The sequence below is a fragment of the Pogonomyrmex barbatus genome, unplaced genomic scaffold, assembly GCF_055798465.1.
Source record: "Pogonomyrmex barbatus isolate J1 unplaced genomic scaffold, ASM5579846v1 scaffold23, whole genome shotgun sequence".
Lineage (NCBI taxonomy): Eukaryota > Metazoa > Arthropoda > Insecta > Hymenoptera > Formicidae > Pogonomyrmex > Pogonomyrmex barbatus.
Genome location: NW_028297120.1, coordinates 2,699,928 through 2,844,106, shown reverse-complemented (window position 1 = coordinate 2,844,106; position 144,179 = coordinate 2,699,928). Strand labels below are relative to the sequence as shown.

Sequence of the window (144,179 nt, the reverse complement as noted above, 5' to 3'; positions counted from 1 at the left end):
AGGAGGGGAAGTCAGGAACGGCAGTCCTTTAAAATGAGTCGCGGGGAGAGAGGGGGAATAGTATAATCCGGTAGTTATAAAAACAAATAAATAAACAAATAGATAAACAAGTAGATAAACAAATTTAATATAAACAAATAGATAGAAAATTGTGACTCGAAGGACATGATGTCATGGGGGGGGGGAGGGATAGATAAGATAGTAGCTACAAAGGTGATATAAACAAACAGATAAACAAATAGATAAACAAAGATGATGTAAATGAGTAGATAAAGAAATTGTGGATAGGGCGCGTGAACATGATATCAGAAAAAGCCTGCGCCCGCCGCCGCCGCGCCATCATGTTCTCATATCATCTTCTCTTTTCGTTGCGCTCTCTCTATTGTATGTCTACTATCTCTCTCTCTCTTGCAACTCTCTCTTATTACGAATCTTATGATTATTTTTTTTCAGATAATTATTTTTATGGTGGGAGAAAAGAAATAAAAGACATATTGTGTATATTATACATGTTTATTTTTAAACAAATTCAACACATTTTGATTTAAATATCATTTTTTAATTTACATTTTTTAGAAGGATATTGTATATATATATATATATATATATATATATATATAATGCTTTATAGAATATTTAATTATAAAATTGTTTAATCTAAACTATATCACACCTACACATTTCTACAAATATCTCCTAATTATTTTATAGTTCAATACGTCAATTTCATCCAACCAATAAAATGCTTTTTCGTTATTTATGAATTTCTCTTCTATCATACATTGTTCCACTGGTCTTAGTATTAGTAAACATTTATGGCACTCAAAACAGTGTTGTTTTAGTTCCCTATTGTCTTCGGTAACTTTACATGTGTGCCACTTTCTCATTTCGTGAAAAATCCGATGAATTCCAATGTTTTCTAGGTGTCGTTCCAATGAACAATTTTCACAGAGACGTCGATAAGATTGTTCTTTTTCTCGATAAATCACTTCTTAATGAATTAGTCTTATGCATATTGATTCTTGCACCTCTTTTGGTTCTGGGTGTTCTTCTAAAATAACTCTATCCAGTTGAGATTGTTTTTCCACCGGAAGTTTCATTCTTAGAAAAATAATTTTTAATTTTTTTAACTTAATATTCCATTTCTATTTATTATTCTATTTTCACATTAAAATTTTGAAATTTACTTGATTATTTGTTCTTGAAAATTTATAATTTCATTATATTATTCTGATATAACTCCGAGTCTTTTTTGCGATCTTTTCTCTGAGTCTTCACCCTTGCAAGACTGAATGTCTACAAATGTGTTCAATCTACTGATCGCACAATTCTTGGATAAACAAAAGCAGTGATTCAATTCATTTTTTTTATTTTTACAATATATTAAAAATAAATATATAATGTATAAATGTATACAATCTTATTATTCTTTTCCTTCAATTACATTGTAACGCGGTCACCTCGCTCGACGTTCGGATCGGCTCGTCGGTGTCCGGGTTCGAGAGGAGGGGAAACTCAAGCTTACGAGAACACAGATTGCAGCGAAAAGATAGTTTATTTAGAGAAAGAAAGATACAGAGTGCAGGGCCGGGGGAGATCGCAGTGGTGTCGCTGGTAGCAGGATGCGAGACGCAAAGCGGAGACGCAAAGCGGAGACGCAAAGCGGAGAGAAGCGCAAGACAGGTGTGGCGTGCAGTCGTCAACGGTTTTATTTACACGTGGCTACAACTAGAGAACTTAGAACTATGAGCTTATGACTAGCGGGCTTAATACTACAGTGCGGTTATAACTAGCAGACTTAATATTAACGGGCCTTGTTCGTAGCAGACTTAGTACTACGGCGCGGTTATAGCTAGTGGATTTATTTCTATCACGCGGTATTTACATGCACTTACGAGCTAATGTTGTCAGGATAGCTAGGTATTGCGGACAGGGCCGAGTGTCATGTTGAGCCCTGTCTTAGCAACGAAAACCGGCGAAACCTGGTGGAGCTGAGCGAAACCTCAGCCCGCGGAGTAGTGATAAGAGTCAGCGAAACCCGACAGGGCTAAGCGAAACCTTAGCCTGAGGAGTGGTGACATGAATCAGCGAAACCCGACAGGGCTAAGCGAAACTTCAGCTCGAAGATAGAGAAAGCCGGCGAAACTCGGCAGAGCCAAGCGAAACCTTGGCCCCGAGAGGTAGTAGGTACTGATCAGGTCAGTGTCAGGAGTCGGATCGCAAGATGGGATCTGGTCCCGATGTCTCGACCGGCTTATATACCTGGTCGGTGTTCCCCACTGTGCGCCGTCGATTCGGCAGTGGGGAGTCAGTATCGCGTAGAGGCATCATGAAAGAGATAGCGTGAGCGAGACAACGTGTGCGATGTACATGCAAGCGGGATAAATAGCGCAGGATAAACAAGTGAGCCAGGTATATATCTACATATATATATATATATATATATATATATATATATATATACACTGGTAGTAACGTTATAACATTTTCGTAAAGTGTAAAAAAAACTACACGTGTAAATATAAAAAATTATTAAACACATAAAAATGTACAATACGGGTACGATTCGTATACAAAAATATATATAAAAAATATATAAAAGTACAAGAAATACGTACATACATACATACGTACATGTGTACATACATATGTACATACATACATACATACATACATACATACATACATACATACATACATACATACATACATACATACATATGTACATACGTATATATAAACTATATATAAAAAATATAAAAATATATGTACATTATATATACATGTATATTACGGAATCCGCCAATGTCCCCATGGTAACGTTTCCATCGAATCTAGTACGATGTATCGTTTGTCATCGTATGGATTCAGAGCAATTTTCGACTTGGTGTAACTTGGATCTTATACATGACTGGCGACGAGTCACTTCGATTTCTTCATTCAAGCCGCGTGTACTTGTCGTTATTATTCGCGCTACGATGTTACTCTTTACACCTTTTGTTTTTTTGGTGTCCTTTTTACCGTCAATCTTCACCGCGTACATCTTCGCTCTGAGTCCGACGAATTTCGTCATTATCGCACCGTTATTTTCGTCCTTCATTAGTCCAGATATTTTTTTATTCATGAGAGGCATCCCGTACGCGTTATCCGGCGGATAATCACTCGTATCGAATTTAGCGATATCGCGTTTCATCGTCTCGTAAATATCATCGCATTCAATGTGATATATGAGACTGTGTGTCGATGTACATGATCTTACGTTTGTCGCGATACAGCGGTGACATGTACTCGTGGTGAAATTCGTACAAACAGATTTTCAATATATCGAGTATACACATACCACATAAATCGGCTTGTTGAATTTCACCTCGAGTTTACGCAGTTTGACGGCGATTAAGTTTTCCGCAAAGACGCTGCAGCTGTGGAAATTTGGTTTCGCGATCATTGCCTCCGCGCCATACCGTCCATTCCATTTTGTTATCAGGAGACACGGTAGTGTCTCGGGTGTCAAGTCAAAATCAACCGAGAACACTGCCGTGTGACTTTACGCGAGTCGTCGAGGTTCAAGCATCTGAAATTATCGAATCTCAATAACGGCTAAACCGATCAAGTTCTAAGTAGGCTTGATCGATAGCTTGAGTCCGACTTACATAATAAAAGTATTTTTATTTTTCTGCTACGTGCCCTACAAGCAGAGATATTGCTATGCAAAGTCCGATTTGGAAATTTTTACTTTAAGAAACGTCATCATCGTCGCCTTTGTTATCACGAGATGTCACTATTAATCTTCTTATCGACCCAGCGGAAGAGAATTGGGATATGTGTATCTCGATATCTTCGAAAATCGTAAAAGTTATTAGGATAACATAATAAGATAGGAGATATAAGAAAAAAAAATCGAAAAAAAATTGCTATCTATTTTATCGATTGCCGCCGGTAATATAATAATATTTTATTATCTGCATGGCGCCAAATTTAAGTTGTACCACTTCTTGTAACCTCCTACCTCATCATGTTATCCTTACGTGTCTCTCGATACCTTCGAAAATCGTAAAAGTTATTAGGATAACATAGGAGATTATAAGAAAAAAAATAAATAAATAATTGAATAAAAAAATTGCTATCTATTTTATCGTAATATAATATAATAAATGTCTTCAAAATGTCTGATATCATTATAAAATTACCTTTTTTTTAAAAAAAAATAAAAAAAGGGTATCAAATATAGTGGATATTGCCAACTCAAATGATTGTGTAAAATTTATATTAAAGATTTGATATCAATAATTGGCGCCAAGTTATAGTCCTACAAACATGGAGCTACAAGTCCATTTTAGTCAAATTATATATTTCAATCGTATAAAAGATTTGATAAACCATTGTTTTAAAAAAATAAAACTCAAGTAATAGTTTCTTTAATTTAAAAATAATAAAAATCAAATTATATGTATATCTTTCTATCCATTAAAAACTTCTTTTTCTAACCCAAGTGATAGTAATTATTTAGCTTTAAAATATTTTTATATCACAAAATTGCTTTACTCAATTTACGTTTTTATCACAAAGAATTATAAAATAACAGTATAAAATAAATGATAAAATTTTATTCAAATAAAAAAAATTTTTATGTAAAAACACGGCGCTGCTCATACCTCTAAAAAGAATATGAATAAGATGTGTGTGTGTGTGTGTGTGTGTGTGTGTGTGTGTGTGTGTGTGTGTAATTATAATTTAATTATATTAAATAATAAATTTTGCCTTTATTTGTAACATTCAAATAATCTCATTATTAGTTTTGCATTTTCGTTTGATCTAAGCAGCGCCAAGTATTTTACATAAAAAATTTTTTTTATTTAAATAAAATTTCATCATTTATTTTATACTGTTACTTTATAATTCTTTGTGATAAAAACGTAAATTGAGTAAAATTTGAGTACAATTTTGTGATATAAATATTTTAAAGCTAAATAATTACTACCACTTGGGTTAGAAAAAGAAGTTTTTAATGGAAAGATATACATATAATTTAGTTTTTATTATTTTTAAATTAAAGAAACTACTACTTGAGTTTTATTTTTTTAAAACAGTGGTTTATCAAATCTTTTATACGATTGAAATATATAATTTGACTAAAATGGACTTGCAGCTCCATATTTGTAAGACTATAACTTGGCGCCAATTATTGATATCAAATCATTTATATAAATTTCACACAATCATTTGAGTTGGCAATATTCACTATATTGACATCCTTTTTTTACTTTTTTTAAAAAAAAGGTAATTTTACAGTGTCAATTTTACATCTATGTGATTTCGAACATTTTCCATTGTTTTACCGAATACCGCGTTGTTCATCAATTTGTACAAATTTTTCTCGAAATCGTTTTTCGCATACGTTCTAAAGTGTGTAATTGAGTTCAATGTAATCGCGGAGCCAGGCGGAGCAAATTGTAGTGTATCTTTGTGATATGAAAACCGTGGCGCGTACATTGCTGCGGGTTGCGAGAAGTGGATGACGTACCGCTTCTTATCATATAACGTTGCGAGAAGTTTAGTCCTGCCGCGTACCGAGTGGTTTATCGCGTAGAAGGTTTATTGGACAGAAAAATTGATCAGTGTGTCAATCGTGCAGACGATATGGATGCTCGAGATCGACTCGAGAATATAACCCATAGGCGAATCCGAAACGATGGCGTTCGCATCAAAGTTTGATGTCTTCAACTCATCGAAATTCGGCATAGGGCAACGGTTGACACATCACCCAACCGTACAGATTGTTCACGTCGTAGTACATCAAGTACGACGGGGGGGTTTCGATAGGTTGTACGAACGCATGTACTTGTTATTGACGTGCGCATATCTGCCGGAACATTGACTGAGGCCACCGCGCATACTGCGCTCGATAAACATATCAATGTCGGTGAGCTCAAATGTTACACGCGTATATTTTAGCATGGCGTCCCATGTGAAACCTGGCAATGTGTAGTAATGAGCGGGATTGAGACTATAACTTTCAATACAACTTTCGCGGAAATTTTCAAAAACATCGACCAATAACAAGACATCTGTTTTTAAATATAGATCGCTATATTTATCTAGGGTTTCAATAGAGAATCGTCGCTGCCAGACGTTCGCGACGTGCGTGTAATCGTTCTCCGACCGTGTCACCGATCAACGAGCTATAGATTCGCGCGATAGTAGGCGCGTGTCCTGCAACTTGTCCGCGATCCATCTATTCGTAGGGGAAGACACCTTTACGCGTTAACAAGTCAAAATCCTCGTTTGATAACATGGAAAATTTGGAACGTAAAATTTTTAATTTCTCGTTAGAAAAAATGTCAATTTATCGAGGCTATTTGTACAAATTTTTTAATACTAGTATTTTACTAGATTCGTACAAATTTTTAAATACTAGTTTCTTTATACTAATATTTAAAAATTTGTACGAATCGATAAACCGTAATTGTACGCAATTTCGTGAATCTGATTTCTCGGCAGTATCTTTAACGTGTTTTGTAAACGAAATGTATTTTTCTGACACAGACTTTCATCTGTTCGCAGTCTATTGTATGCAATTTTTCAGATGAATTGAAGTAATGTAGACATCTGCAAAAAAAGAAAACATGATTTTTTAGTATTTAATAAATAATTTATAAGAAAAATAATAATTTGTTAAAAATATGTATACGTACTGGTCGCAAAAGTATTTCTTGTATCCGCATTTATTCAGTTGCGAGCTCACAAGGAACAGGTTTTTGATGTATGCGAAGCGCCCCGCATTGTCATCGCGCGGATCCTGCACATACAATAGATTTGTGTGTTTCTCCATTTTCTTATTTCAGCCGTCGGGAGAATCGGGAGAATCTCCTTTTCCTTGATACTCTAGACATTGATGGAGATATCATTGAAATGTTCGAACTTTTTAATTTGATTCAACGTCATCGGAAACGTAATGTCTTGAAGATTCAATATAATGCGTATAATATATAATTTCGTATAATGCGTATAATACGACGATTCCCGATCTTTATTTCTTTCGGCCGGATGCAAAATCGCAACCACCGACCATGCGAAACACGCATTGTCCTTGGATCGTACGTTGATCACCGCTCTCTTCAATATAATTTCCCGCGGTAACTCAATATAACATCCCGCGTGCATGGATTATATTTGTTCATGTTTATCGTGAGATTGAAAATTCGCAACAGCATCTATCCATTGTCGCATCTTGGAACTCTTCGAGTGACGTCGACGTGGATTCGATAATGTGTTGCTCGCATTCATCCAAATTTAATACTTGAAAGAGTTCATAGTTTTTTGTGTTTATACTTTTATTGGCGCGTTTATCACCCGTTACACATTCACCGTTGAATGCGGTGTTCACTTTCACACTATCGTCTTTGTACAATGTCTCGCACTCGCTTAAGCACTATACCACTAGCATCTTCCAAAAATCGTCGCGACTCGATATAGTCCACGTTAATCACCGCATCAGTCAATATAAGGCTTTCAAACTCGCGCCAAATGAGAGATCCATTGTCTCTACTGGTGCTTCGTCACCAAAGTGCACAAAACGTCTTTCTAATTGTATCTTTGCATCTGCGATCTTCGCTACAGATTGTTTATTTCTAATGATGAGTCGAGGACACTTAACATGGCTAAGTTCTTCGAGCTGTTCGATGCACTTGTCGCATCGTTGCAGTCACGCAAAACACTCCACCAAAGTAGCGACTTGGTGCGCTGCACTACTCCAGCAGTGCTCGCGATCCACTGGCTCGAGGTTTTTTTCTCTCACATTTGATTGATTCATTAGGTTTCCAAGGCACCTACTGTGATCCCGCGTGCTCAATGAACTATATGCCATCTGCAAATTCTATGTCCCCTTGTCTAAACCGGAGTGTCGTCATGCGTTTGCAACCGAGTTGCAATTTGTTTATTTATTTGTTTATAGCAGCTAGATATATCGGCGCTTCTCTTAACACGTACGTCGATTTTCAAGAAAAGCCATCTTATCGCGGTTTTTGTCCTGGAAAAAAATTTAAATACGTCATCGCGATCTTTTGCGAACATGTCACTACATGTTTGATCACAACAATAAATTCCTAGAAAGAAGGGAAAAGAGAGGAGAAAAGAGGGGGATTAACGGTTTGTCATGTCAAAATTTACGCGGATGCGATCAGTCCTCCATCGAACGATCTGCACGAAAAGCTCCTCTGAGATCTGCTACTCTGCTCCTCTATCATTCGTTTGTACGAACGATCAACACGCAATGTATTTCGCCAGCGCACCGTACAATGACGAAACAAAGAAGAAACGTAACGCGTAAGTTTCAACTGCATTTTATTTTTTTCTGTTTTTTTTTTCAATATTGTGCAATGTTATATATTTAATTTTCACAGCATTTCGGTGAAACGTCGCGCGGTGCACCTACCGAGCAGACGTTATACTCTGACGGCTATGGGTTACAAATTTTTGGAAATTGGAATCAACGTTGGTCCAAGCTAGGTGGAGATTGCTTTGGGAGATTATCGGGGACAGGAATTGATACTGTCTCTCGAAACATGGAAGGAACTCTACGAGCAGCGATGGAATGTCTATGAATTGCTGCGAAACGGTTACAAAAACAATTTTATAAGCATTGGATCGTTAACTGTCAGAGTTTGCCTGATGAACGACGTTACTCTCATATGTCTTGAATCTTTGAACGTACGCATAACGATGATCGAATCGACGTTACGTTGAATGTTTGATCTGGACGAATGTATCATTCGATCGACTCGTCAGATTCGTCAATACGATTGATGTCAAATATACGCGATTTTCCACCATCGCGTCTGTTGTAACAGATCCCAAAGAAGTACCAAACGCGATACGCGATTGCGAGCTGTTAGCTTTAGTTTTTAGTGTGTAAAAAAAATGTGAATAAAAAAGTTTGACACTTAAATGAAAATGTGTTCAATTTGTTTAAAAATAAATATATTACATATACGTGTATAATATATACAATATGTCTTTTATTCCTTTTCTCCCATCATAAAAATAATTATCTGAAAAAAAATAATCATAAGATTCGTAATAAGAGAGAGTTGCAAGAAAGAGAGAGAGATAGTAAACATACAATAGAGAGAGCGCAACGAAAAGAGAATGATATGAGAACATGGTGGCGCGGCGACGGCGGGCGCGGCAGCGGCGGGCGCGGCGACGGCGGCGGGAACGGCGACGGCGGCGGGCCCGGGCCTCTTCTGACATCATGTTCACGCGCCCTATCCACAATTTCTTTATCTACTCATTTATATCATCTTTGTTTATATTTGTTTATATTTGTTTGTTATTGTTGTTATTGTTTGTTATTGTTGTTTGTTGTCTATTTGTTTATATCACCTTCGCCTTTGTAGCTACTATCTTATCTACACCTCCTCCGTGTCCTTCGAGCCACAATTTTCTATCTATTTGTTTATATAAAATTTATTTATCTTTTATTTATCTATTTATTTATCTGTTTGTTTTTATAACCGAATCATACTATTCTCCCCCGTTCCCACGGCTTATTTCAATAGACTTCCGCCCCTGACTTTCCCCTCCTTTCTACCCCCCACGCCCACCGTCCCCCCGCACCCCCCTCGGAGCTCCTGAGTTAAAATCGATATATTATTCCTACTAATAATATTGTTTATTCAGTAATTTAACCTTAAAATGTAATCCCACTCTCAGATGTTAATAAAACCAATCATTTCTCTACTTTGTTTAATTAGTAATTGTTTAAACAAATTCTAAACAAATTAAAACAGATATATTTTCCATGAATTATCTTTTTATTATTTATCTTTTAATGCCATAACCTCTTTTGCAAAAAAATCAGTTTTGTGGTCAGTTTTTGTATGTGGATCAGTTTTTGTATGGTCATAAACGTTTCGCATTTACTTTCTACAACGAGGTTTTTATCGTTTATAAGTTAGTGGAGCTTAAAAATATAAATATTAGAAGAAAAACAAAATAAAATCAGAATATTATTCTTTCAATATTTTTTTCTATAAAATTCATTCCTTCCATCAGTCGTTAATGGAATTAGATATTTAAAATTATTTAAATATAAAATAATTTTATAAAATAATTTTTATACATGAATTACCATCTTGTGATGCCATATTTGCTTTTGCAACGTTTAAAAAAGATCAGTCTAATGGTTTTTGCATGGACATTAATGGATTCATGTGATATCTTATCATAAGGTGGATAGTGTATAATAGCAACTTTGTTTGAGGTTTCATATCTCAGGAATTAAAAATATGCTCAACTCGACTTTTAGTGGATTTAATGTCTTATCATGAACTAGCGTAAGACCGAATTCAACTCCACTTTCGAGAGTGACCAAACAGGCGATTCTTACAGTCACTCTTTTCATCATTCAGTGTTGTTAAACTAAAAAACATAAATATAAGGATATAAATGCAAGAATATATACACAATACATTACTATTACTTCTTACTTCTTACTTCTTATTTTTTTAAATTTATTTCTTAAACTGTCCGTGCTGCTTTTACTTCTATATTATACTTTTCCTTATTTACTTATTTTCATTAGCGTTTTAACATACGTGCGCGTATGCGCACGAAATATCAATCTGATTACCCACGACATATATCAAAAGATGGTTCGCACTTTTCTATATCTGTATTATTTATTTATCGAAAAAGCACAAAATCAACTGAAAGTTTTACAAGCAAGTTTTACAAGTAAAGTTTAGCAACACTGAATGATGAAAAGAGTGACCGCAAGAATCACCTGTTTGGTTACTCTCAAAAATGGATTTGAATTTACTTTTCTCTTGAATCTTTAGACAAAAGGAGGGATGCTTCCGTGGACCCTTTCGTCCTTGTGGACATCTCAAGTCCCCGCCTCAGCATTCGCCCTAAGTCTCTCGAAAAAATCACGGTTCAAAAAAATCGAAGGCGAGGCAGTCTTCTTAAAAAAAAAGGATTTCTTTAGCCGGATATCCGGGCAGTAAGCAGAAAATTTTCGTCTTAAAGCGGTGATTCCCAACAAACCTCAAATAAGAAACGTAAACATAAATAGTATCTACTTAAAGAACTCTTTCAACACTTTCTAATTAACTGTTTCCCAAAAAGTGGAATATTTTCATATCTCTTTTTTTACACATTTATAGGCTTAATTTCGGTTCTTTTCCCTACAAATTTCTCCTTTCCTCAAATGGAGCTAATCTATCTAAATGCACCACTTTATTCTTATGTATTTTTATTTTTGCAAATGCAATAAACTACGTCGTTCATTTTCCTTCCCAACTACTTTGCAACTTGGGAGCTCTACCTCGCATCCTTTGAGGATTGTAAAACCAAACCTTTTGGCCAAACACAAAATTCAGTCGCCTATCCTTTCGATCATAATTCATTTTTGTTCTTTGCGACTTCAAATTTATACGTTGATCCGCAACATTATGGATATGATTCATTTTCTCTCTCAATCTAAATAAATATCCTTCTTCCTGGAGAACATTACCAGTTTCAAGAGGACAACCACGAAAGTCTATAGGTAACCTTAATTCTCTTTCCAAATTTAACTCTGCAGGAGTAAAATCTGTGACCTCATGCTTGGAAGATCAATAAGACAACAATTCTAAAGAAACCCAACGATCCAAATTTCTCTGAAATAAATTTAGATAAATAATTTAACAAAGTCTGATGTTATCGTTCCACCTGATCGTTAGATTGTGGATGAAGAGAAGTAGTGCAAGTTTTCTTTATTTTTAAAATTTGACATAACTCTTGGAACATTCGCGATTCGAAATTCCTTCCCTGATCCGTGTGCAATTCAAACGTCACACCTAGAAACAATCTGATTAACAAAGACTTCCGCAATTGTATTAGCTTTGACATTTTTTAATGGAAAAGTCTTTATCTATTTAAAAAAACAATCAGTCAGTATGATCAGTAAATATTTATTTCCGAAAGAAGACATTGACAGTGGACCCAAAACATCTACTTGCACTCTTTCAAAGGGGACATCAACATTATAAATCTGATTGATAAATTTATAAATCTAAAGAGCAGACTCCCCTTTGCCAAAAAAATTTTTCTTTGCAATACAAACTTTACAAGTCCTAATCCAATGTTCTACATCCTGCTTACAGGTCGCCCAGAAGAAACGTTTCTGTATTTTCTCTAAAGTTTTATTTACTCCATAGTGTCCACTTGAAGGAGAATCATGAGCCTCCTTCAAAACTTGACGAACCATTTTTTGAGGAACAACTACTTAAATAATTGTTGTCTTCAAATTTGGAGATTCCCATTTTCTACAAAGAACTCCATCCTTCATAATTAAAGAATTCCATTGTGATCATTAAATTTTTAAAGAAAGATTTCCTGATAAAATTTCCTGCTGAAGAGGACGTCTATCTAATTCTTTTTCTCGAATAATGTCTATAATTGAAGAATCCTCTAATTGAGCTGCCCTCCAGTCTTTAAATTCTTTTTCCTCAAAAACGATCCTTCCTAAGTATCTTTCTTTAATTTCTTCTTCTTTATTTTCTATCTATCTTCTTGCAATAATTACAATCATTTCCTACACAAGGACGCCTAGAAAATCTATTAGCATTTCTATGCATTTTCCTTGCACGATGACAGATTTCAAAATTATATTGTTAAAGACGCTTCAACCAACGAGCCAACTGACCCTCTAATTCCCTGAAAGATATTAACTAAGAAACATGATCAGTTCTAATTAAGAATTCACGGCCATATAAATAATGATGAAAATTCTTTAACGAATTCACTATCGCAAATAACTCTCGACGAGTGACACAATAATTTCTTTCAGTTTTATTCAGAACTCTATTATAACAAAATATGCAATAATCATCTCCTTTCTATCTTATATCTGAGACAAAACAGCATCAATACCATGATTAGAGACATCAGTATTTAAAATAAACTTTCCCGTCTCAGTCGAAAAGGATAAAATAGGAAAAGAAATAAAAAAAAAATTTCAATGTCACAAATGCCTTTTAACATTAATTATCCTATTTAAATCTACACTGATTTTCTGTTAAAGAAATTTTTGCGATTTGAGAAAAACAAATTAACCCTTAACAAATTTTTTTGTAATAAAAACATCCTAAAAAGCTACGAACTTGTTTTTTATTCCATGGAACAAGCCAATCTCGAGTGGAAGCAATCTTTTCAGGATTCGTAAAGATCCCTTCTTCAAAAATTTCATGTCCCAGATATTTTACTTTTCTCCCAAATAAAGAACACTTCTTCGGATTATTCTTTAAATTTGCTGACCTGAGACAAAGAAAAACCTTCCGAAGATTAGCCAGCATTTCTTTAAAAGTTTTGCTGAAAATAACAACATCATCTAAGTAAACTAAACAAATTTTGTTCATTACTTGATGAAAAACCTTTTCCATCAACCGTTCAAAAGTCGCCGAAGCACTGCATAACTCAAATGGCAGTAAATTGCCATTTCCAATAGAAAATGCCGTTTTCTTCTTATCCTCAAGGCGGAATTTTACTTGTCAATATTCACTTTTTAAATCAAGAGTAGAAAACCAAAAATTCCCTTATAATAATCGATCAAGAAAATCATCTATTCTTGGTAGTGGGTAAGAATCCTTTTCAGTGCCAGTATTGAGTTTTCTGTAATCAACATAGAATCTCAATGTTCCGTCTTTCTTTTTCACAATTACCGCGGGTGAAACCCAAGAACTATGTGATTCCTCTATCACTCCCTGAATTTGCATTTCTTCAACAATTTTTTCTACTTCATCACGCATCTGTAAAGGAATTCGCCTCGGAACTTGCTTAATAGAACCTGATTGCCCTACAGAAATAGAGTGCTCAATAACCGAACAACTGTCCGCCACAATGTTTTCGGAAAACATGAAATTCTTGAAATTCAATAAATATAGAAAAACGCTCCTTCTACGAATTACTCAACTCTTCAGAATTTCTTGTGAAAAACTCTAACAAGAATTTTGGAACTTCCGAAACCTTTTTTTCGAAATCATTTATGCGCGAATAGAAAAAATCCTCTCTTCCGGAATCAATATTTACAAATATCAAATCACTCTATTTCGTCCGACTTTAATAGGGAAATCCGTTCCCAAAATGAATTCATCCTTTATATCTATTACAAACATAGAAAATTCTAAAGAAAATTTTCCTAATTCTACTTGTACTAAAATTTTAAAATCAATAGAAACCTTCTCACCAATAGGATATCTCAGTTTCCTACCCAAATTCGTTGCTTTACTCAATTTAACTAATTTCCAACTAAGAATCGAAATATCGGAGCTTGTGTCAATTTTAAAAACACATCCTTGCCCGTCTACATTTCCACGAAAACAAAAATTATTTGAATTCCCAGTTAAATTTTCAAAAGAAAAACTCCTCCCTTTTGAAGTCTCTTTCAATGCCGAACCCTGCAAATCCTTCATGCAGAACTCAGCTGGAGTTTTCCTGCTTTAAATTAGAAAGTGCAGGACATTCAGTCCGGAAGTATCTCTTGGCCCCGCATTGATAACATTCCCCTACATTAGGAGGAAATTTCCTCTTCTCTTTAAAATTTTCAGGTTTCGTATGACTTAAAACATCATCTTTTGATTTCCAAATGTTTTGTTCTGTTCATTCCCAAAATCAGTTCTCTCGTTATAATTAGAAAAATTATGATTCTCCAAAAAACTAAAATTATTTTTTTTTCTGAATTGTTATCTTTAATAACTTTTATCGCCATTGCCCTTTCAACGGCAACTTTTCTAACTGTAAAGTCTATTTTATGTTCCCATCTTTAAGCGCAACAAATTGCGAACACAATTTTATCCTGTAAACCGGGCGAACACTCCGGATAAGCAAGACAAGATAAACGTTCTAAATCCTCCCCGAAATTTTGTTTTTGATTTATAAACTACATATAATAAGTTTGTGCCGAAAATTTTTTTTCAAAACGCAATTCTAATCGCAAAACCAAATCATCAAATTGCGAATTTTCCAACTCCATATCTTCTTCTAAAACCGCACGCGCTTTCCCTTTAAGACACTAATACAACAACCTTTTTCGCATTCCCCCTATTATTCGCACGCGCGATTAAATTAAATTGCGTCAAAAATTCGCAACGGGACACTTCCGTCATAGGTATCAGGCTTTAATTTAAAACTAAGACTATTCACAAAAACAAAATTAGAATTGGGGATAGACTTGGTGTGTGGCGTTGCTCCGAACACTGTCCTGACTCTCTCTGTTAGGAAAGCAAACAAGTCTCCGATCTTTGATGCAACAACGTAGCGCTCTTCCCTCATAAGATGAAGCTTCTCCAAAGTCGGAGAATCGTCTTCACATCCATCATCTCGGTTGCTTCGTTCGCACACAAATTGTCCTTCTTGCCGAAGCCATCTGTCTTCCCGGATGTCTTTCTTGCCGAAGCCATCCCCCTTCCCGAAGCCATCTGAAAGTTACACTTTCGGAATTCACGGATTCCGCTCGCTGTTCCGTCGAACCTTCAATGCTCGCCAATGCCTGACGTTCTATCATATTAAACAACGATCTGTGCGATGGATTCTATGATCCCGGACGAGCAAAAATATCCCGGACCCTAAAAATGTCGTGCTCGCGGCGGGTTCGCATAACACTCCAGGGAAAGAGACATAATACGCCAGGGAAGGAAGAGACAGTTTATGAAACGAAGGAACACATATTTTATTATTCACAAAAGCATGGGAGCTATAACAAGAGCTTTTTACAATTAAATATAAATTCACCGCGATATGACTTAAACTCGCGCACGGCGCCGTCGACTCTCTCTGCACAACAACGCCTTCGCAATCGCTTGATAACCGCGGCAAGGAACGATCTTCAAATTAAAAATCGATACGAGAGTAGCGCCGAGCGGAACACCGCTCGGTCATAACAATATAGTTATTTTTTAAAAAAGGTATGTAATTACAAATTGCATAATTTTATTGAAAAGCGACTATACATTTTCTCAATACCATATTGATTTTGCTCCGTGTAAAAATATTAAGTTACAAAAGGAATAGTTTACGAAATATTCAAAATATGCCAAAATAAAATATAAAATAGTATAAACTATTGAGACTTTCTGATATGTATACGTATCTATATCTACTCCTTTCCGTTGCTGTTACTGTTTTTACTTTTTCATTACACTTCTGTTTTTTTATTTTCTTTCCTTTTAATTCTGTACTTCTTCGCAATATGTTATTAACCATCAATGTAATAATCAAAGTCTCTCCATCAAGCATCGATCAATCAACAGTGCTAAATTGAAGAATATATACGAGGGTAGTCTGAAAAGTTTTGAGTCTAACATAGAAACAAGTATTTTTTCGGTCAAATATAGTTTTATTTTTCAACATAATCTCCTTTTAAGTCGATACACTTTTCCCATCGATACTCTAACCTCTTTAACCCCTCCAAATAGTAGTTGGCGTCTTGCTCCGCAAAATAGGCGTTTACGTATGCGATGACCTCCTCGTTCGATGAAAATCTCTGTCCTCCAAGCAAAACTTTAAGCTTAGGAAACAGGAAAAAGTCGCTGAGGGCCAGATCTGATGAATACGGTGGGTGGTCAACCAATTCAAAGTGCAGTTCGTGACTTTTGGCCATGGCGACCGCCGAAGTGTGAGCAGGTGCGTTGTCTTGATGGAACACTTTCTTCTTCTTCAAATGCGGCCGTTTTTTTGCAATTTCTGCCTTCAGCTTATCAAGTAATGATGCGTAATACGTTCCCGTTATTGTTTTACCTTTTTCAAGATAGTCAATACACACAATTCCGTGACTATCCCAAAAAACAGTCGCCATTACCTTCCCAGCTGGTGGAACCGTTTTCACCTTTTTCGGAGGAGGTTCACTGTTCACCTTTGCAGTTCACTGTTTTGATTGTTCTTTTGTCTCTGGAGTGGTGGATCCAAGTTTCATCTACAGTTATGAATCGACGCAAAAAATCTAACTCGTTTCGTTTGAACCACTCCAACAGGGCCTTGGAAATGTTCATTCGAATTCGTTTTTGATCCAAAGTGAGCAATCGCGGCACCCAACGCGCGGATAGCTTGCGCATATCCAATTCTTCAGTCAATATATGACAAACGCGTTCTTTCGATAGCCTTTGCTATCTCTCTAACCTTCGACGGTCGTCCAGTACCATTTAGTGAACATTTTCGATGTTATCAGCGGTGGTCGCAGTTTTTGGCCGTCCCGAACACTCATCAGCTAAGCTGGTACGACCACGTTTAAATTCAGCTGCCCATTCTTTTACGGTGACAAATGATGGGGCAGAGTCCCCGTAAGCAGCGTCCAACTCGATTTTAATTTGCGCAGGTATATTGCCTTTCAAATGTAAGAATTTAATTACCGCACGATTCAATTTTTTCCATTTTTACAAAAACACTGACATCGACTGACACAAACGGCTGTCAAACAACAACTGAGCGTCCAAAATGGCTGAAATTTTCACAAAAGTCTTTCAAAGCATATACTATTGTAGTACTAGAATAGTTTTGACGAGTAACTAAGTCATCTTCATGTTAGGCTCAAAACTTTTCAGACTACCCTCGTACAACTGCTGCAAGTCGCCGATTACTCGCAGATAGGCGTCATTTCCTGCAAGATAGAAATCGATTGACAAATATTCCATTGTGGAATGCATTTACATATCTCCATGATGCGTGGAGGTCATAGAAAATGTCTACTAGAACTTGACCAATACAAATGCGCTCATTTACGTGACGGGTTCCATCATTCTGGGAAATTCCGTCTCTATCATTGGATTGCTCCTCAATGCTACCAACTATCGGATCGTCACTTTAACCGGTACTACCAACATGGATAGTTCCTAAAGAAAGCCATTTCTCGGATTTCCATACAGGATCTAGGACGATGTCATCGTCGAAGCCGCCATTATCGTTACACTGCGAGGTTACCTTGCGCCTGCAAGGACAAAGATGGATTATATTACACTTCGTTCAGGAATTCAATGCACGCTTTCAAGGAATGAATGTATTGATGAAGACGGAAGAAATGTATATTGGATTCCTTTACCCGTCGAGACTAACTTCCATGCTTATATTTGTATCAAAGTCAAGCTTATAAAATAGCTGATTCAAACACTCAATATCCTATTGTATACTCGTTAATAACAAAAGATCATTTTTGCCTTATTCAAAAAATCTGAATATAACATGTGCGGCTATACCTTGATACAAACTGAACATCCTAAATTGCTAATCGTAGAAACAAATAAAAATAAGCTCTTTGTTTACTATTTACTAGAATTTCTATCGATAATTTAGATATCTTCACTTATATTAACTCTAAATTCGTCTACGTCGAGAAACATTTAAAGACACAAATGCAAGACTTCTATTATAACATTCTTGAACAAAAGTGTAAATTAGAATAACAAGTTTTAAATATTGAAAAACGCTATATCGATAGCTCATACCCAACTTGATGTTTGTTTACAACTTAATGAAAGGCTCTATGATTACGATTTCGGGTAAAGTAGCTCATATTATTAAATGCATTCCAATCGAAGTTACACGTCGCACCACCGAAACCTGTTATTTAGAATTACCAGTATCTTTACAAAATAGATCTATGTATTTATCTCCTAAAACTCACATTTCAGTTAACAACAGCACGCCGATTGACTGCAATCCTCTCATATCTGTGATGTACCAGATAAAAGGAGGCTGGATAAGTCTTACTCCGAAACCTGCTGCGGTACTGTTGCCTCAGACTTTAGAATCAATGACTAAACCCGTCTGGAAATATGTTGAGCATCTTGCCGATAGTGGAATTTATTCCCAGGAAGCTCTCTCCAGATTACGTGACCACATCATGTTTCCTGTCGAGAGTACCGCTCTCCTCAATACCTTCGCACTGCAGCCAGACAACGCGTCCCTTTGGCATTTCCCTCTCAGGTTTTCTCGATGAGCAAACCCTTGATAAAATAGCTACTTTTACCGGTGAAAAATTGTGGGTTTCTGAAATTTGGGATTGCCAGTGCGGGATTTATTGGTATCTGGATGTTGATAAGGCTCATTAAACTGATTGCAGACACTGCGATACACGATTATGCACTGCATTCGGTGTATGGATGGAGTTTGCACCTACTAGGAATAATCTTCTCCTCTATTACCTTCTGCTGCACTTGGAGAAACGCAGCCATCCTGAGTTACCTCCTCGAGCAGTCGAAGAAGGAACTTCAAACGAAACTTATGCCCGCGTGGACAACCTCAATCTGCGGCACGTCCTTCCAAGAAACTCAGCCATTATATCCAACCAAGCAAACGAACGGAATATTCTAGGGGAATAAACCAGCGCGGAGCCATCTCCAGTAACATGGAAGACTCTGCCGAGCGCAACACATGCGCAACTTGCAAAGAAATTCATTAAAGTGAGCGCAGACAATCAAATAGACGCAAAAGTGTTACCTATAGTATGTGCAAAGTTTCTGCCAGAACAGCCAGTGGGAGTGACTTTATAAGAAAGAGTCTCAACGAACAATCAGTGTCCTTATAATCTTGCGTTCATAATTCCCATAGACTATTACTATAAGTGACCCAAATCTCACCCTGATCTCACCCTGCTCTCACCACTAAGCTCTCAGAAGTAACGTGTTATTTATTTATTTTTTTTATTTATTTATCCTCCCGTTATTTATTTTCTTAAGGAGAGAGGTGTAACGTGCGGAAAATTAAAAAACTTGCGGACGTTCATCCGAAATGCAGTCGAGCGGTACCTTAGGTTAATTCATGCGCGATTTTAAATATTAAGACATATAACTTTTATCATTTTACGTATTAAGACATATAACGTTTATCATTTTATATATATTAATATATATTTTTTTATAACTTTCATTATTAAGATAATTAAGTAAGATAATTAAAAGATAATTAATAATAAAACGAAACTCATTTTCTTTCGTCTTGTGATAAAAGATAATTTTATTTTATTACTATTATTATTGTTTTCTTTTGGGGAATATAATTTTATAACGTAATTTTTTTTTCTCGAATCGCCTCTTCGATATTGCAATTGTAGAAGAAACAAAGGAGTATTCGACGATCTTAGTTTATATTGTGGCGGTCACTTCCTCGCGAACGCACCATCGACACACCGTCGCGCGTAGTCTCGCGCAGCATGGTTCGCGCGCCCGCCACTAGATGGCGAATCGACAAACCACTTTCTCATGTCTGAAACGCTACAGCGGAGCTATAAGAGTGGCACTCGGCATCGCTCTTCGCCTCAGTCGCCTCGAACCAGTTACTGGTAAGAGCTGCAACGCTCTCTGAGCTCTGGAGGCCAGCCCTGGCCTCATTGTTCATCATACGGCAGTTTTTGGCCTGCTGGAAATCACTGACCAACCTTCGGTCGTACTCCCCGCGGCAGTTAACGCCGCGGATACTCTTCCGGCCTTACGTCTGACGGCCGTGAACGCCGCCAAACCGGCCCTACCTCTGACGGCCGTGAACGCCGCCATCCTCCCGGCCTTGCCTCTGACGGCCGTGAACGCTGCCATATCCATCTCGCCTCTCTCCTACGGACGTGTTCCTGTCGACCGTGAACGCCACAGCCACATCACGTCCAGGAAGGTCTCTCGCGGCCAGCGACGCCGCCCAATCCGCCCGTGTCCGGGCGACCTGCTCCAGGCCGCAGTCTCAGCACGCCGATCTCCATCAACTCGGGGAGCCGCTGCGCAACAGGCGGACTTCCGCCGGCGTACCTCATCTCCAGAGGCCGCCCACGACGACTCGTCATCTCCGGGACGATCGACGCTGCCCACCATCCAGAAGTCACCGGCACAATGCTCACCGCCGCCGACTGTGCGGCCATCCACGCCGCTACCTGGGCACACACCTCCCTCGCCGTGCACCGACGAAGAGGGACGAATCGCCGAACGACGAGCCAGGCGCCCAACCGGTCGCTGCAAGCAATGACTTCTGGACCTGTTCGGGTCGGCTTTCTCCTCCGAGGACAGCCTGCCCCGGCTACCGACTCCGCCTGCAGGAGACGCGTCAAGTCCCTCGACTTCCTCGAGCGCTACAGCACTCGAGCGATCACCGATTCCTGGCCACTCCTTGGAACTCGGCGCGCAACAGGATAGGCCGTGGCAACTCTATGCCACGTGCAGCATCGGCCGTGACACTCGCCGCTTCTACACCGAAGCCGCCACGCAGATCGCGGGACTGCCACCGGCCCAGGTCAAGCTTCCAAGGCTCACCCCTCGGCCGCGCCGAGGAGGAGCCGGGGCTCGTGAGAGGCGCGGCCGGGGGGTGAGCGTTGGAAGCGGCTACAGGAACTTGCGCGCCCACGCGCAGAGACAGACGCGACCGAATCGCCCACACGTTTCTCTCGCGGGACCCAAACCAAGTCCCGCCTGCCTTTGTAACATTTTTCTTTTACGTTTACAAGAATATAATGGCTTTTAATTAACTCAGCGTTCCTTGATTGTTAGCGTGCATGCAACCTTCACATATCCTTCAGCTTGCGCTCCTATTATTCAACGCATAGCGATATAGCTTGGCTGCTACCCTTCCGCATTGCTTGGTGCTGACACTCACACCGTTGGTCCGCCACACAGCTGGTCGAGGACAGATACTCCCTTCGGACCGAGAACCAGCTTTCACAGCCGATTGCGAGCGACGCAGTGCAACAGGCCACACTCACTCTCGAGATGCCCCCCCCCCACACACACACACATACATACACGCGCGCGCGCGCGCAATCGTCATCCACGCCACCAAGCACAACATCCAACTACACATCAACAGCCATACACGCTACCACAAATTGGCGACAATAAACTGGTGACCAACTCAGACGCCACCATAATACTAAAGGAGAGGCTTATCGCACTCAAAATATTCCTAATATAAATTTTCCAAGAGCTAGCTCGGAGAGTCTTGCGCAACGAAGATTTAACTGGCGAAAACGTTAAATGACTTCTCGTTTTGCAATAATAAAATTTATTATTAAGCATTAACGATATCTCCGAAAAATATGAGGTCTTAGCTTTATTTTTTTTCTTCTTTTCCATTTATCTTTTCCTATTTTCGTAAATAGTCGTAACACGAAATAAAATGCTCAGTCGAGGAGTGCTTTGTTTGCTCCTCCCCTTTGTCCCTAGCCTAGAGATACGGCTTGAAGACGCAGACGCGGCAGTCGTTACCAAATCGTCAGAGAGTACAATCACTGTCTCAAATCGCTATCTTATAATTATTTATACTTATATTAAAGGAAAAATAAAAAGAAAGGAAAAGGAAATTACTAGAATTCTAATACCTTTAATAACTTACTTCTAACAATTTAAGGTAATCATTGCTTTTAATATTATTTGGAATATTATTCGATTTGCTTATATTATTCTACTGATTTTCTTATATTATATTATTTGAACTGCTTATATTGTATTATTGATTTTCTTTTCGTTTTAATATCATTACATATATAAATTTCAGAGATAACTTTGAATTTAATTATTATATTTACATCGTATCTCATTATTATTAATATTTGATATTTTTATATTGAGTTGTATATCATTCATATTATTATCACATTTACGTCAATCTATGTTCAATGTCAATATCTCTGTTTACATATATATATATATATATATAAAATAGTCTTGAATCGTACATCTTTGAATTTACACATTATATCCTTGTCATTCCTATTATATTCCTATAATATTTTCTGATTTACATTTCCATTTCACATATAATTAAGTTTATACCACCCTCATCTTTTGCATCGATCAAATATTCGCATATATGTGAACCTGTATTTCAGATATTATGGCATTATTTTATTCATCATTATAATTCACGGTATAATTCTCATTAATACTTTCGTTATTATTATCATTTCCTTTATTATCATTATTTCAATGTAACTATTTATTCATGTTACATTTAATATTTTACCATAATCCAAGAAATCATTTCTTTTTATTTGTCATATTAAATAATTTTGAATCATAATTTCACAACCAATTACCAACAATCATAACTTTACAATATAATATCATATCTCGATTATTATATTAACAAAATATTATTTCCTCGTGATTTCCGCTCGGTCGCGGGTTCCAATCTGGAAATATAGTTTGTAATCGTATCCAGTATCGTCATTGAACATAAATACACTAGATATCTCTTTCCCAAATCCCATTTACCGTTCTACGCCATCTCGGAACAATATTATCAGCCGGCATTTCGTTCGCCATGTTTATTTACATTAATCCAGTGCGCAGAAGTCCGTTTCGTTTTTCTATGCGCAGGAAAAAAAGGAATAAACCAATGCGCTCATATAATGCGCTATCATCTTATGCAGTCCATGCGTGCAACGGAATGCACTCTAAGATCCCGTTTAAGACCAATATTATTTGGGCTTTAAGCGAGACTTAATACATAATATACGTGATATACATAATATACATATTACATATTATATATTAAATCTCACTTAAAATTCAAAATAACATTGGTGCAATCGAGCCTAAGACACTGGTCACAAAAAGACAACTTTTGATAGGTCCGCCTTCTTTTGGCTATTCCCACTTATTTTCAAATACATTAACTACATTAATCTTAAATTGTAATATTATAATTTAAAAACATAAGCGTTTTGAAAGTAATAAAATGTGTATATTTATAAAACTTTATTTTACATAATTATATTATCAATTTATCAATATTTACCATATTTATTAATACATTACTTTTAATATTAATGATTTTAAATTTATTACTATTTATTTATTTATCTTTTTTATTTATCTTTTTATTTATCTTTTTTTTCACTATTTATTTTTTTCAACACGAGCAAAAATTAATATAATACTATTATACTACAGTTACACTATAATATTTTTAACTTTTAGATACACAATTGCCAAAACGATTTTCTGTGAAATCAATACAATGACAGCTATTCACAATGTTAATGCAGCGACAGAATCCATCGCGGAAAAGTGTCAACAATAAAACTTCGAGAAAATTTCGAGAAATGCAAGCATCGATGTCATGCCTTTTTAAAGAAAGGATTATTATACATATTTATTATTATTATAAACAAACCTTATTATAAGTATATAAAATATAATTTATAATATAAAATATAATATAAAATAAAATTAATACAATAATATAATACAATACATAATAATATAATACAATATAAAATAAAATTTAAGTAAAAAAATGAACATCCACCCATTTTTTATATCAATTTATCACAATTAATTAATTTATGACTATATATACAATTTGAGTATCTTTATTATTTAATAATATATTATCACACCTTTTATACACATGCAATATACTTAAATCAATGCACATGCAAAATAAAAAATAATCGCTACCAAAACACGTTATTAGTTAGAGTGAGATGATGTATATATTGAAAGATATCTATTAGATTCGGAAAAAATTAACGGAGACCGACTGGATTTGAACTCGGGATCCCTCGTCTACCAATCCGACACTTAGTCTGCACGACCACGACGGCTCCTCTCTGTTAGTGTTTATATTCCGAATCTCTTTCATGACCGCTTACGGTCGTCTAATTCTTACATATGTATGGACTGGTAAAATACAGATATGATTATATCCGCGGGAAGTTGGAGAGAGGAACGTCTCTCTTTTTCTAAAAATATAGAAATACGTTTTACGTATGCTTGACATATACTATACATTAATGCATTCTTATTGGTGTATACTTATGCAAATTAAAGGAAAGTTTGAGGTTATTTGCGGAGTATCGATAAGAATATTGAGGAATATTGATACATTGTATTTCTAAAAAGAAATAATGTGTGTCGAAAGTGTGTTATTTGCAGAGTGAGTTATTCTACAGAAAATAATGTTTCTTTTCATTCGTAAGTAATAATGAAGTAGGACTTATTGTAAAGTAACATATATTAAGCATACTTTAATAATTGTAGATCCGACAAATGAAAAATATAAAAAAATTAAATTCTTGTAAACAATCACACAAGTAAAAAAACACAAAAATTTGTTCACGTCATTTTGAGACGTCTTCTTTTAATATGTGGGATAATAAAGCTAAAAGAACATTACAGAAAAATGCAATTCCGACATTATTTCTCGATAAAGAGAATAAATATTTAAAAAGGTAATGTACAAAATTGAATATATTGAATATAATGAATTTAATTTTATGTTAGATAGAAACTATATCATCTGAATATTATTCTTTGCTTTTCAATCTACAAAAGTATATTTATTGCTACTGATATATTTATTGCTATTTACATGATATTCTATTTGCTTAAATAAATAATTTTAGTTTCTTTTTTTATTTTAGAATACAAAAGCATTCTGTAGCTGCCTCTAATTGTGCCAAATATAAGTTCTCCATTAATTTCATATGTAGAAAATATAATGGAAATTGAAGGTGAAAATCAAGAACAAGTGGAAACTATTTTATCTAGGTACTACTCTTTGCTTTCTTTCACAAAGTATATTTGTTGTTACTAAATATTTACAAGATATTTTATTAACTTGATTAAATAATGTTAGTTTTCTTTTTTTATTTTAGAATACAAAAACATTTTGTATCTATCTTAATTGTGCCAAATCTAAGTTCTCCATTAACTTCACATGTAGAAAATACAATGGACGTTGAAGACGAAAATCAAGAACAAATGGAAACTATTTCATCTGGGTATTACTCTTTGCTTTCTAATTCATAAAATACATTAATTGTTACTAAATATTCACAAGATATTATATTTTATTAGCTTGAATAAATAATGTTAATTTCTTTTTTTATTTTAGAATACAAGTGCATTCTATTTGCCTCAATTGTGCCAAATCTAAGTTCTCTATTAACTTTACACTTAGATAATATAGAAATTCAAAACGACAATCAAGGATAAATAGGAACTAAATCATCTGGATATTATTCTTTATTTTTTAATAAAATAGAAAATTAATTTAAAATTAATTTTGAATATTGATATGTAAATATGTGCACTAAATATCTTATTTTTTTTAAAAATCGTCTCTTAAAACTAAAAAAATTTGGCATCCCGCAAGAATAGGAAACTGTAATCAAAAACATTTTGCCACTCCACGGCTTGCTAAATTATGCTTTGACTTGTGTGTATGAAGTTAGCGTCTCATTTCGTGGGAACTCACAAATTATTGAGAGTTCTGACTTCCTTTCGAATAGTTCTAGAGTGCCTGATAAATTAAACAAATAGTTCTGCTCATTAAAGCGAAAAAATCAGTTCGGACAAAGTGAGATGCCAGGTTCACGCCGCGTCTCACTTTGTCCTAAATAAGTTCCGATGTCCGCCGATCCAAGATTTTGAAAGATTTATAGTTCTACAAGAGTTCTATAAAGAGTTCTGTCAAATTAAAGCAAAAAAATTATTTAAACATAAATACAGAGTAATTATTAATGTAATAACAGATCGAGCTAAACTACAAACAAACAACTCGGAGTTCTGGCTTAAAAATTATACTTTTCGTATAGTTCTCAACATGAAGAAGCATTTTCTAAAGAGTTCCGGGCAATTATAATAACGTACGATTGTTAAATAAATAAATACCGTCCGAGCGTCACGTACTTAGACAGAAAGGTGTGAGACGCTGGCCGCTATTTCGGAGTTCTGGCTTAAAAATTATATTTTTTGTATAGTTCTCGACGTGAAGAAGCATTTTCTAAAGAGTTCCGGGCAATTATAATAATGTACGATTGTTAAATTGTAACGGAGCGCATCCCTCCGCTCCGTTCCTCCTCCGATTTTCCTCCGACCGACCATCCGTCGGGGACCGCCGAACAATGGGCGGAGTGCGGCAGTGGCCGCAAGAGGCATTTATGCCTCCTTTTTTAATTATTACAATACGGGAACTCCGAAGCGTCGGAGAATACCACGAAAATATGTCTGTTTTCGTGGTATTTCCTCGCACCGCACCACGCACCGTACCACCGAGCATAAATGCGCCGCACCGCGCCACAATCGCGTCTACAAAGGCGTGACCCAAGTTAAACCACCCCCGCACCGCGCCGTTACCTTCCCACCGAATTCGTTCCCTATTCTTAAACATCCCCCGCTCTTATTCCTTATAATCCCCAAAAAACCAATTATATCTGATCCTTTTTTTCCGCTCCTGAGGAGAGGGATGCTAACCCCGAGATCGACCAATCTGACCGATCCGACCGAAAATACCGAGGTCGATTTCGGATATAAAAAGGCATCGCTCTCCACAAATCACTCCTCGTTGACTCCTGTTCCTAGCTCGTTTTCCGAGAGCACGTCTCAAGGAAGCGAGCATCCGAAGCCGGTAGAAAGCCTGAGTTTTGTTGGGGCCCTCCCCAACCCGCCAAGTTCGCTTGGCCTGGCCGAAAGTCGTAGCTCCAAATCTCCCACGACAAGCCGAGAGCTGCTGGGATCTCTTCAGTACATCGAGTTCGCTCGATCCGACTCCGTCGTTCCCGAGATTTCTTCGTCGGGTATCGGGGTCTCCCCGATACCACCGTTCCTCTCCGAGCACCGGGGTACGCCCTGGTCGGCCGAGTACACTCGGCACCGACGCCTCTTTCTCCGCACACAGCTGGGGCCCTCCCCGGCTGGCTGAGTTCACTCGGCACTCACTAAGACAGATGAGGGGTACACCCCCCATCAGCCGAGCTCTCTCGGCAGGGAACGGGCCCACCTGTTCTCCGATCTAAACGATCCAACGACCTCGCGAATATCTTACTCTCGCGACAACGCGTGCACGTTTTAAATCACCGCTGATTTAAAGGCCTGCGACGAACACGTGCGACACCGCCGCCGCCGCGCGCGCCCCGCGCCGCCGAACTTCGCACAGCGACCAGTATCGCGCCGACCGCCAGAGCGATATCTCATTTGTATCAAAACAATATACGCGCGCCGATCGCCGTCTCGCCCGTTCATGGCCACGACCATTCGCGAAGATCGGTGCAATCCATCGCATCCCCACTGATATTCCTTTATTTGAATAAATTGTTATTTCTTATAATTATCGCCTAACAACTTCATAACCAAATTTCTGTCTCCAACGTCCTCGCTTCTCCCTCCTGGTAACCGACTGATCGCTCTCCGCGCGGGAAAGCGAGATCGTTTTAAAATAAATAAATACGTCCGAGCGTCACGTACTTAGACACATAGGTATGAGACGTTGACCACTATTTCGGAGTTCTGGCTTAAAAATTATACTTTTCGTATAGTTCTCAACATGCAGAAGCATTTTCTAAAGAGTTCCGGGCAATTGCGATAACGTACAATTGTTACATAAATAAATACCGTCCGAGCGTCACGTACTTAGACAGAAAGGTGTGAGACGCTGGCCGCTATTTCGGAGTTCTGGCTTAAAAATTATACTTTTTGTATAGTCCTCGACATGAAGAAGCATTTTCTAAAGAGTTCCGGGCAATTATAATAACGTACGATTGTTAAATAAATAAATACCGTCCGAGCGTCACGTACTTAGACACATAGGTATGAGACGCTGGCCGTTATTTCAGAGTTCTGGCTTAAAAATTATACTTTTCATATAGTTCATAAAGAAACATTTTCTAAAAAGTTTCGGGCAATTGTAATAACATACATTTTTTAAATAAATAAGTAACGGCCAGCGTCTCATACCTATGTGTCTAAGTACGTGATGCTCGGGTGATATTTATTTATTTAACAATTGTACGTTATCGCAATTGCCCGGAACTCTTTAGAAAATGCTTCTGCATGTTGAGAACTATACAAAAAATATAATTTTTAAGCCAGAACTCCGAAATAGCGGCCAGCGTCTCACACCTTTCTGTATATAAGTACGTGACGCTCGGACGGTATTTATTTATTTAACAATCGTACGTTATTATAATTGCCCGGAACTCTTTAGAAAATGCTTCTTCATGTCGAGGACTATACGAAAAGTATAATTTTTAAGCCAGAACTCCGAAATAGCGGCCAGCGTCTGACATCTTTCTGTCTAAGTACGTGACGCTCGGACGGTATTTATTTATTTAACAATCGTATGTTATTATAATTACCCGGAACTTTTTAGAAAATGCTTCTTCATGTTGAGAACTATACGAAAAGTATAATTTTTAAACCAGAACTCCAAGTTGTTTGTTTGTAGTTTAGCTCGATCTGTTACATTAATAATTACTCTGTATTTATGTTTAAATAATTTTTTTTTGCTTTAATTTGACAGAACTCTTTATAGAACTCTTGTAAAACTATAAATCTTTCAAAATCTTGCATCGGCGGACATCGGAACTTATTTAGGACAAAGTGAGACGCGGCGTGAACCTGGTCTCACTTTGTCCGAACCGATTTTTTTCGCTTTAATGACCAGAACTATTTGTTTAATTTATCAGGAACTCTAGAACTATTCTGTCAAAAAATGAATGTCCATTTAGCAGCACAAGTTCTAAGTGATAGCGTTAGCAAAGCATTAATATATTGTACAGAGGAACAGTTTGATGATTTTGAAGGAGCTTTAGCTACGGCAGAATTTTATTCATTAATAAATAAAGCATTTGACATATTAAATTGTCGAAGTAAATTTTCTAAAAAAAATTGTAATTTGTTATTTAATAATACTGTGCTATTAATAACACTACAATTGAAGAATATTCACAGGTTGTGTCAACATTTAAAACTTATATTTCTAATTTAAAAAATAGTACTGATAGCAAAATTATATACACTAAACACGAAATACTGGATTCATTAGAATAGTTACTTGTTTAGAAAATACACTTGAATTACTTAAAACTTTATATTCTAAAAATATATTCAATACTTACTCACATATAAATTATTACAAGACCATTTAGAATTTTTTAGTGCAATTCGAAGACGTGGAGGATTTAATAGTCCAACATGCATTCAATTCGAAAATGCTTATAAAAGATTATTGGTACATCAAGTATCAGAATCAGAATATGCTAATTGCACAATATTAGATCCTACGTCAATATTATCGATTTCGAAACATAAGAATATTATTAATATAACTCATTATAGTAAAAAAAGTGATCAAGTTCATCTTGATATAACTTTTTAGTCGACCATGATTATGTTTTTACCATTACTTCTTTAACTCTATTTGTCGAAGATATCACTGAATATATAGCTGGATTTGTAATTAAACAATTAAAAAAAAGATATCATTAATATGTATCATTAATGTATAATCTGCGAAAAACAATTGGAAGTAAATGAAGCATCTAACTTATTGTTACTTAAGAAAGATAGAGGTAAATTGATTAAACCATCAAGAGATGTTACTTATATTTGTACTTGGACAGAAAAAATTATTAGACAAAATCAAAATAATATTTTTAAACAAAATATAAAAACTGTAATTATTAACCAAATTATGCAACATATATTACAACATATATACCTTATGTATTTTTTTATATGGATCAGCATATTCTTTTTCAGGAACCATTTAATAATCATAAAAGATAATTAATTCTATGTATAATAGAACACTATATAAATATAAGATTTCATTATTTTGCAAAAACGTGTGATAAAGAAAAAAAAATCGACAAAAATTAACAAAATTAATTTTATTTCAACATAAATAAAAAAGCATGTTAAATATGAATTGCATTTTTTATTTCTTCTATTTTTCTTAAATCTTCTAATGTTATAGGTAAAAAATTAATTCTAAAAGAATGATCAAAACTATTAATTTTTATTATAAAATTCAAGAAAATAATTACTTAAAATTTAAATAATTTAATAATTGCAAGAAGTATTTGTGAAATTTTTTTATTTTACAAATAAATAAATAAATTTTATAAATTTTGAGAGCTTTAAATTATAAATTTAATTCAATTATCAAAGTTATTTAATTGTTTCATTTGAAATTAAAAAAAAATTTTTAATTTCTCTCACTTTATAAAATTTATTCTCACTTTTCTAACAGATTTTATTAAAACATTAGGTTCACGTTGCTTAGAATTTTCAATATTTAAAGCAGAATAAATATATTTGTAAGCAATGGAAAAAGAAAGAACAAGAAGCTTAGGTGCAATAAGTATAAACAACACTGCCTACTTATAGAAAACCATTTATTATTAGTCTCAAAACATTTATTGTTCAAAATAATTATAACTATTATATTTTTCTAAGAACTCGCATTTTTAAAAGGAAAATTATTCTTCTATAATTTCATTATTTAAAAAATGAGTATATTGTGTATCATGTATATAAAATAAAACAATATTAGAAATTATATATAAAACCAAAATTTAAGTATGCAACAAGTATGCATGATTCATTAAATATTATAATTTTTATTTTACTCTTTTTTTATTACAGACTTATCATAAAAAATAAAACTTCGATATAGAATTACATATCGTTTATTTTAAAACTCTTTCCACAGATTAATCTAAAAGTTTTATCTGATATATTTTTTCACTTTTCTTATATATATTTTTTTTTATTTTATTGCATTTTATATGTTAGTAGTTAGTAGTTAGTAGTTAGTAGTTCGACTATAAAATCTTTCACTCTTCATCAACATTTATTGTTTTCGATCATATTATTATATTAATCCGCCATATGCTTCAAACTCATGTGCAATATTTTCGGATATCTTAAGAGAAAGAAGTACCAAAAAATATGTTTCTCTGTCTAACCTCCCGCGGACACTGTTTCTTATGCAGAAACTATAACAATTGCCAATCCATATCTATAAGGTCTATGGTCTCTATCTAGTAGTAAAGACACTACAATAAGAGACTCTGATCCGTCAATCAGAGACTGGCCACAATTCTGATCCGTCAATCAGAGACTGACTATGACTCTGATCTGTCATATTTTGGCTAAATCTTACGAGAGAGAAAGAAATATACACCATCTCACTCTAACTAATAACGTGTTTTGGTAACGATATTTTTTACTTTGCATGTGCATTTATTTAAGTATATTGTGCATGTATATTAAACACGTGGAAAGTATGATAATATATTATTAAATAATAAAGATAAAATTGCAAAATGTAGTCATAATTAATTGTAATAAATTGATATAAAAAATGAGTGGATGTTCATTTTTTTACTTAAATTTTATTTTATATTGTAATAAAGTTTGTTTATAATAATAATAAATATGTATAATAATCCTTTCTTTAAAAAGGCATGATATCGATGCTTGCATTTTTCGAAATTTCCTCGAAGTTTATTGTTGACACTTTTCCGCGATAGGTTCTCTCGCTGCGCTTTGTGAATAGTGTCATTGTATTGATTTCACAGAGAACTGTTTTGGCAATTGTGTATCAAAAAGTTAAAAATATTATAGTATAACTGTAGTATAATAGTATTATATTAATTTTTGCTTATGTTGAAAAAGATAAATAACGAAAAAAAATAAATAAAAAAATAAATAAAAATGATAAATAAATAAATTGTAATAAATTTAAAATCATTAATATTAAAGGAAATATATTAATAAATACATTAGATAAATATATTAGTAAATTGATAATATAATTATGTAAAATAAAGTTTTATAAATATACACATTTTATTACCTTTAAAACGTTTATGTTTTTAAAGTATAATATTACAATTTAAGATTAATGTAATTAATGTATTTGAAAATAAATGAGAATAGCCAAAAGATGGCAGACCAATCAAAAGTTGCTTTTTTACAACCAGTCTCTTATTGGGTCCAGAAGCGCAACTGTACAGTGAGCGCTCAGCGCTGCTAACTACGCTCTCTAGATTTGTACACTGGATGCGAGCGCTCGCTAAGCTGCACAATGAACAGTCGCCATGTTTGAGAGCGTAATTTTATGTCGCTCACCATCGCTCACTATCAGCTTGGAATTCAAATTGTATTCATTCCCACGTAAGTTAACCTCACTAACGTAATATATGTTATTATTAAATATATGTTATTATTTCACGAAAAAAAATAAAGAAATAAAAATAAATAATAAATAATAATAACATAAATAAGCTTGTTCTTTAATTTTTATACAAATATCAAATAATGTGATATCCAGTATGTGAAAGATCACTTTTTGAGTGCTCACGAATAACCATTACCTAACCGCTCAATGAGCAGTTGCGCTTCTGGGGGTCAATTATGTAACTTTATGTGAAATTTTTCACTTTTCATTTTTCACTTTTTACTTTTCATTTTTCACATCTTGACATTTCACGTGAAACTTTTCACGTACAACGTTATGTATGTAACTTGGATGCGTGGAAAATGAAATCATGAAACATAGTTTCATAACTAATGAAAATTTTATTGGTACAGTATTATATACATCTTTTAATAACCAATTATATATGTATTACATACACTTAATTCTAACGGAGTCCTAATCTTCTCTAATTCCGAACATATTTATTAATTCCCTAGATTTCTGCCTTTCCGCCATCAAGATATATGGCAAAAAAATTAACGTGAAAAATTTCACATTTTCACGTTTGAGAGAGTTGATTCCGCAAAATCGTACATGATCGTAAGTTCACGTGAAACTTTACACTTTTCATGTTTCCGCCCTACGGAAAAGTTACATGATCGACTTGAATGCATCCATTATAGGAAGCTTTCCAGCAAGCGACACAGTTGACACAGTGTAACACAGTGTCGTTATATATGCTTTCCTGTTACGACACAACACATTTCGACACAACTACGAAGCAGAGTCGGACTGTGTTCTGCATCATGGCTATCAATTTTTATTTTTAAACTTTTATGTTCGTAACACTGAATAGTGAAAAAGAATTCCTTTTTCTGTTTTAAAATTAATTATTTATTTAAGGTTTGTTTAAGTGTCGGTCCACAATATTTTCGAGCATAACCTTTAAAATATTTGCAGTCACAGCAATAATCGAAGAAATAATCTTTTCTTCTTCTTTTTAGTCCAGCTAGTCTATTCTGTAATTCTTAAGTGTCGGTCCACAATAGGTGATTTAAACTTTAAGAAGTAAGAAATTGACCAATTATAATCGAATAAGAAAAGAATAATCGATTATGATTGGTCAATTTCTTAAAGACTTAAAGATTAAATACTTATTGTGGATCGACACTAAGAAAATTCGGTATCATATTGTCGTTGCGCAGATTTTTTATCATATAAAATATCTGCGCAACAACAGTCTAAATGTTGGTCCACAATAAATATTTAATATTTAAGTCGTAAGAAATTGACCAATCATAGTCAATTATTCTTTTCATATTCGATTATAATTGGTCAATTTCTTACTTCTTAAAGCTTAAATCACCTATTGTGGATCGACACTAAGGTATTCTGTAGACCTACTCTCTAACGACAATTCGGTGTCGTTAGACTGTTGTTGCGCAGATATTTTATATGATAAAAAATCTGCGCAACGACAATATGATACCGAATTATTCTTAAGAATTACAGAATAGACTAGCTGGACTAAGAAGAAGAAGAAAAGGTTATTTTTTCGATTATTGCTGTAACTGCAAATATTTTAAAGGTTATGCTCGAAAATGAAGCAATCAAAACCTTCAACAAATTTCAGCTAGTGTCAACTGGTGACTATATCTAGAACTAAAAAACATTCCATCAAGCATTTGTGTTTAATTGTGTGACACAGTGTTAACTATGCCTTCTTGCTGGAAAGCTCCCATAGTGTCTCTCCTAGAGTTTCCTTTATTCACTCCGAGTACTATCAGTACTACGAATAGCGTTCCGATATAGAGAGCAGTGCACTACGAAAGTATTGCCTTGAATTCTATGACGTCATTGATTTTGACGTATTTCCTGTTGCGGCTACTGCAACCAGCGAGGTAAGAGCCGGGGGGGGGGGGGGGCTTAATTAAACTTGCTTAAGCAACAAGAAAATCAACGTTGTGGATTTGTTATTGCTTATATTACTGCCTTACGTTCTCGATTGTGATTGGCTAATTCGCTTATTACTTAATTTTTACTGCTTAAGTTTTCTTGTGTGCCATGACCCTAAAGCAGTCAGAGCACAAAGATGGCTGCTTCACGGAGATTGAAATAATTTGATTGATGCTGAACAAAATAAAGTATATAATATGAAATAACATAATATAATGAAATTATTATGATATTATATAATTATGAAATTATTTATTATTAGTTTTTTTATTATTTATCATTTATTATTTATATTTTATTATTAATTATTTTATATATATATTATATATTATATATATATATATATATATATATTATATATACATATTTAATATGTACAATAAAATTATATTTTTTTTAATATTAGATATGTCAGCTATTATTTATTTGTTGGAGCTTCAGAAAAATTATTGCAACTGTGTTCCGCTTTATAATCTTGAAGTAGTTAAAAGCACGAAATTATGTAAAACGGAACGATAGCCGCAGTACACTTCCATTATGTCATAGCATGAGTACTCGGAGTGAATAAAGGAACGCACCCTTAGCTACACCGAAAAAGGACCTCATTTATGCTCCTCAATAACTTACTACGTTTACACGGCGATGTTAATCCGGTTTAGTAACAACTGTAGTTAGTGAAATTTCACGTTAGATTGATACATACTTTTAAATCTAAAATTGTGACCCAATTAAATACAAGAAATCACTAACTATAGTTGTTACTAACCGGTTTAACGTCACCGTGTAAACGCAGTATATGGTTGTTACTAAGCCGGAGTAACGCCGTGTAAACATAGTAAGTGGTTCCGATATTCACTGCCAGCATTGAAAATCTATACGTGACATGAACTATATATTTTCAGTACTGGCAGTGAATATTAGAAGCAACCAGTATTGCAATCCGTCTCTTGTTTGTCCTTGTTGACCTTGCGCGTAATCCGTAGTGATTCGTGATGATTCTTATTTGAACGTGAGCGTAGTGTTTGTTCAACGTATTGATACGCGAGAAATCATAAACGGTGATTGAAAAGATAGAAACTGTTTCAGCGATTGTTTAATTCAATTATCGTGATATCGGTAAAATAATATTTTAAGGCTATATTTGTCATTGACTTTCGATTATGATATTTAAGATCGTAATTCTGATTCGTATCACGTAATTCAGGAAATATAGACTTAAATAGAAATTAGAAATGCAAAAGAAAAATAATTAATTCTCTTCTTAAAGAAATATAGACATACATCAGTTCGATTCTGTGTAGAAGAAATTAGATACTAATTGAATTTTCATACAATTTTAATTAACATTTGAACGATCTGCGTTTTTAGAGTGCGCAGATTCATGGAAAAAAAATCGAATCTGATAACGTTATATGATAAAAAGTTATTGACTTGTAGGTTCAAAGATAAATACGTATATGATTCAAACTGTCTGATTTAATTATTCTAAAAATAAGACCAAAATCTCTCATTATTTTCTAATTTATAATTATTTCTATTTCTAATTTATAATATAACGTTTGAATTCATCCACTAATTTTCTGCTATACTTATTTCTGCTATACTTATTGTATTTTTTTATTTTGAAATAAATATATAAATTATATTCATTTTAGTAATAACTACAATATTTAACTTTAGTAGTAAACTTTAGTAGTAAACAACTTTTAGTAATAAACAACAATATTTCTTTGAATAAGATAATATTTAAACTTAGAAATAGTATGGATGAAAATAATTTTATTTCTAAATTTCTCAAAGTTTTTAATAAGTAATATATGTTATATATTAGCACACGTATTCTATATTTTATATATTAGACATGTTAAAATCTATCAAAAAGATTATGCAAGATATTGCAATTTTTATTGATAAAAAAGTTCACTACAATTAGCTACATAATATCATATATATAATTCTATTGGTAAAACAATAGTAAAATTTCATAATAAAATTTATTTTATACAATAATCAAACAGAGTTCAAAATTTTTGTTATACACTTTTTTATAGATTGAATAAAAAAAAAATAAGTTAATATTTTTAATTTTTACATGTGTTCTCAGTTTATATGGAAATACATAAACTTAATATAGATATCAGTTGATTTCAGTTTACAAATAATTTTTAATCAAATTATAAATTTGTTATCAATCTGTTAATAGATCAATCTGTTATCAATCTGTTAAATTAATTTACTGAGTTCACTTTATTTTATTTGCTGTTCAGTAAAAATATATAAATATTTATAAAATGTTAGCAAAAAATTTGATAAATATCAATTTTATTGAAACTGTTGAAATTAAATGAATATATAGATTGCAGGTTTATTTACAAAATGTCAAGAGAACGTGCTTCCAGAAGATTTTATCGTGTAGATAGCACTAATGATTTATTTGAATTTATGGATCGTGGATATTCAGCTCAACATGAAAATCGATGGAATTTTGAAGTTGCTTGGGAAGCTGCTAATAAAGGTGCAACATTGTATATATAATAATATTAAGATTTTGATATTAAACATAAATTGTTAAAAGAAAAAATCAATACGAGTGAACATAATAAACAATATTAAAACGACAATAAGTATATAACAAACTATATAGCATATAAAATAGCTATATAGCATATAGCATATAAAATATATTATATATCATATAAAATACATGAGTCTACAAATATTTCAATTTCAATATTTCAATTTCATTCCTCTTCAGTACGTCTAATTTTAAAACTATCCCATTCTATGATAGTAGTATTTCTGTCATTCCTTTGTTTACAGTCAAAATGCTATTAAAACATGATATTAAGGATCAAGATATTTAAAATAAAAATCATCAAGAGATTGTAAAAGGACTATAATTAAACTATAACTATAATTTTTTTGAAAATATTAATCAAGAGAGATGTGTGTGTGAAGTTAGCGTCTCATTTCGCTGAAACTCACAAATTATTGAGAGTTCTGACTTCCTTTCGAATAGTTCTAGAGTTCCTGATAAATTAAATAAATAGTTTGCTCATTAAAGCGAAAAAAATCGGTTCGGACAAAGTGAGACGCTAGGTTCATGCCGCGTCTCACTTTGTCCTAAATAAGTTCCGATGTCCGCCGATGCAAGATTTTGAAAGATTTATAGTTCTACAAGAGTTCTATAAAAAGTTCTGTCAAAGTTAAAGCAAAAAAAATTATTTAAACATAAATACAGGATAATTGTTAATGTAATAACAGATCAAGCTAAATACAAACAATTCAGAATTCTGACTTAAAAATTATACTTTTTGTATAATTCTCAACATGAAGAAGCATTTTCTAAAGAGTTCCGGGCAATTATAATAACGTACGATTGTTACATAAATAAATATCACCCGAGCGTCACGTACTTAGACACATAGGTATGAGACGCTGGCCGTTATTTATTTATTTAAAAAATGTATGTTATTACAATTACCCGGAACTTTTTAGAAAATGTTTCTTTATGAACTATATGAAAAGTATAATTTTTAAGTCAGAACTCCGAAATAACCAGCGTCTCATACCTATGTGTCTAAGTACGTGACACTCGGACGGTATTTATTTATTTAACAATCGTACGTTATTATAATTGCTCGGAACTCTTTAGAAAATGTTTCTTCATGTTGAGAACTATACGAAAAGTATAATTTTTAAGCCAGAACTCCGAAATAACGGCCAGCGTCTCATACCTATGTGTCTAAGTACGTGACGCTCGGGTGATATTTATTTATTTAACAATTGTACGTTATCGCAATTGCCCGGAACTCTTTAGAAAATGCTTCTGCATGTTGAGAACTATACGAAAAATATAATTTTTAAGTCAGAACTCCGAGTTGTTTGTTTATAGTTTAGCTCGATCTGTTATTACATTAATAATTACTCTGTATTTATGTTTAAATAATTTTTTTTGCTTTAACTTTGATAGAACTTTTTATAGAACTCTTGTAGAACTATAAATCTTTCAAAATCTTGCATCGGCGGACATCGGAACTTATTTAGGACAAAGTGAGACGCGGCGTGAACCTGACGTCTCACTTTGTCCGAACCGATTTTTTCGCTTTAATGAGCAGAACTATTTGTTTAATTTATCAGGAACTAGAACTATTCGAAAGGAAGTCAGAACTTTCAATAATTTGTGAGTTTCCGCGAAATGAGACGCCAACTCACACACAAGAGAGATGGATATCAAAAATGTAATGACAAGTTTAATATTAATAGTGTGGCATGTTCTAGCCACTTTTCTTCAGTAATCTTTCCAAAAAATTTTAATTATAGTTCCTTTATAATCTTTGATAATTTTTATTTTATTTTACATCATGCTTTACTCTTGATTATGAACATCTTGATTGTGACCAGAAGAATGATAGGAACATTATTGCTATACAGGATTCAGTTTTAAGATTAAACATATTAAAGCATCCAAATTTGGGATTGAAACGTTTATGGACTTACATATTCCATGTGATATAGTTCATTATATATTTATTATTATGACTGGCTTTTTTTTCGTTTATTAATGTATGTATATCTGCTGCGTGCACGCGAGCGTGCGTGCGTGCGTGCGCATGTATGTATGTATCTGTATGTGCGTACGTGCATGTGTACAATGCGGTGCAATGATTCGCGGGGTCATAGTAGCACGTAACATTACTGACATTGAATCGATAATCGTGTGTGTACGAATTTTATTAAAATATCAGCAATTATAAAAATAATAGATAATGTCTTTTTAGGATTCTATTTTTTTTCTTTTCAGTAAAATTTAAATATTTAAAATTTAAATATTTTTATTATTATTTATTTCTTGTATTGTACCTCTCGGAGCAACAAAGAAAAAATTTGGGATTCGGTCCGTCTGAAGGGTTGGAACCCACGAGGAGCGCTGGTAGGAGTACACGAAAAAGTGCAGTAACATTCACTATTCTTGTAAATGCCTTTATTTTCCTGTTATTGCAAATTATTTCTTATAATAATTATAACTTCCCGTAGATAATATATTGCGTTTCCGCACTCGCAATAAAGTATAATTTCAATCGAGACGATATGTCAGAAATTTAGAAATAAACTCCCGCGATCGGTGACTAGTCAGGAATTTTTATAATATCCGCGGTTTCGAATAACTTCGCGCTAAAGCCCTTCGGACCATATATGCAGGATAAAATGCAGCGAGCGACCTTCTTTCGCACGCTATTCAGGAATTCGCAAACTTGCATTTCCGGCATAGCGCGGACAAAGTTAAAAAATTATTCGACACGAAGACCCAGTCTGCCGATGGAAGCCTCTATTGTCTATTTGTTGAAACATATATCGGTTATAATTATCATTATTGTTATTCTTCACGCGGCACTTAAGCGTTCTTTAAAAATTATTTATCCGGTTATTGCAATAAATACCACGTGCCTTAGTGGTTGAATGGATAAGACACTCGCGCGAGCGATCCAGGTTTGATTTCTGGCTGGGGTAATATTTTTCCCAATAAAAATAATTTCCAATAATCAGGGATTAATCGATTTCAAATTGATTGTCGATTTAATAGGGAAGAGGTAAAATTTAGATTTAACTTTGAGTAGATTACGTTAAAAATTAGCGACACGTAGTTCGCGATAAGCATTGTCTTGAAATTTAGAAAAGTAAAAAATTGTTCGATACGAAAACCCAGTCTGTCAATGGAAGCCTCTATTATCTATTTGTTGAAAAATATTTAAATTTTACTAAAAAAAAAAAAAAAAAAAAAAAAAATAGAATTCTAAAAGAATAGAACTCTAAACTCTAAACTTTATCTATTATTTTTATAATTGTTGATATTCTAATAAAATTCGCGTGCACGTGATTATCGACTTAATATCGATGTTACGCGCTACTGTGACCCCGCGAATCATTGCACCGCATTATACATACCACATACATACACCACACAGACACATATACACACACCTGTGTCATGTAGTTTTGATAATTGTTTTTCTTACATAACTCTTTTTAATTGTTATATAAACATAATTTTTTTCAGTTGGTGGCATTTATACTGTAATAAGATCTAAAGCATATGTTTCAACTGAAGAAATGGGCGATCAATATTGTCTTATTGGTCCATATAAAGAACATTCAGCGCGTACTGAAGTTGAAGAAGCAGATTTTCCTCTTCATAATCCTTTGCATCAAGCAGTACAAGTTTTACGTAATCAAGGATATAAAGTAAATTTTATTTTAAATTGCAAACTTAAAATTTAAAATTGTTACTAATCCTAAATTAGTCATTAGAAACTAAATATTTTTTTGTTAATAATATATTCGGGATTGTTTTTATACTTTAAGAATAATAAGTTCATCACGAATATATGTAATCTATATGTGCGCGCTTTTTTTTTCTTTTTGACTTCTAGGTAGTATTACAATCTGACATTCAAGCATTCAGTAATAGATTGAAGGTATAAATTGACTTGCCCGCTGCGTGCCCAATGACATGTCCCTTGGTTATTGTCGTACTATGTTAATGCCCCTTTTGTTTATGCTACTACTCTATTTGGTAACAAGTCAGTAGGCACTTTAGTTTATAATGTTTCTCCTTTGCTACCATGAGATTTGAAACCAGATTATATCAGATACCAGATATTTGAATGGACATCAAGCCTGATCTTGTGGTTTTGTGCCATTTTGATTATTTTTTCTCTGACTGTAGCTATGCTTAAGTCATAATGTAACATTTCATTAGTGACATGGGACTCCATCATAATTCTTAGTATTTTGGATTGGAAATCTTTGGATCTCCATATTTGAATATTGGCTGTAATCCATAAGTCCAAACAAATTTTATAATACATTTAAGTATAATAAAATCTTACTTTTAATTGATAATTGTAATTTACGGCCAGTATTCAATACATTGTCCTCAGTTGCTGGCCTAATTGTTTACGCTTAGTGTGAATGTATTTTTCCATGTCAGTCTCTTGTCCAGGTGTATTTTCAGATATTTAGCTTCATTTGCGGGATTTCTCCATTAATATAGATGGGAGGACATGTTTTAAACTTGATGATAAATGTAACCTATATGGATTTTGCTTCACTTACCTTGATTCTCCATTTTTTTAACTATTTATCAATTGAATTTAAGCTATTCTGAAGCATTTTGGATGCTGTCACATGATCATGATGGATTGTAAGCACTGCAGTGTTATCAGCGAATGTATCCATTATTGAGCCAATTTGAGTTAGTAGATCAATTATGTATAGCAAATATAGTATTACTGTAAAATATAACTTCGGACAGAACGATTTTTTTTATTTTTCCTGCAATGTCTTCAATATTTCGCGTGCCGATCATGTGTTATGGATTAAGTTTTAAAGTTTGATTGTCTGATTTCAATTTTATACTTTTTTTAATCACTGACTATTAATCTCATTTATTATGTATTGAAAATATACGAGGTTCTTCAGTATTAGTTCGGAGCTTTTTGCACATTTTTGTATCACTTCCATTCAGTCGTGCAACTGTGCTATGGACAGCGATTCATATCTGGAATGTACAATGAGTTTCCAAAGGATTATAGCGTTAAAAATTCTTATTCAACCATACAACGGTATTATTCGAAGAGTTCGTACTGAAGATGGCTCAAATGTGAACTGAAACGTATATTTTGTAACTTTATACTAATAATTAAATCTCTCGTCACAAAACCTGCGTCTGACTCTCAATTTCCTAATTTGTCAATATTGTTATTTCCTAATTTGTAAATATAATATTGGATCAAGCACGCTTCCTTGTAGCACTTCTGCCTGGATTTTGGGTAGTTTTGTAGTGGCATTTTCATACTTAACTAGGAAGTGCCGATCACTTAGATAAGATTTGGGGAATACATAGTAGCTGTGGGGAAAGTTTAATTTTATTTTATGGAATAGCCATCATGCCAAACCTTATCGAAAGTCTGACATATCTAAAAAGATCGCCGAACAATATTTTCTTGTTTTGAACGAACTATGTATTTTTTTCTATTGTCCTATGTGCCTGATCAATTGTGCTATGTTTTCGTCTAAAACAAAATTGGTATTTCGGATTAATTGTCTCTCGTCTACCATTCGCATGAGTTACCGGAAACAGCCGCTCCAGGTCCTTGGACCGCAACCGGGAATAAGCTAATTGGTCTATATGATGTTACCTGCTCTGGACATTTGTCAGGTTTTGGTATCATTATCACCTGTGCTACTTTCCTGTGGCAGTATGTAGCTAATTTTTAATATATTATTATATAATCAAATTAGGTATTTAATACCTTCTTTCAGTAGTTTCCTTAGAAGATGACCCGTAATTAATTCATATCCAGGCGCTTTCTTCTAGTCAATTCTACGAATATCTCTCGGCACTTGTGCTGTGAATTTTTTTATAGAAAAATTAGACTGGTAAACGCTATCATAGGTACTGTTATTTACAATGTTTTCATTACTATTATCCAGTGTTTCTACAGGATTTGGTTTGAAGAAATTAGATAAATGTTTTGCGAAAGCTTCAGCCTTTTCCTTATCATTTTTGACTCAGCTGCCATCCATTTTACGTACGGGCAAAGATAACGTTTGAGATTGTCTTAGCTTTTTGGTCGCTTTCTAAAGTGAGTAATCAGTTGTTTTTGTCGCGTCAAGGCTCCTTAGATATGTTGGATATCTTTGTTTTTTTCGTCAGTCAGCATGCCTTTTTCTTTGGTAATATGATTTAGCTGTTTCTTCATCATTGGGCATCTTGTGCGTTGCTTTCTAATTTTCCCTTTTGCTTAACATTTATAGGATATTCGTAGATATTTTCATTTTCAGTGGAAGGTAGGCAAGAAGATAGGCAGGGGTGGTGCAACTCAGCAGACGTCCGACACGGGCAATTGCATGCATTCGCGCGTACGCGCGCGTGTGTGTGATAAGATGCGAGACATGTATGTGTTGCATGTATCAATACTAGCGTGTAGCTATCAGCTGATTGTATCAAGTGCCTTACGTAATCGTCCGCATCAAATAGTGAGTTGCACCGCTCCTATCTTCTGTATACGGTCCGTAATTCGCGAACTGTTTTCTCTTATAATTCAAAAACTAAGCTTTTGATAAAAATTTAGTAGAGAAAAAATCATCTTAGAATCGACTCAGGAATGTGACATTTTAAGAACAAACGATCATCCCGTATATGCAGTCTTTATAATTTGCTGGGTGGTTATCACATATACACTTGATCCACATGTCATCCGATCCTTGTACAGCTTGGAGTCAGGCACATTTGATACCTAGCCTTACGGTTGTAGAAATTCTTAGTGTGTTCATAGCGCTGACTGATTTTACTGTAGAATTTCACGGGGCTTTTTTAGGGGTTTCAAAATACACACAATAGTATAATAGTACATGCGTGACTTTATAAATTTCTTTGTTGTGAAGTTCTAACTTTAAATCTACAATAAATATAGGAAAGGGGAATTTAGTCACTCTCTGTTTAATGTTCTATATATTGACTATTGTGTGACCCATTGCTTCAATTCCAATCTTTATGTCTTCTATATTAGTTGAAGAGTGTATGTTCTTCAGACTTACTCTGTAGTTTGTTTTAGCTTACAAAGTGTGAAATTCTGTTCCTTTTAAAGCTCTTGAGAAGTCACCGCATATTAGAATCATGACGTCATAGGCGAGAAATGACACAATAAAGTTTATTGCGGTATTTTTGCAAATAAAGAGCTATTTGACTAAAATAACACCTAATATGACTTTAAGACACTTATGAAAATGGGCAGCTCCTATTCTTTCTCTTCCTGATAATCAATAAATAGCTGTAAAAGGCACGTGAATGAAGCCTATTCAGGCAGAAAACACACGATTTGATAGTTGTTGAAAGAAGTGGAAAAAATGTTTTTACAAGTAATGTCCGAAGATAATTTTAGCCGCTCATTTTAATCTGATAAGTATGAAACAAGTCACATCTGAACGATTAAGAACGTAATAACGAAAAAAGCCGCAGTAAAAAATTTTGTTTTCCGCACATCACTTATATGGATGAACAAGAACAAGGACAAGATGAACAAGAATGAATGAGCTTCTATTTTTCATTGCGACGGATGTTGCTACCGTCAACTCGGAGTATTCAAGAGCCTTAATCTTAATTCTTTGACTATTGTTGCGTACGCCTCTGTGTTTTTTGGGTCGTATCTTATCATGTTTCGCCCGCATAATTTTTATTTCGTAAGTGTTAACGCAATTGAAGTGATTCCATGAGGGGTTATATGTTGCACACTCTACTAATATTGGGAGAAGTTTGATTGGTTTAACTGAGTCTGCTGTCGCATTTTTGTTGTTATTTTCAAGGACTTTGTGCCTGTTCAATGTTAATACCAGTGCTCTCAGCCAGTATTCTTTAATTTTGATTTGTTTTAGTTATCTTATCGGTTTTCCAGAGCTATCCCTTGGTCTTTTTTTACCTTTTACAATTTTTCAAGAATGTTGCCCACTAATTGTACGTTGTTCAGCAACTGTTTGGCGTAGCTGGTTTCTTCGGATCTCACCGACCGAGTGGATTCGTTCTTTGCCTCCCGTTTCATACCTATTTAACAAAGATTGGCCTTTCCCAGCATTCTTAAGGCCTGCTTCTAAGGTGGATTGCCGGAGTTTGTACCCTGGGGTACCATCTGGGATACTTTCTTCCGTATATGTTTTACTCATTGTTCTTTGTGTTGCTAGTTTTGATTCCGGATATTTTATTTTTCTGGTACCCTATGGCAAGCTGTCGAGCGTTCTCCAATCCGCCATCTGGAGAGATGCCCGATAGGGGACTACCCCACATAGGGCGCACATATATAGGATTTGTTTTAATATTACCAAATGATTTTTTTTTGTGAGACATCCGAGAAACCTTTAACTGTCCACAAAGACATAAATATTATTTGACTAGAAATAACATGCAAGGTACGTATCCAGTGTTACCTTATTAAGAAGTTATATATGTAAATATAACACATAGTCTTTTGACAGTAATGAGTGTGACTAGTTTACTGCTAAGTCGCTAAGATTCGTTTTAGTCTTCACAGGCTAGTAGACTTATTCATTAGATTGGTCGCAAGAGTGTTAAGGTGTTAAGGTGTCAATCGATCTTGGCAATTGGTACTAATTAATAATAATAATTGGTAATTGGTGTTTCTGAATTTCTTCTTTGACACTTGGTACTTGTAACTCTTCATATAGTTTTCGTTCATCATGAATCATGGAGCGTTTATGATTAGGCATAACACTTTAGATAGAAATGCTGTATGAGTTCTATGTTGGATCTTGCTGCTGAACCCCATAGCTGTATTTCGTAAGTCCAGACTAGTTTTAAGATAGCCTTGTATAATAATAGTTTATTTTCAACAGAAAGTTTTGATCTATGTTCTATTAGCCAGTGCATTTTATAAAACTTAAGCCCGAGTTGTTTACACTTAGTGAAAATATACTTTTGCCAAATCAAACACCGATCAAAGTAAATGCCCAGATATTTAACTGAATCGGATTGTGATATCGTTTGGTCGTGGGCAAGTATCTTTTCGTGTCGTGAACGTGATATGCACGCATTTCGATTCGTTAATCTTGATTCGTCATTTTTTTAACCAGTCTTGTATTTCAATTAGATTCGCTTGTAATTACCATGAAGCAGCTGCGGGGTCATTATTAGAGGCCAATATGTGTCATCTGCAAACGTAGCATTATCGACTTGAGGCATTGTAGATTGTTAGATTAAATAGAGGATGGGGCCAAGTACACTGCCTTGAGGCATACCTGCTCTGATTTGATGCAGTTTCATTGTAACATCCTGATATTTAATCAGAAAATGCCTGTCTTCCAAGTAGGATTTGATGATTGTGTAAAAGTTTATGGGTAGATGACGCTTGATTTTATAAAGAAGATCGATGTGCCAGACTTTGTCGAATGCTTGCGTTATATCGAGAAATACGGCAGAGAATTTTTTTTTTCAAGACTATTGTTGATTTTATTGACTATCCTATGGACTTGCTCAATTGTAACATGTCGCTGCCGAAAACCAAATTGATGGGTTGGAATCAATCCCTCCCTTTCGATGATTGGTAATAATCTATTAGAAGCAATCTTTCAAAGATTTTGGATAATTGGTAATAAACTTTGATAATTGGTAATAAACTGATTGGACGATACGCCGTAACTTCCTCGGGATTCTTCTCGGGCTTGGAGATCATGATGATTTGAACCCCTTCCATTGGAGAAAGAAGAAGCTGATTCTCAAGATAGCATTATAAATTTGAGTCAAAAATTTGTATCCTATATTTGGCAGTTCTTTTAAAATTTTAGCTTATTAAGTCGTATATTATTAAGTCGTATCCAGGACTCTTTTTAGAATTTAGGTCTATTAGGATGGTCTTTTTGATTTCAGAAACACTAAATTTCTTGATAGGTGAGTCAAACTGGTAATCCATACTCAGAAGTTGATGAATCTTTTCTTCAGTAAGCGAAATTTCACTGCTGTTAGGAATAAATTTCAAGGTGAGAGGCAAAGAGCTCGGCCTTGTCTTGATTACTTTTAGCTCAATCGCCTATTGGAGATATAGGGACCTGAGGTTGTTTTAATTTTTTAGTTGCTCTCCAGAGCGAGCCTTCGGTAGCCTTAGTAGCGCTAAAATTTCTTAAATAATTCTCTATTGCTAATTCCTTTTCTTTGGTTAGTATAGCTTTTATTTCTTTGGTTACTTTAGCTTAGTTTTAAGTTCAGGAGTCCTATATTTTTGTCATTCTTCCTAAGTTTACGTTTGATTGCAATTTTGTCCTTCACTATCTGGGAACAAGAGCTCTCGTTATCATAACATACTTTTGTTAAAGTAAAACTCCAAGCTGCTTGTTGTATGCAATGGAAGTGTTTAACTGCTAGAGTAATGTCAGTTTCGGTTTTCAAAGATAGCTTTATGTTAATATTATTTTCGAAAAGAGATCTGAAACTTTCCCAGTCAGTGCTTTTATTTTATATCGTCGGAGAATTTTCTTTTTTGGAAATTTGAGTACTCAGTGATAATTACTGGAGAGTGATTAGATGACAATTCTAAACAAGACTCGGCATTCAAATATCTATTTGATATATTTTTGACAACGCATATATCGATAACATCCAGGATTTTCCTCCTGTCAGATGACCAATAAGTGGGTTCACCCGTAGAGAGACAACCTCTAAGTTCATGGATGTTGAAGTTTTGTATAGTTCGCGTCCTCTAGGTATTGTCAATCTAGATACCTTTTAAAAAAGATAAAAAATAATGCCAAGTTCACGCGTCCCTTTTCTTATTTATGTAAAAGAAAGAATTTTATACAAACATTTCTATCTACAAAAGTTTTTTTAATAATAAATTTCATGTTGGTACAAAAGATGTGATATGAAGAACTGGCGCCAACATTTAATTTAATAAAATAAAAAGAACTTTACATTGAAATACATTTTTTTTTGTAATTCATTTTTATTTGAAAAGTCGTTTCATTATTTCTATAAAAAACATAATATCAAAAATTGGCATAAACTTTTAATTATATAAAATAAAAAAGAAACTTTGCAAAAGTGAAAAAAGATGTTATCAATCCAAAATTAATATCAATTTGTAGTTGCCAAAAAAATTTTATTGAATTATTGTACTTGTGTTTATATAAAAATGCAATATAAAAGAAAATCTGATGTATAAGAAAAAAAAACGACGTACAAAAACTTGGCGCGCTCACTGGTCGCATTAAAATATGTACATACAAACTTATTGTATTATAAGCACTCTTACTGATATCTTTTTACATTAATAACGTATATATTACTTTTCAAATTATTTGTAAATAAATTTTTGTATATAATTTTTATTTATATATTTTTCTTTAACATTATATGTAAATATATAATATTAAAAAAAATTTATTAATAAATATTAAAACACGCATTTATCCTAGATAACATTCTAATAAAATAAATTCTTAAGTTTCTTGCATTATTTATGTAAAAAATGTTTCATTAATTAATAATTAATTATATATTTTACTAATTTTATTTAATTAATATTAAAAAAGAAATAAGTTTAAAAATAAAATATCTTAAAATATATTAAATTTTAACGCAAACTGTTTTCTATTTGTCTGCCACATAATTCAGTGTTATTATTAAAAGTAGTATTATTATTAGTATTGTTGACGTGTTATTCTTGTTGACGTGTTATTCTAAACACGTTATTTGCGATAAATATCATCACATGCCTCGGTAGTCGAAAGGATAAGATGCCTGCCCGGTAAACAGGAGATCCAGGTTCGATTCCTGGCTGAGGTGGTATTTTTTCGCAAAATAATTACGAGTTTTCACGACTGGTTCGTGGTCGGGCCCCGCCGTGACGCACACCCTCCCTTCTTATTCGGGGGCTCGAGCCATGCTTGATGCAATCTCTCCTGTCGTGCTCCAGGAGGATTATTTGTATATTTGCCAATGGCGTTGGAGGGTGTCGTCGCTGCAGTCCGACCTGCATCCATCGAGAGAATAGGACCATCATCTCTCTGGAGTACCGGTCGTGGGGATTCGAAAGAATACATGTATATATGTATATTGTAATATATATATATATATATATATATATATATATGTATCATTGTATTGTTGACGTGTTATTCTAAACATGTTATTTGCGATAAATATCATCACATGTCTCGGTAGTCGAAAGGATAAGATGCCTGCCCGGTAAGCAGGAGATCCAGGTTCGATTCCTGGCTGAGGTGGTATTTTTTCGCAAAATAATTACGAGTTTTCACGACTGGTTCGTGGTCGGGCCCCGCCGTGACGCACACCCTCCCTTCTTATTTGGGGCGCGCCAAGTTTTTGTACGTTTTTTTTTCTTACATAGATTTTTTTTTATATTGTATTTTATATAAATACAAGTATAATACAATAATTCAATAAAATTTTTTTGGCAACTACAAATTGACATTAATTTTGGATTGATAACATCTTTTTTCATCTTTGCAAAGTTTCTTTTTTATTTTATATAATTAAAAGTTTGTGCCAATTTTTGATATCATGTTTTTTATAGAAATAATGAAACGACTTTTCAAATAAAAATGAACTATAAAAAAAAATATATTTCAATGTAAAGTTCTTTTTATTTTATTAAATTAGAAGTTGACGCCAGTTCTTCATATCACATCTTTTGTACTACCAATATGAAATTTATTATTAAAAAGACTTTTATAAATGGAAATGTTTGTCGAAAATTCTTTCTTTTACATAAATAAGAAAATGGGCGCGTGAACTTGGCATTATTTTTTACCTTTTTTAAAAGGAATTTTATTAAGATATATCACTCATTTTTTTAGTAACATATAATAATATCTATTATTTAGCATATTTGAAACATTTTTATACTTTATATATACTAGAAAAAACAATCAGTCATTATTTTTTAATAATCTTTTGTAAAAAAAAATTTATATACATTTTTTGCTCCTCTAGGCTATTTTTTCTTGTTAATTTGCGCATCATCAATGTCTATCCATTCATTAGACATTTAATTAATGGTTCCTAAAGTGCAAATATATTTATCAATCTTTTCTTTCAATAAATTAACAGAAACAAAATCTTCGTGTACAGGAGGTAATTGAAAAAGATCTTCAAATAAAAGAATTTGTTTTTGACCAAACCAGCCATCATTGCATTCAGTAGTGTCATATATTTTGGATAATCGAAGATGTATGTATATACATTAAAATTTAATTAGATATCATTGATATTTCATCTATTATAAAAAGTATAACATTATTTAAATCTGCTCGTAGAACTTTCAATACATGATTAGATAATTGTTTATATTTAGGAGTATGAGGAATATAAGCATTCAACAGGTAATTGGAACAATCTGTGAATTGTCAAACCATCTATATTAAATGCTGCAATACCTATAAGTGCTACTACAGCAGTTTTTTTATTAAGATTTTGTTTTATCCAACATTTATTAGTAATTAGAAAACTTTTATTATCTTAATTAGAAAACTTTTATTATCTTAATTAGAAAACTTTTTCCAGTACTTTTTCCACCTTTATCGCTAACATATAATCCTAATACTGATTTATTTAATTTAATAGTGCTAATAACTCTATCAAATATTCTCTTTTGATCCGTGTTTAATTTTTGTATGTTTGTATGTTATGTTTATTGATGTATATGTTTATTCAGCTTCAAGACGTAATAAAAAAAAATAAAATTGATTCTAATTCTATTTCTATTTCTATTTCTATTATTCTATTTCTTCAATGTATTATATATTACAATATTACTTACTATTATATATGATACACGTTATATCTTCTTTTCTTTTTTTATTAATCAATACGTACACTTTCACATGAAGGACATCTGCAGCGCTCATTTTTTTTATTTGATATGTCTTTGACATATCAAATAAAAAAAATGAGCGCTGCAAGAGCTGTCATACAGAGATGTTCATTAGCGCCTCTTGCGACAGAAAAAGGAGAGTCACGGTCGATGACTAGGACGTTTCTTAAATTTTCCAATTTGAACTTGCGTCATGATTGCGTCACGATTGCGATATCTCAGTTTGTAGAACACGGAGAAAAAAAATCAAAACACTTTTCTTATATAACTTGATACTCAGCTATCGATTAAGCGTAGTTAAAACTTAATCGATGCAGTCATTGCTGAGATATGAAAATGTAGACCGAGTTCATCCTGGGGTCTTGCACAAATAGAGCCACGCGTCTCGCCGCCGTTCTACGCGAACTTCACTGCGCGTGAACTTGGCGTCGAAACACCACCTGTGTTTCTTGATCCTCTTTACGGGTGTTTAGCGTTAAAGTCTCCGCCCGCTATGAATCGATGTTCTAATGTCTAAAAGAATTGTGAAAACTGGTTTTCCTTTATGGTATCTTTCGGAGGACAATATAGCTAAGATTGTGATCGGATCGTCCCCGTTCTGTATTACCACGTTGGTGGCTTGGATATGATTATACTGAACTTTGTCTGTTTTATAGTATTTAATGTTATTCTTGATGATAACAATTATATGCTCCGTGAGCTGTACCATCAGGGTGCATAGTGTGATATATAAAGTAATTATATATCTTCAGAAAGTTTTTTCCAGTGAAATGGGTTTTTGAGATAAGCATGATATCTATGAGAGCGGTTTGAAAAATCCGCAAAGTCAGAAAGATAGCACCACTGATGTGCATCGAGGTTATTTTCAGTTAGTAGCATCTCTTGGAAGAACACACGTTTCAGCCAGATTGATCTATTTCTTTGTATTTGGCGTTTGTCTGAATCGAGAAAGTCGAGTGATTTCTGAAAAATGGATGAAAGAGAATTTCGTGTGTTGATCAAGCATTACTTTATGAAAGGCAAATCGCATCAGGAAACTAAAAAGAATCTTGATAAACATTATGATGAATCTGCACTTTCGATTAGAACAGTTTATAAATGGTTTCAAACGTTTCAGAGTAGCCTTATGAGTACAAGTGACGCTGAACTTTCTGGATGCTTGTTGCGGCTACTATTCCAGAAATCATTAATAAAATCCATGATATGATAATGGATGATAGAAGAATTAAGATGCGTGAGATTGCTAGTGTTATGGGCATCTCAAATAAATAGGTACATAATATTTTGCATCAACATTTGGTGCATATGAAAAAGTTATCTGCAAGATAGGTGCGGCGATCACTCACAATTGACCAAAAACGAAATCGTGTGAAGGAATGTTTGCAGCGGTTCCAGCGGAATTCACAGGACTTTAGGCGTCGTTTCGTCACTATGAACGAAACATGGATACATCACTACACATCTGAGACCAAAGAATAGTCCAAACAATGGGTTGCCAGTGGGGAATTTGCACCAAAGAAGGCGAAGACCATTCCTTCGGCCGGGAAGATTATAGTGAATGTCTTTTGGGATTCGTAAGGAATAATATTCATCGATTATATGGAAAATGGTAAAACTATTACAGGTGAATATTATTTATTGAATTGTTTGAAAACCGAGCTGCAAGAAAAACGTCTATAATTGAATCACAAGAAAGGCTTTTTCCATCACGACAACGCACCAGCTCACTTCTCCGGAATTGTGGCCACAAAATTGATAGAGTTATGGTTCCAATTCGTCCCACATTCCCCCTATTCTCCAGATTTGGCTCTCTCGGATTATTACTTATTCCTCAATGCGAAGAAATGGCTAGCAGGAAGGAAATTTCATTCAAAGGAGGAGGTGATTGCAGAAACAAATGCCTATTTTGCACAGTTGGACCAATCATATTATTCGGAAGGGATCAACAAACTGGAGCAGCATTGGACGAAGTGTATAAACCTAAAAGAAGACTACATTGAAAAAAGGTTTAAAAATTAAATAGTTTTCATTTTTGCACGGACTTTTCAAACCACCCTCGTATTTTGTAAGTTGTAATAAAAGTTTCTTGTCTATGTTGAGATAAGTCGTTGACGTTCCAGATGGCTATTTTATACCGCTCGTATGTTATTTTATTTTAGCGACAAACGTTGTTAATAGGTTAACAATCCATCATATGCTCATTTGTTCCATGAGATCCTTTATCATACTTTTGAGTTCAGCGGTATCATTTGCTTGATGGAGATTGCTAGGTTGGAGTTCATTGGTCGATTGATGTTGCCGCGATCCTTGTGCTAACGCTTGAGCATATGAGGTCTTAGTATGCAGAGGGCTAATTGATTGCCGAAGTTGAGGTACCCTCGTCTTTTCTTAATTAATGATTTTTAAACACGTTTTTTTTTGTAAAAAAATGTTTTCGACAAAAAACATTTGTATAACTTTTATGAGAGGATAATGTAAGAATCTTGACTTATTATTTATTATTGCTGAAATTATCAGAATCATATGAAAATATGGAGCTCTTTTAAATAAAATAAATAAAATCTTATCATTTTTTTATTTTATTATTTTATTTATTTTTATATCTAATGTAAAGTAATGTTTTTTTATAATCTTTTTAAATTTTCTATTTTAGTCCAGATATTTTATAATTAAAGATATTAATTGTTGTTAATTGTTATGAATTTTTTTACATTGAATTTTTGAAAAATTATTAAAAATAGAAATTTTTAGAAAATATGTTTACCTTAAGAAATTCAAACTTTGTTATTTATTTAATCTTTAATGATATTGTAAGTAAAAATTATAATTTTTCTCTTTAGTTTTGTCAAAATTGTGTACAGGAATTTTTTTTTATTATTTGTTTTATTATTATTGGACATAGATTTTCAGGTTTTAATATTATTTGAGAATGTTTAATAATAATTTGTTAATTAACTTTATTCTTAAAATTTCTGTTTATAAAATAAGTAAATTCGCGACTACATATAGTCAGACAAAATTTAAGCGTTATTACATTTAATAACGCTACACATAAAATTTTACCTGACCATATATATTAGCCACGAATTTACTTATTATCTGATTGACACGCTAATTTAAATGTATTTAATCTATCTGAAACCAATAGAAATTATTGATATGATTATTAAATGTAACAAATTTACAAATTTACAATTTGAAAATGCTAGAAGAAACTGCCCATAAATATATAATCGATACCAATTTCCGATACATCATATAATATATTAATAAACAATAATAAGAAATTCCTCGGCCAGTCTTGGTTGCTAAATCTTAATATGAAATTCAAGTAATTATATTACTAACTATCTGCCACTTAGTTTTAGTCATAGACATATGAAATATATAGACCGAGCTTTAGTACAAGGAGTAACTGATATTTGCGGTAAGGGGGCACTCGTCTGATCTCGATTATTTTTGTAAGTTCTCTAATATATTCGGCTTCTCGTGACTGTCATATTGTAATTAGTGATTCTTAAACTAACTGTGATACATAAAAATATTTTAAACTAATTAATAATGAAACATGCTGCTTTTGTTATTTTATATAAAATATTTTCTGTTGTTTTTTAAGACGAAATAGTTTTTGTAACTTATATATATATTTTTTTTTTATTAAATAAACTAAATGGCACGTAATTGTAATATAATTATTTAAATTTATTTTATATTAGGAGAGATTTAGCAATCAAGACCCTGCTTGCCAAAGAATTGACTATGTTTCTCATTGTTGTTTATTAACATGTACTCAGCTTATATCAGTGTATAATTTATAATATATTAAGTATTATTAATTTATAATATATTAAGTATTGTACTCCGGAACTGGGCTGCAACGTTATTAGAGATAGTCGGGTTCGCCAAGCCTAAGGAGTTAGAACTTCGAACAGATCAAAAAGATGTAGGGATCCTCTTGAAAGCACTGACACACTTTTCTTCAAAACTGATTGATTTATTTTAACAAAGGCACAAACTGATAATGTTACAACTGCTATATTTTTCACATACGATTAAACATCGTCGAGTGGCTCGGCACGTCTCGTGGTACTCTGGCGACCGACGATCGGGTATGGACGACACTTGAGATACTGATTTGATATTGTGGCTCGCGTGAATTTAGCGACGGATTTCGGTAATATCTCGCGCGACTTCTTAGGATTTATGATTTTGACTCCGAACGACTCCGCGCATGACTCCGCTTATATAGAAATAATCGATGCCTGATCAGCATTCTGATCGGTAAATTAAGGAATTTGCTGATCGACTTTTTTCGCAATCGTTTTATACGACGCGTTCCTGCGGTCTTTCGAAAGATCGCAGCTTTTGCTGGTTTGCGCTTCTTTCGAAAGACTTCTTGAATTTGCTGTTGCCATACGGATTGCTAATATGTCTGATTGTAGATGTGGCTATTATCTTAAGAATATTAAGTGTAATCTTAAGAAATATTAATAAATTTATGTGAAAGAGAGAGAGAGAGAGAGAGAGAGAGAGAGAGAGAGAGAGAGAGAGAGGAGGAGGAGGAGGAGGAGGAAGAGGAGGAGGAGGAGAGAGAGAGAGAGAGAGAGAGAGAGAGAGAGAGAGAGAGAGAGAGAGAGAGAGAGAGAGAGAGAGAGAGAAGAGCGGGAGGATGAAAAGTAGGGAGGAGGGCGAGAAAAGAGAGAGACAGAATTTGTATATATAATAAAAATTCTTTTTTCTCTTAAAAATATATCTTCATATTCTTAAAATTTGTAAAAAATATCAGAAAGTAAGATATTTGTTCAATGGATCACATAAAAGTGTAAAATAATTCTTGAAATAATGGTACACTATCAGAAATCAAATCACTAGATCTAGTTGTTTCTGATAGCTGAGCAGTGATCATTATTTCAAGAATTATTTTACACGTGATCTATTGGATAGATATCTTACTTTCTGGTATTTTCTACAAGTTTTAAAAATATCATGATTTGAAAATATCATGAAAAACATTTTTATGAAAATATTTTTAATGGGAAAGTACAAAACAAAGCTGTGCGACAACAACGCAACAAACTTTTTGCATGCTATTTCTTGCTTGTGACATCACATAACCTATGTCACGTCGCGAGAAAACCGAATCTTAAGTTTTCTTCAGTTACAAATTAAATGACATACATTATAGACATACATTATAGACATTTATTACAGATATCAGGAGACACGGTAATGTCTCGGATGTTAAGTCACTCGGATCTCAATAATGGCTAAACTGATCAAGTTCTAAGTAGGCTTGATCGACTTGCATAATAAAAATATTTTTATTTTCTTGCTACGTGCCCTACAAGCAGAGATATTGCTACGCAAAGTCCGATTTTTACGTCCGGAAATTTTTACTTTAAGAAACGTCGTCGTCATTATCGTCGTCGCCTTTGTACGATTGCAATGTCTGTCGCGAGATGTCATTACTAGTCTTATTGATCTAGCGGATCATCAGACTGATAAGTCAGGGTCATTGTATTGGGTCTATGCATAATTTTGTAGCGAAAATCGAGTAAATTTCAAACGCAAAATATTTAACAAAAACGATTTTAATCAACTAAATATGTTCCATTCTGTTCAATGACTTTCTGCCATCTCTCCACAAGCTCCATTTCTCCCTCTTTCATAGAAATCCTGAGATTTTTGGGCAAAGAAGTCACCCAAGTAGTTTTTAAGGACATCCAGGGAACTAAAGGTTTTGTTATTCAAATTGTTCTATAGCGCCCGGAACAAGTGATAGTCTGAAGGTGCAAGGTCCGGACTATACGGTGGGTGCACCAAAACATCCCATCCAAGCCGTAATAATTTTTGTCGGGTTATCAGAGAACCGTGTGGTCTAGCGTTGTCCTGGTGGAACACAACGCCCTTTCTGTTCGCCAATTCGGGCCGTTTCGATTGCTCGTTTTAATTTGGCCAGTTGTGAGCAGTACTTGGTCGAATCAATTGTTTTGTTAGGTGGTAGCCATTCATAACAGACAATTCCTTTCTAATCCCACTAGATACTGAGTATGATCTTCTTCGGGTGTAATCCAGCCTTTGCGACCGTCTGAGCAGCCTCTGAGCGCTTCGACCATGATCTTTTTCGATTGACATTGTTGTAGACAATCCACTTTTCATCGCCAGTGATCATCCGCTTTAAAAATGGTTCGTTTTGATGGCGTTTAAGCAGCGAATCGCAAGCTGAAATTCTCGGTCTATTAAATTCTTTTCGTTCAGTTCGTGCGGCACTCAAACATCAAGCTTATTTACCATCCCAAGCTTCTGTAAATGTCTCGAAACAGTTGATTGATCAATGTTGAGATTATATCCAATCTCTGTAGTCGTCAAATCCGGTTGGAGTCGATTAAAGCCTTGATTTGATCGATATCAGTAGTGACTGGCCGACCAGAGCGAGGAGCATCTTGGAAATCAAAATCTCCGCAACGAAATTTCGCAAATCATTTCCGATACACATTTTCGCTTACGGCATTCTCTCCATACACGACGCATATCTTTTTGTGAATTTGCGACGCGTTTTTGCCTTTTCAGAAATAAAAAAGCGAAATACACCGAAAATACACGTTTTTTCCTTCCATGTTCAAAATATAATTAAACTTCGTATACGTCACGGATCTCGAATACTTTCTTAAAATGTCGGCACAAATTTCAGCTTTCACTTAATGTACGACACTTCATATGTTTGACACATGTGCGAGCGGAAAAACAACTGCGAACGACATCTATCGGAATTTCGCTACGGAATTATGCATAGACCCAATAGGATCTAGTGAATCAATGTTCGCTGGGTCCTGCAGTGACCCTAATTTATCGGCCTGATTTATCCGCAGGATCGATAAGACTGATAATGTAATATTTATTATATTAATCTCTGCTCCTTATGCCGCGATTTTGATTGACTGATTATTAATAAATACGCATAACGAGAGTAAGAAAGTAAAAAACGAAAGAGTGAGCGAGATAATATGCTTGTTGCTCTTTTTCCGGGCGTCCGATTGACGGTCAACGATGTTGTTGAGTTTCGCGGCGAGTTTAATTATTGATCATAGTTCGTTTTGGAGTGTAAGTGATGTTTATGTGCCATTAATCTATTATCAATCGGACATGGAAAAAGAGCAAATATGCTATCTCACTCGTTCTTTCATTCTCTATTGTATTTACTTTCGTTGTGCGTATTATAGATAAAAAATGTCATATATAATAAGTATCAATTATAGATGCGCTTTTTGAACACAGAAGGATGGTTAATACGACAAAATGTCTGATATCATTATAAAATTACTCTTTTAAAAAAAAGTAAAAAAAGGATGTCAAGTATAGTGACGCTCGAAAAAAAAAAGAAACTATTGTACCATTAAAAAATAGAATCTAATTGACAATATCTTTTATTTTAAAGAAATAGAATTTAAGTGGTACGTATCTCTGTATCTTCATTGCAGAATCTTTTTAATCTAACCCATGTGGTAATAGTTTTAATTCTTTAAAAAAAAGTATGTTACGAAATTGCCATATCTAACTCAATTCTAATTGTAATCAAATTAAAAAATAAAATTTAACATAAGTGCTAGTATCTTTGCGATTTTTGTATTCATTGAAGAGTCTTTTTATTCTAACTTAAATAGTATTAGCTTTAATTAAAAAACAAAAAAAATTTGTTTCCACATTGCCAACTCAACTCAAATGATATCATTTGTATAAAAGATTTAATATCAATAACTGGCGGCAAGTTATTAAGTGTACAAAAAAGTTCTGAGCTTTTTTTTGTAAAATTCAATCTTTATTAAAAAACAAACAAAAAAAATACTAATCAGCGAAATATTCCCCATTTGCATCAACGATCTTTTGTCATCTTTCGGGTAGCTTGCGAATTCCTTGACGATAGAAGCTCACCGGCTTCGAAACGATAAAGTCATCAATGCATTTTCGTATCTCTTCAAATCTCACGAAATGTGTATCAGCCAAATGATGCTGCAGCGACCGGAATAGATAGTAATCGGAAGGCGCCATGTCTGGGCTATATGCCGCGTGCGGGAGAAGTTCCCAGCCTAACGCAAAGATATGGTCCTGAGTCGCTTTCGCAACATGTGGTCGAGCATTGTCATGAAGCAAGATCACTTTACGACGTCCTTGGCCAGTAAATGGCCTCTTTTCTTCTAATGCATCGCTCAAATTGGTCAATTGTTGTTGGTAGCGATCTGCCGTGATTGTTTCACCCGGTTGTAACAACTCGTAATACAACACATCTTTCCAATCCCACCAGATACAGAGCAAAACCTTCTTGGCGTGGATATTGGGCTTTGGCATCGATGTCGAAGGTTGACCAAGGTCAACCCATGATTTTCTACGTTTAGGGTTATCATAAAGAATCCCCTTTTCATCGCTTGTAATGATTTTGTACAGAAAATCTTTTTTCCGGAACTTTGAAAGCAAAGTGAGTGCAGTGTCACGCCGACGATTTTTGTTGTCTTCGGACAATTCATGCGGAACCCATCTGCCTTCCTTCTGAACCTTTCCCATCGTATGTAAACGTACGGAAATGGTTTGCTGCGTAACGCCAAGCTGTTCTGCAAGCTCCTTTTCAGTTTGCGCAGAGTTTATATCCAGCAGTGTTTGCAATTCGTCCGTTTCAATCTTTTGAGGGTGTCCAGCACGCGGTTCATCTTCAAGACTGAAATCTCCTTGGCGAAATTTTTGATACCATCTTTTACATGTAGTATGACTTACAGCGTTCTCTCCATATGCAGTATAAATCATTGCAGTGGTTTCAGCAGCATTTTTCTTCAGATGAAACGCGAAGTGGATGGAAAATCGAATATGCTCTTTTATTATTGCCATCGTGAACACTACTGATTTTTAAGGGTATCAAACGCCAAACCATATGGCATTTTAGAAGGCCAAATGTCAACGCTTTAAAATCGCAAAAGGGCGGGAAGATATATAAAATTTAAATTGTTATTTCGGTTGTATGAAATCTAAAACTCAGAACTTTTTTGTACACCTAATACATTATTTGAATATACATTTAGACACAAGATTATGTAATTTTGTAATATAATATTTGAATCGAAATAGAACAATTCTTGACTGTAAAGATATGTATGTTTAGTTTTATTTTTATTTTTTAAGAAGATATAATTGGCGCCAATAATTGATAATAAAATTTTTGAAAAATATACACTACATATTTACTTGATGATGACTTTTTTACTTTTTTTATAAAAAATAAGTTTGTTGTGTTATCATTTATTTTGTTATATTAAACAGTTTAGAAACAGTATATACAGTATATTTTCATTTTTTGCTACATGATTATATCATAACATGGTGATGAATCTTGTATAAATGTATATGTCGATGCTACATAAAAAGCAATTGAAGAATAGAGAAACTGTAAAATATTATGAAAGATGATACAATTTTTTGATATTAATTATCAAATTGTTGATAAATTTATTATATGTTGTTGGAATAAAGTTTATTACTTAAAATAAATGGGACATTACTAAGCACATTAAGTAGAAGAATTATATATTATTAGAAGAATTATATATTATTAGAAGAATTATATATTAATCCACACGGTGCGAGATATGTTCGCTGTTACGTCTTCTCAACGACTTCGTCTCCCTCGCATATCACACAACGCCCTCCCGTACTTTTATTACCAATCGCACAAAATATCTAGTAATGATATTCGTATCAACTTACATTCTTATGGTAGTAAGATTACGAATCATCACTCTCCCCCTACGAATATTGTCTTTGCATATTGTATCTTAATTTTTATCCTAATTCTTAGTCTCAAATACATTTAAGTTTATTACATTAATCTTGCTTAACGTCCATAATAATTTTTCATGCGTTACAGTCTTAGTACAAAAATCTGCGATCATATATTTTGTCTCAATATAACATGTCAATATTAGCTCTCTCTATTTCGTCTTTAACAAAATGAAATTTCAAATTCACATGTCGTGTCTTATTTGATGATCGCTCTTCATTCCATCTATAGCTGCTGTATTATCACAATATATTATATTACAACAGGTTTATTCAAGAACGAGAAAAAATTCTAGTTTCATTTCTACTATTAGATTCGACAATCATTTTTCATTCTTTATTTACATCTATTACGTCCGAGCACGCAAATAATTCTACTTCACAGATATAAAAAAAAATAATCCTATACATTTTTGTTGCTTTTCCACAATACTAAAGAATTTCCCAGCATAACGATCCCCCCTGAGAATGACTTTTCGCCTTCGCTATTTTCCCAACTGAAGTCTGCATACGCTTTTAAAATTCCTGATTCACTCATGTAAAATATGTCTTTTCTCTTGAATACCTTGTAAATCGCAACACTAGTTTCACTAACTTAATATGTCGCCTTTCCGTCTATCATTAAATTGTGACAAGTACGATGTCACAAACGCGATATCTGGACTCGTGCGGTTCGCTAAGTAATAATTCACCTACTGCTTCTTTATAGGAAATCTATCACGTCATTGGTTCGCTCAAATGCTTTATCTTCTCCAGCGACGATTGGTATGTCGACCAGTTTATACTTATCTAAATTATATTTTCTTAATAATTTTGTGATATATTCCGTCTGTGACAAGGTGATATCATTCTCAAATTTCTCTATTCTAATGTTTAGGAACATGTTACTTTCGGTGGTCTCATTGATTTCGAAAACTTGTTTCAGTTTGATCAGTATAATATTATCATATTCAAAATTGTTGTCTATGACCGAGAAATCATCAACATAAACTGAGATAGTAATGAACGCCCTTTGACTCGACAATATAAATATGCAGTTTTCTGAGGTTAATGGTTTAAAACCTATTTGGATAAGAATACTTTTGAATTTTAAATACCAATTATACCCTGATTGAGCCCGTATATACTCCTTTTAAGTTTAAGAACTTTTCTCTTTTCATATTCTTCTTCAAATCCTGGAGGCAATGACAAATAGATCGTTTCTGATAAATCACCGTATAGATATGCCGTTTTAATATCAAAAAATCACAGGTTTAATTTTAATTTACAAGCTAACGCTATAAACAGACGCCATGCGTCTATGGATACCATGGATAAGTAAGACTCCTCGTAATCTTTATGTTTTACATAGTTGTACCCTGCTGCTACTAATCTGGCTTTGAATTTGGTATCATCATTTTCTTCATTCTTAACCGTCAGAATCCATTTACTTTTTGTAATTTTTTTCCTTATATGATTTATCTACTATATTCCATACAGAGTGTTCATCAAATACTTTTAATTCTTCTCTCATGGCTTTTTCCCAATCTAACCAGTTTCGACTATTTTTTGCTTCATCATCAACTAAACGGTGCCTTAATTAGTTCTATTAAATTGGCTGTCTTTTCTCGTAATTTTTCTGCTCTTCGAACCCTTGTTTGATTCGCATTATTTTTTTCACGGTGTAAATATTCTCTCGCCTCTAATACGGCTTGAGTCGTACCTCGAGGTCTCCCGCGGGGTCTACGTTCTATTTCTAAGATTTCTTCACTTCCTTCATCAGTCGTCTCATTATCAGGATTCGCATTTATTTCATTATCCACCTGATCTTTAGTTACGTCTTGTTCCGGTTCTAAGTATGTCAGTATATTGTATATTGTCATTACCTATATCATTATTATTGATAAGTCTCGCGCCGAAATCATTTTCATTAAAATTTACTGATCTTTTTTCTAAGACCTGCCCTTTCTCCGGTTCGTAAGTTCTATACGTCGTAAGTTCTACTTCCTCGTCTTTCACGTGCGTATAACCTACTATTATTCCTACCTTATCGGATAAGTTTAATTTGTCGCGCTTCTGCTTAGGGAAATATGCAACACACCCGAATATGCGAAGATAATTGATATTTGGTCTCATTCCGAAAAATAATTCGAACGATGTTTTATCTTTGTTTTTATGAAAGGTTACATTAGTGACGTGACTAGCACATACTGCGGCTTCTGCCCAGAATGTATTCGGTAATTTGGATATAAGAGAGTTTTAGCACGTTCTAAGATTGTTCGGTTGGCTCTTTCGGCCTTGCCATTTGCTTTCAGGATTATACGATACAATTTTCTCGTGAATTATTCCGTTTTTATCTAAAAATTCGTCAAGTTCTCGATTTATAAATTCTCGATCGTTGTCTGTTCTGAAACGTTTGACTCTGACGCCAAGTAGATTTTCGTACTTTTCTTTAAATGAAACAAGCTTTTCGCGGACTTCATTTTTGTGCTTCAAAAAATACGTGAAGTACATACCTGAAAAGTCTTCTATAAATACATATAACGAGAATCATTCAGTGATTCGATTGATATAGGTCCACACACATCGCCATGAAAGCTCAAATAATTGTTTACTCTGATCTTTTGTCACTAACTTGTGCGGTTTCCTAGTTATTTTATTAACATTGCAACTTTCACAGACGAAATCATCATCAAAAACTATGTACATGCCATCTACGAGATTATTTTTATTTAGACAGATATTGATTGCTTATATGTCCTAATCGTCTGTGCCATATTTTATGACCAATTTCAGTCGTTTTTCGAACACTATAAGAACCTTTATGACCTTTAACTTTACACTTAGCTAGAAATTTCAAGCGCTTATTAATTAACTCACCAGTCAAGATTGCGTTACTTTCCCTGTCCATTACAAGAATCGTGTCGTTGTAATCGTTTTGTTGTAAAAATTATTTTATAACCTTTCTTCATGAGCGTTGTTGTGGACAACAAATTTTCCCTCAGTTGGGGTACGTACAAGACATCGCTCATTACAATGATAATTTTATCGTTATTCTCATCTCGTTTCGATTTCGATAGTATCTATCCCCTCGCAATCTTGATCCGCTCCCACCTGGCAGAGCTCACCATACTGGAAATCAATATCAGTGAACCATTTAAGATTATTTACCATATGATTAGTCGCGCCGCTATCAAATAACTTTTCGATTTCGAATTATAAAGCATAAACGCGTATTTTTTATCGTTACCATCTATAGGTTTTACTATATTATTAGTGGATTTCTTCCTCTCCGTGTTTCCTCCGCTCGCATCGGGATCTCTCCTTCCGTCTCGTTTGACGTTATTATTGGTAGCTTTATGATGATCTTTCTTTTGATTTTTGTGATGCCAACATACTTTTACAATATGATCATTCTTATCGTAAATATAGCATCTCTTGTCGATCTTCTTTTGAATGACGTAGGCACCTTCCGTCTCCCCAAAATGGTTTCTTCGACGTTGAGATTCTTTCTCACGTTCCTTGAGTATCTCGTGAATTTCCTCGAGAGAATTTTCTCGCTGCGTCTTCAATATTTCGCGGACATCTTTGTAGCGATTGTTTATTCCACGTACCGTGTAATACACTAATTCTCGTGGCGTTACAGTCAAGCCTAACGATGCACATTTCATATTTATGCCATGGACACGCGCGATATAATTGCTTACTGTTTCCTTGTCTTCCATATGGAGAAATTTCAAGTCATTGCTCGCGTCGATCTTCTGATCTTCTGCCGCTCCCGCGTAAGCATTTTTAATTTTAATCCATAATAGCTTCGCTTCATTTTCGGTTGCGAATTGCAATGCTTGTTCGTCCGATAAATATAAGCGTATATATGCCACTGCTTCTTTATTTTTCGTTCGTTTCCCATGGCTTCCATTTTCATTGCCCAAACTAAATAATTGGAACTAAATAGTCCTGTTAATAGCGGAACTGTTGGGAACGCGTTTCTCTCTATATTAAACGACTAATTAATTGGTCGTAACGGATTATAACCTTTATGATATTGATGATTTTACTTTCTTTCTTCTTGCATGAGTTCACGCTCTGCTACCAGATTGTTGAAATAAAGTTTATTACTTAAAATAAATGTACATTACTTAGGTACATTACTTAGAAGTACATTAAGTAGAAGAATTATAATCCGCACGGTGCGAGATGTGTTCGCTGTTACGTTTTCTCAATGACTTCGTCTCCCTTGCATATCACACAACGCCCTCTCGTATCCTTTTATTATCAATCGCACAAAATCTAATCTAATGACGTATCTAATGACGATACTCGTACCAACTTACATTCTTGGTAGTAAGATTATCAACCATCATATGTAATAGAGTAATAACTTATATACAATGAAATAGAAGCAAATTTAGTAAAGTAAATTTCCTTATGAAAATTGTTTATGGAAATTTGAAAATATATTATGTAAAATCTGTATCTATATTTTCATGTTACTGTATCTATATTTTCATGTATGTTGCTTGTCAAATATTTTTATTAAAACTTTTTTGTAAAAATAATATATAAATATCTTTAGCACTTCTAGGCCATTGCTTTTTATTAACTTACATATCATCAATTTCAATCCAAGATTTTCCTTCTCTACAAATACTTGTATAATGATCCTTTTTCAATATCTGTGCCATGATAAAACATAGCATTTATTACTTTATACTGCTGATTAGCTATTAATATTTTAGTTGTTGGTATAGTAGATAAATTAAATTTCTATGGTATCTCTTTATTAATTTATTATTCTCTAATGAAAAAATAGACAAATGATAAGTAATTTCTTTTGTCAACGTTAATTCATTCTTAAATAATATATCATTTTTTCCACAATGTTCATATGATTTCTCATATAATTGACACTATTGTGAAAATATTTAATAAATCATTTAGATTGTAATTTTTTTAATTCAAATTATTAATAAAAATTGAAAGAAGAACATTGTAGTAACTTTTGTATTACCACTCGACTTGCATCAACAAATAGAAGTTATTTGATGCTATACTAAATTTTTTATATAATAATTATATTTTGTACAAATAACAGTAAGAAATTCGAATGCATCTCGTTTAATAAGAGTCGAAAAATACTTTCCTAAAAATTGTCGTATATATCATAGGTACTCATATTATTCATTTCATGTTCATATCGATGTGCAAATTAAAAAAATTCAGTTTATCATAATTAAACGAATGCTTTCTGATAATATTTATATGCAATAAACATTGTAATACTGCAAAGAAACATGAGCACAACATAAAACTTTATCTATATTTTGAAAACCACGCATAATCCACCAGTACTTTTTCATCTGATTCTTGAACATAATTAATCATTTTTGGCAATATCCATGGAACATCTTTAATTTTACAATAACGCTTTTTTTAAACAGTAATCACTTCTGATTCTGGTTTATGTATTTGTTTTAGCCGGTATATATTATATTCTTCTATAATAGCTTCTTATATAGCTTCTATAGTAGCTTTTTTATTGGCTTTTATAGATGAAGAATCGTAATTAATTAAATGTAATCCATCCAAAAACGTTTACTCGAGATAATGCAACATAAATCTAATCGCAATTAAATACGAAGTTATCTATATCCATAATAGTATTTTGCAAACTCAATACTTGACTTTTATGAATAGACTTTTATGATATGATGCTATAACTCAAAGATAATGGAAATTGTTTTTTAACATATGCTTTCTCCATCACTTTAAATTTAATACTTACTCTTTCAATAAAATATTACAAACCGGATGATAAAAAAAGTTTTATCTTTTTAATATAATTAATAGTTATATCCTGCATAACTGAAATAATTGTAGCAATTGTACTATTTACAAGATCTAAACTGTTAATATTGCATCTTAACTTTTGCTTCAATATTAATTATAATTTGTTTTGAGAGTCCAGCTGTTCTAGTATCATCATCATCATTATCTATCAATATTTTTTTTTTTATATATGGAGTACAATCAATTATATCTTTTGCAATTAATAATATTTCTTTTGAAGCAATACGAGTTAACATTGCAGTATTAAGAACGTCACACATATGACGAGTAAGCAGTAAACACACTTATATTAGATAGCAAATTATTAATAAAATCGCATAATTCATTTAATCTTGTTTCGAAAGATTCATTTCTAACAGATATTTTCCTTTTTTCGAGAGTGTCACAATCAGATTTTATTATTAAACCAATACGAATTCTCGAAAGCAATTCGCGATAAGTGCCGTCTTTTTGTTGACGCATATTGTCAATTTATTATAATCGAATAAAGTAATTCATTAATAGCTTAAAGAACTAAAATATTTATGAATTTTTTTATCTGATAAACGTACAAAGGCAAGATCTTCATGTAAGGGAGGTAACTGGAGCAGATCTCCAAATAAAAGAATATGCTTTTGACCAAACCAACCATCATCATAATCAAGAGTATCGAATATTCGAGATAGTCATCAAGTGTATATACATTAAAATTAAATTAGATATCATTGACACTTTATCAATTATAATGAGAATAACATCTTTAAGATCTGATCATAAAACTTGTAAAACATGATCAGATAATTGTTACTTAAGAGTATGACCAAGTTCAACAGGTAACTGCAGTAATCTGTGAACTGTCAAACTATTTATATTAAACGCTATACCAGTAGATGCTGTTATAGCAATATCTTTGAAATTTTGTTTTATCCAACATTTAATTGTTTTAATCAAGAAACTTTTATTAGTATCTCCTTTTCCGCTAAAGTATAATCGTATTGATTTATCTGATATCATTACGATATTAATAACTTTATCAAACATTCTTTTTTTTATCCATATTCAATTTTGAAATCCATATTCAATTTTGAATTTCAAATATATCGACTTTTTCGCATGTGTCATCAAGATCTTTAAAATCTTCCTTCGCTTCACCAGCTTCAAAATTTTGAACACCTATTGGGTTATTAAGATCATCTTGAGACACATGCTCTTTTTTCAATTTATCAAGCTCTTAAAGTAATTGCTTCGCATTTTCAAGTACTTTTTGTAATTCCTTTAATTTTTCAATAATGCTTCCATAAGACGTAATTTTACTTCGTAAAACGCTATATAATTATCACACCCATTTTTAAGTTCTTCTATTTTCCATGATTGAAACAAGAGAAGCAATGAAAAGAAATATTTATCCGACTACGTATTAATATCATATTGTTGTATCCCGGATGGGCTACGACGTTAATATTCGGGATAGTCGGATTCCTAAGCCTAAGAAGTTGGAACTCCGAGTAGGATCAAAAGAACGGAGGGGTCCTCTTGAAATCACTAATACACACTTTCTTTAACTTTGATTGATTTATTTTAAGAGCACAAATATTTGATATTATAACGGTTATATTTTACACACACGATTAAGCGTCGTCGGGCGGCTCGGGGCGTCTCGTGTTACTCTGGCGGCCGACGACCGAGTATGACCTGAGATGCTGATAATACGGCTCGCGTGAACTTCGCGACGGGATTCCATAATATCTTGAGCATAATACTTTTATAATATTGTTTCCGCACGACTTATAATTTCGACTCCTTCCGTCTCCGCCTTGTGTAGCCGATTATATAGACTGGTCGATGCCCGATCAGCATTCTGATCGGTTACGTCGATCGATCGCGTGATATTGATTGATCAATATCACGCTCGATTCGATTAGCAAATTGAGGAATTTGCTGATAGGCTTTTCGCAATATTCTCGCGCGATGTGTGTTTCTGCGGTCTTTCGAAAGACTGATCGCAATTTTGTGTCATCTTTCGAAAAACTTTTTCCGAAATTCATGCGGATTACTTTATTATTAATTGTAGATCTGGCTACAACAATATCTATAATGATTAATAAGATAGACGCTTTCGCCATTTAAGATAATAACCATTACTCATCTAAAAGTATTCAATATTTTTACCTCGTGGTCTTTGTAATATATATCATATCATTATGCAAATTCATGTAAAGATGATGACATCAATTCTAATTCTTTCGGGCTATGTGGATAATGATTGTTTATTATAAATGGACAAAATAAATTTGTAGAATTTCCATCAAGGGCTTCAACTTCAGCTTTAGTTTTTAATTTTTCTGTATCGTATCTGATTAATTTAACCATCTAATAGTCGTGTTTAAGTCAGTTCCATATAAAGGAATATCTAGCAATGTATTAGCAGTTCCAAGAGCTCCACATTTCCTATTATTCATGAATCGCAAATCAATATTTCAAAGAAATCTTGCCAATGATTTACTTTTATTTTTACTATTTACGATACCGTATTAGATAATTCACATTTTTCTAGTTTATTCATATACTTTGTAACATAATAAGTAAGAAATGATGATTTTTTACCAATAAATTGTATATTTATATTTCCTTCCCATGCAGTAAGAAAAATTAGATTATAATCGTTAATATATTTATTTCAATATCTATTTGAGATATTGATAGATCGTAAAACCTTTTATGTTTTGTTTCATAGCTACTATTAAACTAATGATCTCTCATAACAAATATTTCCGTAACAAGACGAGAAAAACCGAAACGACATATACGAATAACTTTATGTCCTTCCTTGTTACAACGAAGACAATAATCGTTATGTTTATGTCCTTGATGCATATTAATTCGTCTGTATAATAACGGTGAAACAGTTTTGATCCGTTTCTTTATATATTGTGAAATAAATTTAGAAATTTTTTCTGCAGAAGATTTCCCAATAATTAGCGCATTTTTAATCCAAAGCAATAAATGAAAATGCTGTATACCTCTATCTTGGTATTCTCGTCGCCAGAAATAATGTGTTATATCTTCGATCAGATGATCTTTGGAACAAATAAAATCAAGCATTATCCAAAACTTATTGTCGAGGAATCTCGATGTTGATACAAGACTTTAACAATGAGAACATTGGTAGATAAGGAAGACTCATTGGACCATCCATTTACTTCACGAATATATTCGCTTAATTCATTCTACATATACTCGCTAGGATTCAATATTAAAAATCACGTTGCAGGACCATAATGTTGCGTCATACAATTTAAATCACTTCTTGGTTTACTCCAATATTATTTCATATTTCTTAAAGTAGAAAAAATACTACTTAAATCAAATTCTAATAAATCTTTTTGCAATGCTTCTAAATATTCTGAAGTCATGTAACGATCTCGCAAATTAATTATATTCAATTTATGATAAATATCATGATTTAATTAACGCAATATTCGCATTATTTAATAAAATAAGTATTGTTAGTTTAATCTATATTGTGAATATTTAAATTTTAAACGACATTTGATAAATTTGTGATCATGAAGTTTAATCGGTCTAGTTTGATATTGTCCGTTAATACCAAAAGGATTTAAATCTGGAAAACAATAGATCTAAATCTTTTTCATGGTTATCTACCGAATAAGACAGGATTGCTCGGAATTAGTAGCTCTTTTCGACCCGATTTCAAAGACGATGCCTACAATTCCCCCATTACCATTCGAGACTCGACGGCCGGCCGCCGTAGCCTGGTGCCTCAGGAACGTCTTATATTAAAAATGCATCAAATGAATTATATCTTCCGCCAAATCATTATTAAAGCAATTTCTTTATTAAATTTTTATTTATACAAACATTAAATTCTTTTTTAGATAAATTTTATGTGTTTTGTAATAATATTTAATGTTAATAAATAAGTTTGCAATAGAATTATATAATAATTAGAATAATTAAAATTTTTACAATTGCTGGGTTCTATAATCCCTTAACAAATCAATTTAATGATCCACTGGATGTACGTCGATAAGATTAGTAATACTAAATACGCGCGCGTCGAAAGAGACACGTTAGCAGTAATCTAAAATTTTTTCTCTTTTCTCTTCTCACTCCTATTGCTCGTATTCAAGCATAACGATCTCTCTCATATACTCTCTTATGATGCGCCCGATAATTATACACAGGTATATAGGATCTATAGTTTAACGCCGGTTCCGAACGGCAAATTTTTGATAGAGAAACTTTCATGACAAAGTTACTCTCGGTGATTTGGTATTGTCTTCCGAGAGGAGACGAGCGTAAATATTTTGGTTCTGTCGGGAATCGAACCCGGGACCTCTAATATAATAGACCAGTGCGCTGTCTACTATGCCACGCTCGCTCAATCTAAAATAACGATAAGAAAAATCGACCGCATAAATATACTAATTTTTTGTATTTGTCCACGTTCTCGCGAAGCAATTCTAGCGAGATACAGATAAAAAGTACACATCTGCAATACTCACAAAAATTCTTTACATGTAAAATACATTAATTATGATTGCAAGTAATTGTACAAAAAGAATTTGATCAATTTTCTTATTCTTTTAAATTACTGCTAATATGTTCCTTTCGATGCACATGTATTTATCATTATTAATCTTATCGACTCTGCAGATAAATCAGAATCACTATAGGACCCAGTGAATCATCGATGAGCAGTGTACATACATTACTTCTGAAATTTATTAAAATTCAATTCAATCTTTAAAATTCAAAAAGCAATGTATTTTAATCTTAATTTTCCACTCGTTTGTGCTAAGTGAACAAGATTCCAAGAGAACAAGATTGGCTACCATTCGTGCATAAGTTACGTACATCGATCATGTCGAACCTTCGACATCCAGATTCTATTTATAAAAACTCTACTTGGACTCAGTCATTTTTTTTTTTTAAAGATTTTCAATTAAATTTTATTTTTTAATGTTATAACAATTTTTAAGCGTGCTCCTATACTTGACATTCCTCTTTTTATTTTTTTCTGAAAAAATAATTTTGTAATATGCATTTTGTAGCGTCTATTTTAAGCATCTTTTTATATTTGAGGAGCGCGCTTATGCTTAATATCTTTTATATAACAATATCACTTCTATTTTCTTTAAATAAAAGATATTGCCAGCTAGATTTTATTTTTTAATTTATTATAATTAATAACTAATTTTGATTTAATGATACACTCAATGTATATCAACAATAGTAAGAAAATCCTTCTTTTTTTGTTTTGTTTTTTTTTCTCCTTTTTCTTATTGTTGCTTTTTCTTAAACATAAATTTTAATATTAATGACAATTTAATAATACATATTTATAGTTAAATTTTTATTAAAAGCACAAACGAAAAGAATGATAGTAAAATAAGTAAAATAAAAATAAGTAAAATAAGTAAAATAAAATTTTTCTTTAAAAACAACTAATTTCTTATTGCATTGCAATTAAAATTTACATATTTTCACAATTTTACATAAATAATCTGAAATCTACTTACATAAAAAAAATTTTTATTATTATTCCTTAATTATATTTTTGTTAAAGCACACTTCTACTTAGCTATTTAAATAATCTTTATTCACGTTGTAAACGTTGCTAAATTTTTAAATGCAATTTAAATAAATCTATATTTTTCATAACATTTTTATTGTAAATATAGCATTGTAATTTATTAACTAAAGCATAGTAAACTTTTTTTAACAATAACTAAACTTTAATTTATTCCAAATTTTTAAAAGAATTTTAGAATATATATTAATACTCAATTGTATTAAGATTTATTTTATTATTTATAATTTTTACAAGATTAACAGCTTATAATAAATATTATTGATATGTAAAATACACTGTGTGTGTGTGTGTGTGTGTGTGTGTGTGTGTGTGCGTGCGTGCGTGCGTGCGTGCGTGCGTGCGTGCGTGCGTGCGTGCGTGCGTGCGTGCGTGCGTGCGTGCGTGCGTGCGTGCGTGTGTGTGTGTGTGTGTGTGTGTATTTGGGTTAGGTTAGATTAGATTCTTTGGTAGTCCCCGTAGGAGGACGGAACATACTGTCTTTTTAACACAAAGCGAGATTCCACATGGGTTAGTACAACTGTACTGATGTAAACTGTACTGAATGTGTAAGTGTTTTGAATGCGTACTGAGTAACAAACATAACAAAGAAATGTAAATACTTATTTTCATTGTCAATATAATACGGTATGTATTATAAGAAACCAACATTCAAAAACATTCTATAGTTCTTAATTTTATAATTCTAATTATACATATTTATCTTTAAATATCTCAGAAACTATGAGAGACTGCCACCTAGTTGTTAAGGCAAAGTTACTCAGGGTCATGACCTTGATAACATAGATTAAGGTCAAATCATCCGAATTGTGTAAATTTAGTAAAGATTTACCTCAATAGTGTATGTGTTGTAAAATATAAGCATATTGATAATATGAAAACAAAAATTGTTATTATATACATATTTCGCATACACTTTTCAGCATGAAGTGAGGTTCCATGAGTTTATAACTTTCTACGCAAAGTTGAACTCAAATGTATACGTTTATTACAAGATGAAACGGCTTATGGCTTGTTTGGTAACAAATTGAATAGCTTATGGCTTATTAGTATTCTGTGACATCGGTTTACTTTGTAATTAGTTTGTCAATTATCAATCGACTATCATTGTTGAAAGAGTATCTGCATTTATAAATTATCATATTTTTCAAACTTCTTTTGTTTACAACTTTTTAATAAATATCGAGCGACGTTTAAAATCTTTTGATTGTTATTTAGGATAATGAGATTGATAATATATGTAAGGTCATTGAAATTCGTGAAGTCGTTCATCTTATACAGTTATCTCTAGCTATACATATTTAACTTTAAATATCTCAGAAACTATGAGAGATCGCCATCTAATTGTTAAGGCAAAGTTACTCAGGGTCATGATAACAACATATGTCAAGGTCAAAGTCATCCAAGCTGTAAGTTTTAATAAAGATATACCCACTATCGATATATACGAGAGTCGTTCGATAAGTCAGGTAAAAAAGCAATAAAATCATCTATTTTCCGGAATTCTTTTTCACTTTTAGTAGACGTAGTCTCCTTGGAGCTCTACACACTTAGTCCAACGGTGTTCCAATTTCTTGATCTCTTCGGAAAAGTAGGAAGTCTCGAGACCTTCAAAATACGCATCCACAGCAGCGATGACCTCTTCATCGGATGAAAATTTCTTTTCCCTGAGCCAAATCTTAAGGTTTGGGAATAGAAAGAAATCACAAGAGGCTAAATCAAGAGAATAGGATGGATGGAGCAGCAATTCGAATCTTAATTCATGCAATTTTGCCATTGCGACTGTGGAGGTGTGAGCCGGAGTATTGTCATGATGAATGACTTTTTTGCGCGCCAATCTCGATCATTTCGTTTGCAGCTCTTCGTCTACAAATGATTCAGAAGTGTAGAATAATATGCTCCTATGACTGTTTGACCCTTCTGTAAGTAGTCAATGAAGATGATCCCTTGGGAATCCCAAAAAATAGTGGTCATTATCTTCCTGGCCGACAAAATAGTCTTCATCTTCTTCGGCGCATTCATCAGGCGCTGTCCACTGCTTCGACTGCTGTTTGACTTGCTTTTGACTTGGATGTATAGTGATAGATCCAAGTCTCGTCTACGATCACGAATCGACGCCAAAAGTCTTGTGGATTGCGCAGCAGTTTGTCTTAAGCATCGACAAACACTGCTGCGAAATGTTTTCGCATGCGTTTTTGATCGATGGTCAGCGGTACCCAATCGCACAAAGCTTTTTCATTTCTAATTCTTTGTGCAGGATATTATGCACCCCATTTACTGAGATGCCTACAATCTCAACTATGTCATGCACCTTCATTTGGCGATCTTCCATGACGATACGATGGATTTTTTCAATCATTTCTAGCGTAATGACTTTAACTGGACGCGCTTCTTTGGTTGATGCCTGGCCTCTTTTGAATTCATTAATCCAAAAATAAACGGTCTTCAACGCTGGTGCAGAGTCCCCATGAACTTCGTCCAATTCGGTTTGCGCAGCCGTCCACTTTAAATAAAAATGTTTAAACTGCAATTTGTCTTTCTCCATTTTTACGACAACTGCTGCCATGCTCGTTTCCAACGTCTGCCACATGTAACTAAGCATCGCTTTTGGCTGAAACTTGGTACGAGGTAGTTTGAATAGTGTTACTTCTTGGCCATATACTACACAGTTCATTGTGGTGCTATCTCGCAAAAATTTATCTGATTTATCGAACGATCCTTAACAATAATGCACGTATATCGACATATATATCACTATTGATATATTGGGTTGTCGGAAAAGTCATGACGTATTTTTTCTATATTTTTCAAAGATCATTTATTTATATAAAGAACAAAAATCAATCAATGATATATTGCCCGTTTTGTTCGATAACCTTTTGTCATCTTTTAATGAATTTCATAATTTCTCGATCATAGAAGGACTTGTCTTTATCGGTGAAAAACTGAACAATGATGTGCTAATTTACAGCTCATCTGAATTAAACGAGGAATTTTGAAGAAAGTGAAACAAGTGGGAGTCTGACGGCGCAAGGTCAGGCGAGTATGGTGGGTGTAGCAACACATCCCATCCAAGCTCCAATAATTTTTGACGGGTGATCAAACTTGTGTGTGGGCTCGCGTCGTGATGGTCGTGATGGAACACAACTCCCTTACGATTAACGAGCTTTGGACGTTCCTGGATGATGGATTCGTTCAAACTGTTCAATTGCCGACAATACACATTTTCGAATTGGTTGGTTCCTTGGTAGGAGTTCGAAAAACACGACATCTTTAAAATCCCACCACACTGAGAGCATAACCTTCCTCTGATGAATGTTTGTTTTTGATGTCGTTTGAGGCAAATCATCATGTCAGGACGAAGTTGCGTTTGCGTATCACATTGTTGTAAACAATCCACTTCTCATCAACAGTTATCAGTCGCTTCAAAAAAGGATCGTTTTCCTCACATTTAATGAGCATATTGCAGATATTTATACACCCCGTCGAATGAATTTCTTTAAGTTCATGAGGAACTCAAATATCGAGCTTGCTTACGTATTCCAGTTTCTTCAGATGATCGTGAATGCTTGAATGATGGATGTTCAATGTTTCTGCAATCTCTTATGTCGTGTAACGTGGGTTTGACTCGATCAATGCCTTTATTTTGTTGTCATCAACCTCGGTGAGCTTCCCTGACCGAGCGTCGTTAAGGTCAAAATCACCAGCACGGAATTTCGTGAATCATCGTTGGCACTGACATTCTTGTAGAGCATTGCACCGTAAACTTTACGCAACTTTTCACAAGCTTGATGCGCGTCCTTTCTTTCCGGAAATAAAACAGTAATATATGGTAAAAAGCACAGTTTATGGTAAAAGCACAGTCTTCCATCTTCAACTTGTTATAAAATCTCCAAAACTGAATTAAATCGCTCAATTTTTTTTTAGAATGAAGTTAGAACTGTCAGCTGTCAAATGATATAGATGCGAATGACTCTAGTACTTCCAAAAATAAACTAGCGCCATCTGTTACAAAAATGCGTCATGACTTTTCCGACAACCCAATATATATCTCAACAATAACCAAAAAATGTTAGAGACGCTCGACCATCATATCGAAGGCGATAGAGTACGATAATATTTCTATTCTTTTCTCGCCACGCGTCGAGCGTTTTATTGAACGACTTCTAATTTTGATTCCGCGTGCCCGTCCTCGGGTAACCGATTATACAGGATGATTCAAAACAACGTTTATCTTTAAAATGTCATATTCTTGAGACGATTTTAAGACGATTTTTCCTCTACCAAATTTTTATCAGAAGCTTTGTTTTTTAATTATAAGGGAAAACAGTTTGTGAATTACGGGCCGCGTACAGAAGGCAGGGGTGGTGCAACTCAGCGGGTGTTCGACACGCGATTGCATGCATCCGCGCGCACGCACGCGCGTATGTATGGTAAAATGCAAGACATGCATGTGTTGCATGTATCAATAGCATGTAGCTATCAGCTGATTGCATCAGTGCCTCACGTAATCGTCCGCGTCGAATAGTGAGTTGCACCGCTCCTGCCTATCTTCCGTATGCAGTCCGTAATTCGCGAACTGTTTTTTCTTATAATTCAAAAACTAAGCTTTTGATAAAAATTTGGTAGAAGAAAAATCATCTTAGAATTGACTCAGGAATATGATATTTTAAAGACAAACGGTTGTTCTGAATCATCCTGTATATTGATAATACGAGGGTGGCTTGAAAAATCCGTGCAAAGTCAGAAAGATAGCATCACTGGTATGTATCGAGGTTATTTTCAGTTAGTAGCATCTTTTGGAAGAACACACACCAAGTTTCAGCCAAGTTGATCTATTTCTCTGTATTTGGCGTTCGTTTGAATTGAGGAAGTCGAGTGATTCCTAAAAAATGGATGAAAAAGAATTTCGTGTTGATCAAGCAGTACTTTATGAAAGGCAAATCGCCTCAGAAGACTAAAAAGAAACTTGATAAATATTATGGTGAATCAGCACATTCGATTAGAACAGTTTATAAATGGTTTTAAACGTTTCGGAGTGGCCATATGAGCATAAGTGATGCTGAACGCCCTGTTGAGGCTACTTTCCAGAAATCATTGATAAAATCCAATGTAATGGTAATGGATGATAGAAGAATCAAGATGCGTGAGATTGCTAGTGCTGTGGGCATCTTGAGTGAACGGGTACATAATATTTTGCATCAACATTTTGGGTATGAAAAAGTTAACTGCAAGATAGATGCCTCGATTGCTCACAATTGATCAAAAACAAAATCGTGTGAAGTATTCCAAGGAATGTTTGCAGCTGTTCCAGCGGAATCCACAGGACTTTAGGCGTTATTGTGGACGAAACATGGATACATCATTACACGCCTAAGACCAAAGAATGGGCGGGGACTCTGCACCAAAGAAGGCGAAGATCATTCCTTCGGCTAGGAAGATTACGGCGACTTTTGTCTTTTCGCAAGGAATAATATTCCTCGATATGAAAAAGGATAAAACTATTAAAAGTGAATATTATTCATCGTTATTAAAATAATTCACCGTTTGAAAACCAAGCTGCAAGAAAAACGTCTACGATTGAACTTCAAGAAAATCCTTTTCCATACGACAACGCACCACCTCACTCCTTCGTTGTGGCCGCAAAATTGATGGTTACGGTTCCAATTCGTCCCACATCCCCCCTATTCTCCAGATTTGACTTCCTCGGATTATTATTTATTCTTCAATGCGAAGAAGAGGTTAGCGGAAAGGAGATTTCATTCAAATGAGAAGGTAATTGCGGAAATAAATATCTACTTTGCATAGTTGGACCAATCATATTATTCGCAAGGGCTTAACAAACTGGAACAGTGTTGAACGAAGTATATAGAAGCCTAAAAGAAGACTACGTTAAAAAATAAAAAATTTTATCCCAAAAAATTAAGTAATTTTCATTTTTGCAAGACTTTTCAAACCACTCTCATAGATGCCTGATCTGCATTCTGATTTCATCGATTGATTGCGCGATATTGGTAAATCAATATTGCGCACGAGTCGATCAGTAAATTAAGAAATTTGCTGATCGACTTTTCGCAATCGTTTTATACGCGTTTCTGTGGTCTTTCGAAAGACTGATCGCAGCTTTTGCGATCTTGCACTTTCATAATCTTTCGAAAGATTTTTTTCTTAAATTGCTTGTTGCTACGGAATATATCTAGTTGTCTATGGCTACGACATCCTCCTCTTCCCCCCATTAGCAAAAGAAAATGGAGGTACGAGGTTTCGCTATGTTTATAAGAAATTTTTCCTGATACAATTCTTGTTACAATCGTTTATCTAAAATCATGTATTTTCGCTTCTTTTAACGGCGCGATCTATAGTACATAATTCGCTATTTTTGCTTAGCTTTATTAGTACTTTGTTTAGTAACATTTCGTTGCTTTTTTTTATTGCAACTATTACCATTATCATAACGATTATTATTATTAATGTGTGCTACTTATAGATATAGGATATACAAAATGCTTTTGTAAGAAGGGCGATATTTCATTAGTGTCCATTTCGTCATTTATTTTGTTTAATTTTTTCGTTAATTCTGTAATATTGTCGCGTCTTGTACAACCTTCAATTTAATTTTTTCCGCTTTATTTGTGTTGAGAGTTTCGCCCAGTATTGTTATATTATAATTTGATAGATTAGTTTTTATTTTTTTTCCGCTTTTTACAATTTTCGATTTTATTATCGTGTCTGACTATTTTACAATTATTTGATAGTGTTATTTTTTCCGTGTTTGCGATAATTCTACATTGTTTTTACATAAAATCGTAATGGTTTGTTTTGTTGGAATATAACTAAGAATATGAATTATTTAAAGCTATCTATATGCTGTTTTTTACTATCATATAATTAACTTTACAATTTTTATAATGGTTATCTGTTTCTATATATTTTGCATAATGGATCGGTTTTAATGTTGTTAATTGGAAAACTTTGCTCGCATAAATAATTTAAATTTGAATTTACTTCTGTGCATTGTCTTAATTTTTCTTGAGTCAATCTTGCGTACATGTGTCTGTCTAGAGCTATTAATGGGTTGTTGATTTTTATTAATGCGGACATGTTTTGTATATATATATATATATATATATTGTACTAGTAACGGTATAATGTTTAATATTTTATATATTGGAAGTAAAATTAATGGGAAATGCAGGATTGTAGACATCTGTATTGTCGCAGTGTGCGCTCATAGTCATTATTTTCTTTATCGTAGTCCAGTCTTTTTCCTTTATGTTAAGTGGGAAATATAAGCGTTGAGATATTTGCGTTATTGTCTCTTTGAGATTCTCTAGTATATCTTCTAGTGGTATTAGTCGTGGGTATAATATTCTTCGCGGTTAGATATTCTAGTGTATCTTCTGCGTGTTGTGTCAATTCGTCGAGGACTGCATTTGTAATTATAAAATGTTTCTTGATATTCTCGCGATTTATTTTTATTGTTATCGTAATTTCTAGTTTTTTTATTGGCTAGCACGTTTTCGTTATTTTGGATAATTTTCTCTTGATTGTTTATGTGCGCTTTTGTCACATTTATAATTTTAATTTGATTTTTTATTATGTGTTCTGTCATTTGTTGATTGTTATGTAGAATATTTAATTGTTCGTTGATTAGTCATTGTCATTTTCTGTCGTCATTGTTCATTGTTCTGAATAATGTCTTGGAAACGGTTCCTATTCCGTCGATCAGTCCTCGGTTTGTTTCTGTGTTTTATACAAGGAATTTATTCTTTTCATTAAGCATTTTAGTCGCTGGTAATTTTTTTCTATTATATTATTATAGTTTTGACACGACCATTTATTTGTAAATGCTAATACACTACATATATTTTGCGTCTTAAGAATGTATTCTTCTATTTGCTCCGCTCGATTGAAATATCTATTCTTATAATTATTTTCTAAAATGATTCGATTATATTTAGTTTTCCTATTTCCTTGGAGTATACTCCGGGGTGTTTAAAATTCTCTATTTCTAACGGTAGTTTCTCTTTTTTCTCCATAGCCCCATGGATAATCCATAATTTTATTTTGTAATTATAATAAAGTTTCTTTTTTATTTCCTAGAAGAGAGGGAAGAGAGAAAAAAAATTTTGCTATTGAAATGTCTGAGCGAAATGACGTGTATATCTTTCAGTTTCTCATATAATTATTTATTTTCCGCTTTCTTATCTTTTTTAGACTTGTGGTGTCTTTTTCAACTTATCACTTGCTAATTTGCTTTTTTTTTATCTTAGTGTTAATTGTTTCCTGTGAGCTTTCTAATATTTCATTTTTTGCACTGACACCTGTAACTATATATTGTTAGTACATATTGTTAGTCGTTGAAGCGTCTGCTTTGTCTTAACATGGACTCCCGCAAGAATCGTTCTGAGCGCGACGAGTCGTCTGAAGTGTCATTCAATGACAAAGCCTCCCGATTTTATAATTCTTGGAGAGGATGACGCCGAATTGGGTGAATTCTTAAATGATCCAGCAACTCGGGCGTACTTTCGCCGTATTCAAGAGTGGATGTGGATCATTAATAATTTATATTGTGACGCGGTCACCTCGCTCGACGCTCGGATCGGCTCGTCGGTGTCCGGGTTCGAGAGGAGGGGAGACTCAAGCGTACGCGAACACAAGTGGCGGCGAAAAGATCGCTTATTGGTGGAAAGGTAGATATAGAGTAGTGCAGAGCCGGATGATGTCGCTGGTAGCAAAGCGGAGACGCAACCGGTTGGCGTAAGGCGATGAGATGCGCAGGACGGGTGCGGCGTGCGGTCGACAACGGTCTATTTATACGGCGCGGTTACCACTAGGGATCTTAGGATTACTGACTTATAACTAGCGGCCTTAATCTCTATCGCATGCACTTACGAGCTAATGTCAGGCGGGACGGTTAGGTATTGCGGGCAGGGTCGAGTGCCACGTCGAGCCCTGCCTTCGCAACGGAAACCGGCGAAACCCGGTGGAGCTGAGCGAAACCTCAGCCCGAGGAGCGGTGACAGGAGTCGGCGAAACTCGACAGAGCTGAGTGAAACCTCAGCCCGTGGAGCGGTGACAGGAGTCGGCGAAACCCGACAGAGCTGAGTAAAACCTCAGCCCGTGGAGCGGTGACAGGAGTCGGCGAAACCCGATAGAGCTGAGTAAAACCTCAGCCCGTGGAGTGGTGACAGGAGTCGGCGAAACCCGACAGAGCTGAGTGAAATCTCAGCCCGTGGAGCGGTGACAGGAGTCAGCGAAACCCGACAGAGCTGAGTGAAACCTCAGCCCGTAGGTAGAGAAAGTCGGTGAAACCCGGCAGAGCCAAGTGAAACCTTGGCCCCGAGAGGTAGTAGGTACTGGTTAGGTCGGTATCGGGAGTCGGATCGCAGGATAGGATCTGGTCTCGATGTCTCGGCCGGCCGGCCGGCGTTCCCCACTACGCGCCGTCGGTCCGGTGGCGGGGAGTCGGTATCGCGTGGGGGCACCGCGAGCGAGATAGCGTGAGCGAGATGGCGCGTGCGACTATAGGCAAGCGAGCGACTGCGATAGCGCAAGTGGTGTACGTGCAAGCGGGATGGATAGTGCAGGATAGTAAGCTAAGCGTTTCTATATGTGTATATATTTATGTATATGTATGTATATATATATATATATATATATATATATATATGTATGTGGGTTCGTAACGGCCCTGCCATTACAATATAATAATGGTAACTTTCAAGTTGACGAGGATTCCATTTAGTATTTCCTTAACAATCCGTATGCTGAACCCGGAGCTACTGTGGATGATTGAACTTTTTGAGTTGTTGTGTAGTATGCCGCAGAGAGATTTAGATAATGCTGAAGATAATATGACCCGGCGGGCAATTCTGAGGAAGTGAGGGGACGCTCTCCTAGAGCATAATTCGGAGCAATTGAAATAACTGTTGTTTTTAGTTTAAATTTTAGTGTAGTGCTTAGTTTTAGTGATCATTTGTAATGATTAGTTTTTTGGATATTTCTATAGACGTTTCCTTGGAACTTTTCTGATGAGTTTTTCTTATTGTTTTTTATTTTTATTTATAGATTTTGCTTAATATTTTTTAATTAAGTTGCACGCATGATTTATTTCGTAATATTTAAATAAAATTTCTTATTCTGTAAGAAGAATTTTTTGGTGTCGAAGGTAGATGTTTTTTTTTTTATCGAATTCTTTGGAAAAATGTTACTTTATTCCTATTTCGCTTTCTCAACTAAAGAATGTTCTCTGTGAATCTTTTGTATTTGCTTTTTCTCACAGTGCCTATCCTTCCTCTCCTCCTTTTCTTATTCTAATTTCGCGGTGTCTTTTATGATAACCGCTTTCTGCTTGCTTTTTATTCTATATTATATTAGTTTCGCATTGTCTTTTTGACTTTAAGGTTCCGCGCGACCCGAGTATTATGATGGAGGATTATTCAGTAGTGCACGATTTATGCCAGGTCACTACGAATTTGCCCGTTACGTTCTTAGATCCGTACGTTGCTCGTTTGAATGTTATATCTGCTCTCTCTGCGACACTTAACGATCGGTCATATACGGGAGAGTTTATAAGTGCGGTAGAGGAGATGTGCTGGCGCGAATATTTTGATGTCTATGGCGGGAATCAATTTCAACACGGCTCCTTTGGACCCTCTCCTTCCTGTTTCTCCTGCTGCTAGTGAGAGGCAATCAGCTTCGTTCGCGCTTAGAAGTTTCAAACCGAAGAGAGTCCGAGTGTGGGGAGTCGGGAAATGTCGAATTTCAATGTTTTGCGGCGTGGTTGGCCGCGGACTCTTCCGATGAGTCCGATGCGGAAAACTCGACAGTTGCGGACAGCTGTCTTCCGCCTGGATGAGTATTCCCAAATGGATTGACATTTTCACATTAGTTTAACGTGTGCGTGCGTGCGTGCATGCGTGCGTGCGTGCGTGCGTGTGCGCGCGCGCGGTGCGTGTGTATATATACTTAGTTTTGATGGCTTAATTTATCTGATTACTATTAGCGTATAACTTTGGTTGTGGATCATATCTTGGAATTTTATGGTTGTCTTTGTATTGGTAAGTCCCAATATTTTCCTTTTAGTGTCTATTTTATGTTTTTTACTTTTCTCTTTAGTTTTCCATGAACGTTTTTAATCAGTTCGCGTTTATTATGTGGCGACCCCTTTATTTTATAGTTTCCGCCTATTTTTTCTAATATTATGTAAAGTCCATAATACATCGAGTTTCTTTGATCATCCTCTGCGTACTGTCTTTTTCGGCACGACTAATAGTGGTGCGTTCCATTGGCTGACATTTGATCTGATAATGTCCTGCTCTAGCATTTCTTGGATTTTTCTATTTATTGGGTTGTCCGAAAAGTTCGTGCCGATTTTGAAGGAAAATTGAAACGCAAAAGATTTAAATTTTAGTATACATTTATTAAATTATATAGGTGCCATTCTGTTCTACTATCTTTCTCCATCTTTCAGGCAACTTGAAAATTCTGTCCTTCCAGAATCTCAGGTTTTTCAGCGAAAAACTTTTCTACGTGATTTTTTATCTCGACCAAAGAGTTGAAGTTTTTTCCATTAAGGGAATTTTGTAATGATCGAAATAGGTGGAAATCAGAGAGCGCGAGATCTGGTGAATATAGTGGATGGGGTAGAACATCCCAACCGAGCTCCAACAACTTTTGTCGAGTTATCAAAGACACATGAGGCCGCGCATTGTCCTGATGAAACACGACGCCCTTCCGATTCGCTATTTCTGGACGTTTTTGTTCAATTGCTATCTTTAATTCGTCTAATTGGGAATAATACTTCTCTGAATTTATTGTCTCATTGTTTGGTAAAAGCTAATACAAGATTCCTTTCCAATTCCACCAGACATAGAGCATGACCTTTTTTGGATGAAGACCGGCTTTTGGAGTGGCTAAAGGTGGTTCATTCCGCTTTCCCCAAGATCTTTTTCGTTCATTATTATAAATGATTCATTTTTCATTCCCCGTCATTACTTGCTTCAAAAATGCTGTCTCCTCCTTGCGTTTATAGAGCCAGTCGCAAATGGAAATGCGATCCATCAGATTTTTCTCCGTTAAATCATGGGGAACCCATACATCGAAACGGTTTATGTAGCCAAGCTTCACAAAATGCTCGTGGATGGTGGATTTTGACATATTTAACATTTCTGCTAATTTACGTGTCGTATAGCGTGGATTATTCTCGATCAGTGTTTTAATCTGATCTTCATCCGTGGTGGAGGGCCTACCCGGGCGTTCTTGATCTTTAAGGTTGAAATCACCAGCTTTAAACCTAGCAAACCACTTCCGCACAGTTCTTTCAATATCTTCGTCATAAACAGCGCATATCTTGTTCGCTTGTGTGGCATTTTTGCCTTTCCGGTAAAAGAAAAGCATTAAATGCCTAAAATGCACTTTGTTTTCTTCCATATTCAAAGGCGTATAAAACTGACAAAAATTAACGTATTGTAACCAAATTTTTTTCCAAATATGCCTGAAGTACCGTCTTTTACGATATGTACGCATGTCATTTGTTTTTAATCGTTCTGATATATTCAGACCTGTCCTTACGCCACCTATCAAAAATTGGCACGAACTTTCCGGACAACCCAATACTTCGTTTTTATGCTTTTCGGGTAAACGGTAAGGACGTATCTTTACCGGTGCCGAATCTGTTCGTACTGATATTTTGTGCTCTATTTTTTTTGTGCACATTAATGTGTCTCTTTCTAAGTGAAATACATCATTGTATTTGCGACATAATTCTAATAGAGATTTTTGTTCTTCCGTATTTAAATGCTTTATGCGTAACGAATTCTGTATTCGTTCTTCCCGACAGACTTTTGTATTTTTGCTCCTTGTTTATATTGCGTTTACAGACTTTTGCGTTCTTTTATATCTATATCTTCTAATGTTACTTGTGGTACTTGAATGATTTTTTCTTCTTCAGTTACATTTACTATACTAATTGGACATGTATAATTTTGTGATTCGACTAGGCAACATCCGATAAAAATTCATCATTTCTTCCGGTTTTGTTAATCCAATTTTATTTTGATTTGTCGTGACTTGTACAATTGTTTCACTGCGCGGCCCTAAAGTCACATGCCCTGATTAGAGTTTGAAATTTGTATCTCTGAATTGTACAGAATTTGTTTTATGGTCGAATGTTTTATATGTCGCCAAATGAAGTCCGATCCTAAGATCGCATCGTATTCCATTGGCGCGTTATCTCGCACTATATATACCGGGTGTTGTATCTTTCTTCGAGATAGTTCGATTGTAATGTGTGTTCTACCTAGTGTTATTATTTCATGTCCTGTTATTTTATACCAGTGCCCCATTATTTTATACCAGTTAATTTAATTTTTTCTTCATAAATTATAACGTGGTTTTAATACATATTTTAATTTTATTGTCGCTGATGCGTCCGTATCGAATAAGAAATTTATTTTTCTACTTTTGGCTTCTGCAACAGGTAATGTGATCGCATTTAATCCGATGTTAACGAGCGATGTCCCCTTAACATGTGCCACGCGATACTCTGACGCGGGATGCGGGACGATTTTCTTTCACCGGTTTCGCCTTTTTTATTTTTAAAATTTTTCGCGGAATTTTTTTTTTGTGATTTGGGAAATTTTTTTTGATGAATTTCTATCATTTTTTCCGATTTTCCGTTTAATGTCCAGCATTCCGGCAAATGTCCTGTCTTTTTGCAATAACTACATTGCTTTTCAATCGCGTTTACGCGAGGTTGCTCTTCTGGCTTAGACAGATTGAATTTATTTGTAAAGCGGCTGCCCGTGATCGATTGTTCCGCATTTGTTGCAACGCAGGCTTCGGGTTTGTGCCGTGTTAGAATGATACACATTTCGGTTTCTGTGTGCCGGCATTCGCGCGCTGGACCCTCGCGTTTTTTCCTCTGCATTAGTCCTTGCGATTGCTTCTTGTGATATTTTGTATTGTGCGATTGCACGATTAATTTAATGTTCTCGTGTAGCCCGTTCTGATAATTGTATAACGCCTGCTCTTTTTTCTATAATCGCACGTTGCTGTTCGACAGTATGATTCTTGCTTTCTTCCATGGACTCGTATAGTTCTATGGCTACGTTATCTATTCATCTGCCAAATTCTTGCGCGCTCTCATTTGGTTTTTACTTAAGCGAGTTGAATTCGAGTTGCAAATGTGCGGTACTCCGTTTGCTTAAGTATTCTTTTTCTAATTCTCGCTTTAATTGCTTGAAACTTACTATGTCTCGCGTACAGAAGTCCCATCATAGCTTTGCCTTTGAATTTTGTGCAAAGGATGGCCTCCAATAAGGATTGTTTGTCCGCAGGGTGTATGTTTTTTATAACGTACGCGCTTGCATTAAAAAATTCGTACATATGTCCTCGTGACATGTCGTCGATCTCTGGAATCATGTTACGCGCGTCTTTCAATATTAGAAATGCCAACGCATTTCCCGGTTGGTTTGAGAGTCGGAATGATTTAATGCGAGCAAACTATAATCTTCGTCGAACGGAAATTCGCGTTTGGTTATGACGTCTTCATCGCTCTCGTATTTTAATACACGGCACACGCTGTCGCGTATTTCTCTTAACGCGTTTCTTATGGTGTTTATCGCGGAAATAGTATTTGGAAGTTTTACGTGTTTATTTATTGACCGCGGCTTAGGCCAGGTAGCACGCGCTATAATGTCCTTCGTTGTGAACATTCGCTTTTTATAAATGATTGCTTTTATGACTTACATTAGTAGATATATCGATACGCTCGCATGGTCGTTGCTCGTGCGGATGTATCGGTTGACTGCTCTGATAGTAGTGCATGTCAGTGAGGTGTACTCTGACTATATATATATATATATATATATATATATATATTAGGTGTACAAAAAAGTTCTGAGTTCTTTTTTGTAAAATTCAATCTTTATTCAAAATCAAACAAAAAAATATTAATCAGCGAAATATTCCCCGTTTGCATATATATATATATATATATATATATATATATATATATATATATATATATATATATATATTTCCATAAATTTTTACATTAATTCAGGAAACACAACTACGATGACCTTGACCTTGATATATGTTACAGAGGTGAGAGTACTGATCATCTCTTTCTTATAACTTAATTTGGCGGTAGTTTTTGAGATATACTTATATAAATGTTAAATAAATATTTTTACATTAGGGGATATAGCTCTGATAATCTTGACCTGGACATAAGTTGTCAAGGACTTTCTTGAGTAACAATCAAAACGTTTTAAGTAGTTATTATGTATTAAAAGATTATATATAGAAAAGTATGTTTGAAAAATACGTTAATTTTTATCAGTGTATTAACATATACCAGGTGTATGCATAAGTTTTTTCCAGTTTAACTAAGAGATGTCGCCAGCGAAAAGTACGCAGCGTATTAATTTGACACATACATCATTTTGTTCGCCTGACATTTAAAACTACAAATACACACAAGTTGAGTCCGCCAAAAACTAGTGTCTTTGTTTTATCGTTCAGTGATCATGTCGAGTTTTGTGCCTGAAAAAGAACATTTGCGGCACGCATTGCTTTTTTTATTTAATCAAAAGAAAAAGGCTGTTGAAAGTCATCGTTTGCTGGTAGAAACATATGGTGAACACGCTCCATCGATTAGAACATGTGAGACATGGTTTCGACAATTTAAAAGTGGTGATTTCAATGTGAAAGACAGTGAGCGCTCTGGTAGACCACAAAAATGCAAAGACGAGCAATTGCAGGAGTTATTGGATGATGACTCAACTCAAACTCAACGGCAATTAGTAGAAGCATTACATGTATCACAAGAAACAATCAGCAGACGTTTACGAGCAATGGGAAAGATCAATAAACTCGGTAAATGGGTCCCACACGATTTGAATGAACGTCAAATGAAAAATCGCAAAGTCACTTGTGAAATGCTGCTTCAACGCCACGAAAGGAAATCATTTTTGTATCGAATTGTGACGGGTGACGAAAAATGGATTTATTTTGAAAACCCGAAGCGGAAAAAATCGTGGCTTTCACCTGGCGAAGCCGGTCCATCAACACCAAGGTCAAATCGCTTCGGCAAGAAGACCATGCTCTGTGTCTGGTGGGACCAGAGCGGTATTGTGTATTATGAACTCTTGAAGCCCGGCGAAACCGTTAATACACAACGCTATCGCCAACAAATGATTAATTTAAACCACGCATTAATCGAAAGACGACCGGAATGGACCAGAAGACATGGCAAAGTGATTTTGTTACACGACAATGCGCCGTCTCACACAGCAAAACCAGTGAAAGACACCTTGAAATCGCTTGGATGGGACATCCTTCCGCACCCGCCGTACTCCCCAGACCTGGCGCCATCTGACTATCATCTCTTCGCATCAATGGGGCACGCGCTCGCAGAGCAGCACTTCAGCAATTTCGAGGAAGTTGGAAAATGGCTCGACGAATGGTTTGCCGCAAAAGACAAGCAGTTTTTCTGGCATGGTATTCATAAATTACCTGAAAGATGGGCGAAATGTGTAGAAGCCGATGGCCAATATTTTGAATAAAAAAAAATTAATTTCCCTTGAAAATTACGTGTCTTTTTTTTTTTACTAAAAAACCGGAAAAAACTTATGCATACACCTGGTAGATTTGAATTGAATTTTGTGCAGAAAGTTGTAAACTCATGTGGAACCTCGCTTCGCATTAAAGTGTATGCTAGGACAGGGATCGGCAAAATGTTGAAATTGGGCACGGGTGCCCGCGAGTGCCCATCTGTTGTACACATCTCAGGAGCGTATCTAATATTTTTAGTATCTTGGGATAAAGTTCCGCATTTCCAAATGAAACTTAATTTATGGATCAATCTCGACAGTTGTTGCATTTTTCAAATTTATTATCTGTTGCCATGCATTCAAGATAAGAAATGAAGAATAAATATATAAATTCACTTCATTATTCAATTATTATAATGAATTCGATTGTCGGTTTAGGGAAATGCATGTTTTAGAAGAAGACTTACTTATTTTTGTGACACCTTTTGTTGATATTAATATTGTTCCCGCATATAATTAGAATTAATAGATTTAAAATGTGACACTGCTCTTAAAAATTGTTTTTATACAATGACTGACATCGTACAATTTTATTCATATATATCTCAAAAACATTTTCCTCAACTACATGCTTGTGCTGCAAAAATAATGAGAGTAAATATGTTCGGTTCTACATATTCATGTGAACAATTATTTTCTATTATGAAATTAAATAAATTGCGATTATGCGAATAGTTAACAGATTCACATTTGAATTTTGCAATAATTCGTTTAAGTTGTCAAAATGATAATACTTGATATATCGTATATAATATCGGAAAACTATAAATCAAATACTAATTAAATGTTATAAGAGTTGTTTATTTAATATTATTGTAAGAATTGTTTATTTAAAATATAGATAGTTATTAATTTATGCTAATTCTGGGTCTGAATTTGTGCAACACAATATTTTTTTACTTCTTGAACAGCACATTCAATGAACAGATGTTCCTGTTATCCCCTCTCCTCACTTTATTGCGCCTAGCCGCCTAACGCTAGCCCCAGCGTGCTCGACTGTTGCCCGCGGGCATTGGGCGCCAGCGAGCAGTACCCACTTGCCGACCCTGTGCTAGGAGACAGTATGTTCCACTCTCCCCCCCCCCCCCCCTATAGGGGAACTCCACTACTAAAAGATCTAATCTAATCCATATTACAGTGGTGATTAAATATGTACCATATCATCATTATGAAAAATTATAAACCCATGTGGAATTTCGCTTCACATTGAAATGTATGCTTGGAGACAGTATGTTCCACCCCTCCTTCTACGAGAATCTTCACTGTCGAAAGATCTAATCTAACCCAACCCGTATCACAGATCAGTTAAATAATTTTTTAGTACTTTATTTTTATCATCGATAACGCTGAGAAATTCGTGAAGACATATGTTGATGATACAAACGACTAATATCTAATAAATAAACTGGGAGACCACCAAAAATACTACCTTATATAAATACTACCTTGAAATAACATATATATGTATGTATGTACACTATCCATTATATACAATGTGTCATATAAACAGAATAATAACATTTCAAAATTAAGCTTTATGTAAGTATATCTCGAAAACTAAATGAGACTGCCGATTAATTTATAAGGAAAAGTCGATCAGTACCCTTACCTCTATAACATATATCAAGCTCAAGATCATCGGAGTCCCCTAATGTAAAGAAATAACATTTCCATTTTTTTGCCATATAATTATAACATGATGATATATCTTGTACATACAACTATAAAAATAAAAAGTTCTCGAGTGCAAAGATATGAATTTTGAATTTTATTTTTTTAAGAAGATATAATTTGCGTCAGTAATTGAGAACTTGTTTTCCATTAAAAAGTAATAATTTTATATAATAATCTTTCACATACCATTGCGCGTACACTTTTTTATTTTTTTTATAAAAACTAGGTTTGTTGTGATATTATTATCTTTACTATTCACAATTTCTTATCTACTTCGCTTAGTTACACATATATTTTACATATTTAAAATATTATAGATAAAATATTATATAGATTTTTAAAATTTAAGAAATATCAAATGATAAACTTTTTCATAGTAATTTTAATCATTTTAAGAATTAGAGTGGATGCTCTTAAATTGAGTACCTTTTCTTAATATTAATATAATATTTTTATAATATATAATATTCTTAACTTTTGAAGTTAAAATAATAATTAAATTTTAACAAATTTAAAAAAAATAAGTAATTTTTATTAATTATAAAATTCTTTTAATGTCTACAAGTTATTTAAATTTAATTCACTTATGAATCTATCAACCAATTAATCAAATGGAGTTAGATATTTATATAATAATTCGGTAAAAAGTTATTAAAATTTTTAATTAAAATGGCGTAAAGAGAACTATAGAAATGTTTTACTTTAAAATTTATGTTTTTAGTTTTTATGTTTTTAATTGTTTATAATTTTATAATTACTTTAAAATTTATAACTACTTTAAAGGGTGTCCTTTCAGAATCATTGTGTCATGCATCGATAGCCCCCTTTATGCATTGGCATCAGTTTTTAATAAACTGTTAGTGAAGAGCATTTCTAAATCACAGTATTGCAAAAAAAAAATAGTTTCCAAATAGTTAAAAAACTGTCGGGTTGTCAAATCAAAGAAGATTACTTTTTTGTTTCGTTTGACGTAGTATCGTTGTTTACGAATATTCTTCTAGACTTAGCTATGGATAGCATCTCCAAACGCTGGGATGATATAGCACGAAATTGTAACATCTCCAAGGATGAATTTTTGAAAACTCTCTTTTGCATTCTACTTATTTTATTTTTGATAAATTAATAGGCAAACTTTCGGATTACCATGGGTTCCGTTGTCCCCGATCATAGCAGACTTGGTAATGAGAGATTGGATCTGGAAGAAAGAGCAATCGAGAAATTGGGGTTAGTCTTGCCATTTTATTATCGATACATGGATAATGTTACATTGACTATCCCACCCAATATGGTTATGAAACACTTCGAATTTTCAACTCTTTCCATCCTAGATTCACAGCTAAGATGAGTGGCCGGGAGTGGGACTTCTTGGAGGTTACCATGAAAATTATTAGCGGCGTCCTTTTTGATTGGTATCATAAACCAACTTTCTCAGGGAGATTTTTAAATTTTTTATCGCAACATCCTCTATCCTAAAAAAGGGGAGTTGTGTACGGATTGATGGATAGAGCTCTTTCATTATCACATCCCCAGTACCATCAAAAAAACTTTGAATTTATTTTTTCTATGTTTCTGAATAACGATTATTCCTCTAATTTCATTCTCGATTGCATTTCCCGTAGATTCAAATTCCAATTTTATAAATATAATAACACACAAACATATATATCTAGAAATGGAAATGAATCGGTGGACAATGACAGAAGGACCAAATGATTCACCTTTTAACCCGATAACGATTGATAAATTCAGAACGATTGATGCTAAACTAGCTTTCTTTAGTATTAATAAATTGAATAGATTTATACGCGTCCATAAAGGTAAAAATCCCACCAGACACAATAAAAAATAGTAGTATATAAAGTAGTATATAAGATAGAATGCAACAATTGCGATAAATGTTATGTAGGACAAACTAAGAGGCAACTTAAAATAAGATTAAATAAGCATCGTAGTCATATTTGTTCAATACACTGATCAATGATTACGGATCATAGATTAGAATACAATCACAACTTTTCCTGGAACAAAGTTAGAATTTTAGATGTCGAACGTGACTATGAAAAAAGATTGATTTCCGAGATACTGTTCATTAAACTACACGAAAATAATACAATAAATTTATAAACGGACACGAAGTTTCTACATCATGCTTGTGTTTCTATTCTCAACAAATTATAAATGTTTTACGACCTTGTATTATTTTGTTTTATCTTACATATGTTTTATACTTTTTATATCTTATTTGATTGTCTTTTGATTTGTGTGTTTTAATCTTAATTTATTAATTTTTATTTTATATTTTTAACTCTATACAATTTCTTTAAAATTTAATCACATATTATGTACGGTTTAACTCTGTTGTAAGTAAATAATACAATAAATACTTAATCCAAATATACAAAGATCAGAAGCATCTTAGAGCTTTATGCAGTTTTTTGTCATTATTTGGGGGTACGATTAAATTGTTTCCATCACGTGATTTGGTAACCGAAGTGGGCGACAAACAATTTGCTATGCCATGGTAGAGTTCGGCCTTTCAATTTTCGTCATTGTATCACTGAAGATGGCTTAATCATTAGAGCCGAAACATATCGAGAATAAATGAAGAATTTAATTTAATTGCGCATTGTTTACCGCGCTATTTCGTTTTCGAATTACTTTAAAGTTACTATATCAAACTTATAGATTTACAGATTTAAAGCATAATATTGAAGATATTAAGAAAATTATATAATCTTTAAATAAAATATGAACAAATACATAAAAGTATTAATAATATTATTAATAGATTAATTTTATATTTCTAGACATTTTATATATCTCAATTGAATTATTAACAATAATTTATCTCTAATTTGATTGAATTTTTTAGTTAAGCTAAATTAATCTAATTCCTAAATATTTGTAAATTAAGAATTTAAGTCAAAATTAAATAGTAATTTTTTACATTAAGTGTATTAATAAAAAGTCTTAAATAATTTAATTGCTCTATGAATATATGTACGTTTCAATAAAATCGGCGAATTACAGCTCATATAGCTCCGAATTGTATGTTAGTTTGGTTTTGGATAAAATCTTGTTCATATTTGTAAATAAAAGTAAAAAATATTTTAATTTTTATATGATGTCAAATAATTTTCTATTTGATTAATAAAATTTTTTATATCTTTATATCTTTATATCTTTATAAACTTTAACATCGTTTTTGTAGGTCCATAAATCATGAATAAAAATAAAAATTTTTTAAATAACGAAAAATTTAAAATTATATACAAAATTGCATTATTTATAATTCTTTACGTCTATAGACTGTTAAAATAAAATTTGAAAATATTTTTGGAATTTCAAATCACCTGTGCCAAAATGTTTGTCCTAAATAAACATATATAAATACACAGAACATATATATCGAATATGAAGCTCGTAATTAAAAATAAATATTTTTAAAATGGTGGCAGACAAATTTTAAAATTAAAAGTACAAAGTACAAAAGTAAAATTAAAGTACAAAGTTGCGTTATTTATAATCCTCTAGGTCTATAGATTATGAAAATAAGAAAATGAAAAATGACCTTGAAAATATTTTGGAAATTTCAAAGTCACACTTATGCCAAAATCTTAGTTTTAAATGAAATATATATATATATATAAATGCTAAATTTGAAGTCCGTACGATTAAAAATAAAAATTTTAAGAATAGCGGCAGAAAAATTTTAAAGAAAGAGGCGAAAGAGGTGCAAAGATATGCGGAAAGATTATAAAAGAATTGCAGAATGGTTCCGGAATGGTTGCGGGAAGGTTGCGGAAGAGTTGCGGAAGAAGTGCAAAGATACGCAGAAAGGTTGCGGAAGAATTACGGAAAAATTATGAGAGACTTGTGAAATGGTTACGGAGTTGTGCGGAAAGATTGTGCGAAAGAGTTATGGAATGTGGAGTGGTCGCGGAAATATACGGAATGGTTGAAGGAGTTACGGATTGGTTGCGGAAAGGTTGCGAGAGTTGCGGAAACGGTGCTATGATATGCGGAAGGATTATGGAAGAATTGCAGAATGATTGCGGTATATCTGTAAAGATATGCGGAAAAATTGCGGAAGAGTTGCAGAATGGTTGCGGAATAGCTGCAAAGATATGCGGGAAGATTATGAAAGAGTTGCGGAATGGTTGCGGAGATATACGAAAATTGTGAGAAAATTGCGGAATTATTGCAGAGATATGCGGAAAAATTACGGGAGGATTGCGGAATGATTGCGGAAGTATGCGTAAAAGTTGCAGAACGGATGCGAAGATATCCGGAAAGGTTGCGGGAAGAGAGAAAATATGCAGAAAGACTGCGGAATGACCGTGAAATTATATAACATTCATATTTCGCACTGAGGACTTCATCGCCGCGTAGATGAAAATTGCAACTATAGTCCACGGACGGCGACGGTGACAATAATGACGACGTTTCTTAAATTTATAGAATCGGACTTTTAATTGTAATATCTCCGCTCACAGGACACGTAGGAAAAATTAAAAACACTTTTATTATATAATTTAAATTCAAGTTATCGATTGCGCCTATTCAGAACTTAATTAGTCGTTATTGAGCCGTTTATTGAGATCCGATAATCTTGATCTGATAATCTGATATCTTGGTGAGTGTGTGTGTATCGCATTTTTATTTTTTTAAAAATAAAAACAAAAATGGAAAGATGATTTTGTATATTCATATATCATTTATCATTAAGTTTGTCCTTTCTTTTGTCCTGTCTTAGTAATACAGATTACATTTTTGATAATATTGTATTAAACTATTGATACCTTTTGTATGCATTTATTTATTTTTCCATAGTATATAATAATAATTTTATAAAAATATTCTTTTATCAAGATATTCTTTTTTTCTTATTACATTATAAAATATTTCCATTAAGGTGATAACAGGGACTTGGTTGGTGGATGGAAATCCTCAAATAATACTATTTGATATTGGAAGTGCTGCCTGGAAATTAGATGAGTATAAACAAGAATTGTGGAAGACTTGCAATCTTGGAATACCTCATCTGGATATTGAAGCTAATGATGCTGTAATACTCGGATATTTAGTCTGTCAATTTATTGCAGAATTTAGGTAAATTACTACTATTATTTTCTTAACTATTATGATTCCATGTAATTCAATAATACTTATCAATTTTATTATAACAATAAAATAATAGAAAAGCAGCTGAAGAATACTCGAGTATTTCACCAAAAGTAGTCGTACATTGTCACGAATGGCAAGCTGGTATTGGCTTAATTGCTTTGAGAACAAGACATGTGGATGTGGCCACAGTGTTCACTACTCATGCTACACTTTTAGGCAGATATCTTTGTGCAGGAAAAACTGATTTTTATAACAATTTAGATAAGGTATGTAAAATCTTTCTCTTTGTCACATTTTGTCCCTTTTTCTCCTTAATTTCTTGAATATGCATATCAACACGATTTTATTTACATACAGATAAAAAAATTTAATATTCTATTTATTCAATTAATTAAATGCAAAAAAGTTATTTAAAATGATAAAGCTATTCTTATTTTTGCATGTATCATATTTTTTTTGACAATATAAAACAAAATTATTGAAGTTTAGAAAGCATAACAAATACATTAAACTTCTAATATATTATAACGGTCCGTCTTCTTAATGCCTCGGATTTCGCTCGCCAGGCGCCAAGATTCGGGAAACGGGGGGTTCGAGAGACTCGGGCTAACAAGTAAATCAAAGACAAGGCGGTTAACAAATCACAACAGTTTACTATAAAACACAGACTACAGAGATTCGGGCGAAGATGCGAACGATCTTACATCTACTGAGCGCAGAGCGCGAACGGTTAGGTACAAGTGACTTATTTTTACGTGCGCAGGTGCAAAGATGCGATTTTACATTTAAAGCGCGCGGAAGCGCGGTCTTACATCTATAGTGCGCGGAGCGCGAATGGTCTTATATCCAACGGCGCGCAGAGCACGAACGATCTTATATCCAACGGCGCGCAGAAGTGCGAACGATCTTACATCTAACGCGGACAAGATCGCAAGAAGGGAACCGACGGTCTCCGGTCTTCCTCTAGTCGAGTCGGTCGGATTGTATTGACCGTGGACAAGTCGCTCCCCCGATGACGGCAGCCGAGAACGTTCGGCGAGTACTCTCGTCTCCATTGACGGAGCACTCAGCGGGGAATGAATCAGGGGCCGCATGCGAGTACGCTCGAACACGAAGGCGGACGACCACCGGGACGCTCTCTAGGATCTCGAGGAGTCGTGTGAGGATACGCCCTCACACAAGACAGGAGCAGTCGCCGAGAACGCTCGGCAGAGCAACGAGTATGCTCGTCACTCAAGGCCATGTCAGGAAGAAGAATCGGTACATCAGTTACTCTCGAGAACGCTTGTGTTACGTATGCAATTTATAATTGGCGATCTAATGCCGTTATCGACGGAAAACTATTGCCTTTTGTTTATGTCCCAGTTCTGTTTTTATATATACATATTGTTGTACCCCGGATGGGCTACAACGTTAATTTTTAGAGATAATCGGGTTCGTTAAGCCTAAGGAGTTGGGACTCCGAGCAGGATCAAACGAATGGAAGGAAATCTTCTTGAAATCACTAACACACTTTCTTTATGTTACTTGATTTATTTAACAATTGCACAATTTCTTGGATTTAATATTACTTATTTTATTTCTTTCACACACGGTTAAACGTTGGCGGGCGCGTATCGCGTTACTCTGGCGGCCGTCGACCGAGTATGTCACCTGAGACGTTGATAGTACGGCTCGCGTGAACTTCGCTGTGCTCGTGTAATATCTTGCGCGATAATTATAATAACGATTCCGAACGACACGTTATGTTTGATTGATTCCCGACTCTATCTATTTCGCCTTGTGTAACCGGTTATATAGTCTGATCGATGCCTGGTCAGCATTCTGATCGATTGCGTCGATCGGTTGCGTGATATTGATTAATCAATATTACGCTCGATTTGATCATCAAATTTAGGAATTTGCTGATAGATTTTTTCGCAATGTTCTCGCGATGCATTTCTGCGGTCTTTCGAAAGACTGGTCGCAATTTCGGCGGTCACACATTTGTGTCATCTTTCGAAAGACTTTTCGAGGTTCATGCGACCTAATTTTGTTGCCATGCGGACTACTTTTATTATTGGTTGTAGACCTGGCTACAACATCCCCCCCCCTGTTATTAAAAGAAAACAGAGGTACGAAGTTTTCGCTTTTTACATAATTTTTGTTTTTTTTTTCCCGATACATTTTTTGGTATAATCGTTTACTTAGAATCGAATATTTTCGCTTACTCTAACGGCGCAATCTACATTGCATGAGTTATTATTTCGTTTTGTTTTTTCTTTCTTAATACAATTATTATTGTTGCGATAGCAATGATTCTTATTAATGAGCTGCTAATTGATACTGAATATACAAAGTGTTTTTGTTGAAAAAAAGGTGTCTCGTTATTGTTTATTTCGTTTTTCATGTCATTTAATTTCTTTGTTAATTCTGTCAGGTCTGTTGCGTCTTGTATAACTTTTAATTTTAATTTCTCTGTCTTATTTGCCTTGAAAGTTTCGCTTAGTAGTGTAATATTATATTTTGGTAGATATATTTTTATTTCTTTTCCCTTATTGGTGCTTGTAGATTTTATTGTCGCGTCTGATGTGACTATTTTGCAATTGTCTGATAACGTTATTTTTCCTGTATTTGTAATGGTACGCGTTTCTTTATTATTTTTGCATGAAATTGTAATAGTTTGTTTCGCTGGTGTGGAATATAGCCAAGAATATGAATTGCTTAAGGCTATCCATATGCTATTTTTTATTGTTATGTATTTAATTTTACAATTATTATAACAGTTGTCATTTTCTATATATACATCTATTTCGCATAGCGGGTCAGTTTTTACATTTCTTATTGGAAAGATTTGTTCGCACAAGTAATTTGTATTTATTTGCTTGCATTGTTTTAATTTTTCGTGAGTTAGTTTTGCGTACGTGTGTCTGTTAGTATCCAAAGCGATTAATGGATTGTTCGTCTCAATTAATGCGGATATATTTTGTTTGTATGGTACCGGTAGTGGTATTACGTTTAATATTTCATATAGCGGAAGTGCAATTAACGGGAAATGTAGGATTGTGTACACGTTTGTTTTGTCGCAGTGCGCGCTCATTGTCGTTACTTTTTCTATTGTATGCCAATCCTCTTCCCTTATTTTAAATGGGAAATATGATCCTTATGGTATTTGTGTGATTGCTTCTTTAAGATTTTTTATTATTTCTTCTAACGGTATTAGTCGTGGGTGTAATATTCCACTTTTTATCGCCGTTAGGTATTCTAGCGTGTCTTCCGCGTTTTGTGTCACTGCTGCAAGTATTGCGTTGGTGATTATAAAGTGTTCTTTTATATTTTCGCTACTTATTTCTGTTGTTAGCATCATTTCTAATTTTTTGATTGCATTAGCTAAAATGTTTTCGTTATTCTGAATTATTTCTTCATGGTTATTTATGTGCGCTATTGTCGTTTATGATTTTGATTTGGTTCTTTATTATGTGCTCTGTCGTTTGTTGTCTAGGATACTTAGTTGCTCATTGATTAATTTTCTATCTTCATTGTCCATTGTTCCAAATAATGTTTTGGCAATAGTTCCTATTCCATCTATTAGTCCTCGTTTCGTTTTTGTCTCTTGTGCTTTATACAGAGCGTTTATTCTTTTTATTAAGTGTTTTAACCGCTGATAATTGTTTTCAATGATGATATTATAGTTTTGACATGACCCCTTGTTTGTGAGGTGTAATATTGTGCATATATTTTGCGTTTTTTGAATGTATTCTTCTATTTGTTCTGTTCGCTTTTCGATTGGCGAAATATCTATTTTTATAATTATCTTCCAGAATGACTCGATTATGTTCAGTTTTCCTATTTCCTCGAAGTATATTCCGGGGTGGTGCTCGAAGTTTTCTACTTCAAATAGTAATTTTTTCTCTTCTTCTCCATTGGTCATCCATATCTGTATTCTGCAAAAATAAAAATTCTTATTTCTCCTGAAAATTTGTCGATGCTCGAATTCGGCGTTTTTTCTTTTTTTTTATCCTGTTCCCAGGTGTAATATTGCTTTATTCTGAATTTGTTATCTTAAGTTAAACGATTCTCCTGTGAGTCTGTTGAGCTTGCTTTTTTACGACGTATATCGTTTCTCTTGGTGTCTTATTTATTATATCGGTGTGATCCTTCTAATATTTCATTTTTGCGATGAGCTCTCTGGCTGCATTTCGTCAGTTGTCGAAGTGCCTTCCTTGTGTTATCATGGGTTCTCAAGGGAATTATGGTCGTGATGCCGCCGGTTTTTGACGATCGGGCCGCGGCGGAAGCATCTGATGACGACTTCGACGTCGTCGTGAACGATGTTGCGGAAGAGTTTTTGGATGCTCCTGCCGCTCGCGAGCATGTCCGTCGCGTGCGTGAATGGCTGTGGCTTGTAAACCGTTTTTATAATGACGGGGTTTTTCACGTCAGTGATGATTATATCGTGTTTTTATCCAACCATCCGCCTGGTAGGGAATTGCCCTGGTCTGTCGAGCTCTATGAGGTGCTTGTCACTATGCCTGAAGCCGTTTTGGCTGATATAGAGGTCGATGACGAGGAAGATCCGGAGGATTTGCTCGCCGATGATTTGGACGAGGACGAGCTTCCCACCCCTGCCGGGTAACTCCTAAAATGCCGTTGTTATCGTTTGTAGTGTAGTATTTTATAGTGTAGTACTGTAGTGTAGTACTGTAGTGTAATTCTGGATGTTGGATTATTTTCCGGATTCTTCTTTGGTAAGTCCCAACATTTTTATTTTTATTTTCTTATTATTTTTATTTTATTCTGTATTGTGTGCTTTTTCTTTTAATTTTCAACGAACGGTTTAATTCGGTTCGCGTGCACATTTATCGTTCGGCGGCCCATTTTTATTTTATAGTTTAAATCGCTTAATTTTTCTAGAATTGTGTAGGGTCCGATCCATAACGCGTCTAGCTTTTTTGATCTCCCTCGCCGAACTGTTTCGTCGTGTAGTAGGACTTTATCTCCTATTTTGAACGTGCGTATTTTTGTTTTTCTGTCGTATGTTTCCTTCGCTTTTTGTTTTTCTTCTTTTATATTTTCCTTCGCTATTTGATTCGCGGCTCTTATTCTTTCACGGAGTTCTTGCGCATAATCATCGTATGTATACGATGATTTCGGTGAGCTAGTTAGGGCCGTAGGTAGCCTGGTGCCCGTATACCAGTTCGAACGGCGTGAATCCCGTAGCGGTGTGCGGTGTCGTATTATATGCGAACATCGCATACGGTATCCATTCGTCCCAGTCTGTCTGATCATTATTAATATAATGTCGTAAATATTCGGTTAATGTCCGATGTGATCTTTCGAGTGCTCCGTTTGTTTCTGGATGATAGGCCGTCGTTTGCAATTTGTGTATTTTTAGTAATTTGCACGTATTTTTAAATAATTCGCTTAAAGTTTGTTCCTTGGTCGGTTAGTATTTTGTCTGGAATTCCATATTCTAATATAATTTTTGTGACAAATTCTTTCGCTACTGTTGTCGCCTCTTGATTTTGTATTGGTATTCCTTTGCTAAATTTTGTTAAACTGTCCTGGAATGTCAATACATATTTGTTTTCCATCGTTGTTATAGACAAAGGTCCTACAATATCTAACGCGCATTTCTCAAATGGTTTTGTTGGCGTATCTGTTATCATTAACGGTGCTTTAGCGCGTCGTTGCAATTTATTTTTCTGGCAATATTCACATTTTGAGATGTATTGCTCAACGTCTCTTTTTAATCCTGGCCAGTTGTGATGTAATCGTATTCTATTTATTGTTCGTTCAACGCCCTGGTGTCCTCCTATAGGTGCGTTGTGATATTCATATAATATTTGTTTCTTTTCTTCTTCTTTATATTGTTTTTCTGACGCGACGTCGTCAGTTTGCTGCCCTTCTGTTATTGTTGCTACGTTACGGCTCAATGCGTCGGCGTTAGCGTTTGCTTTCCCAGCTTTATGTATTATTTCATAATCGAATTCTTCCAATTTTAATCTCCATCTGACTAAACGTGATCCGGGATCTGTTACGTTAAATAACCATATTAACGGTTTATGATCGGTAATTATTTTAAATTTTGTCCCGTATAAATAAGGAAATGTTTTACTGCCCATACTATTGCGAGTAATTCCTTTTCAGTCGTATTATAATTCTGTTCTGCTCGCGATAGTACACGGCTGGCGTACGCGACGGGTTGGTCTTGACCTACCTCGCCTTGCGATAAGACGGCTCCTATTGCATAATCCGATGCATCCGTTGTTAGGAGGAATTCTCTCGTAAAATCTGGATATTTTAATATCGGTGCCGTCGTTAATTTATTTTTTAACGTATCAAATGCGTTTTGCTGTTTTTCGGTCCATTCGAATTTCTCTCCCTTTTTTGTGAGTTTTGTTAGAGGTTTTGCTATTCGTGAGAAATCTTCGATAAATTTTCGGTAATATCCGGCTAATCCGATAAATGATTGCACATCTTTTACTTTTTTGGGCATAGGGAAATTTTTTACGGCGTGCAGTTTTGATGGATTTGGCGAAATTCCATTTTCCGTAATTATGTGTCCTAAATAAATCACTTCTTTTCTTAAAAATTCGCACTTGTCCAGTTGGAGCTTTAGATTGTTCTCTCTTAGTCTTTGGAGAACTAATTTTAATCTTTTGTTATGCTCTATTAAGCTAGGACTGTATATTACAATATCGTCCAGATACACTAGACATTTAATTCCTTGCAACCCTGTTAAAATTGAATTCATTAATTGTTGAAAGGTTGCAGGTGCGTTTTTTAGACCAAATGGCATTCTGTTAAATTCATAATGACCGTGTGGTGTAGAGAATGCTGTTTTATTTTTATCTCGCTCCGTCATTGATATCTGGTAACCTGATGCGAGATCCAGTGTCGTGAAGTATTTCGCGTTGCCCAGCTGGTCAAGTATATCCGTTATATTAGGCAACGGAAATGAATCTCCGATTGTGAGATCGTTTAATTTTCTGAAGTCTATTACAATTCGTAATTTTGTTTTTCCTGATGCATCTGTCTTTTTGGGCACGACTAATAGTGGTGCGTTCCATTGGCTGACGCTCGGTCTGATAATTTCTTGTTTCAACATTTCTTGAATCTGTTTATTTACCTCGTCTTTGTGTTTTTCCGGTAAACGATAAGGTCGTACGTTTACTGGTGACGAATCTGTTCGTACTGCTATTTCATGCTTAATCTTTGTTGTGCATGATAATGTATCCCCTTCTAGGTGGAACACGTCATTGTATTCGTGACATAATTTTAATATAGATTTTCGTTCTTCTTCATTTAAATGTTCTGTGCGCAAGGAATTGTTTATTTGCTCTTCTCGAGCTATTGATTTTGTCTCTTTATTTTTTGTCTGTATTGCGTTCACAGATTCTTGTGTTATTTTTTCTTGTGTATTTATTTCTTCTATTATTACTTGTGGTACTTGCACAATTTTTTCTTCTTCTGTAATATTTATTACAGAATAATAAAATCTGTAATATTTATTACTTATTGGGCATGTATAATTTCGTGGTTCAACTAGGCAACATCCAATAAAAATTCCAGGTATCATTTCCTCTGGTTTCGTCAATCCCATTATATTTTGGTTAGTCGTGACTTGCACGATTGTTTCGCTGCGCGGTCCTAAGGTTACGGGCCTGTATGGGTACAGTCTGAATTTCGTATTTTGAAATTGTACTAAATATATTCTTGGATTGAACGCAGTCATGTATTTCCAAATAAAATCTGCTCCTAGGATTGCATCGTATTCCATTGGCGCATTATCTCGCACTACGGGGTGTCGTATCTTTTCTCGCGACAGTTGCACCGTAATATGTGTTTTGCCCAATGTTATTAATTCATGTCCTGTTATGCCTGTTAGCTTAATTTTTTCTTCATATATTAGGACGTGGTCTAGAACATGTTTCAGTTTTATTATTGTTGCTGATGCTCCCGTATCAAACAAGAAATTTATTTTTCTATCTTTGGCTTCTGCAATCGGTAATGTGATCGCATTTAATCCAGTGTTAACGAGCGGTGTCCCCTTGACGTGTGCCACGCGATACTCTGACGCGGGACGCGGGACGGTCGATTTATCTTCGCCGGTTTCGCTCTTTTTATTTTTAAAATTTTTCGCGGAATTTTCTCTTCGTGAATTCGAAAAAATTTTTCCGGAATTTTTGCTGTTTTCCGGTTTTCCATTTAATGTCCAACATTCGTGCCGTAAATGTCCTATCTTTTTGCAATAGCTACACTGTTTCTCAACTGTATTTATTCGTGGTTGCCTTTCTGGCTTAGGCAGAGTATATCTATTTGAAAAACGGCTAGTCCTACAATCGTATCCGTAACGATTTTTCCGCATTTTTCACAACGCGGACTAGGTGTATGCGTTTTAAATACTGGCCGGTTTCGATAGGTTAGCGTTCGCATGCTAGGTCCTCGCGTTTTTTCTTCCGCGGTTGCTCCTGCGATTGCTTCCTGTATTGTTTGATATCGCTGCGATCGTACAATTAATTTAATTTCTTCATGTAAACCATTCTGTGGTCATTGGGTAATTGTGGAGCGCCTGCTCTTTTATATTTTCTAAGATCGCGCGTTGCTGTTCGACCGTATGATTTTTTTCCTTCTTCCATGGATTCATATAATTCCATGGCTATATTATCGGTTCGCCTGCCGAATTCTTGTGCATTCTCGTTTGGTTTTTGTTTGAGCGAGTTGAATTCGAGTTGCAAATGTGCGGTGCTTCGTTTGCTCAAATATTCCTTTTCTAATTCTCGTTTTAATTGTTCGAAGTTTATTATATCTCGCGTACGGAAATCCATCATGGCCTTGCCTTTGAATTTAGTGCAAAGAATGGCTTCTAATAGAGAATGTTCATCTGCGGGATGTATATTTTTTATCGCGTACGTACTTGCGTTTAGAAATTCGTACACGCCTCCTCGTGACGTGCCGTCGATCTCTGGGATCATGTTACGCGCGTCTTTCAGTGTGAGGAATGCCATTGCATTTCGGCTGATTTCGTATATCTCGATACGAACGTCCGTAAGTTAGATCTAACGGGTGCGGCAGAAAATCCTGAGATATTCTTGTTTGTTCGCCCATAGGCAATTGTGTTTGCCGGCTTAATCCGTTGACTTGCACACGGAGATCGCGTATTTCATCCATTAATTCTCGAATGAGATTGTTATCGGGCGGTGCGTCGATTGTGACGCGGCGGTTCGTTCGACTTTCTTGCGGTCCATGTCTCTCGACCGAATGTCGTAATTGTAAAATTTCGTTGTCGATTTCATTCTGTTGTTCGACAGGTGAGTGAGCCATTTCGTTTATTAAAGATTGGTATATATTAAAAGAATTGAATATGCTTCCGTCTCGTAGGTTTGTATGTATGTTTTTTCGCGCTTGTACGTGTGTGTTAATGTGAGAGTCGGTGTCGTTCGGTTCGAGCAAGCTGTAATCTTTTTCGTCGTATGGAAATTCGCGTTCAGTTATTACGTGGACGTCTTCGTCACTATCGTATTGTAGTACGCGGCGCACGTTATCGCGTATTTCTTTTAATGCGTTTCTCGCGGTATTTAACGCGGAGATAGTATGCGGAAAGTTTACAGAATTATTTATTGACCGCGATTTTGGCCAAGTCGCATTTGCTACGCTGTCCTTCGCTGCGGACATTCGCCTTTTTTAAAATATAATTTTTCGGACTTACATTACTAAATAAATCGCATACGCTCGCATGTTCGCTGCTTGTGCTGGTGCGTCAATTGGCTGCGTGTAGTAGTGCGTGTCGGTGAAGCGTGTCCTTGCTGCCTGGTATCGTTGTACACGGTCAGCGCTGGCTGGCTCTCGGTGCTCGTGGACTCTTTGGTCGTTGCTCCGCTGCCACTGGACACTCGTTGTCGTAGGTCGGCACTCTACTAATATTGCACTGTACACTTGACACAATTTCGTGGGCGGCTTATTTTTTGACGGGGCCTTTTCCGTCCGCCTGTTTTCTACAGGTCTTGTATTTCCTGCTTATTGAGAATTTGATTCTTCTGCCTGTCTATTACTGCAGGTCTTGTATTTTCTGCTTATTGAGAATTTGATTCTTCTGCCTGTCTATTACTGCAGGTCTTGTATTTTCTGCTTATTGAGAATTTGATTCTTCTGCCTGTCTATTACTGCAAGTCTTATTTTGTTTGGGCGGCTTATTTTTTGACGGGGCCTTTTCCGTCCGCCTGTTTTCTACAGGTCTTGTTTCTTCAAGAAGAAAAAAAAAATTTTTTTTCTTCTGCCCGTAATGCAATGCGTCGGGGCTTACTCGTTTGATTCTGCTGGCTTGATTAACGATGATCCTCTCAAGTTGTTCTTGGGGATGGTTTTGACTATCCCACCGCTGCCACCAAAATGTTGTACCCCGGATGGACTACAACGTTAATTTTTAGAGATAGTCGGGTTCGTTAAGCCTAAGGAGTTGGGACTCCGAGCAGGATCAAAAGAATGGAAGGAAATCTTCTTGAAATCACTAACACACTTTCTTTATGTTACTTGATTTATTTAACAATTGCACAATTTCTTGGATTTAATATTACTTATTTTATTTCTTTCACACACGGTTAAACGTTGGCGGGCGCGTATCGCATTACTCTGGCGGCCGTCGACCGAGTATGTCACCTGAGACGTTGATAGTACGGCTCGCGTGAACTTCGCTGTGCTCGTGTAATATCTTGCGCGATAATTATAATAACGATTCCGAACGACACGTTATGTTTGATTGATTCCCGACTCTATCTATTCCGCCTTGTGTAACCGGTTATATAGTCTGATCGATGCCTGGTCAGCATTCTGATCGATTGCGTCGATCGGTTGCGTGATATTGATTAATCAATATTACGCTCGATTTGATCATCAAATTTAGGAATTTGCTGATAGGCTTTTTCGCAATGTTCTCGCGATGCATTTCTGCGGTCTTTCGAAAGACTGGTCGCAATTTCGGCGGTCACACATTTGTGTCATCTTTCGAAAGACTTTTCGAGGTTCATGCGACCTAATTTTGTTGCCATGCGGACTACTTTTATTATTGGTTGTAGACCTGGCTACAACAATATATACAAGAGTAGTCTGAAAAGTTTTGAGCCTAACATAGAAACAAGTATTTTTTCGGTCAAATATAGTTTTATTTTTCAACATAATCTCCTTTTAAGTCGATACACTTTTCCCATCAATACTCTAACCTCTTTAACCCCTCCAAATAGTAGTTGGCGTCTTGCTCCGCAAAATAGGCGTTTACATATGCGATGACCTCCTCGTTCGATGAAAATTTCTGTCCTCCAAGCGAAACTTTAAGCTTAGGAAACAGGAAAAAGTCGCTGGGGCCAGATCTGGTGAATACGGTGGATGGTCAACCAATTCGAAGTGTAGTTCGTGAATTTTGGCCATGGCGACCGCCGAAGTGTGAGCAGGTGCGTTGTTTTGCTGGAACTGCACTTTCTTTTTCTTCAAATGCGGCCATTTTTTTGCAATTTCTGCCTTCAGCTTATCAAGTAATGATGCGTAATATGCTCCCGTTATTGTTTTACCTTTTTCAAGATAGTCGGTACACACAATTCCGTGACTATCTCAAAAAACAGTCGCCATTATCTTCCCAGCTGATGGAACCGTCTTTACCTTTTTTGGAGCAGGTTCACCCTTTGCACTGTTTTGACTGTTCTTTTATCTCTGGAGTGGTGGATCCAAGTTTCATCTACAGTTATGAATCGACGCAAAAAATCTGACTCGTTTCGCTTGAACCGCTCCAACAGGGCCTTGGAAATGTTCATTCGAATTTGTTTTTGGTCCAAAGTGAGCAAGCGCGGCACCCAACGCGCGGATAGCTTGCGCATATCCAATTCTTCAGTCAACAATGACAAACGCGTTCTTTCGATATGCCCATAGCCTCTGCTATCTCTCTAACCTTGATTCGACGGTCCAGTACTATTTGGTGAACATTTTCGATGTTATCAGCGGTGGACGCAGTTTTTGGCCGTCCCGAACGCTCATCATCAGCCAAGCTGGTACGACCACGTTTAAATTCAGCTGCCCATCTTTTTACGGTGGCAAATGATGGGGCAGAGTTCCCGTAAACAACGTCCAACTCGATTTTAATTTGAGATGTATTGCCTTTCAAATGTAAGAATTTAATCACTGCACGATATTCAATTTTTTCTATTTTTACAAAAAACACTGACATCGACTCACACAAACGACTGTCAAACAACAACTGAGCGTCCAAAATGGCTGAAATTTTCACAAAAATCTTTCAAAACATATTGTAGTACTAGAATAGTTTTGATGAGTAACGTCATCTTCATGTTAAGGTTCAAAACTTTGACTACTCTCGTGTATATATATATATATATATATATATATAATAAGCTTGATAAAAGAAGTCACCGGCTGAGTATATAAGCCGATTCAGACGAGTCGGCACCAATTTCCGGTCTCGAATCCTCGAGACAGGAGCTTCCGAATTTTTATGTTTCTGTCATGATAAAGGCTAAAGAAGTTAAGTTAGTATTTAACGAGAGACTTACTTTCGAAGAACGCGTTTATTGCTCATTCAGCTTATTTTACACACACACACACACACACACACACACACACACACACACACACACACACACACACACACATACACACATATACAGGGTGATTCAGAACAACCCCGTGTCCTTGCAAAGACATACTCCTGAATTAATTCTGAGACGATTTTTCCTCTACGAAAGTTTTGTCCGACGCTTATATTTTAAATTATAAAAGAAAAAAGTTAGCGACTAACGACATGCGTACGTGGAAGGTAGGCAGAGACGGCACAGCTCACCGTCCGACGCAGGCGATTACTGCAGGGCGTTCGCTGCGTCGACGTATTTACCATACGCGATAGTATACACCTATGCGATTTCTCACTTTCTCTCTCTCTCTCTCTCTCTCTCTCTCTCTCTCTCTCTCTCTCTTTCATTAACTTACCTTGTAGAGATCTCTATGATATCTTTATATCGTTGTAGCTTGACAGATGAATTTTATCGTGGATGAACGATGCTCCATGTGACAGATTTACACACACATGCACACACACACACGCGCGCGCGCGCACACACACACACACACACACACACACACACACACACACACACACACGGATAGAGAGTAATAAGCCAGGAACTATTTTCTTTAATAAATTGTATCGCGTATCAATACTTTCACAGTCTTTCACTGACTTGATCTCACTTGATACTCACACACACTTGATCGATAGAATGACTTATTTACGAACGAATTTAGTTTGTTATTATCAATCACTATCGATTAATTATTCGGTGATTAAAAATGACTTGAAAGAAAGAAATACACATTACATGTAATCACAGTAATCTATCAGAAGTTCTCTTTTATAAATTGTCAACATGTTCACGGATTTACTCACGCACTTGATCGATAAAATCATTTATGAACAAATCTATCGGGTCACTACTATTAATCACCACTGGTTAATTATCCCGCCAATTGAAAATTATTACACAAAACGCGTTACATACACAGCGCACGTAATCCGTCGCGGACTCAGCTCGATGACAACAATCAGACAGATTATGTTCTTAGTGCAGTAAAATGTATTAATTCGCCAAGTGATAATAACGATCTAACTTACCGACCTAATGTAATGTAAATTAGATCGATAAGCCTATTATCATGATGCAGCGCGTTAATGACTGATAGTGAAACGCTTCGAACTCTTTATATTACCAAGTAATAATAGATAAGTTCGATAGATAATATCGGCAGGTAATGTCCACCTGTAGAACATAATTGATTTGATTTTTTGTTGATTTTTTTTTAATAATTTGTGAACTCGAAGAGAATGTCCCTCGAAATAAAATATTTGGTTGCCCTGAAAAGGACAGAAATTATTATAGAAGACTTCTTTTCTTTTCATAATAAATGTTCGAAATGTCCGCCGTCCATTCTGATGCAAGCTCTCATGCGTTTCAATAAATTTTCTTGGGTTTTCTCCATAACTTCGTTGTCGATTGACCAAATGGCATGGTGAAGTTTGTTATTTAGTTCTTCGACATTCTCGGGAAGCTGTCTGTAAATAATTTCCTTGCAGTATCTCCACAAGAAAAAATCTAATAGATTGAGGTCTGGGGATCTTGCAGGCCAACGTATCGGTCCATATCGGTCCATCCAACGACCAGGAAATTGCTGATTTAAAAAGTCTGTGACTATTCTGGCGTTATGTGGACCAGCACCGTCCTGTTGAAATATAATTTTATTTCTGTTTAATAATGGTATCTCTTCCAAAAAGATTTTCTGATAAAAATTCCAAATATGATGCGCTATTTAATTTTTCTGGAAGAATAACTGGAGCCAATATTTTTGTACCCATAATCCCAGCCCAGACGTTTAGTTTCCAACGAACTTGATAATTTCTGAGTCGTATCGCTCGAGGATTCTCGTCGTCCCACATATGCATATTGTAAGAATTAGACGACCGTAAGCGGTCATGAAAGAGATTCGGAATATAAACACTAACAGAGAGGAGCCGTCGTGGTCGTGCAGACTAAGTGTCGGATTGGTAGACGAGGGATCCCGAGTTCAAATCCAGTCGGTCTCCGTTAATTTTTTCCGAATCTAATAGATATCTTTCAATATTATGCGAATTTAAAATTCCTTTTTGTGTGGACAGCGATTCATCACTGAATATTACACGAGAAGGAAATTCTCGATCTTCGTCTACTCTTCTTAGGAAATTCTCGCAGAATCTCTTTCTCCGAGGATAGTCTTCTTGTCGCAAATGTTGCACGCGAGTATAATGATAGGCATGTAATTTTTCTTTTTTGAGTATTCTTTGGACGGTGGAATAAGATAATTCGTGCTCTCGAGCAATGTCCCGAATACTAGTTTCAGGTTCTTGCTCAACAGCACGAAGGATTTTTTCCACGTTTCGTAAATTTCTTGCAACACGATGTCTGCCAGTGTCCTTTCTTTTTGATAACATGCTTTCGGTTTCATATAATCATTGAGCCGCTTCAAGTATAACACTAGGTCTTGGATGTCTTGCTCGGTTTGGATATAATTCGACGTATTTCCTCGCAGCAACGTGTATGTGTGCGTGCGCGCGTGCGTGCGTGCGTGCGTGCGTGCGTGCGTGTGTGTGTAAAATAAGCTGAGTGAGCAATAAACGCGTTCTTCGAAAGTAAATCTCTCGTTAAATATTATCTTAACTTCTTTAGCTTTTATCATGATGAAAACATAAAAATTCGGAAGCTCCTGTCCCGAGAATCCGAGACCGAAAATTGGTGCCAACTCGTCTGACGAATCGGCTTATATACTCAGCCGATGACTCTTTTTATCAGGCTGGGTACCGGAGTGGGGGCCGGCGGAATCCGTGGCACGTGTTCGTAACGTAACCTGTTAATTACATATGTTTATCCGCAGTTGGTCTTTAGCCATCGAGTGAGTGGGACGTCTTTTGTCCTCACATGAATTTTTGTGTTGCGTCATGCAATTTGTTAAGGATAAAGAGAAAGCTAAACGTGGATAAAGAGAAAGTTGAACTAGAATATCACAGAATACAGAGAAACTTATAAAGGATTTAGATAAACCTGTGTTATATAACCCTAGGGTTGAAGACACATAGTCGGAATTAATCCGACATCCTCCAACCGGAGGAAAAGAGAAAAAAAAAAAAATATGTTTATCCGCGTTGTGATGCGAATGCACCGATCTTGTGTATGTGACCTGCGAGGCCTGGCCGTTATGATATAAACTAATTTTTATTGAAAATAAAATATTCATGAAAGGTTTTTATACTTTTTAATTTATTTTTTTTATGAGGATCAATTTTTTCTCTTGGTTATATATGTTGAATAGCAGAGTGATCCTCTCGGTGAGAGGGGCTAAAGAGAGAAGAGGGGAGAAGAATTGTATATTCACTAATATGTTATATATTTTTATAGTTTAGTGTTGATGAAGAAGCGGGAAAGCGTCAAATATATCATAGATATTGTATGGAACGTGCGGCTACACATCTAGCACATGTTTTTACAACAGTTTCGGATATTACTGGTTTTGAAGCTGAACATTTGCTGAAACGCAAACCTAATATTATCACACCAAATGGATTAAATGTAAAGAAGTTTGCAGCATTGCATGAATTCCAGAATTTACATGCTATCAGTAAAGAAAAAATACATGAATTTGTGCGAGGACATTTTTATGGGTTTGTATTAAATAATATATATTCTTTTTTGTAAATATTTTTTATATTTAAATTTTAATATGTTTGCAGTCATTATGATTTTGATTTAGACAAAACATTATATTTTTTCACGGCTGGTCGATATGAATTTGGAAATAAAGGAGCTGATATATTTATAGAAGCTCTGGCCAGATTAAATCATTATCTAAAAACATCCAGGCCTGACTTAACAGTGGTTGCTTTTCTTATTTTTCCTGCAAAAACTAATAACTTTAATGTTGAATCTCTTCGTGGGCATGCTGTGAGTTGTTGATATTCTCTTGTATAATATTATTTTACTTGAAATATTTGAAATGACAATTATCAATGTTTTGAAATTATTACTATTACCAGGTAACAAAATCTTTACGAGACACTATTAATGATATACAACAAAAAATAGGGAAACGGATGTATGAATTATGTCTCTCTGGTCGTATGCCTGAAGCTCAAGATTTATTACAAAAAGAAGACACTATTAAAATAAAACGGTTTATCAGAAATAGATAAAATAATATTTTGTGATCAACCTTAGTTTACTAATATTCTATTTTGTTTTGCAGATGTTTATATGCTCTTCAAAGGAATGGATTACCACCTATTACAACACATAATGTTATTGATGATTGGAATGATCCAGTGTTAAATGCCATTAGAAGATGTAATCTCTTCAATACTGTTCATGATCGTGTTAAGGTATATAATGGCCTATACATGCATTATGTACATATTTTTTTAGATACAAGCTAAAAATTAAGGCTCGGTTTTCTTGCGGCGCAACTAGTTCTAGTAATCTAGTGATTTCTGATAGTCGAACAGTGTATCATTTCAGATTTATTTTTTATTCCTGAACTTCTTGAACATGTGCAAGAAGTATACATTAAGAAGTGTACATTAAAATATTTTCTATTTCCGAAATGACGTCAACAGTACTATTCGTTATTCCAGTGCAACAGAACTTCACACAGTACACGAATTCACTGAACTGGCTGCACTGGGTTTAGAGTTAATACAAGCAGTACAGGGCAAATGAATTCAATCAATAGTGGTAATTTTAAACATTATAAGATATTAATCAGTAAGTATGAAAGAAACTTTCTTAGAATATCAATTTCAGTATCTCATTGATATTTATATATTTTGATACATAGTACTTGAGATATGCAAGTTAAAATTATCGGTATTTACTGTTTAGAAAATAGTATTCATTAAATATTAAATTTGTAGAAAAATTGTAGATTAGAAATGGATGCTAATAATAATTAATAATATTATATTTAAATATTACATATCTATTTTTAAATTTATACTTACTGTTTAATGTCTTACAAATGCTTGAAATTTTTTTGAAGTTATTTTTTCTTATTACAAAGATTTTATATTATATTAAAATTTGATTTATGTTATGGCGATTATATCGTCATGACTCTCACGGCCATATTTTTTCGGCAATATTTGGATTTTGCCGAATTATCTATTCTCAGAGAATCGCATTAAATACACGCAAATACGAAGACATTGCATGTATTCATATCCGATATCAACTCAACAGAATAGATTTATTTTCTATATTCTCTTGTAATAATTTCTTTTTATATTGTTTGATTGAACTAGATATATGTTCCATGATCATTATTTTCAAGTCTTTATAATACCGAATTCCTGCGGATTGAAAAACATAATTCGAAAAATTGTTTAACGATCAAGACAATAGACAAGGGACAAACAATAGCACACAGGTTCTCCTTCTTGTAAGAAATTATATCTTGAAATTGTATTTGTAAGAATTAAGATATTTATTATTTAAGAATAATGTTATTTAATAATTGTTATTTAAGAATTAAGATATTTGTTATTTAAGAATAATCTCGAAGGAGAAAAGAATAAGGAAAAGAGCTGATACGGAATAACGGATAGGAGATTCGACTGACGGACACTGACGTGTACAGACGTGTTCTTAAACCACAAATAAAAGACACTTTGATAAATCGGATTTTTGCACAATATTCTTTTCGCCTCCGTCTGGCATTCCATACCGTATATATTACCCAAAATGTGTATGAAGGAAATAATCAGAGAAAGAAAAATAGAAGTGGCAAACAATAAAGAAATAACAATTATAAAAAAAGACAGCGCAGGAAATATTCTCGTAAATGAAAATGGATACGTTACATGTATCTCCAAAGGTATGGTTAAGATTGCCCATCTTAATCAATTTAGTATTTACAGTCAATTACAAGTGATATTTAAACAGTAACTATGTAAAAATAAAAATTTCTCTTGAGATTTAAAAGACTTTAATATTTACATTTCAATATATAGCATAAAATATATAGCACAAAAGTCATACTTTATTGAATAAGTAATTAATAAATAATTAATAAGTAATTTATCTTCATCAGAAGACGAATCTAATTTCCATACAGATAATATGGTACACCATTTCTTTTTTGCACTAAATCGTTTTCTATTCCTTAGCTATAGCTATTACACTCATCAGTTCTGGCTTGCACTAGTTCAGTTCAGTTCAATTTTAGTGCAGCCCTAGTACGGGAATAAAAAACAAATCTATTATTTCAAGAATTATTTTACAATTTTACATGATCTGTTAAACCGATATCTTACTTTCTGGTATTTTTTTACAAGTTTTAAGAATATGAAAATATTTTAAATATTATTTTATAAGTTTTAAGAATATAAAAATATCATTTTTAAGGGAAAAGTACAAAATAAAACTATACGGCGCAAGAAACTTTTTTTATGTCATTTCTCGCTTTGACGTCATAATTCAATATGGCTGCAGCGAAAAAACGGAGCCTTCATATAGAAAACTAGATATAAATCATATTAATGTGTAATCAATATCATGTATTAATTATCAATGATCAATGTCATATACATGCTTATTGCAACTAGTATGTACTATTTATAGATGGTATTTCATCCAGAGTTTTTATCTTCGACGAATCCATTATTCGGTCTCGATTATGAAGAATTTGTCAGAGGATGCCATTTGGGTGTTTTTCCTTCATATTATGAACCATGGGGTTATACACCAGCTGAATGCACAGTCATGGGAATACCTAGTATTACCACTAATTTATCAGGATTTGGATGTTTTATGCAAGAACATATAGCAGATCCTATGAGTTATGGTATTTATATTGTTGATAGACGTTTTATCAGTTTAGAAGCAAGTGTTCAACAGCTCGCTCAGTATATGTTCGATTTCGCTCGACTTAGTCGTCGTCAGCGTATTATTCAGAGAAACCGTACAGAACGTCTTAGCGATCTTCTTGATTGGCGAAATCTTGGCATCGTAAGATAAATATTTTTCCTTTTTTTTTACTATATTCCTTCTTAATTATTTATTTTATATCTTATATTTTCTGAATACACATTTTTTTTGTAGTTTTATCGTCAAGCAAGAATAAAAGCATTGACTACTGTGTATCCAGAACTGATATCGGAATATGCAGAAGGTGGAGTTGGTCGATTTAGTTATCCTAGGCCAATCAGTGAACCACCATCTCCATCATCTTCACGACATACAACACCTGCTGCTTCTGTACATGGTTCAGACGACGAGGATGAGGTTGATGATGAAAAAGAAGTAAATAGTTTAAATAATACATAAAATTTAATTTATATATGTATATATAATAAATAATAATATTGTATGTTATTATGATCATTTATATTTATTTGTAGCTAGAAGAATTACGGCAATCAAATGGAAGATAAAGAGATCAAAAATATTAGGAACAAAAAGTGATCATATGCAATAAGATGTAAGAGAATTTATAAAATGTACAGCAATGCTCAAATATTAATTGCAATTCCCTCATGAAGCACATATATTTATATATTTAAATCTCAAATATTTTAAACACTTATTATTGATTATCTGTCACTGCCATGCAAAGCCATATAAAATAGAATAATTAAACAAGTAAAACTACAATTACGCAACAATAATTGTAATTATTCATTTATAATTATTGTAAACAATATTATAGTTTATTGCTTTTTGTTATTTCAAATTTTATTTGCTAATAACTTGTTTTATTAAGTTTATCTAAATTTCTAATTATATCGGGATTGACATATTTAAATAATTAATAATAATAAAAGAATTCATTACATGTGCCATGTTTGCGCTTATAATAATATAAGTTTATCAAGTCAAAGTATTTAATATACGTATGTAATTACATAATGAAAAGAATATATTCTTGTTGTATAGAAATAATTTTATATTTTTATTAAAATTAGCATTTACGAATAAAATCAAATCATTTATTTTATTTTATATTATACAAAATGTTTCAAAATTTGTACCTATAAATTACTAATATTTCTGAATGAAAAATAAAACAAAGTCTTAACTATCTTTTTTCCAATGCTTAAAGGAGTTATTATTAAACAAAATTCATATAATTAACATCTTAAATATACAGTCGAACTTTCATAGAAATAATTTGTTCAAACCAACCAACCGACCTCTATAAAAGAAACTTTCTCCTTTCTTTCTACTTCTTAGTAATGGCACTTACACAGAATTTCAGCAGACATCAGCAGATATATACATAGTTTTATTAGGTAGCAGAGACACTCATAACATATTCTACGAGCTCAGTTGTGCAACATATTTCTAAATCTCAAAAGAAAATAAAATGCATGATACATTTTTGCTTGACGAGAAGCAAACGAGAAGTAAAAAATCTTACAAATCTAAGAATCTTTCATTATTACCTACAATGATATTCAAAGAGATATGCATTCTATGATCAATATAAATTATTATAATGTTATGCCTGCGTGAATCTTCTGCAAGTGAAGTCGAGCCGCCGTATGAAAAGCAAAGCGCTCTTCGGGGCAACGGAGTGTTTGTTTATGTTGTTTCGGCGCGATAATTTATGAACGTGTGTCCGCCGAATTTCTGTAGTTGTTCGAAAATTTGAATAAAGTCTTTGTGTTTTATAAAAAAGTGTTGTTCATTGCCGAGCGCAGCTTCTTTCGGATTGCGCGTGTGCGCGGTGACGCGAAAGAGTGCGAGAATAGTGACTGCCGCGGTGACGCGAGAATGCGAGAATAGTGACTGCCGCGGACGTAACAATATGTACAATTATGTATAATTATGTATTAATAATTATGTACAAATAATTACTTAAAGTTGTCATATTTATTTTAGAATATTAAAAATATGCGATTCAGTATTGACAATTGTTTGACAATTTTAAAACAATTAAATGATGGTGAAAAAGTTATTTGATCTAACAATATAATGTTAGTAACGTATCAATTCTATAAAGAATTCTGAAGAATTTAAAAAAACAAAATGTATTTTTGACTCATAGAAATATATCTAAAAAATATATCTAAAAAAAGGTGCACAAATATGTTTTAATATTGTGTTACTTATATTTCAATATTTGTATTTTTATATTAAAGATGCACAAATATTGAACGGAGTAGATTAGAAGAAAGTTTATATAATTGGTTTCTCTAAAAAAGAATTTGTGATCCTGTAACCAATATTGAAAGAAAAAGCAAGCAGTTACAATTTAATATTCTATTAAACGGTCTTCTAAATTTTAAAGCTATCAATGGCTTTTTAAAAAAAATTCCAAAAACAACATAATATTAAAGGTGCGTTTGGAGAGCTTGCTACTGTGCTATCAACCCTAACGTTGCCAACTCCATTCATGGAGCAAAATAGCGCTAGCAAATGCAATTCCATGAACAATGGTAAGTCGGATGCTGGATGCACAAAACGCAAGTAATAGGAACAAGGAATAATACAGGCAACCTATGGGAAACTGTGTATCAATGCACAATGGAAAATACTGTGACGTCCCATCTTTTTTTATTCTATTATATTGCCCTGAAATATTTATTTTTGACTAAAAGCGTCACATCTTTTCCAACTGAAATAATCGTCATAATAAGTAAAACTATTTTTCTTCATCTTAACCTTTAGTTGGTTTATACACGGCTTATTAAGAGCCGCAATCAGTAATAATAACAATAAAAAATAATATAATAACTTAATAACAATTCTAAGCTCTTATCATTAAAAATTCGGAAGTAGTTCATCTTATGATCGATAGATGTCTTAAGGAGCTAGTTATCATATGGCCTATAGATGTCGCACAAAGTTTTCTATATTACCGATAGATAGTTCTTTGCGAATCCAATAGATGGCCTGAATCAAATTTGACTTCATCTTAAATTTAACTTTTATACATTAATAAAACAAGATAAAAGGAAATATTGTTAACAAAATTATGTTTCACACAGGGAAAAAGAGGATAACAATAAAATTTTTGAAAAAACAAATAAATAAGATCATGATGACGTCACTCAAAAACCTGTGAATAACAAGATAAATTTAAATTTGCAAAATGGTCAGTTTAATGACAATAACAAGGGCATAAAAATATTTTTTTAAAATTCAAAATTGCAAATTTTTAAGATAGCGATTCTCTGATAACAAATTAGAATGATAACGCATTCGATAACCCTATGTTAATTGTAAAATACCACATTTAAATTTTCTTGATACGACTAATAGTTTCCGAAATAATCCCGAAATAATCCGAAATAAAAATAATAATAATAATATTTGTTTATAATTTTGTAACTTTCTCTTAACAACTCCCCCTGAGTATATTAGTAAAGATCCGACTTTCGATCCGACGCTCCGTTCTCGAGATATTCGCAATTATTTACTGCAAAAAGCGATCAACCAATTAAATATATTGTTATAAAATAAATCATGAACAATAAGAATTTCATAAGGTCAATTGTCATAAACGATTAACGGTAAATTTTTATTAACAAATAACCATGGTAATAATGTCAATTTACTCTCTTTTTCAACCTAATATAAAAATCTTGTGAAAAACAAGAAATAAGGAATAAGGAAAATCGCTCTTATGGAAGAACAGCATTAAATGATGATGCCATCACCGACATACACGAATACACTCATACCTTGTTATGTGTGTTTCATAAAAAGATATCACCTGTAGAATACACGTACTATTACCTACTATATATTTTACGGACACCCTATATTCGTGTTCGCCATAAACTATAAGATTTACGGAAACTTATGAAATCTTACGGATGCAGTAAGCATATAAGCAGTCGGAAAACTAAATCCAATATATGAAATCAAAACGCAAGTTATTTAATTTAAAGATTTTTATTAAAATTTAATAAGAACATTTATTCCTGATTTTAGGAAACTAAAATGACAAGATTCGTAATTTCTAAAATAAAAAAAATGCAACATTAATATACTCATTGTGTTCGTTAGACAATTTTAAGTATAATAACTACATATTTCTTTGTGTAATACAGACAATTGCAAAATGTTAAACATAAACATATATAAATAAACATGCATGAACTGCTTTAAAAGAATTTAAAATAATTTCTCTCTTAAAGACGGCATTCTTTGATATCAAATCAAAGATGCTGCTTTCTTTTGATGTGTCGAACGAGCTTGTTGATTCCTAAATAATTTGGAGGAAAAATAATTCGGAGTAATGTTAGTTGATACAAATCCAAAACAATCCCAGAATTTGACACTTCGTTCTTGGAATATTCGGAGGCTGATGAAATCCGAGAGTATAAAAGGACTACCCAAAGAGCACTCGCAGAGCAGTCAAAATTTAACGAGCGAATAGTGCATATCTCCACGTCAGTCAATTTTGTGAAAAAAGAACTTAGACTCTGGTACGATTTTATATACATTTGAACTTAGTCTTTATAAATAATTTCGAGTAAAAAACTTAGAATATTTTCCATAATCGGAACTTAGAATTATTTGATATTCGGCTTGTATAACTTAGGATATTTTCCTGAGACAGATACTTAGAAATATATTTAATGCAAATAACTACGAAAACATAGAACATTTTAAAATTATTTTATAATATCAGAACAGTCAAAATTTAACGAGCGAATCTCCGTAACAAATAATTTTTTGTAAAGAAGAACTTAGACTCTATCCGAATAAAAGAACTTAGTCTCTGGTACGATTTTACATACGTAGAACTTAGAATATTTTCGTTATTTAGCTTGATACTTATAATATTTTATGATTGATATTTATAACATTTCATGACTTTATGATCGATACTTAGAATATTTTTAATATACAGCTTGAGCATTCAGTATATTTTAATAGAACAATTCACTTACAATATTTAATGTGTTACTAATTAATTGAAATTAATTCCTGAGATTACTTTGTTTTATTCTTATAATAGAGAGTAGTCAAAATTTAGTAATTAAAGAGTGCGCATTTCCGCGTCAGTCAATTTCGTGAAAAAAAGAATTTAGACTCCACGCGAATTTTCGATAAAAGAATTTAGTCTCTAGAATACTTTTGTGAATACCAATTGATTCCTGCTGGGTTCTTGTTGTAATAAGCTTCCATCGAACTTGCTGTCGTAATTCTGCAATTTTCATAAGTTATTAATAATCTGTCTGAATTCTGTATCATTTATAAATTAATGCATGTATGTGTGCATGTAGTGCATCCAATTACGTTGTGAAATAGAGTACACTCAATGTGTTTGCATGTCTCGAAATATTTATGATACAAATATTGCACCAGGAATCAAGATTATTATTTTGCATGTATAATAAAAGATTTTAAAACTATTCAACGGGTAGCGTATTTTGATCAACAATACTACTCTTATGGAGGATCTTAAATCTCAAAACTAACACAACTTGTCGTCACATCGCAAGGTCAACTAATGAATATGGAAAGATATTGTGTTAGAAGTGAACAGTGAGTGCACATTCCTATACTTCTTTTACTCTTAATTACATAAGCTTCTCTTTCTTTGTCTATCTTTTTTTTCTTCTACTACTAGTGCTCTACGCCAGGAAAGAAGCGTTTCTTTGGTAGTGACCCCCGTGTGTGAGGGAGATTCACTCTGTCCGCCTTAGTGTCGGTCCACAATAGGTGATTTAAGCTTTAAGAAGTAAGAAATTGACCAATTATAATCGAATATGAAAAGAATAATCGACTATGATTGGTCAATTTCTTACGACTTAAAGATTAAATACTTATTGTGGACCGACACTTAGCGAGCGGGCGTGTGTGTGTGTGTGTGTGTGTGTGTGTGTGTGTGTGTGTGTGTGTGTGTGTGTGTGTGTGTGTGTGTGTGTGTGTGTGTGTGTGTGTGTACATATACAAATATATTATTTTAATTCAAATATTTTAATAAATGTTATTTCTTTAATTTGTGTTTGTAGAATTATAAATTGCGCGATTTGAGATTCATTTTTTTCCTTCTTGTTGGGAATCCTTTTGTCTCTAGAATGTCGAACAATCTAACCGATGCATCGTGCAAGTCGCGCGGCAAATGATATAATAAAATGGAATGTTTTGATTGATCAATTCGTGACGCGACGCGTGACGCGCTCAGTGGGAATTCACCCTAACGTTAGGCGCTACTGAAATTGTGGATAACCTTCTTCAAACTGGATATCTGAAAGTAAGTTACTTTCGATTATAACGGTTAAAGATAAATTCTTGGCGATAATTTTGATATTAAGAAATTAATAACAAATAAATTTTTATGAAAACAATTTTGCAATTTGTTAAGAAAGTCATTAAGCAAAGTAAATCTGATTTTCGGCATTTTGACCTTTAAAAGAATTTTATTAAAATATTTACTCTACTTCATAAAGAAATTTAGTAAAATCAAGTTTGGTTTAAAGAAGAACAATATATACGAAAGAAAGTTCCTTTTTTTCAATGGGATCAAGAGAGAGCGACGCTCGTCTCTCGACTGAGGTACGAGGGATCGAGTAAAGTCGAGTTCTCATCGCGAATGCGTTCCGGTGAATTCAGTCGATATAGAAATTGTGAGAGTAGAGTAAATTTGATTTAGGAAATGAACCGCCATTTTCAGCTCAAAATCCCTAGGAAACCGTGCCGCGCAAGACGTGACAATACAGACAATAGAAACAGAGAATAGGAACAAAATTTTCGATGCGTTGGATTTCTGTTTCTTATTGCCTGTTCCTGACACAGTGCTTTGCTTTGTTTAATGGAAATGTGTTTTTCATTGTACATTGATATACGGTTTCCCATAGGTTAAAATTTGTTGCCTGTGTTATTCTCTGTTCCTATTGCTTGTATTTTTCATTGAGCATCCAACTGCTTTACCTGTAATTTTTTAGGCTGTGGCACATAAAAAAACTTAAACTCAAAAAACTTAAACTTAAACTTATTCGTACTGAACTTAATCTGAGAAGTATAAATGATTTAAAGAATTATTATTTTAGATCATTTGTATTTTGTATGAAGAGTTTTGAAGTGCAATTGAAAAAGTTTGTGAATCTTTCAGTTAATTATAATTAATTAATCATTTTTATACCATGTACTTAGTCGAGTTATTAATCAAAGATAAATTAGACAATGTACTTACTTTATACGATGTACTTAGCCGAGTAATTAATCAAAGATAAATTAGACAATGCTCGTGTATGGAATTGTTTATATTTTGCATAAAGAGTTAAAACGTCTCTATCTCCGCGTCGATCGGTTCTGCAGGATAGCGTCGATCGGTTTTTGGTCAGGATTCGGTACGAGAAATAAAATATCGTGTCTCTTGGTATGTCTAGATCTATATTTACAATGCCGACTGGCTGTTTTTATATGTACAGTATTTACAGGTATTTCGCCGTTGGTACGGCGAAAAGACGCGCGGTTTCTACGTATTATATACAATCGTTTGCTCGCGGTCGGTTCTCCGAATTTCGTCGCGTTCCTCGATAGGCGCGGCGCGGGCGCGACGGTGCGCGGGGATTTCGGCCGTCTTGTTTTGACGGATCAGCTGTGTGTAGTGCTATGACGGATCAGCTGTGTGTAAGGCTATGACGGTTCGAATGCAGGAAGCTCCCTGCTTCTCGATCGTCAGAGGAATATGTGCACAAGGGCTTTCTTTGTGGAGCCCAGGTTGAGAAGCTCCTCAACCTGTGAATACTTGTGCGCTGGTGGATTTAGAGGAGCGATCGGCCAGAAGCTCCTGGCACGATAGGTAGCACCCTAGATCGCTTTTTCTGGAGAGGATTCGGAATATCGAGAGCAGTGTCGGACTGGTTACTGTCTCGCCGGAGATAGGTCTCGTTTATCTCCCGGACTCGCTTAATATACCCGAGCCGGCCATCGGTCGGGAGTCGTCGGGAACGGGTCGGCCGGACTCGGGTCGGGGTAGTTCCGGGGGATGTCTTTGTCGGAATCCCCGCGATAATTCGCCGAACGCGCTCGGGAATTCCGCGAGGATGTTCGGTGGCGCGGTCGGTAGCGGGGCCGGCGGTGGTGGCCTTACCGTGTGTCTATTGTTTCACGCGGCGCGCACGTGAAGCCGCGTGATCACCGATTTGCCGCGTCCGCTGTTCGACGGGCTTTTCGCGACGGTGGGATCGCGGAAGGATCGCCGTGTCGGCGCCCCGGCGGTTGATCGGTCGGGGACATCTAACATTGTTAATATTAAATAATATTAAATTGTTAGTAATTGAGGGGGGTGAGTCGGGTGTCGTTATAGAGTTATGAAGTGCCATTAAAAAGTTTTGTGAATTATTCAAATAATTAATTAAATATATAAGAGTCAGCAGGAACAACAAGCTTACTCATTTACACCTCATTTATGCGGTGCAACTACAAATCCGTATTCTATCACATTTTATCTTGTAGTAATATTTTCTCGAGTACTAATATTTTGCCAAAAGTCTTGATCCATTTTCTTGATCCATGTTTTACGAAGTCGCGAAACCTATTACAGAGCCGGATTTTGCAATTTGGTCCTTAAAATAATATAATAAATAAGATTATCTGCACTATACTGCACTATAATGCAGATATTGATGTAACAGATATTGCTCGTCAGTCCCGGTTTAATAAGTGATTTAAGCCTTGAGCCAGAAATGGATGAATCATGGTGGAAGAATAAGAGAATATCGACTATGATCAATTTCTTATGACTCAAAGTTTAATCACCTATTGTAAACCGGGACTGAGGCGCATTCTATCGGCAATTTCTCTAATATCCCGAATGTAACGTCCGCCGATAATTAACAATTGTCTAATGACGTAAGATAGCCACCTATACTTTTAATTACAGAAAGGTCCCAAGTCCCAAGATCTCCTTTCGATTTCGACGAGCTTTCAATATGTTGTTTTATATTATAGCAATAAAAAGTAATATATACAATAGTGTTGTATGTATAATAGAAATATATATTTTTATTTATTTATTAAAAATTAGCCACATCCTTTCTAAAAAAAAAAGGCATATTACGTTTATATTCGCATCTATCGAAGTATTGTTGTCTTTTTATCCCGATAGGTTGATCGATCCTTTTGATGTGCTTACTTCGCGAGCATTAAGAGAGTGGAATGCAATCTTAGACACAGTAGAAATAAACTTTCCTGTCTTTAAAAAGGGGAGATAAGAGGAGGAACTCAAACTATAACAAATATCCACTCGAAATATGTTTCCCATGCGCATAGAAATGAATTCTACTCTAAAAATTTCATTTTTTTAACAACATAATGTAGGATTTTAATACAAAGGAAAGTTACGGATTGCATTATCAAAACTGTATGTTTATTATTCTAGAAATATTATAACAAAGCTTGGTTATATACACTTTGCCGAATTTAACTAAAATATTTTAAATTGTATTTAGAAACGTATTTGTTGAATAAATATATTGTATATTCTTAAATGCTTGTATATACATATATGCACGTTATCTAACATTGTTGTGCCGCTCCGGGCACAACTCCAGGAGTGCGTGTCGGACGAGGGGAAAGAGGTTACAACTGCACTTCGATATTCGAGTAAAATACTTTATTTAACGACTTGGGTGTTCAATATTTCCGAGTCACTCACAACTGTCATACACTATCACACTTCTCTAGTGTCTACGCGTCATCACTTATGCGTCTGAGCCTTTGAGCTGAGCTGCCTGATTATTCTCGTTGTTTTTTTATTGGTCCGTTGTTACGCGGCCTCGGCGTGTCCTCATGTCGAAATGTTGTTTGGTCAACGTTTCAATACGTGTTGTCAGAGTCAGCGTCCTTGCCGAATTGCACATCGGTTGCAATCGGCGCGGGCGCGCATTTCTTATTATTTTAGTTTCGCATTTTAATTACTTAATTAATAATTCTCGGGTTAATCCTTGGGATTCAGGCTAATCAACGATGTTATGAGATCGGGGATTATTTAGGTTGCCTCGCAACAACATATTGAGCAGTGATAATTGTTTTTTAAATAATCAACGACAATTGTAGTACACGTTTATAAAATTAAAGAGACGTAAATAAAATTAATGTATTTATCAATTTAGAAAAAATGATTCTTTTAGTAGACTTTATATATATAATACACACATATATATATATATATATATATATATATATATATATTTTTCTTTTATATAACTTTAATCTAATACTTTTATATGTAAAATAATTAGAGAAATCATATTATGTACAAAAATCATGTAATTTTATTTAAACAAAAGATGATACTTTTCATATAATCTTGAAAAATTAATTTTTTTTCAAAAATTAATTTTACTATTATTTGTCCCCCTTCAGATCGAACAACTTTTGATGTAAAAGTTAAAATAGAATACCCTGTATATTTGTAAAATAAAAAATTTAGCGCTTCTAAAATAAAAAAACAAATAAGAAAAAAATCTCTTTTTCAACGTTTCCTTGATTTTTCCAATAGTAAACATTATTCAATATTCTCTCTTTCATATCTTCAGCTATCTCAGTCATGTAAGTTAATTGATTTCAGGAAAGCGTGATAGAAATAATTTCATCTAGTAATTCAAATTTCAATCTGGTGGAAGAATTATTATATGAATATTATATATACGGTATGCAATGATACAAGAACAAAATAACGGTAATAAAACATGCATTTTAATAATTATATTTAATAATTGTATTATTTTAATTTAGATTAGAAGAGTTTGGAATATATTTACATTTAAATGCTTATCCCTTATCCAGTATATTAATAAATATTTTAATAATAATATAAACATAAAATAATATAAATTTAATAATTTAAATGTTGTAAATGGTTTCAAAAATAAATAAATATTTTAAATATTTTGTAACGGTACGTTCCTGCACGGTCGGATAATGTACAGTACAAATACGAGGACATAGCTTGGGAGCTCGGAAATGCTCGTCGGATGCCGGGTTCGGAAAAGAATTTGCAGACGCCTAGGTTTAATTTACAATAAAATAATTAGATTTATTTTAAACAAAAGTTGGCAGTTTAGTGGATACAAAATGATGTTCTTGATTCTCACAGCGTAACGTTGTTCGAGTAGGCTTTGATAGTATTCGCTGTATTTGAGATTTTTGCAGCGCGGTCGAGCAGTGAATGCGATGGTATATTCGCGGGATAGCGTAAGTCGGATACGCAGCGCGTATCTTACTAGGCAACCGGGTCCGCGTGTTGCTGAGCATTCGGACGCACGGATTGCTAAATAACCGTAGACACTTTCGCGACACGTATTTTCGCGTATGTCGAAAGAAAAGTCCGAGAACACTCCGACTCTTCATGGGAGAGGAGACGAGGATACCGCGAGCGCCCGGTATCCTACAGAAGTAAAGTCCGAGAACACTCCGACTTTTGGATGGGCAGGAATACGAGAATATCGCGAGCGTCCGATATTCCGTAGAAAAAAAGTCCGAGAACGCTCCGACTTTCCGGATGAGAAGGAAACGAGAATACTGAGAAGGCTCGGTATTCGGTGCGAGAAGATTCTCGCGTTGTACGGATCGGATCGATAATTTTGGAAGCGGACAAGTCGGATGATCGGACAGGTCTGATTTTCTTCGCAAAAATCGCAGGGTTTATATACCTATTTTGTGTTGATGCATCAACACACGATTTGTTAAAAATTGTTTAATGATCAGCTGATCTGTCACGCAATCGGCGCGTATTGTTCGGTCGCAGTCGAAGATGTTCGGATGGCCCCGGATGACGTGCCGCATAGCGCGCGCTTGTAACGGAGCTTTCAGGTGCTCCGTTACAATTTTAAATGTTTGGGAGGGTGTAAATCTTATTGCTCTTTTGCAAATTTATTTTAAAAGCATGTGTTTCTATTATAATTAACATATTACTTATACATACCATATTTAGTTATCTTCATGAAGTATATAAATCGCAGCATAGAATTAATTGTCTCATTTTGTGTACAAGAATTTATTTTAGTATTTAAATCATTATATTGCTCCCATAATTCTGAAAGTTGTCTACAATAAGCAATAAAGTGACCGAAATATGCTGCAACAACGACCAACCTGAAATTAAAATAAAAAATTAAAATAATTAAAATAATGTTGCCTAAGTTGTTTAAAAAAATATGTAATTTAATGCGGAAAATACTCATACTTATATTGTTTTGCTAACATTAGTATCCCTAGCCTAGTAACAGCACGCGACATACTGAGAATGGAATCATCCCATTTTCGTACTGCTTGTACTGTGATTATCTGTAACGTACTAAGATGCACGCTAGAACATTACTGACAGTATCATTCCGTTTTTTTTCGCGCGCGTATATTCTCAGGATTTACGCAGCGGTACATACGTTTTTTCATTGCATGCGTACATTCTTAGGTTATATTCAGAGGAAATGACACATACGCCTTTCTATCACGCGCGTATATTCTATAGACGTAACATTTGTCACGATATATTATTATCATAAATATCTCGTCATTTAATCGTTACTTTTAAGCCATTTTTTTAATAAATAAATAATGAAATAACATTATTAATTACTATCTTTCTTTAATTAACTAATTAACTATTATATATAAATAAGAAAAATATTTCGCATAATCAATACAATTATTAATAAATTTATAAACAAGTAAACAAAATATATATAACAATTTATAAACAATTTTTATAAGAAAAATGATTCTCATTAAACATAATATATTCACGGTTTTATATAATAAATTATCTACATATGCAATCGAGATTTTAAAATTGAGACTGTTTATACGACAATATAGTAACATTCATTAACCATATTATCTATTATATCTTATGCCAAAATTCTGTATTCACTTATATCATCATTTCAGTAGCAAGTTTCATCCCAATATACAGGTGAAACAGCCTCGAGTCAGGATCCCAAGTTGGATGGGTGATCATTTTAGAAACATGCGATGATATCAAGATAAGAGATGTTTTATCACTTTCTCTTATTTTTTTTAACTTTTTCATTTTTTTCACTTATTTTCCGTAAGGGGTGTCACGTATATTATAGATTTTTAGTACTAGCAATCAATATCGAAACGCAACCATAATCTACTGAAAATTTTCCGTTTTCCTTTCTTAATACTGTCATCATTCGCTGCGAATATTCGCAGCGGAATTTAATGGAAGATATTACTCCGGACATAGGAATGTACTTAGTCGATCGAAGTACGTATGAGAATATTCTGAGATGATATACGCATTGCGATCTTCTCAGAATATATTTAGAACGTACGCGTGGTATTAGGGACCATTGGTAAATCTTTTAATTTACAAGATTTTGAAGTAGATTGAAAATTTTCTCTGATATCTAATTCGATGACAATGTGGTAATTAATTTTTTGTTAAAACAGAGCAGCCACCACATTGACATTGTTTGTTGTAAGTAATTTTATGAAAGTTCAATGCTTTTTGTAGAGCACGAAAGCCTTTTTTTATAGTTATTTTATGTTGGGGTATTAACGTTAATTGCACTGTTTTATGCTCACCACACTTTTTCACATTTCTCCATTTGACGGAAACTTGGACGGAAATTATTGAATTTAATAATTTCATCCGAATTTCAGCCGAACTGTCTACTGAATTGTAAGAAAAGATAATCTCGTGATGTTAAGTTTTTTTACTAATTTTAGTATTTTCATATAAGGGTTCCCTAATAGCACATGATATCATACGAATATTCTGTATTTATATTAAACGTACTGTGATCATACCGAATATACTAAGATTATTCGTATAAAATCTGTGTAGAATATCATTTGTTGTATATTTTCAGGATATATTCAGACTATAGCAAATAAACTTTGCTATATATATTGATTATGTTTACTGAGATAATATTGAATTTACTCAAAATATCTCAGATATACTCCAGATATAATGCGAATATATTGAAGACATTTTGGAATATACTGGTATCTCAAGTAGTAAGATGATATCATTATGACGATGATTTAAGGTCATTTTTCGTCATTCGATGTCAGTGTACTAAAAAATGACGTAAAATAAACGTAACATTTGTCACGAAATATTATTGTTATAAATATATTGTCATTTAATCGTTATTTTTATGTCATTTTTAATAAAATAACGTTATTAATTACTATCTTTCCTAATTAATTATAATATATAAATAAGAAAAATATTTTCCATATTTAATACAATTATTAACAAATTCATAAACAAGTAAATAAAATACATACAACAATTTATAAATAATTGTCATAAAAAAAATAATTCTCGCTAACATATATAACATACACATAACATAGGTTCATGGCTCTATATGTAATTAAATTATCTACAAGAATTACATATGCAATCGAGATTTTAAAATTGAGGCTATTTATACAACAGTAACATTCATTAACCGATCTATCATATTTTATATCAGGATTCTGCATTTACTTATATTATCATTTCAGTAGCAGGTTTCATCCCAATACAGAGGTTAAGCGACATCGAGCAAGATCTCCAAGTGGATGGGTGGACCGGTTTTAGAAACATGCAGTGATAGGAGATAAAGAATGTTTCATCAATTTCTCTTATTTTTTTTTCATTTTTTTATTTTTTTCCATTTATTTTCCGTAAGGGATGTTACGTATATTATAGATTTTCAGTATTAGCAGTCAACATCGGAATGCAACCGTAATTTTGTTGACATCTTGTTACCTGGGATATATTGAGGATATACTTCTCTTACGTCCAGTGGACTCCACGATTCTTTTCTTTCAAAAAACCGAATAATATAATTTCTTTATATAAGAATATTGATTTCTTCTTTCATTGATAAGATACAGAATTATATTGAATTTCAAGAAACAAGAGAAAGATTTGCAACCGCTTTGACTATTATCATGATACGCTTAATTTTAAAAGAAATTTAAAAGGATCTTAAATAAAATATGCAAAAAATTATTATTATTATTAATCCCGAGTTAGAGCTGTCGCAAGTCTGAATACTGTCACGTTGGCACGTGCCAAGCAGAGGCGAAGAAAATATCTAATGTAAACATCCTACCTTCACACACGCGCGCGCGCGCGCGCGCGCACACACACACACACACACACACACACACATCTCAGAGTTCCTGCCACCGCCCTTGCCTCTCAAGATTCAGACCCTGATCATCCCCAAGATTCAGACTGATCATTCCATACAAATAGGACTGCTTCCGAACCGCGGCAGTATTATTAAGTAATTTTATTAGTGTTACTTGCAACCTTTCAATCCGTTCGACTCAGGGCGAAGATCCCAACTTTCTGAAGAGAAGTCGAGATTTGTTTTTTTAAGATAACTGCCCCTGCTAATCAACAGTGAGTTCTACACTCATTAATTATCAATCAATTATAAATTTCAGATTTTTATTTCTTTTCTCTGCTCCATGACACGCTAATCTATTCTTTCCTTTTCTCTCTTTGTCTTGAGTTGATCTGAGCTATGCGAAGCTCCCGTTGTTCATCCCTTTTCTTCCTCTCTCTTTGAATTAGTTTGAGCTATGCGAAGCTCCCATTGTTCATTCCTTTCTTTTCTCTCTTTGAACTGGTTTGAGCTATGCGAAACTCCTGTTGTTCATTCCCTTTCTTTCTCTTTTTTTGAATTGGTTTGAATTATGCGAAGCTCCCGTAGTTCTTCCCTTTCCTCTCCCTCTCTCTCCGAACTGGTCTGAGCTATGCGAGGCTCTCGTTATTCTTCCCTTCTCTCTCTCTCTCTCTCTCTCTCTCTCTCTCTCTCTTTCATACGTATTCATACCTTTCTTCATTGATCAATCCTTTTCCTTCTAGTGAATCAAACGGAAGTCTCAGCTTCTAAAGTTCGGCAACGCGACACTAAAGAATAATCTTATCGTCGTCGTTCTGGCGGTTGGAATCGACAGAAAAGTCAGGGCCGAACCAAGAAGTTAAACAGATATCGAAAGTTTAAACGGATATCGAAAGAACAGATTGAATCATTAACATTAGCTAATACTATTCCTGAATTTTCCCTAAACCGACCTTCAGCATCTTCATATAATTCTATTCCTCCTTCCGCCTTAACACAAGTTCAATATCAACCGATTACATTTAGTTATTTTCCCGTGCATCCATCCGATGCAAAATACTTCATTGACTTCTACGCCCTATTCCAGGTCCTCTATTTCGAGATGGTGAACCTTTTTTTGAGGATTTAGAAGATGAGGAATCCCATCCTATCGATTTAATAACAACCTCCCGCGGAACATCAAGAATACTCCCCTCCTTAACCCTTATGCAATAATCTTCAGTCACACCATACATATATTATATACAATTTTTTATAATTTTTCTTATTATATTTTTGTAATTTTTCCTTCGTTTCCTTATTATGTAATTATTAGTTTAACCAGTTTAACCAGTTAAGTTAACCAGAAAATATTAATTATATTATCGAGTAGGATCATACCAAAGATTCATTCACTCATACATTCATACTCTCCCTCGTAAGAATCCTACCCGATGCCCTCCGTACTTATGTAACACCACGATATCACACATACATATACACGCTTATACAAATGCTTCTTCTCTTGTTTCTGTTTTTTATTATGTATATCTTTATTTTACTAATTAAAATCATGTTTAATTTTAATTTTAATTTTCTTTAAAATCCTCTCTTTTCCTCATCCCATTGATCGCACGAGATCTTTCCCTAGTAATAAAAATTATGTTTCTTTACTAAAAAACGACCAACGAATGTACATCTACAGGCGTCATAGCGATTCTTTATCGTTGATCCAGTGCCGAGACATAAATAGTGCATTCGACTCGAGATCACGTTTCTACGCCTGACTCTCGAGAGAGAGCAGCTGTTCGTCCTTCCGAGCCCTTCAATTCTCATCCATTTACATTCTTAATTCTTAATTTTACAATTTACTCTGGACTGGACGTAACATTTCAGACAAGCTATTTACATACTATAGCTATATTCAGTATATCTTCATAAATTACCAGTGAAAATCTACAGGATGATATAACACGGATATAATAAATTATTAGTGTATACTCAATATATTATGTACGTATCTCGAATACCATGCGAATATTGCAATATACTTTTGCGATATCTTACAAACATCGTCATGATCTATATGGTTGTCTGGGTTTTATAATAATATTATAATAATAAACCTCTCACTAATATTATAATAATAAACCTCTCTTAAACCTCTCTTTGTACATTTCATGATTTGGACCATTATTCATAAATTTTAAAATAAACTTAAAGAATGGATTATTAGAAGTTTCGGCGATGGAAAAATACATTGAATCATCTGGGACATTGATGAAAACAATTTGTGCAATAGAAAAGGACAACTGTTTCTTAAATAATATATTTTATTATCAATTTTATAAGTTCCACAAAAGGAAGCATTTTTTAATAAATAGCATTTTGTATTCTTAGTAACTAACTTATTATTTAATTTCACTTCAGGATAAACAGAAAAGAACTTTGAATAAGATGATTTATGTTTGAAATACTCCTGTGTTTTTAATTGAATAGTGTTCTGCTATTCTGCTACGATTTATTTTTAATTTTTTTGTTATGATAAGTAACGATGATTCATGATCCTTAATTTTCGAATCATTTTTCTCACTTTCAATAATTACTGTACGAGACATCTGATTTTCAAAATCATTCAATTTTGAACTTGATAATGCTGAACGTGACAAATCTTCTGTATCACCATTTGTATAAATGTATTTGTATAAATAGAAGTATCGACATTATCTCTTTAATCAATTGTTCAAAATTTTCATTATTCGATTCTGCCATATCATTCGAAAAATATATTTCGTTTTTTCTTCATTTTCGTTGATAAAAATAAAGGTTCTGCTTTTTCATGCCAGTTTTTTCTTGATAACAAATCTGAATCATCAAATAATTCCAATTTAGAATAAGAATATTCCATTAAATGTGTATTACTATCATGAAGTTTAGTTAGGTTTGTTTTTGTTATCGGTCGAACCATACATTGACGAGAATCTTTTGGTTTCCACGTTGGTATCATTTTATTATTTATAACATTTATAAAATTTTGCATTTTTGCTGAAAAATTTCATGTACCTCTTATTAAATCGCGGAGATGAATTTTAATAAAATTCTCAACTCTTTGTTGAAGTGAATAATTTTTAAATACTTCATTTTTAATATCATAAAAGGGTCTTTCAAAATAGTTAATAGTTGGATGATTTGTATAAAAAGGAATACACTGCTGTCCAAAGTGGAAATTCTTTTCTGATTTTTAATAAATGATTGATAAATTTAGATAAATGAAAATAGTTTATATTGTTACCCTCTTGAATTATTGATTGAGCTGTAATTATTATTATTTAATTTTTATTAATTTTTATTTTCAAAAAATTCATTGATTTTAGTTTATTGTCATCGCCCATTTCAAACGTTATCATTCAACTGGTCATTACTAGAATCAATAACTTGCAAATAATTGTGTATTAATAGGACATTCTTTTATTAATGATTCCAATTTTTTTTTTGCTTGTTCAGCTGTTTTTATTTGTTGATCTACCAATTTTACAGTTACGACGGAATCCTGATAATATTGAAGGGCAACAATATACGTAAGTGAAAATATTTCGACAAAATCCTGATAACTTTGGCAATTTATTATTAAAGCATTGCATCGAATATAGAAATCACGCGCAAAGGATAATTTTTTAAAACAGACCATTAACAAACCATTTCACGAGAATGGATATCAACATATGTAAGGATTAGATGTGCAATATCAATTCTTACATATGTTGATATTCATTCTCGTGAAACATATTCTCCCACGGAAACAGCATTGAAATAAATTTCAATATATTTTTTTATGATAATATCATTAAAAGTTTTTGAACAGCCAATAGCATTGCTCTAGAATAATCAACAACCACTTGGATTGGCTTACGAAATTTAACCATATGTAACCACAATTTCAGCCAATGTTCAATTGTCTCGGTTTCTTATGATTCTGTTAATAATTGATATATCGATGAAGACGTATTCATCAAAATGTATGGCAATCACGTATAAAAAAATATGGGCTGATTTTGATTCTAGTGGTCTTTTTAATTTTCTAACAATATTGCCAGTTGCATCAATGCTAATAGAAAAAACATTTTTATGCATATTGTGGTATTGTTCATAAACATTAATTTGTTCACTAGTGCCATAACACATTTTGAATGGCAAGTAACACCTCAGAGCAATAGCACCTTTATAAGGATTTTCAAAATTTAGAAAATATTTAATAGATACTTTTAAGAGACTTTTTTAATATTTAAAAAAGTAAAAGGTGAAGATATAATACAGACGATAAATTGTCTGTATTATATCTTTACCTTTTACTTTTTTGCAACCTAAATCTTCATCTGTTGCTTCTTTTTTTAGCATGTCGGAGTATATCCAATGAAGGTATTATTGGTGTATCTGCATCTCCAAGACGCATCTTCTCTTACTTTTCTTTTTCGTAAATTTGAACATCCTTCTGTAATTGCTGTTTTGTTTATCTCTTTCCGCTTTCCTCCATTTAAAGGATGCTGCAGAATTTCATGACTTTGGCCTCTAATACCTCTAATCTCAGGTTTTCACACATATACAGATTTCGCTAATATTAGTCAACGGTTCTGTATCAACAATACCTTTGAAAATGTTGCCACAATTTTTACTGTTACATTTGCCGATAATCTTGATAAAATATTTGCTGTTAGAAATATTTATATTATTTCTAATAAATGTGTATGCACAAGGTAGACGATGTTGCCAAAAAAGTCGACAATGACGTTAGTCCATATCCATGATCTTGTGGTGCCCTTGCCCCCGATCGCTGCTCCGCAGCCTCGCGCGCTCGCCACCGAGCGCCACCGTCCACCGAAGAAGCAGACGTTGGTGCCACGACTAGTGTGGTGACTTCCCCGTCGGTCATTACCACGCGCATTGTGTCGAACGGCCATTACGCGTCAATCAACGGACACGCAGCAGCCACACGTCTAGTGGAGAGAAGAAAGAGAAAGACTTCGGCATCTTCAGTGTCAACGCGTTACTGTGTCGTGACCGGTACGTGACAGCGACTGTGTAAAGTGTCGTGTATGCGATAAAAACTGTGGAGTGTCAAAAATTCTGTCTCGCCGGCTCTGTGCGACCACGTGCCGCATCTGTTGCGCTGAGTGTTCGCCGCCTCTCTCGCTCTGCATGCGTCTCCACCTCTCTCGCTTGCGCGCGACACGCGAGTGCGCTCGTGCTCTCTTTTTCTTGCTCGCACATAACCATGTCTTATCTCGTTCTCGTTCACGCGTGAGAAATGTCTCTCTCTCTCTTACTCGTTGTGTTCCGTCGCTCTCGCGCTCGTGAGTGATCATCCGAGTGTTTCTCTCTCGCTCGCGAGTGACGTCTTTACTCGTGTTTTCGCAGGCGTCGCATCCGCATCCTGCGTTTGCCCGCATCGTCCCGTCGTTTTATTCGCGCCTATAATTGTGCCGTCATCAATTTCCGCGTGCGCTCCGTTTTATCCGCGCCCGCGTTCCGTTTTGCTAGCACTCGTGTGTCGTCTCGTTTTCCGTTCATGTCGCGTCTCGTTCTAGTCTGCATTTTCCGAGCGTGTCGCGAGCGTCTTACGTACACACGCACCGTGCGTTTCAGGCGCTCCGCCTTTCTTTTGCGAGCGACACATATTTTAGTGCATTCTTTCTTTTCTTCTTTCTTTGCGTTTTCTCGTCTCTAGTATTTAGTTCTCGAACGTTCCTCCGTGTCCGCGGTGCCCTTACTGGCATTGTACGTTACGTGAAAATAACATTGTCACGCGCTGTTCTCGTGTTCGCGGTGCCCCTGCTAGCATTGTACGTCTTCGATCTCTTTGTTCTGTGTTATTAATTTTTAAGCGTTGTAAATATCGCGTCTTTGTTCGGTTAACATTGTGACTTTGATACGTTCTAGATTTAACGATTGTGTGCTCAAGAATAAACGTGACCGAGTCAGAACTTCGCGAGACGTTGCTGGCGACGGTCGGATAACAAAATCGTGGCGCGACTTAGTTATTCTGCCTACTCCTGTATTTCAGACCTCTCACGGACTCGAGACTGCCTTCCTCGGCAAGGCAGTGCCAGCATAGCCTTACTGGCAGAGCAATAAATCCGCTACAATCTTAATGTGTGCCTAGATTTCCAGTTTTTTGATTGAAGTAGTTTAATTTGTTCCCATTCATTTAAATTTAATATTGAATCAAACCAAGTGTTGTTATCGTTATCAGTAGAATCGAATAAAATGTCATTATTATTCATTGATTCATTAACTGATTCATCATTGTTTTCAGTTGAAATTGTTATATTTATGGATGGATCCAACGTGTCAAGATCTATTTCTCATCCTGCGTAAGACATTATTTGTCGTTTATCATATTTAACATTAACCCACCAGTTATGGGCACTCCATTCATGTTGACTACGTTTACTTACTTTATTCCAAATTTCATCCGAGTAATCAGGTAACTTGTCATTGCCAAAGTAATCCCAAAATTCTTTTAAAATACTTACTGCAACATCAACAGTTAACTTATTTCTTCTTGGCATTTTCGCTTTATGACGTATAACTTTTATTTCTTCTTGTTCTCGTTTTAAATAAAATGTAATAATAGAGAGATGTATCTCAGCAAGTAACTTTCGATGGACTATTAAAAAAAAATTTAGTTTAAAATTATTTATATTGCCACTGATGAGGAAGATTGGATAGTGTTTGGAATTTTCACGAAATTAATTTTAATATTTTGTTATTTTCAAGATTCCTAAATGATCCTCTAATTAAATAAAGGTGCTGAAAAATCTATTCTCTTTATATAATCGATAATGTAACAGGGCAAATAATCCAAATGCATTTGAATTTCGCGAGACAAACTCTGACCGTCTTCACATCTAAGGATTTCACTAAGGATTCATAAAGCTGTTTGAACAATGAAATAGCAGAAAAACAAAGGAAGAGGGGTATCGAAAAAGATCAATTTTTTTTACTGATCAAACTAAATCTTAAATTTGAGTGTTTTTTTTTTATAATTTCGAGAGTATTGAATTCATATGTGATGTTAAAAATCCGTACCGGGGAAATGTCTTGGAGGTCAATCATGTAACTTTACGTGAAATTTTTCACTTTTCATTTTTTTTCACTTTTTACTTTTCATTTTTTTCACCTTGACATTCACATGAAACTTTTCACATACAACAATTATGTATGCAGCTTAGATGCGTGGAAAGTGAAATCATGAAACATAGTTTCATAGGTTTTATAGCTAATGAAAATTATTTTATTGGTACAGTATTATATACATCTTTTAATAACCAATTGTATATGTATGTACACTTAATCCTAACACAGTCCTAATCTTCTCTAATTCCGAAGCATATTTATTAATTCCCTAGATTTCCGCCTTTCCGTCATCAAGGTACATGGCGAAAAAGTTTGTTGGTGACTAAATAATAAATTTAATCTGTAACTGTTGCTCCGAATTGTGAGTCAACTCGACATGTATTACTCGACTAATTGATACATTTGCGAGCGAGATAACAAGTGAGAGACCACGACGTGTCATTTGCTTATTAGGTAGGATAATATTTGATATTGTATAAATAGACAAGCATGCAAAAAGACAAGGAGTCGAGATCGAATAAGCGAACTGAGCAAATTGTAGTAATACGCAAAATAAAGACTTTAGTTGGAGAAACGATTCGAGTATCTATTATAAGCCCGTACAAAGTTCATATGAAAAATTTCACATTTTCACGTTTGAAAGAGTTACATGATCCCGCAAAATCGTACATGATCATAAGTTCACGTGAAACTTTTCACTTTTAACGTTTCCGCTCTAGGGGAAAAGTTACATGATCGACCCCTTAAATTCAAAAATGATGTCAGTAATCTGCGTATATGAATTTGCTGGAATATCAATAAGTTTCAATATTGTAGTATTGCAGTGCATACAAGATGAGATACACGATGATACATTTTTTGCCATTTTACACTACGGTCAATGTAACAGTACAAATGCTTCAAAGCGTTTGATCATCCAATCAAAATAAAGAATTTTACTAATACACTCCAATAAAAAAAATGCTTCAAAGCATTTGTAATAAGCTCTTGACCGTACCTTTGAGTCCTGCTCGGTAAAGCAATAGAGGAAGGGGAACGTGTCTGATAGGCCTATGAAGTATGACATCTAAATAGATTCGTTTCTCTTTTACTCACAATCAGTCAATTTTTAATACATAAATTGTTCAAAATCTCCTCCTCTATAATTTTATAATATTTAAAATATGTTCAGAAAAATTATTTTTATATAAAAATACATTCCTTTGTATATTTTTCAGGGCTCGATACGTGTTGCATTTTTCAGCCAATTTTCAGCTTGGCTCCGCGTGTCGAGTCCTGTTTTATATAAAAAAATATAAAATCTTTTTTCCCATAAATACATGCAATATATAAATATAATAATAAATACACTTTACAGAAGTAATAATTAGATAAATTGTGATGTTTGTAACAACAGTAAAATATTATTTGTACATTCAATTAATTTATATTTATAACGTGACTTTTATTTTTATTTTACAACGTTTTAATATAGATTGTAAATATATAGTAAATAGATTGTAAATGTAGATTGTATATTATATTTAATATATAATGTATTTTAACATTAGTATTTTTATTATTATTATAAGGTAATATTAAAAATTCATTTTACATTTAAAATTTGTAATGATAAGACACTGTCTTCGAATAATATTATTCAGAATTTATATTTTAAACATAATTGACAAATAAAGATACTTAAAAAAAAATGTATATGTATATATATATATATACACACGCACACACACACACACACACACACACACACACACACACACACACACACACAATACATATAATATATATATATATTATATGTATTGTGTGTGTGTGTGTGTGTGTGTGTGTGTGCGCACGCGCGCGTGTGTGCGTGCGTGCGTGCGTGTGTGTGTGTGCACGCGCGCGTGTGTGCGTGTGTGTGTGTGCACGCGCGCGTGTGTGCGTGCGTGCGTGCGTGTGTGTATTATTTATATATAAATATATATATATATATATATATATATATATATATATATTACGTATATAACAGTTAAAACGATTCATGTTCCTCGCGATCTGCAGATCGGTGTTTCGCGGGATAGTGTCAATCGGGTTTGGTCAGGATTGAGCGGAGAGAAATAAAATAATGAAGTGTTGAGTTATGTACACTTATATATATTTGTAAAAGATTTGAAACTAATTTATAACGTACTGGCTATTTACAATATTTACAGGTGACTTTTCGAAATTAAGTCTTTTCGGTGAATGACAATTGCGATTCTATGAAACGTTTCGCGGATGCCGGGAATCCTCTCAATAGTTTCGCTCGCGGTCTTTCCGCGAGTTCGGCTCGCTACTTTTCCGCGAATTCGACGCGCCGAGATCGTAGGCGCGCGGTGCGCGACGGTGCGCGGGATCTTCGGTATGCGCGGTATTCGTCGCGTCGCCAATCAGCTGATTATTTTTGTCAGGCGTCTCGTCTCGTCTTAGTCTTTTCTGATCAGATTTCTCGGGCTGAAATCAGGAATGTTGAACTTGTGGTTTAGAAGTAGAAAGCTCCCTGTTCTGTTACCGCCAGCGATGGATCTTTGCATACAAGGGCCTGCTTCGGGGCCCAAACTAAGAAGCGCCTTAGTCTGAGGAGAAACTTGCGTATTTTGGAGATAGGAGCGATCGACCAAAAGCTCCTGGCTCATTAGGAAGCGCCCTAGATCGTTTTCTTGGATAGGAACGGATATATCGAGATCAGTACTGGAAGTGTCTACTGTTTCGCCGGTGATAGGCGAAGCCGCCGGAGCCAATTAATATACTCGAGTCGGCCGTAGATCGGGAATAATCGGGTACAGGTCGCTCGGATTTGGGGATCGACTCCGGAGATGATCTCGCCGGAAGATTCGTGAAGTTCGTCGAACGCGCTCGGCGATTCCGCGAAGATGTTCGATAACACGGTCAGTAACGGGTTGAGCGGCGGCGGCCTAGCACGCGGTCTATCGTGTTCTCATATGCTGTTCACGTGAATCCGTGCTGTTCGGATTTCGTCTATTGCGTCTGATGATCGACGCGAATTACCCCGACGGATGGTCGGTCGGAGACAATAATTGCAGATATAATTTATGCCGATTTATAATTTATTTACGAAGGAGAAGGTGATTCGGGCGCGTCGTTATATAATACAGGATAATACAAATACTATCATACTTCAACAAATTACTATCTTATTTATTTTATATTTAATTCAGTATCTATTTTCTCTCCTACAAGCCGGCGTGATGATCAGTCGCATTCGCGCGAGAGTCTATTGTCTGTTGTATAATTAAGCGTGGAAGCTGAGTTTTTTAATTCATCGATTGATGAATCGCATTATATGCAAATTGCAACTTTGCTCTGTAAAAGTTGCATTAATGCACATAATGCAATTGTTAAAAAATTCATATGGCACTCATTCTTTTTCTCTTTTCTCTTCCATAACTTGGGAGACGGGTCGATTCTAAGCAGAATCGTAAAACTCGATCTCGTAAGACTTGTAAAAACTTAAGAGTGGAATTATAATTTTATGCGTACAATAACATATAATTGTTCGTAAATATCTACAATTTCTCACAAATCTTATGGCTAGCAAGAAGCAATCTGTAATGTTATTGTATAAAATTATAAGCATCAAAGTTCGTAAATTAACAATAATTTTTTATTATTATATATAATAAACAATAACATATGATATAATATATATATATATATATATATATATATAAAACATATACATATTGTGACGTGGCGCCCTGAGGCCGCCGGTCACAAGATTTAATTGAGTCAATTTGGAGCATTTCTGGTTCCTGCGTTCATCGGTTAGAAGGACGAGAGGGCAGACGAGCTACGGGCAACGCAAACTGAGTGCGCAATTGTGCGAATTTCCTTTTTCTTTTTTACTGTCGTTTCGAGTTTAGCTTCCGCAATACTGGATTAAAACGACGAAATTGACGGCTACCGTTAGATTTGTGTATCACCGCTCGCCACCGGGTGCAAAGGATTATCAGGTCGTCGCCCTAAGTAGTTGCCGAATTTCTCTCTCTTTGCATATTGGTTCTCGTATTGTAGCGCGACATTTTCAGGAATCGAGAGGCTCCATACAACGCGGGGATCAAAGAACGAGTAAACGGGAAGGCGCCACTCCTCGCGAAATAGTGAGGAGACCCCACACAAAAGAAGGTGAGCCGAAGAGCACGAGGACGAGTACTTGAGCCGGGAGAGACAGCCACCTTTCACCGGAAGGATCGACGTGCCAAAAAGGGATCCTCGAACGTCGCAGGTTCAGCCGAGAAGGATTGCCGCCTTCGAATCTTCCGCGGGGTCAGCGGAATGCGGGCCATCTAGGATCCCATCGAAAAATAAAGGATCTGGCGACTGATCGCGCCGCGGCGCTGATCGATACGAAGAGAGGGGATAACGATCACCATAATGTCGCGAGAGTTTGCGAGGCCGAATCACTTTTCCGAGCAGAACTTTTGTAAGTGGACGCAGCCGATATCGCAAGCCACGAGGAGAAGCAGTAGACCGAGGGAAAGGAGTTGCCATCTGGTAAGGCGAACGTTCCAATTGTAAAGTCGTCGATTTCGCCCGCGGACCCGAGGGATCGCGCGAGGCTGGTTCGAAGAAACTTTCGTGGGGAAGCGTTCCCCGCGGTCGCGAAAATATTGCGTCATCACCATTGTCCATCCGGTGACTCGGTCACGTGCCTCGCTCGTGATCCTTGTCGAGTCGTTGCGGTAATTTTCTCTCGCCCTCGTCACTCACGGAAAGTCGGGATAATTGTAGTTTTTTTTTGTACGACTCTCGTTTATATGATTGCTGTGTACAGAATGTACTGTTGTGGAGTGAGATAGCTGTGTCGTTCGCGGGATGTATCAGATCATGTGTTGCAAATTAAATTGGCGTCTTGTGTGAGCTCGAACCACCCGGCGGAAGCGTAGTTCGGATACGTCGTGGCCGTGTGTGTATTCCCGAGTACTGTATCACATTGCTGCCTTACTCAGTTAACGTGAGGATTTCTGTACCTTTTATCCTATCCTTTTACCTGTTGTGTGATTCGAAACATGTATTATATCAAAAAAAGGCGATCGAGAGAAGCGCCTGTAGAGATTCAAACTAATATTAAAGATATTTTTGATGTTGCTCTAATTAATTCTTGTCACATTATTTTGATTCCTTCTCTCTCTCGCCCCGTTCTGCGAGCTCCCCCCTCTATCATCAAATCAAACTGCCGGATGGAGAACGCGATTCGGAGATCTCGATTTTCAATTCACGTTACGCGATGAAATTATGCATCGCACACAGGGGGAGGGCGAGCTTGTCGCAGACTACTTAACATGTATGCAGGCTTTGTTCGATCGCCTGAATCCTCCGTGGGACTTGATAGAACAACTAAATTACGCACATTGAAATATGTTGCCGCGAGTGTAAATTGCCGTCCCACGTGATATGTTTCGTGATTTCGCGACCTTAGAAAGGATGACTGTTCGCGTCAAAGTTAGCTACGATGCCGCGAGACGATATCGAGTTTCGCCTGACCCGAAAAACTCTTTGCTGCCGAAACTAGCATACCGCGCGCCGCATAGAGTTCCGCGCGGACCCATCATTGTCGCTACTGCCGGATTTTCGTCAACGCGGAGGAATTCCTCGCCCAGAAGGGGGACGCGAATACCACAGACGCGTACCGATCGTATTGCGAATCCGCGATATTACACTCCACCAATCCGTTTTTATCGCCGGAAATCGCGACAGCATCTGAGAGACCTTCCGCCGGCGTACGGTGTTGGAATTGCGACGGGTCCGATCATATTGTCGACGAGCTGCGTCATACTTATTGTTACCGCTGTGGCCGACGGGATGCGACCGTGAATACGTGTTCGAGATGTTCGGAAAACGAAGGAGCGGGTCGTTAAGACACTGCAAACCTCACTCCCACAAATAGGACCCATATCGCGATTTTACCGTGAGATGTTAACTATTCGTACGTCACGTTTGAAGCCGCTAAGTTGACACCGTTGCGTTATTTACGCGTACGTGAGATGATATTTTTTACTGGCTTTGGTGAATTCTGGATCGAGCCGTATAATTCTGGGAGAGAACGGAATTCGCATAGTGAAAGATTTAAAGTTGCCAATTATACGTGATCGAGGTTTCCGCATTAAAGCGAATGAGCAGATCGCGGAAATTAAGAAAGAAGTTGAAGTACTGATGTTGTTGAGGGGTCATAAATGTGAGATTTCCGCGTGCTTATTGCCGAACCTGGCCGTGTATCGTGATATAGACTTTCTGTGTACTTTCGGTGTTAGTCTCGACTTTGCAACGGCTGACTGGTGTTTTTCAGACGAACCGAGAATCCGATATCGCTTTGATACCGGAGGAACCGGTCGATAATAGAGTGTGTAGCGGATTAGCCGAATTAATGCCAAATTAATCGAAACGATTACAGGAATTTCTCGAGACTACCGTATCGAAGGATGTCGCGAGCC

General features: G+C 34.5%; 2 protein-coding genes, 4 long non-coding RNA genes and 2 pseudogenes across 13 annotated transcripts; 4 read left to right on the top strand and 4 right to left on the bottom strand.

The window, feature by feature from the left end:
* Positions 1 to 16,694: 16,694 nt before the first annotated feature.
* LOC105424014 (uncharacterized) lies at positions 16,695 to 20,615 on the top strand. The gene is made up of 3 exons (XM_011634050.3): positions 16,695 to 18,051; positions 18,660 to 19,009; positions 19,091 to 20,615. The coding sequence occupies exons 2-3, from the start codon at positions 18,804 to 18,806 to the stop codon at positions 19,347 to 19,349; spliced, it is 465 nt and encodes a 154-aa protein (XP_011632352.2). The 5' UTR covers positions 16,695 to 18,051; positions 18,660 to 18,803; the 3' UTR covers positions 19,350 to 20,615.
* A 3,604-nt stretch (positions 20,616 to 24,219) lies between these two features.
* On the top strand, positions 24,220 to 26,068 carry LOC148936365 (uncharacterized). 3 transcript variants are annotated; one of them, XR_016139597.1, is made up of 5 exons: positions 24,220 to 24,923; positions 25,128 to 25,180; positions 25,373 to 25,499; positions 25,607 to 25,732; positions 25,846 to 26,068. It is a non-coding gene; the product is annotated as an uncharacterized LOC148936365 (long non-coding RNA). The 3 variants fall into 3 exon arrangements; XR_016139595.1 differs by having other exon boundaries at positions 24,221 to 24,885; positions 24,990 to 25,180; XR_016139594.1 differs by having other exon boundaries at positions 24,221 to 24,923; positions 24,990 to 25,180.
* Positions 26,069 to 34,646: 8,578 nt separating this feature from the next.
* On the top strand, positions 34,647 to 116,609 carry GlyS (glycogen [starch] synthase). 6 transcript variants are annotated; one of them, XM_089078488.1, is made up of 13 exons: positions 34,647 to 34,841; positions 35,443 to 35,731; positions 37,253 to 37,411; positions 40,955 to 41,139; positions 95,752 to 95,948; positions 96,037 to 96,229; positions 111,926 to 112,188; positions 112,258 to 112,468; positions 112,561 to 112,697; positions 112,770 to 112,902; positions 115,139 to 115,525; positions 115,619 to 115,819; positions 115,918 to 116,609. In XM_089078488.1, exons 3-13 carry the CDS (start codon positions 37,273 to 37,275, stop codon positions 115,948 to 115,950), a joined length of 2,079 nt encoding a protein of 692 aa, XP_088934614.1. In that variant the 5' UTR covers positions 34,647 to 34,841; positions 35,443 to 35,731; positions 37,253 to 37,272; the 3' UTR covers positions 115,951 to 116,609. The 6 variants fall into 6 exon arrangements, with proteins under 6 accessions (XP_088934614.1, XP_088934615.1, XP_025075438.1 ...); XM_089078489.1 differs by lacking the exon at positions 35,443 to 35,731; XM_025219653.2 differs by lacking the exons at positions 34,647 to 34,841; positions 35,443 to 35,731 and adding an exon at positions 35,750 to 35,954.
* LOC148936364 (uncharacterized) lies at positions 65,284 to 68,678 on the bottom strand (annotated as a pseudogene).
* LOC148936363 (uncharacterized) lies at positions 69,022 to 75,211 on the bottom strand (annotated as a pseudogene).
* Positions 91,314 to 94,699, top strand: LOC105432336 (uncharacterized). The gene is made up of 2 exons (XR_968385.2): positions 91,314 to 92,060; positions 92,165 to 94,699. It is a non-coding gene; the product is annotated as an uncharacterized LOC105432336 (long non-coding RNA).
* Positions 116,610 to 119,400: 2,791 nt separating the features above from the next.
* LOC105432334 (uncharacterized) lies at positions 119,401 to 123,668 on the bottom strand. The gene is made up of 2 exons (XR_968381.3): positions 120,773 to 123,668; positions 119,401 to 120,680 (listed from the first exon to the last, which is right to left on the bottom strand). It is a non-coding gene; the product is annotated as an uncharacterized LOC105432334 (long non-coding RNA).
* Positions 123,669 to 132,887: 9,219 nt separating this feature from the next.
* Positions 132,888 to 135,545, bottom strand: LOC105423840 (uncharacterized). Its single transcript, XR_016139602.1, has 3 exons — positions 135,216 to 135,545; positions 134,916 to 135,113; positions 132,888 to 133,437 (listed from the first exon to the last, which is right to left on the bottom strand). It is a non-coding gene; the product is annotated as an uncharacterized LOC105423840 (long non-coding RNA).
* Positions 135,546 to 144,179: the final 8,634 nt, after the last annotated feature.

Coding starts and splice junctions, on each gene's coding strand:
- LOC105424014 (XM_011634050.3), top strand. CDS start 18,804: ATGTTGAGCATCTTGCCGATAGTGGAATTTATTCCCAGGAAGCTCTCT. Junction 19,010..19,090: donor ACTTTTACCGGTGAAAAATT/GTGGGTTTCTGA, acceptor AACTGATTGCAG/ACACTGCGATACACGATTAT.
- GlyS (XM_089078489.1), top strand. CDS start 37,273: ATGTCAAGAGAACGTGCTTCCAGAAGATTTTATCGTGTAGATAGCACT. Junction 112,189..112,257: donor GTGCGAGGACATTTTTATGG/GTTTGTATTAAA, acceptor ATATGTTTGCAG/TCATTATGATTTTGATTTAG. Junction 115,526..115,618: donor ATTGGCGAAATCTTGGCATC/GTAAGATAAATA, acceptor TTTTTTTTGTAG/TTTTATCGTCAAGCAAGAAT.